At 36.4% G+C, this 144179-nt stretch overlaps 1 protein-coding gene across 1 annotated transcript; it reads right to left on the bottom strand.

The window, feature by feature from the left end:
- Window positions 1–42614: 42614 nt before the first annotated feature.
- Window positions 42615–131482, bottom strand: VEGFC (vascular endothelial growth factor C). The gene is made up of 9 exons (XM_035557918.2): window positions 130867–131482; window positions 76960–77173; window positions 75456–75646; window positions 61753–61904; window positions 57848–57957; window positions 57087–57417; window positions 51658–52863; window positions 48787–48859; window positions 42615–44582 (listed from the first exon to the last, which is right to left on the bottom strand). The coding sequence occupies exons 1-7, from the start codon at window positions 131008–131010 to the stop codon at window positions 52749–52751; spliced, it is 1257 nt and encodes a 418-aa protein (XP_035413811.1). The 5' UTR covers window positions 131011–131482; the 3' UTR covers window positions 42615–44582; window positions 48787–48859; window positions 51658–52748.
- Between the last annotated feature and the right edge of the window lie 12697 nt (window positions 131483–144179).

Below are 144179 nucleotides of genomic sequence, written 5' to 3'. Positions count from 1 at the left end.
ATGAAAACAACAGGCTTTCCAATCGATGAAAGCCATAAGGGGGTTATTTCTCAGTCATCTATTATTTCTAACAGCTAGAAAGTCAGGCACATCAAAATGTACATACTGCTGTGGTCACTGTACTTTACATACTGGGTAGAGCACGTGAATCAACTTAATATGATCTCTTGACCTCCATTAGAAAATTGTTCCCTAGAGATATTAAAATCTCTTCTGAAAAACAACTGCACAACACATTCATGTTCTATACAGGTTCTTTAGGTGGTGTCTATTTTTCAGAGCTATTGGAAGGAAACATCTATGTGATTTATTTTTGTGGGTTTTATCTGTTTGTTTGTTTTATACAAGAAGGGGTACATGGCATTTTTAGCCTGTTTGTGCCATTAGTTAGGGGGTTAGAATTCACATTTCCTTTAATGGGGATTACATCAGAGCACCAAGATTGACCTTTTGAATCTGGGGTTTTTGGTTTGGTCATTCTGGAGTTGTTCCTGTGCATGGAGAAAAGAATTGACATAAAGGCATGAGAAAGTAAAGAAAGAACTAAAGATGGCAGTATTGGTGGGCTGAAGGGAGATTAGTTAAAATAAATAAATAAAAATAAATAAATGGTACCTATCAAGATACCATGCAGTTCCTAGTATTGGTGTCTAACTATTTCTGATAGCTAAGCAAGCTCATTGAAAGATAACCAGCTTCTTTACTTTATGCTGAAAAGTGCTGTAGTTCATATATTTAGGGCAATTACCTCAACACATAGTTGAATTCTTTTAACTAAATGAAATAGAGCAGGGCAATGTTATGCAATGACCGAACAAAACAAAAGACAAAACAAACAAAAAAAACACCCTTCAAATGAAAAATTGAATGCAAACCCACTGTCAAAGCTGGTTATTAGCTAAATGGCTAATATGTCATGCTGGTATCCAAGCATGTTCCAAAAACTTTTGGGGTTTCACGTTGTTCGGTGTTTGCTAATGAGATTACTAATTCTGTTAATTCTGTGAGGCTCTTCCACTCTGAACTGTGTGTTTCTTCTGCACGTATATTTCATACACTTAAGAATGCCAACCTCAAAGTGTTAGCTTTGTTTCTATACTTCCAGTCATGGGGCTTATAGGTGAAAATCCTTCAAGCTTTTCTAGACTCCTGTAAAGTAGCTGTTATAGAAATCCCATCTTGCTCTTGAAATTCTGTCCAAGGAGGAAGCTTTGTACTCCAAGCTAGCCCATGTCTCTGGAAAAAACCTAATGTACCTAAAAGCAGGGACCGGAAATCAGGTGAGCATCTGAAAGTTACCATGTCAGATGAGTAAGATAGTTGAGAATATGCCTGGCAATGTTTGCTGAGGAGGGGAAGGAAGAGGGAAGTATAGAAGACTTTGTTCTCTTGTCCTTGTCCATGAAGATGCTCCAAGTGTGCCTTCAGTTTTGCTTCCTGTAACAGGATGTTGAAGCACCTATCATGATTGTCTCATTATGGCACTAAATGCTTGAACTTTCAGCTGTGTGTTGTTTTGAGAATGGAAAGCCTTTCTGAAATACTTGTTTTGGTACGCTGCGACTTTTTTCATCTTTTTTTTTTTTTCTTTGTTAAGAATAAAGGTACTAGGTTTTGTCAGACGTAGTATTTTATAAGCTTTGTTTTCTTTTTTTAGTTTTTACAAGCAAAATTATCAGCATCTGGCTAATAATATAACCTAATTTCAAACAAGTTAATTAAGAAAAGTAGAAAATGCAAGTGCCAACCACATTGCAGAGGCATTGTTTAATTAAAAATACTGTAGTCTGTGTTGCTACTTAAATAGTGCTGGATCAGAAACAGATTTGGTTTCTCCTGGAAAAAAATGAGCTCAACATATATTCCAGTGTGTACAAGATACAAAACCAAAACTTCCTTAAAATGTAAAGAAGGAAAATTATGCTTCTATGCAGGACCTTTATTATACGGAAAACAGTAATTATGATATGAAGCCACTTCAAGTGGGTTTTCAGAAATCAGTGTACCTGTGTGATATTCATTCATAAGTAAATAAATAAAATGTTTTCAATCAAATCTGAGAGATTTTGCATTGGGCTTATAGCTAGGGTTTATCAAACAGTGAAGAGATGATGTTAAACAGACAAAAAAAAAAAAAAAAAGACTGCGTGACATTTTCTTTTTTGGTATTTGGTGTCTTGATGGTACCAATATGACCAAAAGTGGCTGCTTCCTGGCATGGCTGTTCTCCAGGGCTTGATTTTTCCTTAATGGTACTCCAGAAGTCAAAGCTGATACTTGAAAGTGGTGTCAGGGATGGAGAAGCTTTGGACGTATTGGCTTATCTCCAAATCAAATAGAAGTGTTGTGGTTTTGGCTGGGATAGAGTTAATTTTCTTCATAGATGCTTTTGTGGAGTTGTGTTTTAGAATTTTGATGAAAATTGTCGTGATAACACACGGATGTTTTAGTTGTTGCAGAGCAGTGCTCACACACAAGAACTCTCCAGCTCCTCACACTGCCCTGCCAGCGAGGGGGCTGAGGGTGCCCCAGGAGCTGGAGGGGACCCAGCCAGGACAGCTGGCCCAGGCTGCCCAGAGGGATGTCCCACACTGCCTGGTGTCAAGCTCAGCAATAACAGCTGGGGCAAAGAAGGAGTAGAGGGGTGATGTTTGGAGTGATTGTGGTGGGGTTTCTTCTTCCCAAGAAAGCATTACACATGACGGGTCCTGCTGTCCTGCAGTGGCTGGCACCTGCCTGCAGGTCGGAAGCAGCAAGTGGATCCTGGTTTGGCTTTGCTTGTGTGTAGCTTTTGCTTTCCCTTGTGCATACCCCAGCCCATGAGTTCTTGCACTTTTACCTTCCCACTTCTCTCCCCATCCCACCTGGGGAGAGTGAGCAAGTGGCTGGGTGGTGCTGAGCTACCTGCAGGGTTAAACTACAACAAAGACAGATGTGATCCTTTGTTTTCTCTGCTGGGCCATCAGACGAGTGGTTTTTGCATATTTTAGTAGTGCATTGTATGTTTATGCATTCATTGCCTTTCAGTCCCTCAGTGGCCAAAATAGACAGCATAAACAATTTCCAAATTAAAGCTGAAAAGGGAATTTGTCACAGGAATATAAAGAGAGTTGGCTTTAAAATAGTAAAATAGAAATTGTTGCTTCCCTCTGAAGCATGCTAGTAAAGTATTGGTATATTGTTTTAAAAAAGGATATGATTGAAAATTGCACATTTTTATAGACGTGTGAGTTACAGCAGCTTGGAGAAGCTGCTGCTTTTGAGAAACATTGATTAAAAATTACGATTGTTTTTCTCCCAGCTCTTCAGCACAAAGCCTTTATTAATAATCCAAGACAAATTCACACATTTCAGTTTAAGAGCAGGTTGGGAACAATTGCATTGAGGTAAGTTATTGTAGTCAGCCAGAAAAGTATTTTTAATGCAGACTGTGGTATGGGCTTCAGTCTGGAATTTCTAAATGTAATGTAAATTATTAAAAAAAGAGGTTCACTTTTCTAGGTGAACTTTTAGGACTATTTACAATTTTATAAATTTATTTGTGAATCCATATAAAGTACTTTTGAATTATGGTATATTTTAGTTTTCATAGTCAGAAAGCTGTGTTAAAAGACAGTATACTGCTAAAGCAGATCTTTTAACTCAATGCTGCAGTTAACGTTCAGCATTAATCTGCCTCTTGTAATTGAACTGTACACAAAAATGAAGCACTTTAAAAAATTTAAGAAAGGAACTTACTTGAAATACTTGATGGATGTGAATGTGGTCCATTTGGCAACTATAACTAAATAAAGAAACAGTCTTGTAACTGTGTTCCCCCCTCATCTCCACTAAATGTGACTAAGAGGGAATGTTTTCTTCTTCACAATAAGAGGAAATTTCATTTGTTACGTGGCAACTTTTAATGTTATCTCTGTAAGCACTGTTTAAGCACAAATTACAATACCAAACACAGTTTTAATGGGAAAAACATGTATTGAACATGGGAAAAATGTATAGTTTGGTCCTATGAAAATTACTGAGATTTTTAGGTAACCTGTTCTATACTTCAAAAAAAAAAAAAGGGAGTGGGGGTGGGGGGGCTGGGAAGAGAAACTGTTTTCTTTCAAGTCCCAATGTTGGTTCTAACAGATGTTCCATGTTTCATCTTGTAAGTGATACTTTAAAGCCATCTGTGGTGGTGTTAGTGCTGAAGATAGTGACAGAAAATTAAAGCCTTCATTTTAAAATTTGGAAGAGGTTCTTGGAACTAGTCCTGCTATCTATGTTGGTGATCCAAGAACTGTTTGCTACTATGTTTAACAAGCCCTGAATGAAACCTTGAGTCTCTAGTGAGTGCATCCAAAGCCACGTTTAGTTAACTATGGTAGTTTAAAAGAAATTAAAAGATTCAATGCTTCTTGAACTCCATAGTTAAGAAATGATGAACATGATATATCAAATATGATATTGCGTGATATGGCAAATATGAGTCAACACAGAAGCCTGCTCTTGTAGATGATATGTAATGGTGTTTTTTTCTAAATTTCTGATCTTGTATAAACCTGCTGAAATAATTGGATAGTATTCTGTACTTTATTTTCTTTTTGGTTAGATAAATTTTTAATGGCTTATGGATAAAAAAAAAGTTTAATCGATATACTTCTTATAAAAGAAAGAGGATAGTCATTATCAAAATTGATGGGTTTATGTAAATTGTACAAGAAAATTAGATATACGCAACTCCATTCCTAGTTCAGTTTTGATTTTTTAAAAATCTGTGTTCTGCCACATGCAAGTCATTTAGCTTCTGTATAGCATTTGTTCTTATTCTATAATACAAAGTAACTCTTTCAATAGCACATCTTTTTGTAAACATTACTATTAGCACTACTATTGAGTATAGTTTTGTATGCAATTCAAATTCTGTTTTCAGTTGCTTTTTGACCTTGTTCACGTGAAAGATTCTAATTGTCCGTACATTCAACAGAATATATTATAAACTGATACAACAAAATGAAACAAAAAGAAGAAAATATCTATGCATAGTTAGGGCTGACATAGAAACTGAACTAAATGAACACTGTAGCATAAGTGCAGTACACAACAGCTGTATGATGGTGATCCAGAAGCTATTTTAGTTCCTGCTGTGTATTTCTTTCCTTTATGTATTTAGATTTCTTTTCAGTGTAAATTTCACTTTGAATTTTCTTCATTTGTAATATTGGATTTTTGACATAATTTCACATCCATATAATGTTTTTTTCTCTTACTACTGTTGATGCATGCTGTTAAATTTAACATAATTCTTAGGGAAAATCCACATAAAAATATTGAAATAATAATGTTTTTAGTTGTTGTAATGCTTTTAATAATGTTTAAATTTGCAGTCAGAAATTAATAGAAGAAAACAGAAGATTTGGATTGAATTATGCAATTTTGGTCATTGCAAATTGGTTTGATGGGAATCATCATTGATTGTCCCCTTGTACCTTGCTCTGGTGAGGCCACACCTTGAGTACTGTGTTCAGTTTTGGGCCCCTTGGTACAAGAAGGACATTGAGGCCCTGGAACATGTCTGGAGAAGGGGTACAAAGCTGGTGAAGGGCCTGGAACACAAGTCCTATGAGGAGTGGCTGAGGGAACTGGGGTTGTTTAGTCTGGGGAAGAGGAGGCTCAGGGATATTGTTCTCTACAACTGAAAGGAAGTTTTGGGGAGCTGGGGGTCAGCCTCTTCTCGCAGATAACTAGCGATAGGACTAGAGGAAATGGTCTCAAGTTGCACCAGGGGAGGTTTAGGTTAGAAATTAGGAGACATTTATTCTCAGAAAGAGCAGTCAGGCATTGGAAGGGGTTGCCCAGGGAGGTGGTGGAGTCACTGGTCTCTGGGGATATTTAAGGAGAGGTTGGACATGGTTTAGTGGGTGACATTGGTGGTAGGGGGCTCATTGGACCAGATGGTCTTGAAGGTCTTTTTCCAACCTTAATGATTCTGTGTTTCTATGATTCTGTGGAAGTAAGTGAATGTAGGTATGTTTAGAATAAGCAAAAAGTCTCAAATTTTCAATGACTACCATCAGGAGGGGAGATCATTTATAAGCAGCAGGAGCTTATATAGAGAGTAGATTTAAAAAAATATATATATATTATTATGTACAGATTAAAAAAAAAAAAAAAAAGGTATCTCTTACCACTGCCAGTAATTTAGAGCTTTTCTCAGGAAATTGGTTTGCTCTTTGGAGTTTCTGTATTAGAAATGGTGCAAATAGGCACATGATACATAAAACTAGAAAAAGAATTTGGGAATCTGGGAAATAGACATTCAGGAGTGAAGCCAAGTAACCTTTACAGAGGTGAAGTTGATTTATTGGTTTGGTGACTGGTTCATCTTATGTCTCTCTGCTTCTTGCAACTCAGAAGCACTTTTTTTTTTTTTTTTACTTTTTTTTTTTAAGGAATTTATTCTGTAACAGAAATCATATAAAGTCATAGAAAATAGGTCTTCAAAGCATGTCAACAAGTTTTCTAGATTATTCTCTTACCCCAAAGAAGTATCTTTTGTATATGTGTGTCTTTCCAATGAATATTTAAGATCCAACTGGGCATAGACCTCCAGTATGTCTAGACGATTCCTGCAATGTTATGCTGTTCTTGTCACTAGAAATTTCAGTTGTTTTATCGGCAAAGTTTTAGAAAACTATGGCACTCAAATACTTGTTTTCATGGATTGTTCCACATATAATACAAGTGTTATAGTAGTCTTCAGCACCTTGGCCTTAAAACATTTGCTTGATTACATCTCCAAGGTTATATCTAAATTAAATGTTTCAGTTGTTTTGAAAGGGCTTTTTTTTAGAATGATAATTGGCTGACTGTTATAGTCCAGTAAAATTCAATTGTTCTGAAACTAGTTTTTTTTATTTCTAAAATCATTCTGAGATAAAGTCCTCCTCTCATTATTATTATTAGTTTTTTAAATATATATAGAATGTCTAATGTGTGCTAAATTACAGGTTTACAGAAATTAATTTCAACAGGAATTATATTTCCACTAGTGAATGAATGATTAGGAAACAAGTTCACAGGGGAAGAAAAGACTTTGTGTAGATTTATGAAAAGCAAAAATTATGGCCTAGATTTAATGAGTGAGAATGATGGCATATTTTGTTCAGTAATTGCAACCTGTTTTATCAAATCACATGGTACGCAAATGAACATCTTTTGTTGAAAGCTATGCCAAAACAAACTTAAGTTAAAGCGGATGTCTATTCCCCTTCAGATTTATTTCATCTGAAACTGAGATAATAAATTATTGAAGTGAGGCCAGAAAGACAATCAAGATAATCACTTCACCAGACCTTAAACAACTGCATTCATTTATTGGAAATAAGTTTTAATTTCACTGTGAATTTATTTTAATCTATTTTAATTCACACTGTGACTTTGATTAGGCTGTACTGATGGTATTAAATGCTTTGGCAGAGTTCTAATTAAATGACAACTTGGATACCAATAAAGATCAAAACACAGGAACAGCTAACTTGTATTTCTACTTGAGCAACGTACAGTAGTTGTTTCCTTAAATGTTCAGTCCAGTAATTAGTTTTGGTGTGTGTACAAGATGATCATAATCAGCAGTCTTTTCAGATTATGAAGTACTAGCCATGTTTTGATGTTCATCTAGTTTTCTCTCTCAGATAGCAAACCAAAAACTTATTAGTTTAATAGTCAAGAATATTTTCTGCTGTAATGGTCTTCATTTATTTCACAACAGTAGATATCAATGTTATAAATGATGTATGGACAATGTAGGAAAATTAATTCTTACATCATACCTGGAAAATCACTGCTGTCCTGTTCTGAAAAACAATAAAAGCAACAGTTTTTTGAGACACAGGAAGATTAATCATCTCTCACTTTTTTACCGGTGAAGTTGCATGGATTTCAAGGAAAAATTGTGTTTGCAAATGAGAAAAAGGTCTGGAATGTTCAAAAACCAGTTTCCATTAGGTGATAAATATAAGGTTTTAATTTGAAAATTTAACTGCAGAATCTGAATCTAATATTTAGAAACCTCTCAACATCAACTTAAACTGTCTCCAAGTATAGAAATGAAGGTAGTATGATGCTGTATAAAAAGTGTTTCAGTTCACAGAAGCTTTCTCTATTCCTGAAAAAGTAACCTGTAGGCTAGCTAGACTTTCTTACTGGCATTCAAGAATAATGTAACGTGAAATCATTACAGAAGTTAAAACTGGATGTTTTTTGACAGCCTGAAAATGAACTGGAGCTTATAAAGATAGAAAGCTTTATCTGTTTTATCTAAGAACTATGGTCATTTCCATTTGAAATGTTTGTTAAAATATGCTGTTGTTCATGATAGTAGTCTGAAGACTAAGAAGTGCTGGGTGAAAGACAATCAAGTTTATTGTATGTCCAAACAGTATTTGAGGAACCATGATATTGTGAAGTCTAAATCTGATGGTGGAGAGAGTTGAACTTGATAAATCTTCATTACCCCCTGACAGCCTGTGTAACAAATCATCAAAATAATAGTGAAGAGAACATTAAAATCTCTAGCCAGGATTAGATTGGTTCAATTCTTTTATTTGTTTCTGACCTTTTCAAATGACTAATTCCTATAATGGGCACAAATCTGTTATAAAAATTATAATTTTGTGAGGCTTCTAAGGAATTTCTTTATCTGCCGTACAGGAATAGCTGATATCTTATTCACACAGGGGAGCAACTACCATACCACTATTATACAATACAGTGACCTCCAATGTACCGTTATCAATAAGGTGTGTGATATTTCACTGGATATCTGTCTCAGGTTCATGTTGGCAATAATTACCAGGGAAAATATTTTGAGAATATTTTGAAGTATAATATTGTGTTGCAGTGAAGCTGAATCTTCAGCCTTCTTCTTAAGATTCTGGCTTTTGAAGCAATCATTGAATTAATGAAGCCAGAAACACAATAAGTATAATAAAATGAAACTTCTTTATCAGCACACATCTCCAAGATTTCATCTGAAAGTCATTGTTTTGTTTCTCTGCATGGACTCTTCACTGCATAGTCACTGCAGGAATCTCTGATCTTAAGTCAGACCAATTAGTAAATTTAGGCTGACATAAGCATGTTAAGTATTACCAAATTCACATTGATTAAAATACAATTATTCAATTTAAGAACTGCCTTTTTTTATTAAAAACAAAACCAAAAACAACTCCTTGTCTCTTTCTCACACACACCCATACACATATTTTTAATAATATTTATTGGATAAGATGTCACTTGTGAATGAACTGCAGTACAATTTAAATAAAGCATTAGTTCATACCCTTAAAACACTATTTAAATATCCAACAATACTCTAACTACTTTAACATTTTAAATCTTTGTTACATTTCCCTAATGTCAAAGTTTACTTTACAAGGAGTTGTTTCACTTATAATTTCAAAGAAAGCAAACCAAAAATGAACATTTTAAAATGCTTTAAAACACTTATTTGATTTTGAAAGGAAACATGAAAAGAAGACTAATTAACATTAAGGAGTGTAAATCATACAGCACTTTATTTATTTAGGTAGGCAGGCAGAGTTACGTGATAGGGTGGAGGCAGGATATCCTAGTCATCATAAATTTTTCCCATATAATTATGAACCCTAATGAGCATTTTGTGCGTATTTTCTTTTCCCTTATGCAAACACCCAACAAAGTTGACAGTACTCTTTCTGAAGTCTAAAATCCTGTAGTGCTTCGAGCTAACTCTGTGACCTTTATATTTGTTGCAGAAGCCTAGCTAGCTTAAAGTGGATCTAATGCTTGCAACTGGAGAGACCAGCCTAAATTGTGGGTAGACCAGAGCAGAGTTGAGAATTGCTCACATGCAAAGATGGGGGTGAGCTGGATGCAGAAGCCCCATATAAATTTTGGAAGGGGCAGGAGAAACAGTTTCAAAACTTCTGTCCACTGGCATGGAAGGAGTTGTGGGAAAAAAAAATGTTTTTGGTAATGGCAGAAAGGGTAATAATATAATTTGCCTACTTGGTCTGGTGGTTTTTCAAAGCAAGAAGGAAAAATAGCTGAGTTAATTAGCCAAATTAGCTTAGCTAAAGTAAGGGAAGTCTAAATAGTCTTGAAAAGATGTATGGAGATACTTGGTCATTACTCTGCATTCTTGAATGGAAAAAGGTTTCTCTTCAAAAGTAATGAAGTAAAAAAATTAAATTGTCAGATGTACCTTCTAAGGCAAAATTGTAAAGATACTCTAAATCTGGTTGCAAGTTCAGCATATGTACCTGACAAATACTTGTTATCTGTAAAAACAATCAAACTGTTCTTATTTGACACCTTAGCTATCTAGATATTTAGCTTTTACTTTATCCAGCCTCCATGCTGAGATCCTTACCAGTGTTTAAGAAAAATATTATGAAATTGATGGGACAATACATAACTAAATTTGTCAAAGGACCTTGCCTGAGAGTCATTTTCTGGAAATGTTTTGTATTGATGCATTGATGATTACCTTTTTTCCTCACTTTTTTTTTGTCCTCTTTTTCTTTTCTTCCTTGATTTGGTTACATTTGTTTTCCATGTTGCTTCTTTCTGCTCATCTCTTGCATTGTTGCTGAAGTTATGTGTGAAGTAGAAATTCCTGAGGTATTACTTTGTAAATGTGCAGTGAATTTTAGTAACTCTCATGCCATTGGCAGCAAAATAGTACTTAGTACAACTGGAAGGGAGAAGAGGAGTCTCAGAAAGGTTACAGCAACATATTGAGTAATTTTGTGGCTTCTCTCTTTAAAATACAAACCTTTATACTACCTAATACATATACTACCTAATATATATATATATATATATATATATATACCTAATCATTATATATATATATATAATGATTATATATATATATACTTATTATATATATAATATTATATATATATATACTATATATATATAGGTATATATATACATATATATACCTAATCATTAAAATACAAACCTTTAAAATACAAACCACATACCAATCTGAGAAGAGTCTCTGTACTTCTTCTGAGCCTGTTACTGTCAGTTGGGCTTGTAGATTTATATAGGATAGATACTTTATTGTTTCTTCAATCAAGAAGCAGCAAAAATACAGGGTTGGCTCATCACTGGAAGCATAAAATAATTTTGAATGTCAGATGTATCCTTGGGTGTGCTTTCTTATATTAAGACACAAAACATTTCTAACTTTGATTTATTTATTTATTTTTCCACTTGAGATTACTTTTATGGAACACTGGATATTTTTTTCAGAGAAGAAAGGAGATACATAACTATATCTGTATATTATATATTTAATTGGCTGGAAAAAAATATATATGAGAGAAATACCAGTATGGAACTTAGTCTTCATTTCTGTTAAGCAAATAAATGAGTTCAGATCTTATTTAAAGTCTGTGGTCCATGTTTCTAAATGAGACAGTCCCAAAGAATACTACTTTGGTTAACTGAATTTACTAAACATAATTATTAGGAAAACTAAGTTTTATCAACTAAATTGGCTGAGATCTGATTTCATTTCCTCTGTATTCAGGTAGACCTTTACCCTCAGGAACTGAGCTGTGGGTTTTTACTTCGGAGAGCAGAAGGAAACAGGATATTGTATTCTCTTGTCCTCAGTACTTGAAGGGAGTTCATCTGTAAATTATTCGGTCTAAAATGCTAAGTCCTGTTGCAAGACATTTGAAGATGGGAAAAATGTTGTATAGTGCTTGTCTTCCTTCCATTGCTTCCTGAGTGCCTTCATTAGCAACACTGTAAAATCCTGTGTTTTATCGGATTTCATTTATCAGCATTAAGGATGACCCCATCGTGTTTGCCCATTGTCCACTTGCTCATACATTAACTCACAGCTGTCAAACAAGTAATAGGTGGAGGTCCAGTGGGCTGGTACTTCCTGCTCACTTCCAGATGTACTGATAAGAGTCTTTGCTAGGATGTCCCTCAGGGTTTGAGGAGCTGTCAAACTAAGGTTGAAGGGTTGGTTTTTCTCCCTTAAGCACACTTACAAACATATCTCAATATTGAGAATGTAATAAACAAAGCTCCCAAATCTAGAAATACAAACTTGTATTGATATGCATTTTCATTCAGTTTCTTGTCCTTTCTTTAGTCCTAATAAAAAACTTCTAGTATTTTATTTTATTATTTAAGAAATATCTAATCAGATGCAATACAAGCAAATGAGAGACAAAAGCAAGAAAAGCTACAGTTCTAAAATATCTTATTTAAAACTTTATGCTTGCTCTTCTTATGCATACCCTTATGCATGAGTGAGTAAGAAAAGCAAGTTGAACACTATCTATTTTATTCTACTAGTTTTGTTTCCTTAATAATCATAAAGAGCTGAAATTTGGTGCAGTACTTCAGAAAATTATGGCAACACATAAACCATGATGATTGATTAAGATTCAGGAGTGATTTGATAGACAAAAACTGCCATTAGTTACCAAGGCAAGTGAATGATAAGGGGGACAATAGGGGAAAAATATTTGTGTATACATTGACTTGATTCAAGTCCTCAATTTAAAAGCTTCAGTTTCATAAAATGCTGTATTGGTTTTGACATTGAAATTGGATCTAGTTAGTACATCTCTCAAACTAGCTTGCACCATAGTAGAAAATCATCTTAAAATAATCTTGGCTCTGGAGTGTCGTACAGAAACTTGGCAGCTCTCTCTGGCTATTGTAATGCTTGAATTGAGCAGCTCAATCCCCACTAGGGTGTTAACTAACTTCATCCATAAATAAATCGAGAAATTATAGGTAATTATAAATGCACACAGTTGGCTCTATATATCTGTAAAATTTGTACTGCAGTGTTTGAAAGTCTATTGTCAAATTCTTATTCTGGGAATTAGAGGGTGGAGTGTTTAGTGTTTCAAAAATAAATAAATAAGAAAGGGAAAGGGTGTGTATTGTTCTTGATCAATCACAAGGCTGAGTTTGTAAGTTGAGAGTCTTATGCACTTATTGGTGTGGACTTCTGTAATGGATTGACTGCACGGGTATAGTATGAAGAAATGCTAAATACTTAATGCTTGACTGGTAATTTTCTTCAGAGATATTGATCTTCCAAGATGCAATGTGCCTTCTGCTTAAATGGATGTATGTCAGTGCTAATAACCACCAGCAGATTTGGGAGAGTCCCCAATAAATTCTGCATGCAGGAGTAGAAGAAAGAGGTCAACTTCAGTTAAATTTTTCATCCACGACCAGATATTTGGAAAAGTACACAAATCACAAAACTAAAGGGTTATTTGGCGTAACGTGATGCTTTCTATTCTTTATGTTTATTGGAACAGTGATGACATTCTACTCAAGTCTGTCCTGGAATGCCATTGTCGTTGGTATCTGCACGTGAAATGGACAGACATTGGCTTGCTGGTGAGTCTGTCACTGAAAGTCGTCTAATGAGGAGAGAAAACAAATGATAACCCTGGAGGTGGAGGAAAAAAAAAAAAAAAGCAGGCAGGGAGAAGCTGGATATTTAGGCACAGATGAGAAAATTTCTCAGTCTAATGTGAGAAAAATTGTCACAGAAACCAGTAGCAGAAGAAACAGGAAGGTGATGAAATGGATTAGAAAGAAAAATAAGTTGATGTTTTGTGGAAGAAATTAGAATTGGCATGGTATGCTAGTAGGAACAGAGACTGGTAATTGATAAGAGTTGGTTATGCAAAAGGTTGTGGCATGAGATGGGGGATAAGGCTGTACAGGGAAGCTTAGTTCTAGATCCTCATGATTGCTGAGTGCCAACAGTAAATATAATCAAGTTATCTCTGAGTATAATTATCATTCTCTGTCTTTTGAACCTCTCAGTTCAGAGTAATATTGGTAGCTTTAAATTAAAAAGACTGTATGTTTAGGGGGTAGTCTCAATGCATGATAGTACACTGCTACAACTTGTACCTCCTGACTGCAATGCAGTCAGAGTAGACATTGCTGAAAAACAAATATCTCACTTTCCAAATAAGGCTTTTATACTTTAATTATGAACTAAACTAAAAAAAAAAAGTCAGTGGTTTAAATTGAAATCACAGTAGGTGGTTTAGTTAGAATCTTATTTACAGACATTTCCTACAAGGAAAATATTTTCCACATAACTCTCCCTTTTGACATCATTGCCAGGATGCTTAAGGTTTGCTTTGTTCTAATATCCTCAAGGAAGCTGAAATGATCTTTTATTTTTAATGTGAAATAATGTGGATTTGGTGACTTTTTTTTTTTTTTTTTTTGCTTACATATAAATTGTAAAATATTTTAAACGTTGAATTTCTTACTTGGTCAATTTTTTTTTTTAACTTCGATAAGTAATATTTTAGCACAGCAAGGTTATGTTTTAGTCTATGGTTCAAAATAGATGTTAAAGAGATCTGGTAATGGGATTTTTTGAAATTATCTTTCTGGTGGTCAGTGCTAGGGTGAATATTTTTGCATGTGTTTGTTCTATGAAGACAAAAACCTATTTAAAGACAAAGGTTTTTTTGAGCGTGTTACTTCCTACTTTGTCTCAGAAAGTATTTAAAAAACATGTATCAATTTATGCAAATGTCTGAGATTAACAGCTTACTCTGCTGTTCTCAATTTTTTTCATTGTAGTTGAAATGTCAGAGATACACATGATTGCAAGTCTGAGCTTGCAGAATACTAGTATTCAGTATGAAATTGAAGCTTGTGGATAACATTTGGCTCATTGATTTTGTGGGATTTGAAGTAATGAAGTGATCTACAAGACTTTCAGAAGCATTTTCCCTACCTTTTGAGCAAAGACCTTTAAAAAAAAAAAAAAAAAACAACTACATTGTGTCTCAGTCTACTTGTCAGATAAGTATGTGAGTATCCTCTGAAAAGAAGCCTATGGTAGTTTATCAAGGTAGAAGGAAACAGCTAAAAACTTCCTTGATTGTTGAATGTTTGAGATTCTCTTTGTAAAAATGGATGTACCAATTATTAATCAGTTCCATCCCCTTTGTGTCTGATGACAAATGATGAAAAATAGCTATACCTACTCTAGACTTACTTTTCATCATGTTTATATATGGTTTATTGAAGGAAAAAATGAAAAGAAAACCTCCTTAAATTAATCGTTACTGATAACTATCAGATTAACTAGATGTTAACTAGATCTTAACTAGAATTTATGAGAAAAATAATAATAAAAAAAAAACAAGATATATTTTCAGAACAGATTTGCATGAATTAAAATATGCAGTAGGTTTTTATTTTCAGTGGTCAGCCTCATATATGCTTATGTATTGGACAGAGAAGTGGTGTTTTTTTCTAGAGTCTTTTCTTGATTCTTTTTTTTCCTTTTCTTTTTCTTCTTTTTTTTTTTTTAATAATATGTGACACTATCTAAAGAGAATTGCTCTTTAACATTTTGTAGAGATACAAACAAAATTTGGTTACTATTTTAAAGATGGGAGAAAAATAAAACATGCAAGCAATTTATTCTTGGGATAAAACAATAGGGATTTTTCTTCACTTTGAAATGACTATTTCAACTTTAGAAGTCAACCTAAGTCAAAAATTAAAGGAGAAAAAGGGGGAAAAATAAATTAATCAAAATAAAAATGAAATGTTACCTCTTGGATTAAGATAAATATTTCAGGTAAACTAATATACACTCCTCCCTGCCCCATTTACACATACCATTTTGAGAGCTGAAAGATATAATTCATTGCATTTCAACCTTACCAGGCAGGACCTGCTGTTGCTGTGATTTTGAGTTTTGGCATAGAAGGAAAGATTATAATGGAGTTCCATTGACTCTTCTTTGAGACATCACAGAAGATGTTTCATAGGCAGTTACTTTTCTACCAAAAGTCACAGCCTCAGAAATGTTCTGAACAACAGACATGAAATATTTTTATCTTTTCAATTACTACAGGAGACCTATGGGAGGATATGGGTTACCATTACATGGATTGTCATTAGTATTTCTAAGGTTTGTTTTGTCTTGTTTCCTTTTCAGCTAGAGCTGTTGCCTTCCTTTACGTTTGGCTGATTACAAACCCTGGACTAAGGCCATCTGGCTCAGCTGCAATCTAGATAAGGTTGGCAAGGAAGAATCTTCTGAACAAATGTCAAAATCTGTAGCTGCTCCCTCAGTAGACAGTGCCTGTCTGCAAGCTGTCACACCGGTTTACAGCAGTTTAAACCTCTGCAGTATCATTTTTTTCCTTATTTGAGTTTTTTTTTTTTTTTTTTTTAAATATTATAGTGATTTGTAACTCCTCATTAATAAGGGACAGAAAGAGATTTAAACTTTAAGTCAGTTCTCTGATATCTCTTTGTGGGTGATAAATCTCTAAAAATGTAGTTGGAGCTGAGCAGCAGGTCTCTTATTTATCAGCATAAAAATGATGACAGACTTTGTGCTTGTTTATGAAGGTATTTTTGGCACAGAAGAATTGTAGATGAAGGCTTTAGGACATAAGATACAAGTTCAGAATAGGGCAAAAGAATAGAATAGAGATTTTCTATGAAGACAGCCAAATTAAATGTGTGAAATAACAACTGAAGTTTTCAGTTAGTGTTACCTGTGAATGTCTCCTTCTTGCGAATAGAGAGCTATAACTGTCCTGGACTTTGACATTCAGTATTACTCAGCAGTTACTTAAAGGGTAAAATAGAAGCTTTTAGTTTCTGTCTATGTACGTGACACCAGGCTCTGCTTACCTAAAATGGTGTATTTGAATTGTAGGTTTCCTGAAAGGGCTTCTATGCACGTGCCTGCATAGAAGAGTGGGAAGTGGTGGATCAGCTAGGTTTGGTTGTAACACTCTAACTTAATCTTGACTCCAAAATGTTAAAAAATAAGATAAAAGCTGTGTTCTCATATTCACTCGCATGGGAAAGTTCGGGGTGTTCTATATGAGCTGTGTCAAGGCGGTGGATGACTTGGATGTGGATGGTAAGGAGTAGATGACTCCTTACTGACTGTCCCCGTGCTGACTTCCGTTGCTATGCTAATCTGTTGTTAATCCCTAGCCTAATATTTAGCAATGATAGCTGACTCTAAACTGACTTCACAAACACACACCTGAAAAATTCTCAGGCTACATTGTTTGACTAAAAAAATAAAAATATGGGAAAGCTATCCTTGTTTGGTTGGTAAAAAGGCAAAATCCAGCAAAAATTTAATCTGTTCTCTGCATTGCATAACCTCTCTTTGAGATCCTAAAGATGTATTTGACTAATAATTTTCCATTCTCTTCTTGCATTTATAAAAAATAAACCTTTATCTACATGAAAATGAGGGGATATTTCTGTATGTAAGACATGAATAGAACAGAATAGTTCAGCTGAACGGGATTTGCAAAGGTCATCTAGTCCAACTGCCTGACTAGTTCAGAGCTAACCAAAAGTTAAAGCATGTTATTTAGGGCATTGTCCAAATGTCTGTTGAATACTGACAGAAATAAGGTATCAATCACCTCTACAGGAAGCCAGTTCCAGTGTTTGACTACCCTCCCAGTAAAGAAATTTTTTGAAATGTCCAGTCTGAACCTCCCCTGGTGCTGCTTTTACATGCTTTTACAACCTGAGAAGATATTAAGTGACTTCACCAGAAGCTTAATGGACCATGAAAGAGAACTCAGGATTGTAAAACATTGCTTTTCAAAGTATGATATCCAGGTTAAATAAGAAATAAGACATTCAGTCAATAGCATTCTTGTGGGAATTAACTCAAGGGATGGGAAGAATGCTCTGCTCCTTATATTCTTATATTCTTATATTCTTATATTCTTATATTCTTATATTCTTATATTCTTATATTCTTATATTCTTATATTCTTATATTCTTATATTCTTATATTCTTATATTATATATTCTTATATCCTGAGGTTTGCATTTCTTAAGAATCAGATCAGTTTTGATTCTTGTTTGTATTAGTATTTTTTCATTGATGGAGGTAATTCTTTATTTTTGATTGATTTGGGCTTTAGTAGGCTTGATTTATATACTACTTGATTGCAATACTACTTCTTACCTTTTATTTGATTTTTTTATTGTTATTTTCTTGGTTTCTGTGAAACTCTCATAAACCCTAGTAAAACGTTTTACAACAAATTTTGCATGCCCAGAAGTTTAAATACACATCCCAATGATATATGTTCAGGCATTATTTCCAAATTAATACTTAGCTTTCTTTACGCAATAATGATAATGATGTACATGTAAAAACATGTTTAAGCAGGTATTTGGATGATCCATCTTTTAGCAATGCAGCCAAGAAAAAAAGGCTTCAGGGAAAAAATAGGTTATATCGTAAGGGCAGAGAAACAATAATATCTTTGGTTGCCAGCATATGTTTATACTGGGTGGGCTTTTGGCACAAGTAATCCTGAACTCTTTTATTAAGTGCATTTTTCCTGTAAATTCCCTGTAGCATGTTATATTTTAGTTGATGGTGTATCTAACTTGTTTCTAAGGCAACTAGGCTCACTTTTCAACTTCTGAGAGAGAAAATCATGACATAGATATGGATATGCTAGAACAAGAGATGTCAGTAAGGAATTTAAATACTATCCACAGGCTTTTCATTCCTATCTTCCTGTCTGATTCTTCTTGCTTGTACATAGGGTCCATTCTTGTAGATCTGGCTCAGATGAATATACTAGTCATATGAGTTTTCACAAGTTTTCAAAAGAAGGCATCTGCAAGACCCTAGTGATTAAAAGGAAGAGGCTTAGTTTGAACAAGTTGTGTATTGTCATTTTATGGTCTTTTAGAAGAATAGTCAGTTCATTGTTATGACCAAATATGTGATATTTAGAATTTTACTTTTGTTTTTTACTCGTAGTTTTACTTTGTTGACCTTGCTTTATCTCACACATGAAGAGAAAATAAGACCTAGGTAAACTTAGTACATGAAGCAACTTCTCCAGCGTTTTCACTTATGAGAGAAAATTAGGGGGAAAGACTTTGCTTATTTACCTATGATTGCATTCAGAGGTTTTTATTTTATTCATGTCATGTTCAAAAAGTTTTACTAACTTCTTGGTTGATGGTGTATTGAGGGATGGTAAATTTATAGACTTAGGTGAGACTGTCTTGATGGAACTTTCCAGTAGAAAGTTGCACTACTAGGGAAATATGTTATTACATTTCACTATTGAATGTCCCTGTGCGGTTCATATACTGAACTTCCTATTGGAACTGAGAAAATCATGTTAAGAATTATAAGCGATAAATAGAAAAATAATGCTGAATAATGACTGGACAAATGAAGCAGTTTTTGCATGAAAGCTTCTGCAACGTGGTAATTGCATTTCAGTGCAATGCAATCTATCCTTTTTCCATTTCAGAAGCTTACCCTCCCTCACTGTCAAATCTGTGAGGCACCAAATAATATTTCAAGCAAAAAAAGTTCATTTTTATTTAAGTATTTTTAATAATTTACAAGAAAAGAGATTCTCTTTAGAATTTATTTGTTCTTGGAAGGTTAGGTTGAAATTCGGTGACTAGATATCTTCTGATGGAGGAAGGCTCACCAACTCATAGTTAATTTATCTTTACTGAGTACAAATAAAGAAAAAATGAGGCTTTAGCTGTTCTTAAAATATGCCAATGTAATGCACTACCATTGAATATTGCCAAGTTTCTGAGCTGCAAAGTGATCTTTGTATTCATGGCTCCACAGAAAAAAATTGATTTCATGCCATATGATGACATATAAATAGGAAGGCCTGTTTCCTTGGAGGATATAATTTTGTTTTATCTTGAGAGAATATTTTATCATCACAATATCACAGATAGCTCTAAATGTTATCTTGCATTTCATGTCTGTTTCTTTGTTTTTGTCTTCTGTCTTTTTTTGATGAATGCGTTCTCTAGGGGTTATCGTGTGTGTATACATCTCATTTATGTATGATAAAAAACGTTGCTAGATTTAATTCTGGTTGTAAAGCTCTTTTCAATCCTTGCTTGAGTTTACTTTGTTTCATTGCTTTTCTTTGTTTGGTGCCTTGCCATAAGCCAGATATTTCTGTAACCAGTATTAAAAAGGTGTTAGTGTATGATTTGGATAAGGTCTTGTTCCACTCTTTTTATACCAGCACAGAGTCTACAGACATGCTAATTTAGATAAAGTTTTCCAGGTCAGTATAACTTTTTTTCTTGTCAGGTTCACTCTCCCTAACCCTGAACTCCTGCTCACGTATCTAAGGAAAGATGTTGTCTGGTGATTTCTAAGTTATTGGCCATCAACTTCTGAGTATCTGGCCTTCTTAACCTTCTTAGTACTCACTAAGACTTTTTTTTTTTCTAAACCTTTAATTTAATTAGAATTTGGATAGAAATGTAGATGAAAGAAAAGTTATGTTTTTAAATATTTAGTACAATTCATGTCCCTGGAGGTATTTTTCCTCCCATATTTGAAACAACATTGCTGTTATGAACCTCTGTATTTGGTATTTGTTAGCTTAAGAAATTAAGGATGAATTTCACTCCCCTCTCTATTTATTTATTTATTAAATCTTTGGAGGTATTTTCCCTCATCTTTGAACATATTAGTTTAAAAAGTTTTTGGAGACTCAAAAATTCAATACTGGTGACTTTTCGTCAACTGATCTCTTAAATATACATGTACATTTTTTTAAACTAAACTAGGCAGCTTAATTAGTTTTTACCCAGAACCTGCTATTACTGTTTGTTTCATCCTGTGATCATTTAATGTTTATGACGAAGTAGCACATCAGTAATATTGTCAGTGAAATGATATAGAGTTCCCAAAGATTCATAGCAAAAAATAATTGATAGAAATAATGCTTTTATTGATAACAGCCACTCATTCAAAATGATATTTCTAAGTAACTCTAACAATGTGTCAAGTAAAAGTCAAGAAATAAAGGCTTAAAATAGTTTGTTACCAAGTCAGATAGATTAAGTCAAGCATGTTTTCATAAGAAAAAACAAATAAACAAAAGAGGCTAACCTACATGTAAGAATGATGAGAAAGAAAGACAGTTGGTTTGGGACTTATCTGATGTAATATTGACATCCGTAACACAGATACCTTTATCAGAATTAGTCATCTGGGTTCATTTACAGACAGAAGAGAGAAACAGGCATTTCGATAGCATGACTAATCTATTCTAATATTGGTAAGAAAAAAAGCACCCTTTAAGTGACTTCCATTGACTGTAAAGGGACACAGAGGTAACTAGCTCAGGTATAGCCAACCTGTTGTGTTACTCTGTACAGAGATATCACCATTCAGCTATCCATATATAAGGCATGTAATTGAAACCAGATGTGAGTATACATTACTCTTCATAAATAATACAGGCTTGTATTTTGCTGCTAAGAGTAAAATTTAATTAGATTTTGTTTTTATATTTTATTACACTTTCTCAAATTTGTAGACTTCTAGTTCAATAAATTAAAAAAGAAGAGCAACTCTGCATGAACTTCTTAAAATCTGAATTAAAACAATGATTACTATAGTTACTCTGTATTCCTGTAGTTATGAAGTTCCAGTTTGTTTTAGCTTGCTAATATAAAGTTTGCAAATGTATTAAAAAATATTAAAGCATCTAATAGGCTGGTGCAATAGTGTTGCTCAATGACTGCAAAAAATGAATCATGAAGGATGTTCATGAAAAAGGAGTAAGTAAAGGAGCTAAAAGTGATAGTAAAGTAAAGCCAATTGTGATGAATGCAATTACGGTCAGGTTTGCAATTTCACCTTTACATATTTGGGCTTTGTGTTTTACTTATTTAAGATTTAGTAAATGATGTGTTTATTTGTGAGAAAGTGGAAGAACTTCAGCTTTTTAGCTTTGTGATGAATTAAATTCCATTAGATAGAGGAGACTGAATCTCTGATTCCTTCATAAGCAATTCATCGAGAACTTTGCTTTGAGGCATTGAAAATAAGTGAATGAATGATGCAGTGAACTGAAACAAGACCTCATAGCTTCCCATGGGAAATGTCTTCCTTGTTAGACTACACAATCAGATTGTCTCGTGTACGTTAAATATTTGAATCCTTTTAGCACAGAGACCCATTTACCACTGAGGGGAAGGAGACTTGTCCCATTACAGCCTGCTCATAGCTTATCAGTTAGGAGGGCTTGTTATTTCCTGGAAAGGTTGACTGTGCAAAGATTGTACAAAGATAGGTAGTTGCTACCATTTGCAACTGGTTTTGGCTCTCTCCAGAGCTGAAACCCTAACTGACAAACCTGACTACCTTTAGCATTCGGTTTGAACAATGTACAGGAAAGAGCAAAATTCTACATAAAGACTCTAAGAAGAAATAATAATTTCTGAGCAGTGTTTATGTTCAGCAATAAGTTCACTGTATAAGACAGGAGTGCAATTAAAAGAAAGTAGTATGCATACTCCCTTTGTGCAAAGGCATGGATTAGCCTGGACAACTTGAAATTAGCATTTACATGCTAGATTTCAATGGTTCTTGTCAAGTTGTAAATTCTTAGATATATTTAAATAGTACGTATACAGATACATTGTGGAATGCTTGATAAGGTTGCAGTTTTCCAGTCCTTCTGATCATTCTTATTGAAATTAAACAAACAAAAACAATAATACATCCATTTCAAGTTTGAATGTAGTAGGGTGGTACAACTGAAATGGAACTTTACAAGTATGTGAAAATTCAGAGGCTTGCTTAATCGCTGTGTTTCTTCTTCCTTTTTAATTCTAGCACTGTTTTTCCTTCTTGATAAGTAAGTAAATATATAACCTACCTTCCCTATTCACATCTACAACTGTCCTCCCTGGAATAACCGTTGCAATTGGAGAAAGATATGAAAGGCAACATATAATTATCAAGTATCATTATCAAATTGTGCTCAGGGTAATCTAGGATTATCCTGTTCTGGAAGGGCGGGAGGGGGGACAAAAACAAAACAAAACAAAATAAAAATAAATAAATAAATAAATAAACACACACACAATACCAACCTACTTGCTCGATATTGAGTTTGTTCCATAGTTTTTCAGCATGCTTAAGACAAATAGAAAGAAGAAGGCTTCTGGTAACTTCAAAAATCTGGGAATCTGGAGAGCCACATTTAGGGGCTTACAAGGGTAGCCAGTCCTACCACTGGGCTACTTTTGTTCCTGCAGACAGGGTCCTTCTTCCAAGCCTGAAGAAAATTATATTCATTGCCTTAAAGAGTGGGACAAAGGAAAGGAGGTCCTGCCTTGGCAGCTGTGGGCTTTAGTGTAATATGTAACACTTCCTCTGGTGACATTCCTATGGAGTCAACATCCATGAATTTAATGAAACTCAGACCACAGTCATATAATACAGATTAAAAGAATTACTAACAAAAAGAAACCCAGAAAAACTGGATTTCAATTACAAACAAAAAACATAAGTGAAAAATAGAAAGCTTCTGTTAGGAGCAGTACCAGAACACACTAGGTGGTGCTGTAATCCTAATAGAAATTGCTCAGTATGCATCTGTTGTGCTTTCCTACTGTCCAGATAGAACTTGTTGCAGTTAGCTTTTTATAGATTTCCCAATACTTCTGAAATTTTACATATTGTCTGTGTAGTGTTAGATGCTGTTATTGATCTTTTATTTGGTGGGAACATCATAGCATACTTTTATTTCTCATGTTTTAATTTTGGTCTAGTGTAATCAAGACCAATACATTTTGATTCTCATTGTAATTCAGATCCAGCTTTTGGACATAAGCTTACCTTCTATTTTGTGATATGATGTTTATTGTTATGTATGTATTTTAATAATAGGTACTAATATCACAACATTTTTCTATGTAAAGTGGACTATCTTTCACCATGGAATAAGATGTAGAATAAAACAGTAAGGGCAGAGGATGGCAGTGGAAGCCTTAAAAAATTGTACTAGAGGCCCCAGTGCTATAAAGTGCACCACTGGTCACCACAGAAATGCAGCCCTGGCAAAATTAGTGATAGGGACTACAAAGAAAAGTATCTGATATATTGAAACATGTTATATACAGCAGATTTGTTGTGATGTGGAATTGTAAACCAGTGATAAGATCAATATGTAGAACATGTTAGAAAGTACATCAAAATGGTACATAGATGTTAGAGAGGAGAAAGAAAACTTTTTATTTGATCTCTCTCTCCCCCCTCAGATCTGGTCTTGATTTGTCATGATTTCAGATTGAAAAAAAGCAAGTTGTAATTGTTATTCGGTAAGATGTGTTTTTTTATCCCATGTTATCTGCACTAGTTATAGTGCAGCAAACTGCTTAACAACAGAGGCTGTAATCTGGATGCAACATCTCCAGCACTTTAATAGCACTGTGTTTTACTTCCCTGTCTTGGGGGTCATTGCACAAGGAGGGGAAAAAAGATAAAATATTAGGTAGGATGAGAGGAAGAGGAACATACCTTATAATGTAATGTTTAACAACTCTTCCATAGCGCTTTCTTGCTCTTCTGTAGTCGAGGTGTGTCTATTTAAGACAATGTTAGTATGTGCCATTGTCATGCATAATGTGACAACTTCTGTATTCATTGTTAGCAAGGAGAATAAAAAAAGAGTACAGCTTTCAAAGAAAAAAGTCATCACAGGGCTGAATTATATTGGAAATATTACTAGTACTCATTTTTATACATATGGATTAAACAATAGTATGTGTTCACAGTGGTCCTACTAACAAGTCAGTAACAGCTGGAAATACTCTGTAGTCATGATGTGAATTGGGAATGGCGTGAGGAGATGAGAGCTCTCCAGTTCAACATTTAGATTAACATTTTTAGACAGTTTGAACCCATACCCTAGAAGAAAATCAAAAGAACTACGTTTTTATTAGTTCTGCATAAGTCCTCTATTATTTTACTGTATGATATTTTTTTTAGGTTATTTAAATACAGTTCTTTTGTCCACTGTCCTGTATTAATATACAGTTACATGCTGACATCCATTGACAACGAAGGGTTTCATTGGATGTTTGCTATCATGTTAGAAAGACTTCTTTTTGCTTTGGGTAGCCAAATATTGCAGAAATTAAATTAAGTCTAACAATATAGAAGTAGTAGCATACTGTCAGCACTGTTTGCATTTGATTTCTCCAAGTTAATTTTAATACAGGAAGTACCAACATCCATATCAGGAAATCTTTGCTCTGACTTTAATTCTTTTTGTCCATTCTTCAGTAAACAAGCAAACAAAACAAATAGTTTTCTCTCTATAAAAAAAAAAAAATCAATAGAAAGCAAACATTTCTTCTGGAGTGCTCTTTCTTACCTGTAGAGCTGCTTCTGCTTAAAACTTTAGGATTTTTACATCAGCATCCCTGAAACAAAATAGCTGCTTTCAGTGCATTACAAAAACCTAATGTCTTCCTTTAGAATCAGTCTGAAATCTTATTTCTTAAGCTATTGTGATGCTTCATGAGAGTTAAGTTCACATATCTCGTGCTTTCATTATATCTGTTTGCCACATTTCCCCTCTAGGTTATATGGTTCACCAAGGTCATGATAAATATGCTTTGCTATAGTCACTCAGGTAAATGGGCAAGTGTAGTGACACCAAGAGCTGTAATCTGTTAGGTGAACCTCCTGAGCAGTAAATTTTAGTTATGAGATTGTATAAAATCCTTGTGATTTCTTTCTTTCCCTCTTTTTGTAAAATGGAATTTATATAAGATTCCATAATTTAAAAAATAAAAAAAAAAAGCCCCAAAATTCAAATTTCCTCACAAAAAATAGCAGGAATTGAGATAACTTGTATTCTCAGTCTTTGGCTTCTAAATGAAATCCTTTATGGTTCTCAATTGTATTTGGTAACTATGATTTTTTATTTTCTTTATTTTTAATCACATCTTCAGGCTAATTTCAGTAGATCAGGAGAATTAGGTAACTTGTAGTAATTTGAATGAGCTGGATTGTTACATCATGTAACACAGCAGGCCAGGGTAAAGCAATGCCATTTCCCCATAGGAAATTAAAACAATGTACACCTAGATTGAGATGAGAAAGATACAATCAGTTTTAGACAAAAGATCTTCATATCTTATAATTTTATGATTACACAATAAGTATAATTAAAGCTGGAAAAGGATATTGTAGAAAGTACTTTTTATTAGTACACTGCTAGCAGCTTAATAAAGCAATGTTCTAAAAAATCTCTGTAAGCAATTTTGAAAAGTTCATACCGTGTCCTTCCTTGTTCTATAACTGTTCTCTGCAAAAAGTGATTTTTGCTGGTAACGTTTTAGCTTTAGTTTGACGTCCTCTGTGTATTATGCCTTCAGCTGACACAAAATGCAAGTTCTTTCTGTTTACTTAAGAAATAAAACACGTCCATACTTATGTTGCTGATGGCATTGATATATAAAGACAGGGCAAAACTTAGGCTACTAGAGTTTTCTCTACTCTTTCGTAATTTCTCTAATTTCATAATTTCTATAGGTAGAGTTCTCTACCTTTTTTTTTTTTTTTTTACTTCAAAACAAAGAAATCAGAAAATCGTGATAATTAGATATCACTTCAGTTCAGAGGTTAAATCTGTAGGGTCTCTCAGACTTCATCCCTTCCAGTGCATCTCTCTTTGATATCTCTCATGATAGCAACATTCTACTGGAACCATTTAGCTGTTAATACAGGTGAGGTTCAGGAATACCTATGTTTTACAGGAATTTGACCAAAATTACAGAACTCTTCCTGCCAAAGATGATGATGTTCAGCAATTGCATCCTTCAGCAAAAACTGCCAAATATGCTTCTTGATTAGTTTGTTGGCATACATGCAGGAAAAACCTGCTAAGGATTCAAGGATAGAAAACCAGCGAAACTAGTTGTAGCCCCTTCTCCACCTCTCCTGTTGGCTAACCAGCACGCCCTGTACTTCAAACTAGTAGTAATGAGATAAGAACAAAGATGACATTTTCATACTTTCTTCTAATGTTGGTTTTCATAGCGAGCATAAACCTCAGAACCTTAATATTCATTATTCATAACTTAACAAATCAGTCCTTGACCGGTCCAATGCAAATATCCAAACAATATTCTTCCTGTCTGAGAATATTCACTAATGACCTAATCTGTGGTGGTTTTGTTTGCTTGTTTGTTTTGGCAAAGTACTTAGTGACATCACATCTTTTCAATTTACAATTAATGTAAGATAATGGTAAGATAACAATGAATTAAAGGTTGAACTCTCAGAATAAATCTGCAGTTCTATAGAAATCTCTTGAATTTAGTTTGTGAAACTGTTTTCAGAATCCACGCCATAACAAAATTCCTAACATTTTTTCATGTTAATCACAGATATCAAGGTGCCTTAAATACACTAACCAGTCTTATCCTCTAGCTTGCAGGTATTTGAAAGTTTTAGTTTCTTCCTTTTAGGTTCATACTTTACTGAAGTTACTGAGAGATTTGCATTAGAAATAGGATCGTGTTAAGTTTTAGCTTTTCTATTTAGACCTCTTCAATTTTCTGCAGCAGTTTACAATTTTGGAGAAAAAAAATAATCTTGCATTCTTTTAGAAAGAGGAGAACTGGGGGGACTATTTAAAATTGGTATTGGGATAGGTTATGTACGCTATCAATAATACTCATCATTACTACAAAGTAACAATGATTAGGCTGTGCAATACTTATCAATCCTACTTCTGTAAAAACTAAAAATGGACATATAAAAGCCCATAGTGTAGAAGTCTTACAGAAGTATCCCTTTTGGTTTACATCAGCAAAAATGAGAGAAGGCAGTAAGTAATTTCTTCAGAAAATGAACAAATGTATTCATTCTGTCAACAATTTTCATTTTTACATTGCCTTTCAACCTAGAAGATCTCAGGAGTTTTAAAAGCTTCACCAAGCAATTTGTAAGAGCAGCCTAAGCCTGAACTGTGGCCAGTGTGCTAAATCTTTCATTTTTGTGGCACTGAGTACTTTATAGTAATATAGTTTATTTTTTAAGGTACAATCAGAGAGACGGGATTAAAAGTCTAAGTTGGTTAAACGAATTCCTGTGGGAGTGATAGTGATACATTCACTTTGTAAGAAAAATAAGAAGCCACATCAAAGCAAAGAGAATTCCTTTGGATAAAACATGTAATATTGCTCTGAGTAAATACAAGTCTTAAATCTTTCAAGCTCTGGAGGTCAGGAAAGTTATTCACATGATCAGTTTAATTCCTTCTCAAAGTATGCTAATGGGGGCTAAGTGTAAAGTAGAAAAAAGCAAACAAGCGAGGCATAAATATTTGTACTTATGTCCGTTGCTCTGAGTAAAGTCGACGTGAATTAAAATTTTTCTCTGCTTATTTGTGAAGATTAAGAACAGACCTTGAATAAATTTGGCTGTCATGTTTTAGAAGGAGGTGGATTGAGTTTTCTTCTGATTTATTCTGTCCCATCAACCTCTTAGTGTCACCAAATCAGAAAAGGTTGTGTTTTTTTTTTTTTCTTCTTCTTCTGGTTTTCTAGTGTGTGCAATCAAACTGCAATGATAATAACTGTGACTATTTGCTAGTTTAAAATGTAACCCTGTTAAATATCAACCAAAGCCTCCCGCAGAAGGCTGCTGCCCTCAGCTTGTGCGTGACTTGGCTGTTTACGGAAAACTAACTGCATGTTTCTGGCTGTTTACAAAGTGGCTCCGAAGGTTTACTTAGCAGTGGTCTGCTTTCAACCAAGTTGTGCTCACTATTTCTGACTGATTTCTGTACTCCCATGAAAAAGGGGAATAGTTTGAGTTTACTTGTGCCTAAGCTTCACTTGTGAACTGATTTCAGAGTGTATTTTAGGAGAAAGTGTTGGCCCTTCAGTAAGAACTGTTTCTAGAGGAATTCTCTTCTGGGTGGATATAAAGGTTGTCATTTAGTTGGTACCTACCTTGGTTTGGGATCCCAAAGATGACTGGAATGGGGCACGTTAGATGTTGGTTTTATATGTGACTTCTTGCTTTCAGTGGGATGTGGTACTGTTAGAAGGTCCTCAGTGAATAGGAAGGTAAGAGAAGCACACTTTTCTTGAACGCTTTTATCCAGTCATCTACAAAAACACATCAGAGTAGTTTCTATCTTTATTTTAAATTGTTTAGATGTATAATCATACATATCTAATGATATATATTGTTTCTCAAAACCAGTTCTTTACTTGACTGTATTTTTTTTTCTCTTGAGTATATCAGTTTACAACTCTGTATCTTGACACTAAAGCTGATTTCTCCTGTTATATTGTCTTGTACATTTGTGCAGGGAAATTGGTCACCCTGAGTGATAAATTTATGATAGTACAGTCCTTAGTACTCACAGATTTGCATGATCATAAGCAAAAGGTCTCTGCCTTATCCTGCAGGATTGAATGAAGAAAAGCAGGATTGTGGGGGGAAAAAATCCTTTACTAAAACAAATATTTTGAGTGATTACAATTGTATTGTAGGAAATACATAACTCTTATGTAGTCAATGCTATAATTTTCACATCTTTTCACTTATCTGAAAGTTATTCTTCATATTGATAAAGGAAATAATAAAGTGAAAATCAAAGCACACTTGCATTACTTGTAAGCCATCCCATTTCTTATTTGATTTCCTGCCCAGGTAACTGGGCTCTGGGAGGTGGAGAAAATAGTCTGGAATTCATAAGAATTTTATTTAAACAAACAAGCAAACTAAAGCAGTGGTCACATTAGGTCAAAAATAAATGTATGCAACTTTTTTGTTGTTGTTTTGTTTTGAGTTTAATGTTAATAGGCTACGTTAAAATGATTCTGGCCTTCTAATGTTCTGGTTTAGAATTCTAAAGTTACATCTGTGGTTGAGAAGAGATTTTGGAGGATCTCTGTTCTTGGACATCTAATGTGAGATACCTTTTCCTGTGTGACAAATGCATGATATTTTTCAAAATTACATAATTGATTTAATTATGGAATAAAAAGAATATATAAAACATTTGCAGATAATGCTGTCCTACAAAGAAGCCATGAAGCATACAGAATGAGAGATTAGAATGGTTTAAAAAAAACTGAAGAAAATAGTTGAGAAATATTTGATAACAGGAGAAGTTGTACACCTAAATGAGAAAAATTATGAAGGTGGTGTAATAAAGTGGGCAGGATGCAAAAACTCTTGTTGCCACTCTTGGATTTATGAAGAGAAGGATTACATATAAAATGTGTCAGGTAGTCCTTTTGCTTTAAACTAAGCTAGAAAGATGTAAATAAGCTTTTAGAAGGCATGATCCCATGAAGAAAAATGGAATGTCTTGAGATTGTTTAGGGAAAAAAAGAAACAAAAAACAATGATGACTGGGTTGAATGGTGTTCAAATTAATGTGGGGAAAAACTGCTTGAAAATACTTTTTTTTTTCTTGTTTTTAGGTAACACAGAATTCAGTTGGGTTCAAATTGCAATGAGGACAGACAATTAGGGCAAGACAGAAACTTATCAATGGTAAGGACAGATGGACAGAATGCCTAGAGGGTTGTGAAATCTCTATAATTGCTTATTTTAATATTTCTTTGTATTTCTGAACTTTTCTGTTAAGGAATTATGTGAGTATGGGTGATTCACACCTTAACATATGGAAATGTATTAGAGACCATCCTGAGGATACTTAGAGGATCTTTCTACAACTGTTTCTTCTTTTTCCTTTTTTCCTGCTTGTGTTTTCACTCTACACAATATATAGTCTGTCATCTTACATATGTTTTATAAGTGCTCATGGCCAGTTTAAATAGACTGGGACAGAACTGGAGATATTTTCTTCCTTATATATAATAAAAAATTAAGATATAAAAAAAGGAACAAGATAATTTACCACATAGAAATAATGAAGAATATTGTTAGATATCCTTGGGTGCTTTGAATATTATAATGTCAACAGTTCACGGAATCTTTTAAGAAAGATTGTAAAAATAAAATATGACAAAATACATACTCTGCTTTAAAAAAAAAAAAGGCAGATTATAACAAAGAAAAAGAGGTATTCTTATGTTGTGGATAACCCTCCACATCTGGAATATGATGGTATACATCACTTCAAGTGTACAACTATTTCCATGCAGAATAGCATTGTGGCTGATGTATAGAGAATAATTCTTTAACTGGATATTAAGCTAGTGTTTTCTAGGACTAAACAATAGAAAAACTGGGTATTAAAAGAAGTGACACATATCTACTCTTAGGCTTTCAACTGAAAACAGATTCAAATTCAAACTCATTTCCAGGGATGTAAGACAGTTATCATAAACTAACCGGTTATGTGTTCCTTTGAGCTGAAAGAGAAGAGGAGAGGCAAAGAGGAGAAAACCTCTCTAAGACCTTAAAAATGAAATAATATAGAAGCAGCGGTCAACCTTGCAAATTGATCTGACTGGTGGGCATTGTGTGCAATTTGTGCAATTGTTTGGCTCCTAGTAATTAAGAAAATAGTTTCAGTCCAACTCATAGAAAAAATATTTCACTTGTGTATGTATTGCTTGAGAGATTTTGATTATATTAACAAGTAGTGGTGTACTTAACTCCTTGTTTAAACTAACTTGGTGATTAAAGAGAAAGCATTCATGAATTATTAAAACCAAGCTTGCAATCACCAAGAGCCCAAAGAGCCTACTGAGTGATTTGTGACTCTTCCATTTTTTTGAATAACTTGATGTATTTTATAAAATTTTTAATACAAACATGATTCTGATAGATGCATTGGAGCTGAAATATAGTTTCTTAATTAGAAAGTATGGGGAAATAATCCAAATTTGTAATGATGCTAGTCTAGCTCAATAGATGTTGAAGGAGGTATTCGTTGTAAAAAGTACACGTGCATGGAGCTGTACTTATGGAGCTGGGAGAAATGAGGTGAATCTACTAAAATGCTGCACTAGGTTGCTGACCCTTGGAGACAAGTCATTTGTTCAAGACTGGCTTATGATTTGTTCCCTTGTAGTGCTCCATAAAAACAGTTTCCATGTGATTTAAAAGCTAAAGTCCCAGTTTTGAGAATTATACATTTGGACATTTGGGGACCTATATGTCATTGAAAATGGAAGACAACAGTCAAAACTTGGTCAGACTGAAAAATTATGTTGTCAGCCTAGACTCTGAAGAACAATGAGCAGTCAACATAGCTTTCCAAAGACAATAGCAGGAAATGCCTTTAAGTGAGCCGTTAAAGAAAAGCCTTTTTAAACTGCCACTAAGTCATTTTTGACTCTGTCTTCAGTTCTGCCACAAGATGACAGTATCTCAGGATGTGACTGTTAGGGTGATTTTGAGGGTGTTTATATGTAATGTTCAGTAATGCTATGGCGTAACCTTAGATAAAAGGCGTGAACTAAGAATAACAGTATTTTGCAGGGGAGCATGCAGAATTACTTCTTCATGAAATCATAGAGGTGAAGAGGGCAGTTCCAGTCCATTCTCCTATGAGTCATGTTAAGAGGGAAATGAAATTAAATATCTGCCTTGAGGCCTCATTTTGATAGAAGTCAGCTGTGGGTTGAGAAATATGTGTGGACAGAGCAAGAGGTGTAGTGGGTATCTGCTCTTGCTAACCCCATTATGCTTTATCTAGCAAACAGGTCTGATCGAGGTCTCACTGATTTTACTCAATAGAGTATACGCAAATTATATATATATATACATATATATTTTTTTCCTGTTTAACTTCTCCCCTCTGAGTAGCCTTTTTAGGTTAATTCTTTGTTTCTCAAAGACCAGGCTGCTACAAGTCATGGGAGGGAACATAAAGTATTTGTTACAGTTTAGGAAGCATAAAAGTTTCACTTACTGCAAATAAATATGGTACTTGGAGTTGTGTCCTCTTTGGCCAATCCACTGATGGTCACGAGGAGACATAATTCCTGTATATTAAGAGGCTGAAAGAAGGAGACTCAGTTGTGGAAACTTTTTTCAGGATATCTTTAACCTTCCAGGTGCATTTCATGTAAAGTTTGGTCATAAGTAAAGTAGTAATTTCTACGAAACCATCCTGTTGGAGGAGGTAAAATGAATATTAGTATTTTGAATAGCTTCATGGTGTGGAAGTGGGAGGGGAAGTAAAATCTCTGATGGCATGTGCAACACCTTCAGATTCTGGCCTGTGAAATTTGCTTCCAGACTTGTTTCTAGATATTCGTTCAAAAGAATCATTTACATGAAAGAAATTAATCTCATATATTTGATAGCTTTGATTATGATAGTAGTTTGGATATTTAACTTCATTAAACACATTTTAGACCATATTCTCTACCTGTTGCTTTATCTGAAAGGATGGTAGTTCCTCCAGAAGGATGAATGTCTTCCCAGTTCCTCCTTTGAAATGCATATTACCAGTCTTTTTGATGAAATGTAGTGCTCCTTTTCTCACAATGACATCATCCTTTGAGGAAATTCTTCCTCCTTGCAGTTCTCATGCTATTCACTTTCAAAAATTTCTGCTGGGATTTTTATGTTCTTTTTGGAGCTTTTCCAACATCTGTGGTTAGTCATTGGAACATGTTGCCCAGGGAGGTGGTAGAGTCACCATCCTTTAGGGACACGGTTTAGTGGATAATATTGGTGGTATTACCACATATATTATATTATATTATATTATATTATATTATTGGTGGTATTACCAAAAAACAGGTGTAATAGGGGGACAGTTGGACTAGATGATCTAGGAGGTCTTTTCCAACCCCAATGATTCTATGAATTTACGGTCTATGACATAACATGTATGAGGTGTATGGAAAAGCCAAAAAGTACACATTGTAGAGAAACAGCAGAAACAGCATAAAGCAGAGCTCCTATTTCCCTTTTGAAATAAATTTTACTTTAAACATAAATTTTAATTTCTGATTTCATCAGAAGATATTTGTTTAAAAAGTTACATTAGTGATTTGATGCCACAATTGTCTTCAGAAACCTTTTAATGAAACAAGTGCTTATTATCTTATCATTGTAGTTTAGCAGCAGACAGAATACAGAATTTTAAAGGTCAGTGCTTAGGTAGCTATCTTCTAAATACTGAGGGACTGGAGTAATGGAAGAGGGACAAAGATCACTGCTTTGGGAAGTTTGCTTTGCCCTGAATGGAAATAAAAACCCAGACAAACCATGAAGTCTTAACAATCACTTTGCTTTCATCATGATTTAAAGAGCTTGTGCAAAACCTCTCTCCATTATGAAGCCAAGCAGGATTTGTCCCTTTATGATTGTCTCAGAGCAGTTAAAATGCAGGAAAATGAGTTTAGCAGCTGTCAAAATTAGCACAACTCCAGGGACTAATAAAGAGAAAAACTGTAATGTTAACACATCAAATAACATCCTTGGGATGTGGGACAACACCTAATGTGCGTTTTGTCTGACCTACTATATACGTGTGTGGCAGCCCTTGAGTATAATAATTAACTTGGAGAGGGACATTCTGCTTAGGCTTCAAATTGTGTATACTACTTAAAAGAGAATAAACATTTGACCAAGCCCAGGGGATCAAAACATCATCTGAATTTGTGGAGAACTGCATTTCAATATTAATACATGATTAAAATGTCCCTTAAAAAATGTACGTGCATTTGTTATTTCTTCAGTGTATGAATCTGTTAATATATAACAATACTAATATTTCTAAAAAATTTACCAGGTTATGATTGACAGAAACCAATAAATATTTATGTTCAATGCATAGCAACAAATTATAAGAATTACTAAGCATGTGTTCTTCAAATATATTTCCAGATGCTAAAACAAACAAAAATATACATAGAAACTATAAGTATGAATTTTTTTCCAAAGTAAAATCTAGTACCTCTTGAAGTCAACATCCAAAATTAATTAACTAATTAAATCCCCAAATACCTTCTTAGGGAAGATCTCTAGGCTTACTGGGGTGAGTAGTGACTTAAGAAATAATTTCTTGCCTTTGCCACCTCCTCTCTGCCCAAACCTCCATCCTGCAAGAAAGCATGAAAGAAAGCCATTTCTTATAGGTCAGATGAAGTACTAAGGGGTTAAAATTGCCAGAATTCAGGCTGAAACAGACTTCACAAGGAAATTAAAATAAACAGATTCTTCAGATATACCTGTATTGGTCCCAAGACAAGAGCAGTGTTTAGATTCAGTTTTAAATAGCGGTGTAAAGAAATCTGCAAAAGCCAGATGGCTAGTCATTACAAATGTGTGGCAATGGAAATCACCTCCTTAATGATCAAAACAAAGCTCAGGATGTAATATGCTACAAATGGATTATCGGTGGGAACTGGATAAGTTCTTTCAAGATTTTTGACATTTCAGGTCTAGTAGCAAGTATTAAGAAAATAAATAATATTTATTTGAAAATAAAAGGAAGGAAAAGTAGAAAAACAGAGTAAGGGACAATTTAAGTTTATCAATAATATATCTAAGCTAACAGTCTATGATAACCTTTAATTCTGGTAATGTGTGTAGGTATTTTCTAATCCCCCTGAATGCTGTTCAAGCATATGGCACATGCCTTCTGTGCATACTGTGGTCATTGTAGTTTGTGTTTTGTATTAAATGCTCTTCACTTGCTGTGGAGTAGTGGGGTGTTTTATGCCTTCTTTTGTGCTGGGGGACAAGAACTGTTGTTCTGTGGACTCCCAAATTTCTCTTTGCTTGGTTGCTTGGATTTTGGGAATGATACCGTATGCCTGGAGGGAATTCTCCTCTAAGAAACTTCCTTTCACTTTTGAAGGATGCTACATAAACTCCTCACTATGTGAAGAATTCTTTACATTGAACTCATCAAAAGATGTTTTCTATGTAAAGACGTATAACACAAATGGCATTGCCATTTACAACCATAACCCAATGCTTCCTGAATTTTTTTTTTGGACTACTAATAGGGGACAAAATAATAGCAAATGGCTGCCTGCTTGCATACGGAACCAACCTGCCTTTGCAGGTTCTTATCATTTGCAAGGTTGAAAACAGACCATCACTTCTTGAAATGTAGGATTTGCAACTCTACTGTTTTTAAAGAAAGAACTAATTATAAGGCCTGGAGGGGGATTAAAGGCTATGTTACGAATGCATTATAATACTAGTTGGTAATGGAAGTCACCGCCCTGACTACAATGAAAAACTCTTGCTCTCAGGGAGCTTGGAGAAAGTCTGCTTTCCAAAGGCACAATTCACTTATTTCAAGTGGCATTGTGGAAAAAAGCCAACAGCTCTGAATCACTATTTCTTTTTCACAAGCAACTGAAGAAAAATTTTATTGGATTTTTTTTTTCCCCTAACAGACAGTAGCTACTATTGGCTGACTGTATTCAGAGAAAAAAGAGTGTAGAGGACTGACTAACAAAATATTTTCTGATTCTTAACTAGAGGCTGAGATGCCTACCATTTTTACTTATTTATTATCTTCTCTTCATCTTGCTTGGGTCAACTGATGTTGAATACTGCCTTCTCTGAATGTACCTCTGCTATTCTTAGGTAGACAGAAACCGGATGATTAGTAGAAAATAACGGCATGGTTGGTCTGTTTGCATCAGTACATTTACTAGAAAATCTGTTGGCTATGCTATGAAGTAGTTATAAAATTACTTGAAGTATTACATAGAAAATAGATGGAATTTAACATGACTAGAGCACATGACTGTATTCTTAGGTGTTTTCTTTGCTCATATATCTTTAATCTGAATTTAGTATTGATGAACAGCTTGAAAGCCTTATAGATATAACGCTGTTACCACAGATGTTTTGTGTCATCTTTGTAAGTAAAAAAAATCTTTGTGTCATCTTTATAAGTAAAAGCAACCTCTGGGTGATAATTTAGTCTATTATTTAGACTAATAATAGATAAATTAAATAGATAATTTAGATAATTAGATAATAGATAAATAGATAATTTTAAACTAAATAGATAATTTAGTCTATTTTAAAAGAGATCTCTATTGACATTGTATTCATGCTAAATGTGTTGATAGACCTGATCAGATTCTTTGCAGGTGTTGTCTGAAGCAATGTTTCCAATGTCACACAGACTATGCCATAATCTTCCCTCTGAAATTTGTTTTAAAGCCAGTTGTAAGTCTAATTGATCTTTTTAATTCAGACCTCCATAATGTGTATTTTCAAATGAATTATTTAAAGAACAAATCAAATATAAAGTCAGTGTCAGTGGGATGTGGTAAAATTTTCCCCTCTTAACATGTGGTGGCAGAGCATGAAATCAGGAAGAGACCAAAGAAAATAGGAAATGAGTACCAACAATGAGACCCAACAATTAGGTGTTTGGAGAGAACTCACAACTATACTAGTGCTGTACTCAGGTAGAAAGTGCTTTCTGTGCAATGCAAAATTACCATCAAGTTTTCAGTAGATGAGGTTGGCTGGGTTTCTATTCAAAAGAAAATTTGCACTGACTCCAGTAATTTCATGCAGGGAAAGCCCTGGGGCTGCAGGAGTTAGACTGTTCAGTCTGTCCCAGAGTTGCGACCCTCCTGAGGCAGTTACCTGCCTGCCAATATGGAAGCACTGAACAGGGGAGAGAAGTGGAGGTCACCCCCCGCATGTGATTAGCAGTTAGCTTCTTCCCTAACATCAAGTTGTACCTGTTGCCATGGTAGAGGAATGTATTTTATTCCCCCCATATAACATGTATAATAAATGTGTTTTTTGATGAACTAGCCCTCCCCATTGATGATACGCCCTACTTGTAAGAAATCCTGTGTTTTCTACTGCACTTTCTGCCATAAAATTTCAGTAACAGAATGAGATCTTGACCTCCTCTAAACCTCTCTGCTCTGCTGCTTATTTCAACCTTTTCCAAATTCTGCATGAGCCACCTAAGGAGGCTGCTCTGTGGATGGCAGTGGACGCAGAAGGAGTATGCCTGGTATGCCGTGAGTACCTCCAAAGTTGGAGAGCTTTGTAGGCACCTACACAGAGAAAAACTGACTCTCATTACATTAGTAGTTGCTTGTGGCATGCCCTTCCTAGACCATTTTATAGAGGAAACTGAGTTTAGATTAGTAGTAATTCAGCACAGCTCTGGCTAGACAAATAGCAATAACGCTGATAAGTGGAGCTGGTGAAGCAGGGAAAGAGCTGGTGGGACCCTTCAAAGAGGGTCTGCAAGGATTTGAAAATCTGTCCTGAATTACAATGTCTTGAATTCTAGTTTGTGTGCTTATACATGTATGGTAATTGCATCTTAGGTGTCAAGAGTTTTATCTTTTCTCTCTTTAAGTGGCACTCTCTAAAATTACCGCTGATTTTATTAAACATGGCTGCAACACAGGCTACAGAACCTGAAGTTTGACATGCTCAGAAGTCAGTGCTAGTGCAGAACACTGTGGTTTCCCTATTCACAGATGCGTGCTGTATGCATGATTAATCTTTGCCTTAAAGAATACATTGCTATATTCTTTCTTTGTCACATTTAACGTTTTATCTGGAGAACACAATTTGCAAGTTTTTAACAGTGGTGTTTAGTTTCTATAACATCTCTATCCAGGTATTTTTCAACATCTGAGGACTTGCATTCAATATTGTCATTTGTTTAGGAGGATTTATAGTTTAAATGGCTATTTTAACGTTGAGGCATAGCCTGTTGGGTGGTTTTAGTCTCTATTGTGTTCGCACTTGCACATTAAATTATTTTAGTACTCTTCTTGAGCATAAATATGAAATAGCTTTTTTTTTTGGTGTGAATACCTGTTTGCAATTGACGATTTCTTAAAAGGTGGTTATAGGTTAATTTGCTTTACGAGATTTTTAGTTTGGGTGATATCTTAAAACAAAAATGAACAAATTAGATGGTATTTGGTATTTTCATTCCACATATAATTTAATTTCAGAAAATAAAATTGTCTGAAATGTTTGCAAAATAAAATGATTACTGATATATGGAACATTTTCTGTAATCATACACTCCTTACAGGTTTAAGGAAATGAAATTTCATTCATGTTTGGCATATCATGTGCATAACCCCATAGAGTTCAAAGGTTTTTTTTTACACTTCAGCACTGGGAATCGGGATTTCCCAACACAATGCGGTCACGAAAAATGAATTAGCACTGACGCAGAGCTCATGACCTCCTTGGCGCCAAGGGGCTACATTTAGCCAATTTCCTGCAAGGATATAGTTCAAGGAAGGTTTCTCACTGATGCCTAATGTAATTTATATGATCACATATTCTTTTTCTTTTAACTTCTATAGGAGTGACTTTAAAAAAAAAATCCATTTTAATACTTACATGAATACCATTCCCTGGCTGAAAATAAGATTTAATTCCACCGCCTTTGTATATGCCCTGTTTTGTTATTTCAGCAGACTTCAAACGTGTAATAAATAAATTTCCACTGGGTTGGCACTTCCTTTTTGCTTCCTGATGTAGGGATTGATTGTTCTTTGGAAGTCTCTAGGGATTTTATGAGCTTTCTCAGAACGACTGACTTGACCACAAATTCAACCATCATAATTTTCAGAAACCGTTCACACAGAAAATCCAATACAGGCCATTTTTAGAACAATAGCAACTGCTGCATATTGTATGAGATCAAATGCCTTCTCAGGTGTAATAGGAGATACAAACAATGATGGAATTGACTCAAAATATTGTTAGTTCATGGGATTAGAGAGAGTTGTGGGAGAGGTTGTTATGAAAATTTATATAGAAGTGGTGTTATTGAAATAAGGACTTCTCACAGGTGGTGTCCTTATATATACGCATGAAAATACTAATGTAGTCACTTAAACTACAATTTGGAAGCTTAGCAACTATTATGGAGAAAAAATAAATAGGTATTAAAGCTACTTATCAAACCCATCTTAGGATAAGAACATAGTAAAATTTTGGTCATAAATCTAAACTAGAATCACAGAATCATAGGGGTTGAAAGGGACCTCTGGAGATCATCGATTTCAACCCCCCTGCTAAAAGCAGGTTCCCTTAAAGTAATCAGGTTGTGCAGGAGAGCTTCCAGGCGGATCTTGAATATCTCCAGAGAAGGAGACTCCACAGCTTTTCTGGGCAGCCTGTTCCAGTGTTCTGTCACCCTTGCTGTAAAGAAGTTCTTAGACGTGTTTGTGTGGAACTTCCTATGTTCCAGTTTTTGGCCATTGCCCCTTGTCCTATAACTACACACTGCTGAAAAGAGCCTGGACAGAATCAAGTGTATACATATATATGTGGTCAGAAATGAAATATCGATTCTTATTAAATAAAGCAGGATGAATAAAAATGGTTCTTCTGGATAGCTCAAAAGACTTACTGAACACCTGAGATTTCATATATCCTTCCTTCTTAAGTACTTTTGGCTACAGCTCGGTATAATTTCTCTTCCGTGCCAAACTGTGCAAAATATCTAGGAAGGTGTTTGTGTCCAATGAAGGAAAGAAAAAGGGAAAAATTGTCAAAGTGGTGACCACTTAATCACAGAATCAAGAATCATCTAGGTTGGAAAAGACCTTCAAGATCACCAAGTCCAGCCATCAACCTGAACTACTGAATCCCATCACTAAACCTTGTCTCTTAGTGCCATGTCCATGCATCTTATAAATACCTCCAAGGGATGATAGATTTTCTAAACTCAAAAAATGCTTAAAGAAGTTCATATTTCAAACTCTGTTAAGTTATTGCTCATCATCTGTCTTTGTTGGTAAGAGAGTTTCTTCAAAAAATACTTTAAAGAAAATTTTATTCTAAATATAGAGTAAAACTATTTAAATATTATACAGTATTTGTTAGCAGATATGTTTTGTTATGGTGAATGTTGCACAGTTAGCATTCCTAGATTCACTATTAAAAAACATTACTAGACATCATTTTAAGTGACCCAGAAATAAGCATGAAATGTGCATTTAATTTATAATTTTTTATTTTTTTTTATTTATTCTTAACATCTTACCATTGTTACATAGTATATCCTGTATGGGTTAGAAGCCAAGTGGTCATTCTACCTGTGTAGAATGGGTGTACTTCTTTCCTTACCAGGCACCATGACTCCTGTTAAAAGGAGTAACAAAATAAATCTGCAATCTCTACTTGTTAATTCTTAATTTATATTTGAATTAGTTAGTGTTGGAATGGTCCGTATGTGACTCTTGGAAGCCTTGGGTTTTAGAGGAAACTCTCCCAAACACAAAACAACGCATCTGACACTAGCAGAAGGTGGTGGCAGGGGATGTTTGAGGCAGAGGCTGACCTCGGGCCTTGATGTAGGTCCGGACCTGTTGCCCTGGGGCACCTGAGGAGAAGTTATCCCCTCCAGCTTTTGCACCACTTCCAGGGCTCTGCCTTCTCTCAGCTCTCTGGGGAACATGGTAACCTGTGACTCTTAGCAATGTGAAGATTTGGGCATGTGACTCATGGATTAGTGCAGTCATTCACTTGGGAATAGGTGGGTAATGGACTACTGTGCAGATGTTACACTAATGAACCTGAGTACAACGTAATGTAATTTTCCTGTGTTCTGACCACAGGAAAAAAAAAAGGCAAGGGCTTTGATCAAAAGCAATCATGTTTCTCATTTCATCCACCGGTTTTACCATGCTGTGTGGAAAGACATGGCTGGAATTATACATAAGTAATTACAATAGAAGTTTATACGTGGGAAGTAAACAAGCTCAGAAATATTTTTACAGACTGCCATTTACTGAAAAGAACTGAAACAAATTAATTTGTTAATGCATCTGTTCCCTTTATAATCAAGATAACTCAATCATTTTAATAACTTTATGCCCAATAGCATAACTTTTAGCCTTCAGATGTGACTAACATGTAACTAGTATTATGGACTTAACATGAAATTAGAAAGGGAAAGCTACATTCAGCAGAGCAGTTTTTTTTTTTCCCACCCATCTGCATGATTTTAGATCTCTATAAAGAGAACAGAACTTAGTTTGATCTGTGTTGCTCGATAACCAAAGTGGAAGAAGCTGTGTATACAGTTGTATGAAGATTAATATTTTCATTATCACAGCTTTTCAAAGAGAAGGTGAGTTTAATTAACGGAGAACATAGGAATCAGTCTACTCTTTATGGACTACTTAGAAACAGATCATCATCTCTGCAACGTAAATATCTGAAATTCTGAATCAGTGAGCTAAATTTTGAGACTTTGTGGCTCTATTAGGAGAGAAATTATGCAAAGTTACATTCAGACCTTCTTCCAGTGACAGCTTACTACTATGGAAGGAGGAGAGGCAAACAAGGTTGTGTGACATGGCACTGGCTCTGGCATGAACAAGGGGCAAATAGCAATCAGTCTCAGTTTTGGAATTGGGCGGATTACCCCAAGCAGCAATACAGTCAATGATTAAAGAACCAATGGTGGGACTTGAATTGCTATACAAGGATTGTGTATGAAATTAAGTGCAGAAGGAAAAAGGTAAGAGAAACTCAGAGACTTGACCTAGCAGTTAACATAAAATTAAATTCCAGTAGTACTACATAAAATATATTTAGAAAAACTATACATATATAGATCTCTTACAGGTTATACAATAGCAGGTAAATAAACATTTCTCTAAATTCATTCATAGTATGTACTGGGAGGAGAAAATTATGAGAAAATGGGACACATACAAAAAGGTTTGAGAATTGCTGCAGTTTCAGACAGGTAATCTCATCAAAGACCTAGTACAGGGTTCATTTCTTTGCTCAGGGTAATATCTTGTCTTTTTTTTTTTTTTCTTTCCTATCCATAGTCATATATTGCCTAATACAATAAGAAGCAGCTCAAAACAATAGTTTTTCCCCAGTTTTCCCTTAATTTCAAAACTTAGATCTCATATTTTTTGACCCTGTTTATCTGTATATGCTTACATATACAAATAGATGTATATACACTTTGTTTATATGTATACATTTATAAATATGTCAATTTTGTATGTCTATATTTATAAACATGTATTATATCATCCTTGGCTATCTAAGTGTATATCTGTAGGAGTTGATCAGGTATTAGCCAAGACAGTAGAAAACCAGTTTTACTGTACACTTAAAAAGGAATATTCATGTTCGTTTTATTATGTTTACAGAGTAAGTAAGGACATGAAATATAGGAATTACATCTTGAAGAGCTCTCAGAATGATGCCATTTTTAAGTCACTGATCAAGAGAGACTTAAGTATCTGTTTGTTTGACTTGGATGTTGGTTCCTTCTGCCTATGAAGCATTTCCCATTCATAGCATGTCAGAATCTGAGATCTACTTCTGTGTGTAGAGTCACTGAATTCAGTGATTTCAACAGAAAGCAGAAGGAAGGTTAAAAAAAAAAAAAGGCCTTCTTGTGGGAAGAGAAAGATGATTTTATTACTATTCTGGTATCATTATGCATTATTTTTCTCACTGTCTTTTCTGCTGTCTTTCAAAGACAACTGTTCCCCATTCCTCAAGAATTGGACCAATTAAGAAACGGGACCAATTAAGAACTGAGCATTTTGGATGTGGGTAGCTTCCTGCAGCCATCTGAGATTGTGTAGTAAACTAGCCAGCAGTTCAGGTTAAATAGACATTGAAGGTAAACTTCTTCTGCAAGATTTTGTAACAAATGATGAACTTTACAACTTAGTAAGGTGTGTATAGACGTGGCTTTTTGAAATTCCATTTGGAAGGATGCAAAACCCTAATTAATACAGAAAGTAGTTGAGGAAAAAGAATCAAAATGGATCAAAAAAGTTGGCCAGAGGCTGAATTGCTAATGAAGGGGAATCAGGCTATATATGTGCTTTATATAATATATGAAGAATATATGACACATAGTGAGACCTGGTTGTACAACACTTCAAGCATTTCTCATTCCCATCAAAGTCTGGAGTGAAATAAGAAGATAGGTCTTCAGAAATGTGTCTTGTCATAGGAATCAGTCTACTGTTTATGGACTAATTAGAAAACAGATCAGCCTAATGCCAGTCTGAAAAAGCTAGTTCGAGCGAAAAGCCACTTCTCTTTTGTTTTCAATGTATATGTCATTTTTTAAAATTTATTTTTATTTGCTGACAATTTATGAGATACATGAATAGCACTGGAACCATGATTTTACTGAGTAATAAGAAAATCTTGCAGTGTTCTCTGTCTTATTTGCAATTAAGCATCTCTAGAGAATATGTTTAACATTGTTTTTTTCTGTTTTATTTTGACATGAGAGGGAGATTAGATCTCTATTAAAAATACATAATATCTGTCAGATTAAAAAGCAAACCCAGAGTAATCAGAAATCTAACTAAAGAAAAAATATTTATATGCAGTATGAATTTTTAAAGTACATTAAGGTCATATTTGATGTTCCTCTCATACTTGGTGTGTCTCAATAGATGGAAGGATCCAGATGAATAATTTCATTTGCTTATGAAAATGTTTTCTGCTCAGTGATGTACAGTGACAGGACAAGAGGCAATAGGCAGAAATGGAAACAGAAGGTTCTGTCTGAATTCCAGGAAGCACTCCTTTACGTTGTGGGTGACAGAGCACTGGCACAGGCTGCCTAGAGATGCTGTGGAGTCTCCTCCTTGGAGATCTTCGAAAGTTGCCAGGACACGGTCCTGGGCACCCTGCTGTGGGTGGCCCTGCCTCGGCAGGAGGGTTGGACCAGATGTCCTCCAGAAGTCCCTTCCAACCTCAACCATGTCTTGGTTCTGTGAATCTAGTGCATACCAGGCAAAGCTGAAAAAGACAAATGAAAATTACTAAAGCCACAGCAAAAATACATTTTTGTTGTTGTTGTTGTTCATTGTAGAACAACTGCAACTCATGACAGCAAGACCTTTAATCAAAGAAACAGAAACTTGTCATATCCTAGATAAAAGAAGCATGACAGAAGTGAGAAACGGAAATTATTTGTATGGAATAGGTGAAGAAGGTTTATTCCCATACTTGTCAAAGCTCCAGAACTATGAGGTAATAGCGAGTGATAACATCCAGGACAGTTTAGTCCTTTCTCAAACATCGGCTGGCATGTTACAAGAACATGACAGTCAAAGATGTATGTACTGGAATCCAGGTCTTTCTGGTTTGTGCATAAAGACTTGAGTACTTTCTGAAGGTCTTCCAGCTTTTACTTTACAGGGTAAATAGAGAAGTCAATAGTTTATGTATTTTGATGGAGTTTAGGCATACCATTATGTTTCACTAACAGCACAGACAGCTACAGGTGTTTGCAGAAGTGCATCACTGAGGTAGGGAAACTTGCTTTGAAAACTTGCCTCCTGTGACTTAGTGTCGAATGAGGATTTTTAGAGTCAAGTTTGGGGTTCAAGTACTTCTCATAGTGATTATAAAGTCAATTGTGGATCTAATCCTTTATATATTTTTCCTTTGTGCATCCTTTGTGTTTTTTTTTCTCATTCTTCAGTGATAAATAATGAAATTTTAAATGCTCACTCATGAGTACTCATTAGACTTAACTAGTTGTTTGTACAGCATGTTGCAAACACTCACTGAAGGAAGAATATAGTTAATAGACCGCAATGCGGTCTAAACTATCTGTTTTAAAACTTCTTGAACACAGTTTTGCTGTCAGTGTGTGTTGTTTCAAATGCACTTAATCTAATTAACACTTCATTAATGGTGAGATGTTTAATTTTCTCTTACTTTTTTCAGTCCTTCTCCATAAAGCATGCTTTGAGCTTAGCAGTGTTGTTCATTCCCCCTGAAAAGTTAACAAGAATTCTAGAAGGTATCTGTGTGCTTCACTTTGTGTAAAGCAATAGCAAAAGTTGTGGATGATGTTTTCTCAAGCTGCACTGTTCTGACAGCTATAGTTAACTCTCTGGTAACTGTTAAGAGATTTCAGGTAGAATGATGCTATATTTGTGATTATACGTAGTTCTTTCTTCCTTGAGCAAATAATGCTGTTGGAACAACCTGTAAAAAACAGGAGTGCTTGATGACATTTACCAGGCCTTACTACTGCGAAGACTGATCACAGTCTTAGAGTCATGCCATCAACATGAGTAATACCATGTAAATCAGAGGAAAGAATCAGTGATGTCAGCAACAAGCTGTCTCCTGTAGATGTAATAGTTTTGACTTGCCTTTAGCTAAACTCTTCTTATTGTTCTTCTCAGAGGTCAATATATATATATATATTTTAATTATTACTATTTTATTTATTTATTTTTTCTTTGCTGGGTATTGATTCCTCTCCTCGTAGTCTGAGAATCCCCTTGTCTAATACAGATATTCTTCGTGATAAGCTAAAACTAGGTCAAAAGAGCTGCCCTATGGGTATGCCTCAATTGATGCCAGCACCTTAGAAGCACTGGTGGCTGTAGCCTCACCCCCAGCTTTAAATCATTCAGAGGGAGGATGTTGGTTTAGGAACCCACATGCAGTGTAGTGCAGGATCCCAGCTGGTGATAGAGGCAATAATGGAAATGTGGGTTGAGAAAGGTAAAGTTTTATTAATCTGCTGGTTTGGGCTTTTTGTCATATCACAGTTAGAGTTACTAAAATAAAAGTAGTTATGTTGGAAGTATTTTTCAAAATAAACTACAGTTAAAGAATATAAGACATACTTCCTGTATGTTTTAAAGAACAATGACCAGTAAATAATAAAGGAAAGGGAAATGATAACTGGTAGATTTTCAATAGCCAAAGACTTGTGATTGTAATGATTTGTGAAACCTGAATGTTTGTAAACTTAACAAAAATGCAGTAATGTACTGAAAGACTAGATGAACTTTTAGTGCTTTGATTCACTAAAGCATAACCAATTATTGATTATTAATCATACAAAAGAACAAAATACTAATTTATATAAATATACATGCAGCAACATTGAAATTCTTTTTATTACTCACTGTCTGTTCTTGCACATAAATGTGAAAATCTGTCAGTCTTATGATTCCTATAGAGATGACAAATATGTACCTAATATGTATTTAAAAACTCATTCTCTTATTTTTGGAAATTATCTTTGATAAACACTTAATCTCTACATAAAGCATATATATATTTCATAGGTTGGAAACGAAAGTAAACATTAGTACTACATCTTCCTCTAATAGGTGTAACTGACTTGATTTTGTTTCAGAAAAAAATATTTCAGCATTTGCTTCTCTGAACTTATCTTAATTTTAGTTGAGTTTAATTCCAGATAGGCTTTCAGGCAGCATACCTATGCATATATTTAGATTTTTATTTATTTATTATTTGAAAGCAATACAAATCCAACGTGTCTTCGGTAACAGGTTATATGCTATATTGTAAAATAAGTATCTCTTACATGGTTTATTAAAAACTGATTGGAGCAACTGAAACCAATATAGCTGTATCTACCTTGATGCTAACCCATGGACTAAGTTGAACCTAAAGTGTTCTGTGACTTGGCAGCTTTCTGCATCCAAACTACTAGTTGTGGACAGGGCATAGGCTGGTGAAAAACACATTCTCCTTATGAAGGCAGCTTACCAGTACTAGCACAAGCTTACCAGTACTACCTATCCCTAAAAATAACATTACCCTTCTGGGAAGGAATCTGTGACCACATTTCATCTCCCTTCACAGTGATTTTAAACACAGAGGTGGGTAATTCTGTGATAAGGAAGAGCAAAGAGCTACAGGTTTTTGTGGTATGTTCCAAAAGTCACCTTACCTGCCCATAAGCCCTGGGTTTTTTCCAAGCAAGTGTGAATGAGAGGTGAACATAAACTCAGTTTTACAAGGCCAAACTGCCGTTTTGGATGTGGCTGAGGACTGTATGAGTGCGATGTTAGACTGGAGAGAGTGTCCAGCAGTGTTCTGCACAGCAGAATTAAAGGTGGTATTTTGTACAGCAAGGATGATATAAATTGCCTTTTATGTTTCAACTGTAATTTGTTAGAGTGGTTTCTGTAGGTGTTATTTTTATTTGCAAGTTTGCTTTGGGAGGCTCTCAATTGCATAATCATTTTTATTATTATTTATCTTGGGCAGATGGGATTTGTAGTCTTAGAATGCGAAGTTTCAGGTCATTCACTTTCAGACTTCTTTTTGAAACTTGTTCTTTCATGTATGTATAGTTAAAAGTATCACTAGGCATTTAAAATGGATTAATCCTCTTGTTTGGATGATTATCTAAAATATATAGTAGAAAGAGTTTTTAATGGTACTACAGAGGAAAACAATTACATTTTTAGTGAGAGATAAGACATAAAAGGCAAATTGAAGGGTTGGAGTTAACAATGATACGTGAGAAAGGCTGAAAGGGAAGTTCAGATATTCTTACGGGGAGACCGAGATACGGTCCAGAAATCTAAGAGAAGTAATTTAAGTTGAAAAAGGGGGCAGAGGGGAAGAGTTCAAGGACCACGTTTAGCTGATACAAATGTAGAGAATGGATACAGAGTTTGCTGAAACTCAGATGAAAGGTCAGTGTCTGTCATGAACAGATTCAGACCCCTTACCCAGGAAAAATAGCTGAAGCTACAAAGTGTGATTTTCATTACAGTGTTTTGCTGAGTAGAAAATGGAATAAACGGTAATACACAATTTTCAGAGATTTCCACACTGGTTTGCCACCAAATGGCAATACTCATATAAAAGAGCAAAGTATTGTGATTAATTTTGTTCTGGAATGTGCTGTTTTTTGTGACCCAATCTGTTCCTAAGAATGGTTTCCTGATTCCTAGCTGCAGAATACAGATAAAATGTACATTTTTATAATGTTAAGTTACTGAAATGTTAGAAACTATGCTATTGTAACGTTGGTGCTTGTTACTGTTCAGATGGTTCCTGATATATTATGATTATAAAAATGTATTGATCTATCTAGAGCCTTTAAAGTGTAAGCCTCTAGTGTAGTCTGGACTCTTTAGCCTGTATTAAATTGGCCTAATTTACTTAGTTCTTTGTTCATATTTATTACATAAAATAAATAAATAAATACCTGGTTTATTTGATTTTGGCATTTTGTCACTCAGTCAGAAGGTTGTCCTGCATTCTTTTACAGAAGTTTTTATCTGAAACGGGAAAGGAAAAGAGAAAGAGAACAAAAGTATTCTATGAAGTACATCATCAAATATAATTTTCACTTTTTGCAATAAAGTAAAATTGATATTATAAATTATGACTATATTATAATGACTAAATTACAAAAGTTGAAAATTCTGAGTTCATCACGTTGAAACTTTTCTACTCGAGTGCAACCTTTTTGTACCCTCAAATAATGCAGTATATTTTTCAAAGAATATGTTCTATTACTCAGGCTAATCTGTTGATGTGCTTACTGGCTGCATAAATTAGTCCATTCCTAGCTTTTGGCATAGATGTGATAGCTTATTATCACTGCAGAAAATCAGAGAGAATGATGTTAAAATTCAAGGGCATCCATACTTATCATTGAGATCTGAGGATAGTAAATAAGAATATCGAAAGTAATCCTAATGCTAAGCCTTTCAAAATGAAACAGTACATAGTCAAGATTTTGTGCTGGTCTTTCAAATTGATTTAAGAGAATTGGTTTACTTGTTCAATACGAATTAAACATGTCAGCAGACTAACACTCATACTGTAAATTTTATCTCTTTTTGTTAATAAAGGTAGAGAGGGACTGCTTTGCATAATTTATGGTCTCTCTAAAGTATCATAATTGAGAGAATGCAGGAACGGCTGTAAATTCCCGATCAAATGCAAGCATAAATCTGTTTACTATTAAACATGATTTACTGCTATTTCTCTTTTTTTCTTCTCCCTGTATTTTTTTTCTAGAAGGTGCACAGTTTTTACAAAAATGGCAATATAAACTTTTTATTCCAGAGTTGGCATAGAATAGTATATAGGACTATCACCTGTATGTTTAGATCTTCTTTTAGGCTGTATCTTCTAATTTTTTTTAATATATTTAATGAGTTAGAAATTAAGATGAAAATTGCAAGGGAATTATAATGAAATAACACCTCAAACTGAAAATGGTGTAAATCTATTGGCTACTCTGTATGCTTGATGCACAGAAGACCACCTGTTATGCCTCCACTAAATTATTTTTTTCTACAGTTAAACACTTGCTTAAATATAGATGACTGATTTTGTGACTATACTGAGATAAACAATCACATTTTATCACCTAGGGTAGGAAATCTGTAGCCTAATACTAATAATAGTTGTAATATATTTTCTTCTTATGCATAATGTATTTTTTTAAAAAAGGAAGCTATTTTGGTGTAAAGCAGAACTGGAAAGCATGATTACCAGAAAATGCAATCAACTACTTGCATATATTATCTACTTAACTGTGAATGCCTGGCCAGTCTCTTGCACAGGCATAAGCCTCATTTGTAGTAACTTTTAGAATTCAGGTCTTTAGTTTCTGTATAACTTAGTTTTACTTAGTGATTTACATTTTTTTTTTTAATTTTTTATGTCTAAAAGTCTCTATATCTGGAAAGTTAAGAGATTGAAGAAGGTACATTCAAAAAAGTCATTTCTATCAATTGCTGCTGGTTGTAATACAGTTAACCTGCCTGTTCAGTGCTGTCATTTCTAAACTGCCTGACTTCTCTTCCCCACATTGCTGGGTTTTATGATTTTGGAGTGTAGTTTTTGAGTGTAGATTTTGGTAGAAATCCAAATAGCTGCTTAAGCAGAATGACTTTATTAGCTCTGTTATTTTAATGAATGCATTTCAAATTGTTTAGACAATGTGAGCGTTGCTCTATTTAGTAGTTTTATTTATACAGTACTATAACATTCACTTTTTATAATCTATGTACTTTCTGGAATGCAGTTTTGCTCTGTCCCCGCTTGTGCCCTCTTCCTTTTTAACCACAGCTACATATTATTTTATACTGACTTGCTTGGCTTCTAGTACTGGTTTCAGATTTGGTTTGTCTGTCCACCACTGCCTCTCTCCTGTATTGGACACAGGTAGATACAAGGAAACCTATTTTAGAAGCTTCATCTACAGTTTGTTTTCTCAAGACTCCATTAAAGTTTGCTCCTTAATTGATTTCTTAAAATATTTTATGCTTCTTTCAAGCAGCTGGCACATATAAAAGTAGATGTCTGGATCTTTAGTAATACTGGATGAAGTTTTGGCTATTAACCTCTTGATATTAGATTTTCATAGCCAACAATTTAGACACCGATGAGTTGCATGGCTAATAAACTAACCAATGGGAAGTTGTGCATGGTTGTATTAGTGTAAAGCTGTATTTAGATGCTAAATTGTCAGCCAGAGTTCTACCTGCATTTAGTTGCTGATGCAATATACTAATAAAGACATTTCTCAGTACTTGTATGACTAAACTTCATCCTATTTAGCTATTAAATAGTTGGCCTTATAGAAAGAACTGTGAAGACAGCAGATGTACAATGAAATTTGTGACCTCTCAAACTACTTTGCATCCTGCCCACTTATTAGACCTATCTCAACTCACAATGGAAATAGTAATTAAAAATAGCCTTCACTCATTTTAAGGAGCTCTGATAGCTAAATGTGCAAAAACCTAGAAAAGCAAGCCCCACTTCCAGGAAACTTTCTAGGGAAAATTAGAAATAATAGTTTTACTCTAGTCTAAGAATTGCTACTCAGCACTTGGTTGAGAAGTAATAATGACAACTAAAACTATTTTTGTAGATCTACCCATTATAAAAGTCTTGCTTTTAAGATTTGATTGTTCTATTTATGCAAACCTTATTGGGTGCAGAATTTAACAACTTCCTTGGAAATTCTGAAATATTTCAATTTTGAATAGATTGTCTATGCACATTGCTCTTCCCATGCAAATTAAAAAAATCTTACCTTTATTTATTTATTTACCTTTAGAGTTGAAGATGTTTGATTTTGCATTCTCTTTAACTCAGAGTAGTTCTGACTATTTTTTTTATGTAGAGTAGATGTCAATTCATACTGGACTCATGGAAGTCCTCTCATGTTCCCAGTGGCATGTAAAATGTACTATTTCCCTTCAAAGTATTTTTGCACACGCAGATTTTTGACCAAGATAACTGACTATATGAAAGGCTTAAAGTGCATCAAAGCATTCTGAATTATTTAGTAGTATACAGCCTGTAACGTTATATAAAAAGCATAGTTGGTGTTTCTACTTTCATACTAATAACCTTTAACAGATCATTGTTTTATATTATTCTTTAGGAATGCTAACAAGAAATGAAATAAAGGGTGTACATAGTGGAATGTGAACAGTCGCTGCTGTCCTTATCCTTGCGCAAGGTACAGGATCTCCAGTGTTTTCACTAGTTATTAACTATATTTGCTTTGCTAGTTTCCTTCTGAGGACAAGTATATCACTGGATTATGAAACACTAAGTATAACTCCTTATATTTCAAATGACATATACAACAGATTCAAGAAAATGCCTGTAGTCATCTTCTCTTAAAAGTACTTTCTCTTAACATATTTCTCCTCATTTTTAGGACTTCAGTAACATAGCTGAATTGTAGTTCCTTTCTATAGGTAGATGATCAAACGTTCTCAGCATTATATAATACAATTTCCATTTTATTTTAAACATACTTTGCATGATATAAAAATATTGATCACAGTGAGCTTTAACAATTGTTACTGCTATAAACAGAAATGCTGCACAATGGTTTTAGTGGAAATAAATTATATAGTCATTATCTCTTTAAAAAAATCACAAGAAGGAGAACCTAGGCTGTTTGGTCATTGGCAGAAAATAAGTCCTTATTGAGTTCTTTACAAAACTTGAACCCCAGTTATTTTCTACATTTGCTTTCCACATCTTCAGAAAAGCACAATGTATCTGTCTCTGAAAGCCCCACAGGGTCTCTGGTGAACATTTAATTCCAAATATTTGCAAAGTTTCTGTCGTTCTTTTGTTCTAGTGGAAAAACGTACACCAAAATAGCAAGTAGTGCTCTCTTCACTAATTCATAAGTGGTCTTTTCCAATATGTGGGTACACAGCGGCATACTTCTTCACTAAAATAAAATCCAGCATCACAGCGTTTCGTTCGAACTGTACATGGCGGTCTGTAACAACTAAAGAAATGAAAAAAGTGGGCATTAATAAAACATGATCATTTATATTAACCTGGAGTATAAATCTGTGTGCATTTACATCGCCATTGCTCAATGGGAAGTTTTATTCCCATGAATACATATCCTTTGACTTCTGTTTGTGTTCTGGGGACCACTTTTAATTGGCCTATTCTTCCAAGACAATTCCAAAAGACAGTGGCAAGAATCATTAATGTTATTGAAGAGAAATAGTTTCACTGCAAGAAATAACCAAGAATATTTTTAAAGTATTGCCTGGTTGTAACTGCATTCTAACCTTGAGTATCACATCTTTTTTTTCCCTTTCAATTTTGAAAATACAGGAATATTTTCTGCATTTAAATTGGCTTGTGATGAGCTTGCATACTGTATCCTGCCAGTTTGAGGTGGCAACCTAGAGTCCTTTGATAGTCAAATGTACCATTTTCCTACGCAGGACTGTTTCTTACCTTAATGCAGTGGGCCTAAGAGATTTGTATATGTTAGTTACTCTGTGACTCTGATCTTCAAAAAGAGAACATACTTTCTTCAGGCTGCAAACTCCTGAAACTGAAACTGAGTTCAGTAGTGTTGTATCTATCTATACCTCATATTGCATCTATGTGCATTCTAAAGTAAGGTCAGAGCCTGCATGCTTATGATAAATCTGACAGGAAAAAGAGCAGAAATAGCCTCTTTTAGTTTAAAATAAGTTCAACAAAAATAATGCACAAGTATCTAAAAAGCAGGAAAATTTTTCCTTGACTGAAAAATAGAAGTTATACAAAGATAGTATCTGTGGTTGTCCCTGAACTCCTCTTCCTTTTCCTTTTTTATTTTTTTATTATTTTAAAACAAGAACTTGACCTAAAATAACCTTGCAATAACAATGCTAAATACTTTCTGCTGTATAATGAAGACAAAGTACAAGTCTGTTTTTTTATTTTGTTTTGTTTTCAGACACTGGCAATGAGTCAAAAGACAAAAGTATATGTTGCAAATTTCAACAGAGTTATACTTAAAACTTATATTTAAATAATGTGTGCCTGTTTGTGAAATAGTGATATTGCTAACTTCAGTTTAAAGACATTACAGTACACTATACTAAGGCAATTTCAGTATCCTTTTCCCTAGGCAATTTTTGCTTCAGGCTTGAGGGTACTCTTATTATTGTCGCAGATAAGTTAGTATGTTGCATGCTTGTTTTGGATACCAAATTACCACTTTGCAATAATTTGTTTATGATATGACGTCTGGATTACAGTTACATTAATTCAAGCTGGTTAGTTCAAACAATGAACTTGGCTACGAAGAAAGCAATAAGGAACGAGGAAGGCTGCAAACATGGCATTTATTAACTAGTCACGTCTTGTTCAGTGTTTTCAGTGTCATTAATCATAGATTATTTCACCAGTGTGGTCTCTGTAATTAAGAGAGTAACTTTACTTTGTGCTAATCTAAGTCTTTACATAGATACTTGAGATCAGCCTAACAGCTCACAGGAACCTGTCAGAGCCCTACTGACCTTTTGCCCAATCAAGTTTGGAAACAGTGGTAAAAGGCACGAAAATCTTATTGTCACTTGAGAGAAAGAGAAAGCAAGGGAGCAAGTAAACTTTACTGTTATGTTTGCCAAAGGATCTAGTACTCTCTGCAAATCAGCCAGAGGCTTATACTGGGAAAAAGATATTCCTTAGTGATGCAATGGATGAAACACTGAACGCGTTTGTCTTTTTAACTTTCATGGCAGAGACAGGCAGACTATTTAATGTACTGAGTGATAGTACAATGAAATAAGAAAAAAGAAAAGATGATAGACAAAGTCAAACTCCCCCATGACACACTGTATAAAATAAAAAGCAGTCATGTCATCATTAAATATGTGGAGTCTGCTTTGTTTAGGCATCATGCCTGCTAGTGAACTGTCAACTTCAACTCAACTTGCAGTTGAGAGATGCTATAAAGCATCTCTCCCAAGTGAGTGTTTCAGTTCTGGCAGCAGTCACACACCAGTTACTTGCAGTCTTATCCTTGTTTGGGACACTTCAACAGAGCAAAAAATTCCCTCTCCTCTCCTCCCTCTAAAATCCTTTGCAGATAAGGTACCTAGTCATCTGGCCACACCATAACTGGCCAAAATCAATTTTTAATGTGATGGTACAGGGTGAGTAGTAGCACAATCATTGTAACTATATAAACGTGACTTTCTTAGGAAACTGCTGAACAACAGACCGGGTATTTCAAAGATTTAGGCTGAATATTGTTTATTCAGTTATTATATGGGCGCTCTTATGTGGCTGATGTCTGTTTTGATGAGAACAATCTGAGCATGCTGGAGCGTGCCACCAGTATGTATAGTGTTGGGGTGAGTCAGTGGCAACTTTTTATTTGTGGTCAGTAATTGTGATTTTTTTGCTACCAAAAGAAAAATAGAAAAAAGCCAATCCAGGTTTGAGATTTTGGAGAGTCTAACATCTCCACAAATGCAACTGAAGTAAAAATGCTACTTTTAATGACGGTAACGAGCACCTTGACAGTCAGTAAGTTTGTGTTATTTTATTTTTCCCTCCTATCCTGTGCTTTGTAAATGGGTTTTTATCCCTGTCCCTGGAGCATACTCTAACATCATGTATTGTACCTAAAACACCTCTGCCTCTAAATATTTAGGTGCTTCCAAACCAGAATCTGTAACACCCCTCTCTCTCTGCACAGGGAGCTGTCTAGGACAGCTGTCTAGGTCTTCTAGGTCTTAGAAATCTTATTATTAGAAATCTTATTTTATATATATATGTATAGAAGAAGAAGAAGAAATTATTATTAATCACAAAGTTATAGAGCAGCACCTCCATTTACTTGGTCTCATAATAGGAAGGGATCTTTCTTGCAAAAGACAAATAATGTAGGTATTTTCCTTTTTTACAGAAGGTTTTGGATTGTGGACAGAGCTAAAATGTGAATAATCTATACTAAGTTCTTTATTAGGAAGGAGGAGAGATCAAATCTTCTATTTCCCTTGACAGTGCTACTGTTTACAGAGCTATTGATTGTAGACCTATAGAGTTACACTTTAAGCAAATCTTTCTCCACACAAAAAAGTAAAAGTTATAAATAGGATACTTATAGCTGTTTCTTATATCATATTGTATTTGAAAGTAAGAAAGAGAATCAAACTCTATTATATCAACCACAAGAGAGAAAAACAAATAATGCTGGTTGTTAACAATCTTTTTTTTCCCCCCTTTCTTCAGCACAGCTCTCATTCCTGATATTAGACATGTTGTCTTAATTCACGATAAACTAACGTGGACATAACTGTCACATGTTTTATGAAAACAATGCAAATGGCTTACTTTTGATAAGCTACAAATAACCAGAGAAATTTAAATCTCTCTATTTTCCATTTCCAATGAATAAACATTTCTGGAAATGTTAAGTGTAATCAATACAATACAAATAATTATGATATATTAATAAATATAAGTGATCCTTCTCCTCCAAATAGCTTAGTCTATGTTTTAACAAATTAACTTTACAGAAAAACTTACCTCAAGAAAATTATATAAGTCAAAAATAATATTGTTTGTTTCGTAGAACCTAAAGTCATTCAAATATTTATGTATATAGACTGCTACCTCTATTGATGTAGCAGTCATGGAAGGAAAAGCTCCTGTGATATATAAATAAATTTCAGAGTTTCTTGCCTGGCCAAATCCCATTTTAAAGGATGAATGTGTATATATAACTGTAAAGTTATATATATCTGCCTTTTCACAGAAATCACCCAGAGCTAAGAGACTTTTTATGGACTCATAAATCTTTAGCATCAATTGAGTGAAATGAAGGATATGCAGAATTGTAGAAAATAAAACAAATGATTATATCTCCAGAACTCACTTCTGAAATCTAATTAAGAATAATTTTGTTCCTGGAAATAAAATAAGTGGGACTTTAATCTTTTTTTTTTTTTAATGTTACTTAATTTTCATCAAAAGAAAACAGATTAACATGAAGTACTAGTAAGAGAGGGTATAAGAAACTAAGCGTGCTGTAAAATAGTTATTCTGCCTAGTAGTTTCCTCTGAGATATAAAAGTTATAGAAGATAAAACTGAACTGAAGAGAGGCTTACAATTTATGGCTACAAAATGACTCAGCAAAACAGCTAATAACACAACCCCAAATTTTATACCTTAGGCACAGCGAAAGAGATGAAGACTGATGTTTTACCTGCATGTCTGATGATGGAATCTTTTTCCTTTTAAGAAGCATTTATTGGGAGATTCTATACATTCACAGATGCATTTTGCAGGATTTAGTGGCTGATGTTTGGGACAGGTCTTTTTACATACACACTGGCACTTATCTTCATCAAATTCTTTGTTGGGTCCACAGGAAGCAGGGAGAAGTTTGTTTTTGCACATGCACTGACACGATGCTCTGTCTAATTCTTTGTGAGGTCCACAGCTTGAGGGCCGCATGCCTCCTTTGCAGACACATTGACAGGTTTCTTCATCCAGCTCTTTGTTTGGTCCACAAATATGGAATCCATCAGATGTGTCTGGAAATACAACAGAGAAGTTACACAAGTATCAGAATTTTGTTTCGTCCTATTCCCATATTTTTAAGTGGAGAAATGATAGTAAATTCTTACCTTTCAAGGTGTCTGGAGAACAAACATAAATCAAAAGACAGGCAACATTATGTAACAGTATCAATAAAGAAAAATATTAATCTATTAGGTTGCCAGAGAAGTTGTGGATGCCCCATCCCTGGAGGTGTTCAAGGCCAGGCTGGATGGGGCCCTAGGCAACCTGATCTAGTGCGTGGCATCCCTGCTTATGGCAGGGGGGTTGGAACTAGATGGTCTTTAAGGTCCCTTTCCAACCCAAGCCATTCTCTGATTTAATTCTCAACTCTTAATTTCTTTACCTTCTTTAGGTAAATCAAACAATGGAACTACATTTAATCTGCTAAGCAAAACTACCTACCAGAATCGCCAAGGTGAGAAGAGAAACCAAAATCATGCTGTGCCAAACATCTGCAAATTTGATTATTCCAGATATGATTTTTTGGACAGGTCTTGTTTGCCACATGACACCTATGGAATGAAATATACAGTTGGTTTATTACCATAAGAAATCAAGAAGAAATTGATTTTAGGTGCTGATTGCATTCGTTTCCCTCCATTACAAAATGCCTTTCAAAGGTTCATTCATAATCTTATTTTTAACTCCTATCAAGTCTGCTACTAGTTAAGGTTCCCCCCAGTAGGGGAATCTTCAACCATTTGCTGAAGATACCTTCTCACATTTCAATTTTTAGCTTTAACTTCTAGGAACTGATACTTGTACTTTCTAACCCTTGAATGTAAGCCTTATATATAAAATAGAGCAGTATAAAAAGTATTTGCATGTCAAATACCACATAGGTGGGAACTGGAATAATTTTCTACATTGCTTTTTAGCAGGACATGGCAGTTGATAATAGTTTCTGAATCAATGGTGTAGACGAAACTCAGTTTTCTAAAATGTAACCAGATTCTCAGATTCTCTTCCCCTTTACACGATAGTTGTGTGTCATTAACTGATTATTTCTCATCAGCCTCTCAAATCTTGGCCAGCTTTCTTGACTCTAAAGAGTTGGACCTCATCAGTGATGAAGTCACTTTAGAAATGAAATAAAATACACAATTTAACAGTTTAGTGCTCTGTACCTGCTAGAGTTTTGTAGCCAACATAGTGGTGCCAAAGAAAGCGAAAAAATCCTAACAGTAGCTAATCTCTTTAAGGGATGTGAAACAGCTAGTAGGTCCACCACATAAGAATATTTATATGTATTATCTGATCTTCCTTGTTTGCAATTTCTTTATCACCACAGCTGCCCATTACAACTTTTAACGAGTCATGCCTAACTTCACCCATCCAGGCTGTGTTGTTAATTCATTGTTTCTAGAGTATTTCTAAAATTCTCATCTGTTAAGACAGCACATACATTACCCATTTTAAGCACTTTCTCATTTCCCTGAGAGCAGCAGCATTACTCACACATTCAAAAATGCAGGTGCTAGGACATTCTTCCTTGATTATCATTCAACCACATTAAACAACTCTTTGCCTGTAGTTTAACATCACCCTGTAACACCTCCTGTTTTATCAAGCTGGTGTTTTCTGATTTCATTCCGCTAATGATCTCATTCTTGCTCCCTCACTTGGCATACATGCCTTTTTGCCTGTCTCCTGTTGCAGCTTGAGAATTTACAGGCATGTAATTGTATTCTGTTAAGCACCCACCCCCCAAATTGCACCTGGAGCAGCCTGGCCATAGCCAGGCATGTTTAAAACTTTCAATGGAAGGCAATTGTCAGAAGGGTAACACTGTGAGAAAACACCAAGAACTCATGAACCATAATAAGATGATGCTGATACGAAAACTAAGAACTTGAAGAGAACCATATGTATTTCAACATCAAGATTGGAAACAACTAGCAAAAGAACCTGCAACTACTTTCCTTAGAAATTCTTTAGCTGCTAGGACAGAAAATTACTGGGGGACATAGCTGAAATTTTAAAATCTTATTGTAACTTTTGAGGAAAGTTAAGAGGGCTTAAAAATCAGAGGAAAAACACTTTGGGAAAAAAAAATCACTACCTTCTTTCCTAACCATTATCAACTCAAAATAAAATAAAATAAAATAATAAAATAAAAAAGCATGCTAAGTCATTACCTGTCATTGTCAAGACAGATGATGCACAGGAGGGAGAAACATTTAACGTGTACAACATACACACAAACCACATCTAAAATACGCCTGTCAGCTCTGTAAGTACCTATTTACACTACCATGGAAAAAAATGGTCATCATAGAGACTTGGATCTGAATGATATATATTGAAGACCATGCCCTCCTCTCCTGCTCCACTTCCTGCCCTGCCAAAATCAACCAAGGTCCTAAAATAAAGTGACAATTTTCTAACTGAGTTGCACATTTTGATGAAATTCTGTACAGAGAAGGGTACAGATTAAGATGCCATTAATCCAGACGGTATTCAGAAACATTGGTTAGCATGAACTGACATGCCTCAGCCCCACAGGTATGTAGTGGTAGCTACTACTTATTAAGAGGAAATAAACAGAACAAAGTGGGAGAACAGGCAAAGACCTGGACCTTAATTCGCATGACGAAGTTGTGCAGAAAACATATTTCATACAAAAAAGAGCAACTATTTATAATCTGTTTTACAAGTCATTTTTCTCTTTCTAACATGTGCATCATGGCACAGTCCAGCCTTCAATTCCTACTAGATGCCAAATTTACTACCCTAAAAGCAGAATTTACACTCCTAGGCTTTTCTTTCCAATAATACATATGCATGTTATTATTATACTTCTGTTAAAATGAGAGGTACAGAAATACATGCACACTTGCACATCTGCCACTGTGACAAGAATGTAAATTAAAAATAACAACAACAACACACAGAAAACAGTGGGATTCTGAAAAGAATCCCGGCACTCATCAGCAACATGTAAATGGCTTTAAGTTTAAAAACAATGATTTCTAAAATGAAAATAGGAAAAAAAAAATAACCACAAAAACCAAGGAGCCTGAGTGCTTCAAGATTCTGGAAATGAAAGTAGAGACAATATTTAACAGTAGACAAGGCCTGTGTGTGTTCTCATCTACAGGATGGTCAGCTGGCCGAAGTCTGGTACGTCTATGCTTACTTCCCTTTAACTATAGGTAGCTCTTTCATGCATAGAATAAACTCCTGTAATAGTAATTATAATCGTTCTTACTCTGGAAGCACTGAGAAGCTGCCAACAGTCAGCATAATTTTACTTCATTATTGACTCACAGATTTTGACTTTTTATAATCTGTTAATTATGCAATCAAACTATAAATAGATTTATTCCCTAGTATTTTCCTAATCCACAGTTTATGATCCACATTTTGATAAACAAATTTAACATCCAGATTTTAACTGATTGAACAAATGCAAAGAGGAAGACCTAGCTTGCTTCTATGGGTGTTTTAAACTATTCACTCATCTTATTAAAAATATATGTAATTAATTCCAGTTCAGCTTTTAGTCATTGGTCTTCTATAAAGCAACTGGTAGCCTCTTAGGTATGTTTGTTCTACTAAGTATGTATCCACCATGAAATCACCACTCAGTCCTGTGAAATAACGGGAGTGAGTCCTTCAAATGTTTTAATGACAATTACTTCAGTGCTAGAATACTTTTGTGAGTTTTTCCTTTCAAAATCACCAAGACTATGAACTACTCAAACAAATTCATATGTCTATTCTGTGGACTGCCCGTTAACAGTGTGCTTCCCCTTCCCACTTTATTTTGTTTTCATTTCTGGCATGTGAAAACATCCAAAAAGATTTTTTGTCAAATACTCCCTAAGAACAGGATTTTTCTTTTAACAGCTTTTTAAAAAATATTATTATTATTTTAACAGGAAAATACAGTTTTTAGGGGGGCATATTATCTACTCCTTATTTGTAAAGTCACTATTTTTGATAGCTTTTATTTATTTTTAAGAAGTTGATTTTTTGGGGGCCTCAATTGCATTTTTGCTGTTTCCATGGAGGGAAAACAAACAAACCAACGCATTAGTATTCTTTTTTTCTTTTCTTTTCTTTCTTTATTTTTTATAGCGACCTATCCGCAGTTTACCCACTGGGTAAAAAGGTACTGTGTTAATTACTTTACTAACATTCTTTCCATGTAAACCACCATTAGCTCCTTTGCAAAATGCATTCTGCTACTACTAATGTATACAAGTTCACCTATGTTAACTGTGGAAGCTTCCATCAATATTTTAAATTTAATTACATATGCTTGCTTGTAAGGTGAAAGGAAAGACAAGTCTCATACTTACTGGGTTTGTGTTGCTGGCAAGGAACGTCTTATGATAGAATGAACTTGTCTGTAAACATCCAACTTAGACATGCATCGGCAGGACGTGTGATTGGCAAAACTGACGGTTACAGGTTTGGGGCCATGAGAAAGAGGCACTGTAATTTCAAACAACTACAGAAGGGAAAGCAAAGAAAAGAAAAGAACTTTTTTATAGACCAGTAACAGTACAACTAAAGATAATATAATGACATAGACAAACACCCATAGGGAAGTTAAGCTTGGGTTTTTGTTCTCTACTATCATTCAGTTCAATATTCAATAATACTGCTAAATAATTACTAAGTAAAAAAAAAATAATACAATATCTATGTTATAACAATTAATATTTATAGTGTTAAATCCTGTTATATGCCAGTTTGCTTACTATGACATTCGAATCAAAGATGTTAAAAGATGAAAATTTATGAAGAACTCATTCTTCTAGAGGAAATTACTTCAAATTGGCAGTCTTTTTAATATCCAAAACATAGTATTTGAAAGACTCTTCAAAAATTTGGAAAACAAGAATAATTTAAAAAGGGGATCAGCTACAACATAATACATCAGTTGCAAAATTACAGAGCTTGTATAAAACAGCAACATATCGGATTTAGATTAAAACATTTTCATATAAATGAGTTTTGAGACACACATACCATATTTTTGACTCTCTAGTATTTATATCAGTGAAAATTATATGGTCACCCTAATAGAATGCATCTTGAACTATGAATATATTTCCAGAATATTAAGAAATAATATATTTTAATGAAATATTAATGTATGCAAAATAACAAAAGCCTAATTTTAGTGGGAAATGTAATTCAATGAGTCAAAGAAGATAATTTCAGCGATGCCTTGTGGAAAAACTCAACGTGGGATAACAGAAAACCACCAAGACACATTTCACTATTTAATTCGGGTCATCTAATTTTAAGAAATTAAGAAAATGTCATTACAAAACTAAAATCTCAATAGTCTACCAACAAGTTAGGACAAATACTTTAGGTCAAAGTCTTAAAAACTATTTTTGGTGGTATTTTTAATACAATAGTACACTGTTGCCTTTTAGGTGTGCAGTCACATTTCCAAATACATTTAAGAATATTTCTGAATAGTCTGGGGCCTTCAAAAATATGGTCATTAGTTATTTTTCCAGTTTTAGTTGATAAGATTGTATAGCAACACATTAATTTTTAGCTGGAATCTGCAATGCTTTTTTATAATACATTTTATGCTTTTTTTTTACTGTCAGTAACTTTATAGTATGGCATATAAGCAGCTTGCAAATGTAATGAAAACATTGATCATTTTAAATTACTCAAAATGCAAAGTACATCTTCAGGATGTCTTGAACACAAAATCTTACATAGGAGTACGCAAGTGAGCCTGGGTGCTAATAAGCATGCAGGTACAGCTGTATGGGGTGTATTCACCAAGGACCCACAAGGTAAAGGGATGCTTGTACAGCCCACGATAAAGTTCATATCATTACCATACCTAAATTAGGCAATTTAAAGCTAAACTTTGTAAACGGCTTTCAACTCTGACAAATATCTATTTTACAAAATGAATTTTGGAAGTATTGAGTGACTGTATCTTTAAAAAAGGTTAATGTTGTGTCATCATAAAAGAACTGAGTTGGCAGAAGTACTATATTTGCATTTTATTCTGTTACAGAGGATTATAATGCTATTAGCTTTCCTGCAAGAAGTACTACATCCCTTATATTATTTTTTTTCCAATAGAATTTAAAAATGCAAAATTATATATCTTTGCTTCTTTAGAAGGAAAAACCAAACAGAATATAGTTTCCTGCATCTTCCATGTACTGATGGAAAAAAGCTATCCATCTACGGAGCTACCATGAAAAGAGTTTATCTTGACAGAGAGCCTTCTCAACAAAGAATATTAACATTTGGATTCCTGTTCCCGTTGCAAAATAAATAACCCTTATTAAATTTTGGGGTCATTATAAAGGCACAAGTCTACTCCTAGTTTAAAGTTTGGAACTAATAAAATGAATGCAAAATCAGTGCCTGCCTCTCTTAAACATAACTATCACCAAGCAAACTTCCAGGCTTTTCACTAAATTCAATATAGACTTCTGGAAAGAGAAATTCTATCAACTTTTTATTATTCTTATAATCCTTCTTGGCTTACCAATCAATATTGGCTCCTTTAGCCTCATCTGTTATAAAAGTTTTTAAATTAATCACAAAAGGCATTCTCACCAACGTCTCATCCAAAGACAGCAATAATCAGAGCTATCCTTTTCATAATAATATTTTTTATATGAAAATAAATTTATGTACCTATTCATTTTTCTTAAAAATATCCACCTATTTGAAGACCATCATAGGTTTGGTATAACACACAAACAAGAAATCGGAGAGGAGGGTGTAAAGAGACAGAAAGGACTACATTTATGAAAAATAGCTTTCACTTCTACATACAGTACACATTTGAGAAAATACATGCTGAGGTTTTTGGCTGTTCTTTAAATCCTGATCTCTAAAGAGATGGCAAAAGTCAGTCACCTGTGTATGCAAGAATTCCATTTTATTTTATTTTTTTAAACAAGTTGTGCTTTTGGAAGGACAGTACAGCCATTAAGACTTCTTTAAAAAATTGGCCATCTATGAATTTATAGAAGCAAAAGACTTTATAATGCATTAAATATCTTGTAAAAAAAGATTCTTAATACACATATATGAACCGAAGGGCAGATCAAACACTAAGGCTGGACAAAAAATATGCACATTATCACAATATTACACATATAAAGAGAATCTTCTCCTTTCCCTGCTCTCCTATGACAACATGAATTTGCTTTTTCAAAGCTGAAGTAAAAATCCACTAAAACCCACTAGTTCTAGGGAGAACTAATAAAATTTAGTAGCTGAAGATAAGCACGATTCTTTGCATGGACCAAACTGCAGCTTCTTGAAAAAAGAGCATGGTCTATTCTTCCTTTGCTCTAGGAATACATAAGTCTGCCATGCTGCAAAGTGTAACAGACTCCAGACCACTGGAGATGGCAGTGTAGGACCGCTGCTACAATTCCCAAGCATCTGTTGGGCTTCTGGAGTACACTAAGAGAAATTTCATTTAAAATCCTAAGACTTCCCAACTGTGAGCTGAAAAGAGGGTGGACATGAATTTTCTTCATCTACATTTATCCTTCCATTTAAACTGTGAAAGGTATCAGTTTAGATGTGAATATTGCTAACAACTATTACCATTCAGTGGTACAATACAAAAGACCCTACTTAAGCAATGGAAAGTAAACTAGCTTCCTTATTCTCATAGAATAACCTTCAATTTGTTCAATAAAATTCTGTTAACAGCATATTTTACATCACCTGCTTGCAGCTACTGCTTACAAATAAAGCCAATAACCCAAACCCACCTATTTATGTTAGAGATTATAACATATTATATTTATTATTACATTTATGGGCCTCACTTTCAGAAAGTGCTGAGGATGATACATGGACTAGCATTTTGAAAACAAAAAAATCCTTAATGGAAATGATAAAGCACTGGGATTGGAATTATTGATTTGTTCTTCCTTCATATTTTAGCATGTCTGCACATGCTATTAGGATACTATATTCTGACGCATTCTAGAAAAGGAGATATTTATTCTTCTCTTCTGATAATGAAAAATATATCGAGACGGGATTTCACAAGAAATACATTCTTGAAAAGTAATCTGCTACAGAAAATATGTAACTCCGAATAATTCTGCTTAAATAATCTCTGGCATTTTGAAATAGGATCCATTCTGAAAAAAAAGGCATTGCTCTCAACTGATAGCAGCATCTCTAAATCCAATTAAGTTATTTAAGTGAAAGTGAATATACACAAACTGAGTTTGAATTATTATCTCAATAAATCACTTCAAGTTAGGTAAGATCTGACGTTCTGTAATGCTTTCTGGTTTTGTTAGTATCTCTAATTTATTTCTTGCTAATCTTCTTCATCCAATAGAGCAATACGTTTAACATCTGTTGTCACTACAGGGCGTATATAACAATACCTAACAGCCAAATGTCAATATCCAGAAAGGACTGTTGTATAAGAAATGCACCACAGCATCTGAGCAGGACGCTGGTTCTTGACTGCCTTCTTTTCTGGCACCATTGCTGGGTGGCTACTGTTCCTGTGGGTACCTCCTCTCAAGAGAGCAGATGGTTAATATTTCTGTCTGATTCTCCCATTCAGTAAAGGATTGGTTTCACTGTATTCTTAAATGCCCAAAAATCTGCCCTTCCTTCTCAGCTTCAAATGATAGTAAAAATTAGGCTAATTCATGCTACAGACAATAAGGGGAAAGACATTTCCATCAGGTCAGTTCTTCAGGGGCTATTGCATAAAGACAGATGCTCAGGATGAAAGGCTGCAAAGAATGAGCTTCAATCTCCTGAAGAACACGAAACCTGACAGTAGGAGGTATTAGGGTAGGTTTTGTTTTTTTTTCAAGGTGGAGAGTTTTTACGGCTCAAAGTTTTGAGAAAAATGTGAATAATTATAGTACATTAAACAGCAAATTAAAGTACATGCAATGAGTATTAGTAGAGTTAGAGGCAAATACTCAAAATTTAAAAGAAAAAATTAGGCTCAACTTGCCCATGCTGTTCTGTATTTACATGCTACCAACACTACATTAAGGTCAGGAAACCGATGGAAAACAACCACCACAGCAATACGTGATAACTAAAGAGTATTTTATATATATATATAACATGAAAAAAATATAATTACAGTTAAAGCTCTGTTCCAGCCTCTTCCACATAAGCTAATACTGTCAACATATATCAATAACATACTGTATATATCAGTATATCACAAATACTAATGGAATCTCTACACAACTAAGAACAGCTATAAAACATACGGAGTTAATGCATTTCACAGGAACTGAACACATTCCATTCAGCCAGTCTAAGGCTGTTTTGTAACAGACAACTAGCCTGCAGGTCTTCCAGTCTTTCTCACCCCTCCCAGTATTCCTCTACAAAGCACTATGTTCAGCCCTTGTTTCCTTAGGTCTAAACCCAGTATGATTCTCCATGCCAGTCTCCCCTCACTTCAGCCCAAACATAGCTTTTCTTTCAGCCAGCCAGCCTGCAAAGCTCAATTCCCTTCCCTGTTTTTGGGCTCCTTCACATAATTCTTAGCACACGCAAATCTTGTCCCAGCTCCTTCTGAATCAGCCAGGTTCCTTCCCTCCCACCATGATAAAGGTAGATGTATTAATGACAGGTTCTCCCTAAAAAAAATATGATTTAGGTGTCTATATCTGAAACTGCATAGTTGTTCAACTCTAAGTTATAAAGTGCTCTAGTCACAAATAATTCCAACTCTCCAGTTTCATGCATCTCCTAGGTCTTAAAAAAAGTATTTTTTCAGGCCTAAGAGCATGCAGATTGTCCTGAAGATAACAAAACACATATTCCTAATACAAATGAACAAGTGTCATATACTTTGCCTAAAACCAGGAAACATTACAACTTTTTCAGAGGAAAAAAAAAATCTAATTTTGTTTTGTTGGCCCCTTTAATTTTCTTTAAGTATCATTTTATGCTGACCACTCACTACAAGAAGGACATCGAGGTGCTGGAGTGTGTCCAAAGAAGGGCAATGAAGCTGGTGAAGGTGAAGGATCTAGAAAACAGGTCCTATGAGTACTTTACAACTACCTTAAAGGAGGTTGTAGCGAGGTGGGGGATCAGGCTCTTCTTCCAAGCACCAAGTGATAAGATGAGGGAAAATGGCCTCAAGTTGCATCGGGGAGGTTTGGGTCGGATATTAGGGAAATTTCTTTACTGAAAGAGTTGTGCGGCATTGGAATAGGCTGCCCAGGGAAGCAGTTCAGTTACCGTACCTCGAGGTCTTCAAGAAATGTGTAGATGTACAACATAGTAGCATGGTTTAGCGGTGGACTTTAGCACTAGGTTAAAGGTTGGACTAGATGATCTTTGAGGTCTTTTCCAACCTGAATGATTCTATGATTCTCTCTCATTCTGGTCTAAGCAGCAGCAGAACCACCACTTTTGCTGAAGTTTTAAAGCAAAAAAGCAAGAAAGTAAAAACAACACATCAAGCTGAGTCAGGTGTCTGGCACAGACATCACCTATTATTAAAGAATAGCAAAGTTAGGCTGAGAATGACAATAATTGCCCAATGGGGTAAATTACCCAATGGAGTAAACTGGGTACTCCTAATACTAGGCTGCTTAAACTATAATTGTTTACCATTGAACATGATAGTGTGTGACTATAAATGATGTTGTTTTCCTTTTTCTTTTTTTTGTGTCACAAAAAGATTGAAGAGCCTTGTACAGTAAATTGGAACAAAATCATCCACTTCTGAGTAAAAACTATAGTGATATTAAAGCAAGAATTTTGTGCCAAAATCATCGCAGTAATTGATACTATGTGGATTTTCAAAAAGCTTTGGTTGCAGGACTTCTTTTAAAGAATATGTATTTTCTGTAGTTTCGACTGACCATTATCAAGATGACTTGATATCCTTTCTTCTTGTACAGAACATACATACAGAACAGAAAAGATATATCCTATATATAGAATGAGAGATTTATATTTCCTTTCCATCACAACTTTTTCCATGTCTACAGTATAAGAAAAATGTGATTTAATTATTGATCAACATCATATGTTAAGTTATCATCAAATCTTATGTATCTGCTAAATATACTCTAGATCTTAAAGCTGATTCTTCTTCAGGTACCATCTTTTTATCAAAGTCTCTTCAGATACTAATGGTTATTTTTACATTTACTTTTCAAAGCATTAGGACTATGTTTAATAAAATAATAGAAGTGTTAATTATCAGATAGGCTACTGTGAAAGTCAGCTACGAGACTGTCATTTTATATTGAAAAAAAATGCTTTGCTTTCTACAGAATGACAGAATGGCCAAGGTTGGAAGGGACCTCTGAAGGTCATCTAGGCCAACCCCCTGCCGAGCAGGATCACCTAGAGCACATTGAACAGCATGGCATCCAGGTGGGTTTTGAATATCTCCAAAGAAGGAGACTCCACAACCTTTCCAGGCAACCTGTCCCAGTGCTCTATCAGCCTCACAGTAAAGAAGTGCCCTCTCATATTCAGCCAGAACTTCCTGTGCTTCAGTTTGTGCCCATTGCCTCTTGTCCTCTCACTGGGCAGAACTCAAGAGAGACCAGCTCCATCCTTTGACAGGATCCTCCCCTCAGATATTTATACACATTGATGGGGTCTCCCCTTGGTCTTCTCTTTTCCAAGCTAAACAGGTCCACATCTCTCACCCTGACAGACGATAATGCACACTTTACAGAACTTGATTCTATAAATATTTCTAGGCAAATTTCTGTACAATAGTTTCCCTCATTAACCATATGCACCTGTTTTTTGCAATTTAGATTATTTTTTTCTGTGTAGGAACAAATAAACAGGTTCTATATTTTTATTAATGCTGGCTTTCTCATGTTAATTAAAACAAACAAACAAAAAAACACAAACAAACAAGGAATAGTCTTTACATTTAGACCAAAACCTGGTACATCTTCTATGAGGTCAGCTAAATTCACCAGTTGTGACTGATTTTGTTATCCCTGCAAGACATTTACTGGATATTTATCACTGGATATTTATATTTATAGAAAATATTTTTATGTACTATATTTTTACAGACTTCTACAGCTATCATTTTGCATTAATAAAAACAGAATCTAAAGATCATCTTACAAGACTGATTTTTTGACTAAATTCATCTGAGCACAACACTAAACGAAAAACAGGAACAGAAAGAGAAAATGATAACCTTTCTCATAAATGAGTATACACAAATCTATCTACAGATAATACTTTGAATATACTATCTTCCCCATCATAAATCTTTCAACCTAGCCAAACGTGAAATACTCATCTTCAAAAACAAGGAAAGGTAATTTTTCTTTGTACATTTGGACTACAGACTCAGAGTCTATAGCTATAGTCCATAAATGTTTTTACAAATCTCTGGGCATTTAATTAATTTTTATTCTCCATAGGACTGATTTGAAGCAAAAAAGTCAAGTAGTTAGTTCACTATCTACTATATTTCTTAATATATTTCTTATAGAATATATTTCTTGTAACTTTTCAATGTCAACAAGAGATATCTGGTCATCTTGAATACATAATGTCTTAATTACAGAATATGTGTAATATTAAACTGCATTTTATTCACAAAGCACAACGCTAAAATACATGCACTACATATACTTTAAAAGGTTTGAAAAGGCTGTTTTGATTTTTTCTCCTCCCACAGGAGAAGACCTGTAATTTCAATGGCAAATTTCTCTACCTCAGACACAACCTGTAATAACGTGTATTTTAGGTTAAATAGTTATCCTTCATTCCACTGCACCAGCCAAAACTAAAAGACTTGTCCTATAGACCTGAATGTCAGCTGCTTATGCTTGTATTTTCTGCCTCCTGGTACAGACAGGTATGTAATTAAAGAACTTTTCAGACTAATACAAAGGTAAGAGGATAATTAGATCCCTTCTAGAATCACACATGCAATTATTAAACCATTTTTTCCTGAATTTTCATTTTTTTTACTTGTAGTTTTTTAAAATCTTTGAAGTTCAGCGCATATGCTCTGTGCTGTACTTCTCCGGTGAGAAGCAAAGGTGGCCCTGACTTGTTCCATCCAACCCAAATGGCCTTTGGCACTCTGCAATTACTGTGATGCCAAGTGCATCAGTCTCCTTTTCTTTTCAACCTCATTATTTCTTTACTCCTCTTGCAACAGCTTCCAGGCCAGAACTGTGTGGTACTGCAGACCACCACGTAGAAGACTCTTTCCAGCTTCCACACTGTCACAGTTCTTCCTGTAGCCATTTACAGAGCTGGAGTGGAGAACAGAAACAAGGGTGGGGCAACTTGGAGCTCAGAACGATTTTAACATTAAAAAATAAAATAATAATAATAATTAAAAAAAATCCAACAGCAGACATGAATCTCCCAATGCTTGATCAAAAAAGCCGTCAGCTTTCCAGTCAAACAAATATTTCCATATATTCATCCTCACTAATCATTAGGAAAGCAGGTAGTTTTTATTCACTGCATTGATACTTCCTTTCTTCAGATTAGCAGGAGTTCATGCCATACTTTCCAGAAAAAAAAAACTGTTGATTTCTGTACAAAGTATTTCTTTGCTTTCGTGGCTAAATTAATTTATTCAGCAGTATCATAATATGTGTCATTGTATCTGCACACATGAAATTATCACCAGTGACTTCTGAAATATAAAATAATCAAAATTTTTTTTCATATCAAGGAGGGAAGCTTACTTATCATTCTAGATATTTTTACAATATAGGATTTATGTATGATTTTTTCCCAGATTTACTTTAACCACATTATGTTTTCCTGATGGACTGTGGTTTATTTTGGCAAGTTTCCCTTTGATTGATTGACTTTCGGTTTCTATCAATTGTGATCTTTGTACTTCCTAAACTGTTAGTAAGGCTAGCCAAATATAACTGACATAACATAGCACAATGTGTCAAGAGAGATTTTCAAGCTAAGGATAAAAGGCTGTTTGATGTCAAAACTCTAAACATCTCTGTGCTGGAAAGAATGAAAATAGGTTATGTGAGAAATCATATAATATCATTATTTATTTTACTATCTTTTTTGAAAAAAACACCACCAACAAACACACAGTATTTCAAGGCTTATGTCAGATAAAATAACAGGTAACTTATTTAAAACAATACATTTCATAAATGTTTAGTAGCTAGGGTTCCTTATTCTATCTTCTTATATTTGAATCAATTTTCTTCCAATAAATTTTAACAAAAAACATTTGGAATTTATATTGATTTATCTCCCACTATTAATAGTAGATACTCTATCATTACAATCACCAGTCTAATATAGAAAAATGCATGGGAAAAGACATAAATGGTAAAGTTCAAAATGACTGAAAATTCTTGTGACACATGCATCTCCAAATTGTATAAAGGAACGTCATGTACATCTCAAATATGGCAAACAATGTCAAGCTGCTAGCTTGTTTCCTGTGAGAAAAGCTCCTCTAAATCTCATCTCAAACTGTTTGGAAAGATGTTTTCCCTTGAGGGATTATTACTCTAACCATGAAAAAAGATTTAGGATCTTTACATCAAATAATGTGAAAGAAACCAAAAAACTGTCCACCCTGCCAGCCAAGAGGAAGAATGGAATGAGATGGCTCATTTTTGACATCTCCTCACTGCTTCCCTTCACCCTATAAACAAGTACTTCTAGGTGGGGCATACAAAAAATACAGCTCAGGGACAGGCTATTGTTGCACCAGGTAGTTCCAATCTTTGTAACTGCTGTTGAATTACTGGTTGCATAGAAACAGAGAATGGATATACGATCAGTAACAATTTAGGAAAAAAAAAAAAAAACCACCACCCAAACTGACCAAACAAAAAAACACCATCTAAAAAAAAAAACAAACAAAATACAATCAAAACCCATCCAACCACCTTCCTCACAGACCTTTACTAGATAAGCCACCACTTACAAACCTGGACTATTGCAGTGTCATGGATAAAGGAGAAGAAAATGACCTACTGCGTATTATGAATTACCCTAAGGGGATCTTCAAATGTTTTCGTAGACCTTGTACCTGTTGTGGTTTAGCCCGGCTGGCAGCTAAACACCACACAGCCGTTCGCTCACCCTCCCCCCTCCCTCTCTGGGATGGGGGAGAGAAACGGGAAAGTGAGGCCTGTGAGTTGAGATAAAGACAGTTTATTAAGACAGGAAAATAATAACAATAATAATAATAATAATAATAGTATTAATAATAATAATGTGTACGAAATAAGTGATGCACAATACAATTGCTCACCACCCGTTGACCGATGCCCAGCCTATCCCCGAGCAGCTGGCCCCCCCCACCCCGGCTAGCCACCCCTATATATATTGTTCAGCATGACGTCAGATGGTATGGAATACCCCTTTGGCCAGTTTGGGTCAGCTGTCCTGGGTCTGTCCCCTCCCAGCTCCTGCTGCACCCCCAGCCTGCTCGCTAGCAGGACAGAGCGAGAAGCTGAAAAGTCCTTGGCTTGGTGTAAGCACTGCTCTACAACAATTAAAACATCAGCATGTTATCAGCGCTCTTCTCATCCTAATCCAAAACAGCACCCTACCAGCTACTAGGAGGAAAATTAACTCTGTCCTAACTGAAACCAGGACAGTACCACATCTTAAGAAACTGTCTCATATCCCAATCGTGATTGTATAAACACCCCTTAGCAATTACAAAAACAGTTTTTGTTGAAACAATTGGTATTAAAAGCAAAGCTGAATATTTTTCTATTTTTCTCTTAAGTAAGTTAAGTAGCTAGAAAGGAGAAGCACAGCCAGCACTGGAGAACTGTTGAACTCTCTCTGGACCTCCACAGTGTTCCACAAGCCAATCTGGGAATATCTGACCTAGTCTATTCTCCTGCCAATCAATGATTTGCTCCCCATAAAAGTAATTTCTATGCTTAGCTCTCTTTTTTTTAATTAATTACAATTAAAGCCGATATCCATTTTCTTTAGATTTTAATGTCTGAAACCAATGCTACGGTTTGCCCTCACAGTAAGATCTCCAGCTGAAAAGTTCATTTCCCATTAAACACTTTTTCTGCAAGGTGAACAGTGTAAGGCTTGTCTTATGGAGTTTATACATCAAAAAATAAGGCTACAAAAAATGGTGACTTATGAAAAGAAACAGAAGAGGCCTGCTTACTAACCATTTGTTTTCATTTCATTCAGGAAAGAAAAGGAAAACAGTAGTGAAGATAGGTGTGCAGGGTACCTGAATTCCACAGAATGGTCTTGAATCCAATACTTTTTTCTTCCTAATGCTCATCTGATATAGGGTAAGCTGTGGTCACATAACTTTAAAAAGATTTAAGATGATGACAGATGAAGAGATACAGCTATAGCTCTCTTCCTTTTATAAGTTTTTTTTTTTTTTTTAAACTGCATTCTGTCAAGGACCAGATAAAACTGGAAAGCAGAAGCAAGACAGAAAACTCTGAGATTATATTGCTTGCTTTTACAGAATAGGTAAGAAAACAAAACAATGCTGTTGTCTCTTCTTTCTGACAAGCCTTGTAACATTTTTCTTTTCAGAGTCTCTCAAATCTTTAACTACGCCTGTATCATATCATCACCAATGACATCATGAACTTAGAAAGAAACTCAGTACTAGTCTAAACATTTTATGCTAGGCAAAAAATGACTAAGGACTTCACTCAATAGGTATGAAAAGAAAGATGAATCGAAGGGGATTATTTACCCAAAGCTTACAATGTATTCCAAGACCAGGAAGTCTGTGCAAAATGCAACAACTGTCTCCAACTAGATCATCCTTTCTTCAGGTAAGCTAAACTTCATATATACCAGATAATAATAATAATCTGGCCATATTTCTTGGTTTGTAACATGAAAAATGGATTTGCATCCTTCAAGCTACTGGAATTAGGACAGTTGTTAGGGGAATATCTATGGACCTGAATGGTATCAGTGTTGTAGTTTCCCTTGTTTAAGCTATTTGAGTTGCATTATCCCTGTGCTGTGTGACTGTCTAGCACTAGCTCATACTTAGGATTAAAAATTTTTGGTAGAATACACCATTTCACATAGACAGGTTTGGTGAGAAATGAAGACAGAAGATGTATTTAAAAAAAAAAAAAGTTTGTTTTTGTTTTCTGCACTTTTCCTAATCTTCTCTCAAGAAGGCTCAGAGCAATAAGAATTATCATGACAGGGGAATGATATTTCCATGAGTTATCATTTAATCATTGTCTACGCAGTTACATATCATTCTTATATATACATACAGATGTCTTCAGCTAGAAGAATCTAGTTGAAAAAAGAAGCTAGATTTACTCTAAAATTAGTTTTCTTCAAAGCATTAGAAAGAAGAGTTAAAAAAAGCCCACAACCAACAAAAAACACCAAATATTGTAACAAGAGCAAAATACCCTAGCAAACATTTTGAAGCGTGACCATTTTTACACAAATTTTGTAGAAAACACTGTTTTAAGAAGATGTAATAATTGTTATAGTTACCTAAAATAGAATAATGCATGTATATTTTTCCTTTAACGGAAGCTCACAGGCTCAACGCACAATCCCTGCACACTCTTACCTGTTCACTAGCCTTGACCTAGTCCTGAAGAATAAAAACTGGACATATACCTGAGGAAGTTGCATGAAAACACAACAAAAAGCTACTTTACACTAGTATCTCTTAATATGCCAAGGTTCAGCTCCTAAAAGGCTCTCTTTGCAATGTGAATCCTGTCTGCACATGTCCTAATACAGTCTTCGCTAACAAAATTACAAGCTAAATACAGCACGCAAACAGAATAAAATTAAGTTTAATGGAAAATATCATAACAAAACTGGACATCATAATCTTTTTTTTTTTTTTTTTTTAAACCAAATATATTTGGGGAAAGAGAGTGTTAAGTATTTTCTCCATGGCAGTAGTATCTTCAGCTGTTTTTCCTATGTATTCTAAAATTTATTTTTTTTCTTTCCTCATAGTGGCAATAAATTGATTTTAAGTATGCATGACCAATTTGCAAGGAGCACTTGGATTGTAATAAGAGTGAGAACTTACTGTCTTGCTGATGTAATTTGTGCTGATATTCATGCACTGGAGTCCTTCACTATTGCAGCAACCTCCACATCTGTAGATGGATACACATGGGGGCTTAAAGAAGGTGTTTGTAGTTGCTCCAAACTCTTTTCCCACATCTACGCACACTTCACGTGGCATGCACTGAGTTTTTCTCCATTCAGTATCGATACCTGCCAAAATATAGGGAATTTCATATGTTGTAAAGCAGCTGCTTAAAAACAGTACTCTTCTGCAGTAAATAAGTAGCATTTTTTTTTTTTATGGTTAGAAACAGAATATGCATTGCAAGAGTCCCACCCTTTATTCAATGAAATACACATTGTTCAGTGTTAACTTCTAGCTGATTTTCTCTTCAAAGGCATGTGCCATGGAGCAGAGGCATATTTACAATTGAGCTGTGGATGCTGAAGCTGCATGGGTTCCTTCTTTGTTTGGGTTAAGTCCCACCTTAAGCGATGTCTAGAGAAGTACTGCACATTTCTGAAAATTAACTTTCAATGGTCCCAACACTGTACTTCATTTGGATCATACTATACATTAAAAACAATAAATTTGCTGTCTCCACATTTAACATGAAATTAATTTGAATACATTCACTTTGTTAACTACAAGAGTGTAATTTAAAGCAAAAGGCTATTATTTAGCTATCATGCACACCATGTGATTTAACCTGAATGGTGGTATATACATTTAGATCATCCACACAAATTTCAGCCAATATTTCACATAGTGTTATACAGCCTTTGCCAAATGCTGAGTTACACTAAACAGCCAAGAGACTTGCAGTTGTACAGGCCCTTTCTCTGATGGAGCCAGTTTTTGGTAGGCAACTCAGAGAAAATGGGCTCTATTAAGGTACGTGGTTTCCAATATCATGTCAAAAAATACTGCTATAAATCCTGTGTTCCTCTGCCTGCAAGCACTTGATAAATTGTAAGCTTCAGGTCACGTAAAATATTAAGGGGGTACTGACATATTTGTTTGAAAACTGTTTTTTTCTTGTTTGAATATAAGTCAACTGCCCTCTTGTAAAAGGAAAAAGTTACAAGTGGATAGTTTGGCCTTCTACAGCAATAACACATAAGAAAAGAAAACATTATCAGCCATGACTTAATTGTAGAAAATGAGCAGAATCAGTTACTGAATTGAAATATTAGTGCCTTCTTTGCTTTTTACAAATTTTTAATAGCCTCTACAAATCAGGATTCCTTATACCTTAAGAGAAACAATTTCCTACATTTACTGAGCTGAGAAAGCAATCTATAGCTTTCTGAGAATGGATATACATACCAAAAGTACTTCTGTGGAGCAATTCATTTCACTACGGAAAGTTGACAATGAAGGATTTTTTTATAACCATTACATCAAACCAAACTGCTGAGAGTGGTTTACTAATGATGCTGAGCTTTTAACATATTTTTCACGTAACTGACAAGTCTTCAGATTTTATCATGTTATAACCTATTTTATAACTTGTACTTACTTTTCAGGATCTCTGCGTTATAGTGTGCTGCAGCAAATTTCAGTGAATCATCTGATCTTGTGTCAAAGCTAGAGTGTTCCCTGTTGTGTTGCCAGCCTCCTTTCCTCAACTGACATTTGAACATTTTCCAGTATTCGGGGTAAAGTACTGTCATGAGTTCATCCACACTGGACACAGATCGCAACTGTTCTTCCAGGTCTTTGGTTGCATGAGCCTGTCAAAGTAACACGTGAGATTAATTACTTTCTCTGTTACACAAGGTTTGCTGGAAACTAGCCTGAAAAACAACTCGTATTGTAAAGTTTTGCTCAAAGGGGTCCTCATTACAAAAACTACTTTTGTCAATCAATGTCGACATAACACTATATTGACATATACTGAAATGTTTTGCTTGTGACAGTAATTCTTTATCATACATGTAGTTCAAAACACCTGTGTGAGAAAGAAGCTGTAGAATTATGCCTATCCAAGTACAATTTGCAGATTAAAACAAAACAAAGCATTTTTTTCCTGGAAACAAAAGTTTTCATGATACAATTTGGAATGCGTAAGTCCAAAAATATTGATATGATGCTCACATTATTTAATATATAACATTATTTTTTCATTTTCCAAAAGTCCAGGAAAATTAAAACACCCAGAAATACAAAAAGGGTGAAAGTAAAATTAGAAAAAGAAGAAAATAATGTGATTTTGTATCCTTTTATGGAAAACCATAGTGAGCAAATTCTCATTATAAAGGATTAATCCTTAAATTTGTATGAGTCAAGGATTTTGATACCTTTAAGAATCTGAACTGCATACTCCCTTGCTAATAAGACTTTCAACTGAAACTCTTCAGGACTAAGGACAAGGCATAACACCTTTAAACTAAAAAAATGGTAGAATTAGATTAGATATTAGAAATAATTTCTTTACTATGGGGGGCACTCTTTACTATGTGAGGCACTGGAACAGGTTGCCGAGAGAAGCCTCATTCCTGGAGGTGTTCAAGGCCAGGTTGGATGGGGCTTTGGGCAACCTGATCTAGTGGGAGGTGTCCTTGTCCATGGCAGGGGTGTTAGAGGTAGGTGATACTTAAGGTCCTTTCCAACCCAAACCCTTCTATGATTCTATGAGTACTATGCTTGATAACATATTATTTCCAGAGAAGCCTCAAATCTGGTCATCTCAGTTTCTTATTTGCTGGCTTTTACACAAACTCATTGCAATGGCATTTTCTTAAAAGACTGTGACTAGGATTTACATTTTAATTTCTCATTTACTCAAGATTCCTAGAAAATTCCTCTATCCCCTTAGCTGAAACAATATCAAGGGACAGCTGTGATTCCTTGCCCACCCTCTCACCCACAGATTGCTGAATTCCTAAAGGGAAGAGAAGCAGAAAATATTAAAGAACCTTTAGTCACCTTCTCAGCTTACATTGCCCTTAGATGGCAGTATGAGACATGAAATATAGAGGTATGCTTAGTAAAGCGTTTAGCTGTAGATTTTGTGTATACTACTACAAAACTTGTTTTGTTGGTCCAAGAAACACAATGTAAATAAAACGTACGTCTAAAACCAGAAACATAAAACTATAGAAATTGAAATTCAAGATTCCTTATCAAACTCCACTATTAAGAAAAGAAATTTTCTCAATTCAGTGATTCAGTTCTTCAGTGATGAATTGCCCAATTAGCTTTTGTTAGCTAACAAGTAATGCTCCCAAGTAAAGCAACCAGTTCTGAACTAGCTCACCCAAACCAAAACTACCAAACTACTGCTCACAAACAACTAGAAAAGTACAAAACGGCACACAGTGTAGCATCTACTTTCTTACCAGGTACCAAATCCGGGAGAAATGCCTCAGTAAGACAGGCTCACAGAACTCACTTCCATAACTACAGAAGCCAGAACTAATGCAGACTTCAAAATCATTTCATATGTCAAAGTATTGCAGGTTAAATAAAATAAAAAAATAAATTAATAAATCACTAAAGCCCTGCTAACCTCAATGCCATGACAGACTACTTTGTCCTTGGAGATTTTCACAATCAAGCTATCAGTCTCAGAAACACACATTCAGGACTTCATCTCCTTCCTTGCCTCCCTAGGAAGGGCCTTCTTCGGCCCGAGCCATGCAGCAAGCAGTATCTTGGGCATTGTCTTCAACGTAGTTGGCAACACAGAGCATCTTGTGCTCCCATCACTCCTGCTCTCCTTGCAGGACACCACACAGGTTCTCAATCCATGGGCCACAGGCAAAAATCCAATCTTAACAAACAACTACTTCAGCCACTGTCTGCTTGCTTTCATCTCTCTAAAGACATGAGTCTGGAGCACCTCTCCTATACAGAAAGGCTGAGAGAGCTGGGGATGTTCAGCCTGAATAAGAGAAGGCTCCAGAAAGACCTCATTGCAGCCTTTCAATACTTAACATGGGCTTGTAAAAAAGATGGAGAGCAACTTTTTGCTTGGGCAGACAATGACAGGACAAGGGTGTCCTGTCACTCTGAGGGTGGTGAGGTACTGGCACAGGTTGCCCAGAGAAGATATGGATGCCCTGTCCCTGGAGGTATTCAAGGCCCGGTTGGATGGGGCCCTTAGCAACCAGATCTAATGGGAGGTGTGCCTTCCCGTAGCAGGGGCATTGGAACTGGATGATCTCTAAGGGCCCTTCCAACCCAAGCCATTCCATGATTCCATGAAAAGAGAATGGTTTTTGAGTAGCCTCATTCCCGTCAGGCAGTTTCCCACGCATTCTGCAGCACATGCCCCTTGAGTAACCAGAAACAAGTTGTTGAAACACTGTACTGTAGTAAGTGACATGTGATGGTAATATATGTGTCATGGGAGGTCACAGCACGGAGGCTCCTTATATATCCTGTCACAAGGCTGAATGCCAGTTCATTACATAGAAGGCATACAGATGGAAACTTGTTAGTCATATAGTAGATGCATCCTAGCTGAAAACGGAGGTGACGTGGAAGTAGAAAGGGAATTGACACCTTCCACACTTTGATGACTTTCTAAAAACAATATGGACCACTGTAGACAAAATGCTAACTAGTGCTGTTTCAGTTATTCAAGGTACAGGCCTAAATCATCAGAAAAGTAAGTACTGAAACTCAAAATGACTTAGTTGAAAAGATAACATGGTATGGAGCAGAAAAGAGGTATTTACTACAAATAATTTGTGCTGATGAAATTCTTTTTGGTGAGGAAATCAAGTCATATCTTTCCAGCTGGACAGCAAATTCAGTATACATGGGTTAAACACGTGTGAATAAAAGAAAGCATGAAGAAATAAGTGGCTTTAATAAAGTACTGAATGTAATTTAATGAAGTATTGTCTCCAAATGCATTTCTTCCTAAACGTTCCATGGGCCTCAGAGCTATGTGAAAGATAGAGAATAACAATCTGCCTACAAGATAACCTACAATCTCGTGTGAATATATGGGTACGCATTTTTTTTTTTTCACGTGAATCATAATTATTGCATTGGAATTATTTTCTGCTGAGTTTTATAAAACCATTTGCTTGTAAAGATAACTTCAATTCAAACTTATGAATATTCTATAGAAAACCAGCTCATTGACTAGAGGGCTTTTGTTCTCTCTACTCTTCAGATTTAGCAAGAAAAGGAGAAGAAAAACCATGCATGTATACTAATTGCGGTATATACAGTGTTCTGGATTGTACATATACATGAATGTCATTTTTGAATATGTTTCCAATATTACCTTGACACACAGCTCAATGATTTCTGTTTGGTGTATTCACTACAAGTCTATGAAAGGCATGTATTTTTGAACTGTGTCAAATTACTCTCAGCTGTGTCAAACTGCTCAGAGGAACATAAGCGTAAGGAGCTTTTAGAGTGATTTATTTTTTGCATGACAGTCAAAATTTATTGTTGACATGAACATCAAGCTAAATGTTAAATTTTGGTTGATTAGAAGAGTGTGTGCTACATATAGTAAAAACACCAGATCATTAAGAACTGTTAAAAAGAGATTCTAATTTTTTAAGAATTGAATGCAACTGCTTTTCTGAATGTAAGATTTGCCCGGCAACATTTCCTATTTTGTCCAAATTTTGGTTAATGTCACAAAACGTGCTGACTCTATATACCTGTCTTTCATTCCAAATGATTTCCTCTTTCTTAAGTTGTGAGTAGGCTTTTAGCATAGGACACACTCAAAAAATTATTTTAAACCTCAAAATGCAATGGTAATCCAGACTTCGATACTTATTTAGAATTTATGACAAGACACAAAGAAAGTAACGATACTAAAAGTGTTCTCCATAGGAGCTCTTATTTTTCATGTGAGATCATATTGGTGAATTTTAGAAATAAATATTATTTTTATATGCAGTTACCATCAACAAGCTTGTTATTCCCCAATGTAATCTTAAATAAATAAATAAATAAATAGAATACTAAAGAATAAAGAATACTAAACAATTACTCTATTGTCTAAAAGTAACACGTCCTTAACAGGTGTTTTGGTAAGAGCAGTTCTAAAACTTTTAGTACCAAAGCATGCTTTCTTCTGAATGTCCACAGTCCACTGATTTTCATATGAAGCAGTTGCAGTGCACTCCACATGAAATCCTGGACCAACTGCTAAAAGTTTTACTAGAAAGACATTCTGGGCTGTATGTCCTACACTGAGAAGGAAACTGGAAATCAGTGGCTGCAGAGGAAACGAGTTCTCTCTGTCTCATGTTTTCTATTTCTTTGCTCTTTTTCAAGCCAGTTGAGGGGTTTTCATTTTTTTTCCCCTCTTTTGTTTTTAAGCAGAATCACTGACTTTATAAGTCTTTATCTCCGCCATTTCGTTGGTCTTCCTACTGTTTTTGTTTTGTCTTTTTTTTTTTTTAACATATTATCAATTTTGTCCTGCATGATCACCTAAAAATACCAGAAGTTATATTCTAGCAAAAGGCTTTGTTGAAACCTTTTACTCTACAAGGTGACAGACAATATTGAGAAAAATAACAATAATAAATAAATAAAGAATACAAGAACACAGTAAAAACAAGCTTGCTTCATTCCACTTCTTCCACATTATTTACTAAGGAACAGGGGAACATGAGAAATACATGTATTTCAAATAAAGTAATAAAGCTTCCTGACAAGATCTCTTTCATTAAAAGATATTTAACTTAGGAACGCTTTATTCTGTCAAAGTATGTTTTTCACAATGTGGGTTTCCACTACATGGAATGTCCAGTTTTTCATAAAATTATAGCTAACAAAAGGAGAGGCAGGACACAAAGTAGACTCCACAACCATTAACAAAATCAGGTCTATAATAGATTTTCCACGCATTACATTGTCTTTCACGTCCTCAGTGTCTGCCTCTATTATTAATAACAAAGGTCAGAACTCTTAATATTTGGCAGAAGGCATGACACATAATTGATGGTGCAATGTGCTATAATGGTACTTTATGCATCTGTTCCAATAATAGTTGTTAGCTCACTACATTTTCAAGGATTTTGTTGACAAATCTTAATAAGAAAATTCTGCCTATAAACCCCTCCATTTTAATATGCTTATATACTGTATTTACTGACTGACTGAAATGCGGTAAAAATCAATTAGTTAAATTACAATGTTGAAACAGTTTGCAAGCAAATGGAAATATTGCAAAAGTGTGTATAAACATTTCACTTGCATAATATTTTATTGCAGTCTTCATGTATTTCAGCACTATTTTTTGGAAGTCTATATAAGTTAAAAAAAAAAAAGAAAATACGCTAATTAGAGAAAATGTCTTAACCATACTTAAGAATTAAAATAAACTTTTTTTTGTTTGCCCTCTACAGTAGTGCCAGAATAGCCCTGATTTTGATCTCCTATGCACTGATTTGGTACTAGCAAAATTGAATGACTGTCCAGAATTGCAAACTTCAAAGTTCCTGTTGGATACAGTTACAAAACAGTGCTTTACTGAAATTAAATGTTAACACTGAGCACTTTTTTTTTTGTTATTTCAGATTAAAGAAGTAGTAACACCAGTGCAGCTAATTTGAACTAAATCAGAACATCATAATAACAGCAAAGAGATCTCTCTGATCAAAAAGATCAGTCTCTGCTCCAAAAGAGCTTACAAAATGCATTGGACAAACATAGCAAATAAGAATGGAAGTATAAAATAAATAGAAAGTAGAAAATGAATAAAATGGTATGAACTACCTTACACTTTAAATTACTTTTATTCATTCTGGCATTTTAAATTCCAAGTATAACACCAGGCAAAACAAACAAAAGTAAAATATGTAAAATGGATGGAGAAGGAAAAATAAATGAGTTTGAGGAGATATGTGGAAGACGGAATTTGTTAAAAATAAACTAAAAATTACATTGGCTATGAGGACAACCTTAAAACTACATAAGTTTCACTCCTGTACTATAAATCACATATCTTATTTTGTTCAGAGCATTTTTGGTGAGGATAAACTACTAGAAAATCATCCCAGGATTCTATTAGTATTCTTCTGTTTATGAGTACAAGCATTTAAGTGTTTAGCGTACAATTTCCACATTGTGAGAAACCCCATTTTTATATGCATCAACATTTTTCAGTAAATATTTTATCTTAATATTCTTAGAAAATGTTGAAAAATATTCTAAGATTGTATATTTGCACATAGGCATTTATGCTTCGTCCTTCGGTCAACACTTCAGTGCTCCTGTGGTTCTGAAACACACTTCTTGGCTTGTACTCATTCCTCAAGTACATGCATTCCTGAACGCTTCTCAACATTCCCTAATAAAACGGCAGTACTTTCATCCAATCAATGGCAATTACTTATGAAAATACCACTTTTTAATCTAAGTCTGATTTCCCCGGGAAGCAGAGAGAGAGAAAGATCATTCCCCTCTTTCTAGAGCAACTCCCCGCTCTGCTCAGTGGTTTCTTTAGAAGCTCGTCTTAGGTGGCCAATTCTCCCAGATTTCCATGAGCCTAGGCAATTAAGACACTGTTGTAGGTGACATGGTATCTGATACAAGTAGAGATCATAATGCCACAGCGCTGTGAAAGAAATCTGTAAGATATAGACCTTTGTTTTTGAATATACGTGATTGTGTGAGTAGACATGAGAAAAGGTATTAAACACCATTCCTGAAGGAATGGAAAGTAATTTTGAGAAAGAGGGTGGTAGCACCATAGACAGACGCTGAATATTTATGACCTTTTCTGAAGCAATTTCACAACTAGATTATAACAACAGAAAAGGTTTTGTTCCCATGCACTTCAGCCTGGTCTTTGAAAATTTGCCTTGTTCCACAGCAATAGCCTTCGACTTGTGGTTAGCAAAACCCTACTGGCTATTTCTAAGGATACACCAAGTAGTAATTACAAAATAAATTATGAAAATCATGCCTGTTTTCAATAGGCTCGATTCACTATTCAGGAGCTTGCACTAGATGAGCATACAAATTAAAGGTCAAAGGCTGTACTGCAGTCATGGAAATTTGTGGGATAACCATTTGTTGTGTAAGTGCAGCTGCATCTAGATTCTTTAACTGATTGAAAGATTCATACCAGGGCTTCCACTAGCATTACAAATAGATTGGGAATCAATAAGGATTTGGATTATTGCTGCTGAAAAGTTTACACCTGATTAAATCTTGGAGGCATCAGGCAGCACATTCTGTAGCAGAAGAGATACACGCATTTTCTTGGTCATCTTCACGTACAGTGATCAGTGGTGATAAATGGCAACGATCACTGGGACTAGGTGCATGATCAGAAGAAAGGGGAACACATTTGAAAACTAAAAATAAAGGAAAACATTGTGATGACTGCTGCGTTATTATGGTGGCTAACACAAAATGCCATCTACCAGAAAGGAGACGGCTAGCAAAACAAGAAGGTTTGTGTCCCCTGCAATGTAATCACTGCACGCTGTCAGTTTAAGTCATATATATGACTTCTATAACATATATATGACTTATATGAGGGAATATAATGTTCATTTTGAAGAATCAAGTCCAAATAAGCAACTTTCAATTAACATTAAGGGGGAAAGTGAAACATTCAATTCTGAAGAATAAAGTACTTGGAAACTGAATAGAAACTGAACTTTGACTAAAAACTCTGGTTATAAGACCTTATTATCTTGGAAAATGGTAAAATGCCTGTTACAAGTATGCTTGTTGGGTGTTGTTTTTTTTTTTTATGTTTTTATTTTTTGAATATGGCTGTTTTAAATGCCCTGCAACCTTTTGTTTTCCTTCCAACAGTCAGACATATCTCATTAAAATCAGTACACAAGAATAAACTACCATGACTTTATAACAAGATTGTTTATTTTCAGTCTTTAGTGAGCTTTCATTGGTATTATCATGACTTTTATTAGCAACTGCCATTAGCTTTGTCAGTAAAAGCAAATAAATATAGAGATGGTTTTTGAAGAAAACTATTAACATTGTAACAACTGCAGTTATCTGTCATCACTTCGGCAGATGTAATACTGGCAGTGATATTTCAAGGCTTTTTAATTATCAAGCAGAGATTTACTAGATTGAAAGGTAAGGCACAACCCCTTTATTTTAATCTAAATGCCAGCCCACTCTGTGACAGTACTTGAGTACGGGTCACACACAGTGTGAAAACATCCTAGACCCTAGAAAGAGGTGAGAATTCTGGCCATGTATCAAGCATTGGACTTTGAAAAGGCAGTTGGTATAGATTTTCATGTAATATTTTCCATTCTACAGATCAATAGTGCATACGAGAAGGTTTGCTAACAGCTGGAATAAGAAACTGCACATTCCTATGAACATTTCTGAATTATGTTGAACGCATATAGCTACATCATCTGTGACTTTCTCACCATGATGACAGTATTTAGTTTTAAATTCAACTCTCTTGTTTATTCTTGAATTTTTAACAATGTGGCCGTTTATAGGACAGAAGGATTACATGAACACGTCACCTCTTATCATCACTGTATAATTTCTTTCACTGCTAAGTAACTATCCTTTTCACCAAGTTTTTAAATCACTATTTAAAGCTCTGAGCAAACATAATTAATCCACGGTCTAAATATTTAGCAACAGATCACAGAAATTTCTTGAATTAATTATACTTTTAAAGCAGTTCTTAAAATAAATAATTTCACAGGCCATGAAACAAGATCAATTGAATTTCAAAGAAAAAGCTGAACTTTATTCCTAAACAAATGTCTTAATCTAACAGGACATGATTTCTGTATTGTTAAACAAGCCTTACACAGTTTACAGATCTGTACAGAAATATTAATTAGAAGACCACCTACCTTGTTACATTGCCTATTTTAACAAATATGCCCATTATAAACATAATACAAACCTCAAAGCTCAACAAAAAAAGTTAAAAGAATAATAAGCAATTTACAACATAGTAATTCCAGTTGCAAAATTTTTTTTTTAAATTATTCTGGGCAAATTTTGCATAAATGAAAAAAGAAACAAAGGTTCTTGGAAACTCTCAAATTTAGTAAAATGCTCAGGTTTCTAAGTGTATTCCATTAAGATTATGTTAACATCTGATTCTTTTATTTAGTGTCATGTTTCTTCAGTTCATTTTACAAAAATCATAAAAAAGGATATTTAGTAACTCAAAGTAACACGCCAGACTAACAAACCACACAGCTCTTTGTTAACTAAGCTATTACATTCTGAGATTTCATTAATACACAAAATTCTGTAAGCTGCTTTTATTTTTGTTGTCAAACCCTTACTCAAATATTTTATATAAATGTTCTTTGCTAATGTATGCAAAATAAAGAGATCATCTGAATTTCATTAGCCTGAGGTAGGTAGGCACAGAATACAAAGGACTTGCTATCCATTGCCTACTTGTGCCCATTCTGGTAATCTGGTTTGAAATTTGTTCCATCCTAAATTCTGCGTGGAACATTTTTTGGATCACCATTTGACATCTGTTACAGAGAAATTATACAGAAACAAAAGCACTTGTTTAGACACTGAGCCCTGTAATTTTTTTGTGCTCATGCTTTGATGGTGCATAAAAAAAATAGCCAGACAACAGAGGAAAGCACTATCCAATCTTAATCCCAAAATTCCAAATGGATTAGAACAGTACAAAGAGAAGAAGATTTATTCTCAAGCATTTAAGTACAACATTACATTGAAAGCAGTTTAAAAACAAAAGACAACAACAAAAGCCTTCACCCACACACAAAGCCATATTGTTCCATTAAGAGCAAATTATTTAAACACAAGTAAATACAGCACTTCAACACTTTAATATTTAAGAACTACAGTAGTCTGGCATGGGAGGACACCATTGTGTTCCGCCTATGTTTAAATAGCCTGTACCAGATTTACACTTCCAGAGATGGCAATCAGCTCATGTATTCCTCTCTACAGAAGGGTTAAGAAAGGCGCCAGGCACACCCACTTATGCTTTCTCTGGTGGGATAACTATTGCAACTACAGTGTAAAAGACCAGTAGTTCTGTGAAGCTGTCACATCCCTTCTGTACTAGGGGGAGGAAAAATAAAAAACAACATTTTTTTTTAAACAGAAAAAGAGAACACTTGTGTATCATTGAAAGACAAAGCTTACTGTACCGTGTAAAACCGGACAGGTAGTAAGGGGTTTGTCAGCAAGGCATGAGAGATGGGGAAAGGTAAAAGAATCCTCAAGACCAGCAGATCCAAGAACCAGACTGAGACTTGCTCACAATTCACTTTCAGGCAACCAAATCAGGACAAATATACGTTGCCCATTATTTTTGGCTTAAATTATTCTGAATAGTGTATTGTACTGTAATGTCACTTAAGAAAGGTCAGGGAACATCAGCACTATTCAACAAGACCCTAATTTATACTGACAGGACACAGAGTAATCCAATGCTGAACATGGAAGACTTTTCGAAGAGGTCTTGACTACAGAACGAAGTTTTTACGTTTACAAAGTATGCCCTGAACAATCCACTGGATTGCAAGAATATATATAATCTCTAATAAAAGTTATAATACAGCGCCTTAAAATCCACAATAGTGGCATTAGTTGAAACTTTCCCTATAATACCTTGCTGAGTTGCCAGAATTCTTACCCAGGCCTAGAAACTAATGAAGAAGAAAATGGATTTATAGGGATTATATATATTAAAAGGAGGCATACAGAGAGCAGAAGAAAGGGGAGCAGAGGTTCTAGTTTTTCAAAGTCTGTGGAAAGATATAAGGAAGATGTTTAAAATTAAGCTAAGCACATGCCAGATCTTCCTGTTAAATTATTTTCTCATGTTAAGCTTTTTACCTGTTTTAAGAAATAAAATATTATTTTGTGAAATAAACCTGTTTTGGATCACTGCATTTTGTATTCACCTGGTCACACTGTCTTGGACAGAAGAACTTTAAATGCACAAATCCGGGTAGCAAGGAAAATGGGGGTAAGGATGGAAAAGAGATGAAAGAGTAAACATTGGTTAGTACCAGGACAGTGCACCCCAAGACCCAATCTCAGGCTCTGAGCACCCTGAGATTTTATTCAGAAGTAAAGGTACGCATCTTGATGGGACAGATGGACTTGAAAGTGCAGATGGCCTCTAATCACAGTTTTATATTCTAATACAAGAGGAAGAAATTAAATCAAAGTAAACAGGTCTGGACTTTCTGAATAAAATAGATCCTAACGCACTTCTCAGCTTTCTCAAAATAAAAATATCCTTTTTTATTTTTAAGATTTTAGCAGGAAGAAGCGTCAAAGCAGTAGAATTTATACAGAAGAGATATTTGAAATTTTCTAGCACAACCAGCAACCCTTAAGGAAGGGCTTTTTTAAGCATATGAAACCATCTCCTGAAGTCAATTTGCAGAGATTATTTATAATCATTTGCATATAAAACCGTAATAGAGATATGTGCGTACGAAGTTAATGTAGTAGAAGGATTCCTTTGACTTTTTCCCTAGCAGCTTATTGTATGTACCATGAGGCACAAACAAGCTTTTACAGGACCACAGTCCTGGAAACTGGAATTTGCAGCATATATTTGTTAATATCAAGAGCCCATTGTAGTCACTGAGGTTACCCTTTACAGGAACAGACCGTGAAACAATTTCTGTCTGTTCCTGTGCACGTTTCTAGGATTTCTTTTACCCAGAACTGCAATTTCCTCAATGCTTTGAGACAGCAGCTCTTTTCAAACAAAGCAGATTCAGACCCATGGAAAACACGTCCCACTACAGTAACCGGCAGTGAGAATGACACTTCTAGTATAATGAATTAAATTTTGCTTCAAAAGAAAGTGTTTTGTTTATTTACAATTTTATTTTAACTTAGATGGCAAGAGAGGGAAAAAAAAAGTAAATGAATGAACCTCAGGAATGTTTTGTTTCATTCTGAAATAGTTTTAGAACAATAACAAGAGCAATTATTAATACAGCTTTAAAAGCATGTAGGGCAGATGTTGCTGTACGCTTTTATTAATTTACCCAGATATTATTTCTGACGTCCTACACAACAATCTGTCTTCCATTTCTGAAAAGTCACTTAACTGTCTCCCTATATTATTAGGGACAAAACTAGAACACTATAAAATTCCTGCTTTGCCTGAGCAGGAAATGAACAAAGAATGAAGAATTCTGCCATTCCATAAGACTCAGATTTGACAAGTGTGGCCTTTATTCATGTCTATGTGATTATTCGCATTTGTCATTTAGATCAACCAGAAATTTCACTATGGCATAATTGTATTTTTTGGAGATTTCTTTAAAATTGTCTGTGCCTTTAAACAAATGTGCCCAGATGCTGTGGATACAGCTAATCACAGGCACAAAGACCCAGTCAAGGTCAGGCTGCAAGTTTGTCTCTAATTGCCCAGTTATACATTCCTTCTTCACCCAAATCTTCTTCTGACTTCAATGGGATTTTTGTTTAGTGAGGATTACAGGATTTGGCCTCCTAGCTTATTTAAGTATTGCATCTATACACATAGTGATGTAGCATGTTTCAGTCCCTATGGTCACAATAGCTGTAACTTTACTAACCCTAAGTATCGCATTGAGGTTTTAGAAGTCTTTGCCCCTTCAAAAGCCTTAAAACAGATTATTTTTGTTATACTTAACTTTCATTTCCTATTTCAACATTATTGGACTCTTTTAACCAGTTACCTGGCAGCCAATGTTTGTCTCACTGCTGCTATATTTTTCATTTCAAACATGCTAATTGCTTTGAAAACCTATTTACCTAACTACTGTAAGTTTTAACGACTATAAGTTTTATTTACCTAACTACTGTAAGTCATTCTGATAAAACACAAAGACAGTATTTTTCCTACCCCAGTCTTTTTCTTAAATTCTCGGTTACACTTCAGCTCCTGATTAAAGCAGTCTGCTGAATTTTAGATGATCTGACCAATGCCCATAATAGCTTTTGTTGACTTCTCTAAACATTTTCGCCTGTCACAGCATGTTTGTGTGATTAATTCCCAATTCCATTTTTTTTTTTTTTTGAGATGTTTACATCAGGTCGCCTACAGTTCTTCCTTAGTTTACCCCACAACATATGTCCATAAAGCATTTTTTCATCATTATGCAAACACTACAATCTAGACAAAGTGCATGCTATCATTTTTTATCAGACCAGCTGTACTTCTCAAAGGCAAGGGTGTTTCTGTGTTGTCAGCTCAGGCCCGTTGGTCTCTTCCTCATCCAAACCAAACGCATGAGGAAACCCAGACACAGCTGACAAGACAGTTCACTCAAGGACCTGCTTCAAACAGCACAAACACAAAATGCCATGAGTCAGGCTCCACTGTATCCCAGCTGGTCTGGTACCCTCAAAACCCTCCTGCCACTTCCCAGAGCACGCAACAGGCACTCGCAGCATTTCACAATACAAACGCCTTTCCAGCTGGCTGGCACCACCCCGCCCCCCCCCTCCCCCCCCCCCCCCCAAAAAAAAAAAAGGCAATCAAAAAAATCCCTCTGAACAGAACAACCCTGTAAAGAAACAACAAAATTAATTATGCTTCAGAGATGTTACATAGGGCCCAAGAGACCCATATAAACTGCTAGGCCAAGTGCATGTGGGCAGCCTGCTCCATGATGCAATATTAAGCTCCAGCAGCAGTGACAACAGTTGACCCAAGAGATCTGGGGGCCACTGTTTGCTCTCTGCTACAGTCCACGAGGACAGCCTAGACAGTCTCCTCTTTAAGAAATACCATACATGAGCGATACACATGGTGTGACCTTTTGCAAAATCTTGGTTAACCCCTCATGCCTCACAAAGTAAGGCCTGGCACAAGGCCTTCCTGAAAAGTGGGAACAGATCAAGGAAGTTAGGAAATGATGCATATGATTTACAACGCAGTAACTCCCCACGCAGATTGAAGCCAAGCAGCAGCTTAGTCTAATAACTGTATTGATCCATATTAATTTTCTATTGTGTTTTTCAAGGTACTTCCCAGATAAATTTATAGGAAATGGTAGGCTTTTACACAGTATTCCCCATGGAGGCAGAGCCTTAGTGAAAACGTAGCTACCTCAAACTCCCTAACCACCTACATTCAAAACTTTCTGCTGGATTAAACTGGGAAGTGTTAACGGTGAAAGACTTTACACATCACAGACTGCGCTACTGCAAGAATTTCAAGCAAAACACCAAGAATAACCCAGACGGGGTTGTCCAGGTAGAAGGCCAAGTACTTACTGGTCTTACTGCAGGGAAATGTTACTTGCCTGTCTCACGTCCTGTGAACTCCCTTCATGCTGCTCATTCTATCTCAGGTCCCTACTGTCTATACTAAAATAATGTTCTCAGTTCTCTGTTGTTGTAGCAGTACACTTTGACATAAATATAGAAAATCAAAATCTGTGTTAGGGGACTACATGGACCCCAAAATGGATTTTCAAGAAGAAATGTAACTATTAAATCAATTAGAAAGATGCACTGGAGAACACTGAACAATTTGATTACTATATTAAGCATCTAGATTTTAAAACTTTTTTCCCCCCCACTATTCTTAAATGTTTTTAAATATCGTGTCTGACGATCTCTCCTAGATACTTTATTTCTATGTAGGCCTGGGGTCTTCAGCTTATGCTGGTCCTTGGACAGCATCACGTTTTTGTTGGCCTCAGTTTTAACTATACATTTCTGATTTGTGAGCAACACATTAACTGTGCACCACAGACTGAAGCTGGGTGTTAACAGACTGATTTTTGTCTTGTGAGAGGCCAATACTCTAATATGTTTTTATTAGTACAGCCTCTCTTCTGTACAACTGAATTACAGAATTTTCAAAGAGGAGAAAAATCACATTCTCTTATCTATATTGTTACAGTTAAGCACATAACTATAGTTATTTTCCTTCATCTGGTGTACATGCATTGCAGTAGAATTTTATTTGAACAAGATTTTTTGAGCAGTAGATGAAAGATGAAGAATGAGCAGCATTAACTACAATGACACACTGGATAAAGCATATCTATTTAGTTAGAAAGCCACCAAGCAACAGAATATCTATAATCACTGCACAAGATTTCCTAGTTTCTCTGATATCTCTTTGTGAGTAATCTGAATACAATTTAATCTGGTTGACTTTCAAGGTTACATTATGTTCCAATATGGTGTGAAACAGTTGATGTATGCACCTGTATTTTTCATGCTTGAAAAGCACATGCTAGTCAAGAGATTTTATCAGCTATTTACTTTAAACACACAAAAAAAGCACTTAACTTCTAACAAAAAATATAGGGGACAAACTCAGTGCCAAGTTTGAGACACTGCCACATGTCTACAGTCAACAGGCACAGCCAGGTCTTGCCCACATGCAGGAACAGCAGTTGTGATTGCCGGGCTTCAAGGACCAGCCTGACTGCTGTACTAGTCCCCCTCAGCATATGCAGTAGCAGCAGAGTATACAGCTAGTTGTCAGATGATACCCTGCTCACCAGATGCTTTCTGGCTCTGCATGAGAACTTATAGCTCTCCTTCAATCTTCAATATCATGGTATTTGGTCACATCCAACAAGGGACATCAGACAACAAGAACTGGCAGTTTGATTCAGTTCAAAGGCTAGGTTACTGTAATTGCCATTCTGTCTGTAAGCCACTTAAAGCACAAACATGCTGGATGTGAAGCAAAAATACACAATCCAATTTATGGAAAGTAACTAGCCCTGCCAAATAAGTGCACATTTTTAAACTGAACTCAAATCTGCATCTTTTCCATGAATCCAAATTTTTGTTTGGCTTATTTTTTGACCTGTTAGTAAAGCTTCCACTAAGCCATGGTAGTTTGTAGCCTGTGTATAGAACAGAAAATACATCCTCTCTGAAATACCTGGATACATCTTTTCCATTCTCAGTTTTTTTCAAATATTTAACAAGTACTTGTCATTTATGGACTCCTGTCCCCTAAATGATTAGCTCCTTGAGCTTAATTCCAACATTCCCTCAGGTCATTACTTACATAAGATGCATACAACCCTTCTGAACAGACTTTAAGACAAAATAACATGTGCATTAAAGTGTCTCAGCATGGACTGCCTGTACATCAGTGCTAATTGAGCCTACCAATTCTTGAAGGTAGTGTTGGAGACCACATAGACATTTCTCACACAAACAGTAATATTTCATGACACTATCTATATACAAATTTAGTATTCAAATAGTAACTGCAGGGTATATGTGCAAAAGGAGAAATACCCATGCCTTCAGTTCCTACAGCTTTGCCCGGAGGCAATACAAAATACTACATCCAATAAAACTCTTTCATAATGCTTTGAGATAGCCATGACAGACAAACATCACTGGCATGCAGAATTATAGCTATTTGTTAATACAACCCAAACTTGTAGCAACAGGATTTCTATGAAAATCAAATAAACACCGTGTAACTGACTAAATTTATATTTCCGATGGAAGGTTTTACATCTGTTAATAAAAGTTATGTAGAAGTTACCCTTGTTATCAAATCCTGGATCAGGAGATATAGCATATTACATAGACGTTGATGTGTCATTATATTTAAAATTACTTAGGATTTATACTTAATCTGCTTTTCAGAAAGCATGAGCTACCCTAGATAAAAGTAGGTAATGTCAAAAAGTGTACACTCAGACATAATGGCACAAGATTCTAAATAAGTAGTTTGCTTACAATTTTTTACAAAGGAATATTAAATAATGCAATATTGTCAAATCCGGCAATAGCATAAATAGCATGAACAAATATACAGTTATGTATGTGCTGTTTCATAATTGGAGATTTATGAAGATTTATATCAGTGAATCACAACCTAGGAAACATTTTTGACTCATAAACACAGACAACGTAAGGGAAAAGTTAAAGAACTGGGAAATATAATTTTAATTTAAAATATCTCCCAAATGTAATTAAATAGGTAAATATAGCCTAACACCTGAAATTTGCATGGCTATTGCTCATTTTTATTAATGTATCAGACTGCCTTACAAAAGGATAATTTGCAAATATAAAAAAGTTTAGCTCCTCTGAAAAATATTTAGTGTGGCACAAAGATACAGATTTAGAAGCCAAACATACGACTTAGCCAATATTTGTAGCTTTTATTAGAAGTCAGATTCTGGACACATGCAGTTACAAAAACAAAAACAAACAAAACAAACAAACTATGGCTTTGAAATATACTATGTTTCTGATAGTGGGCAAAAATTTTACAAACCAAACCTTAAAGGAACAGAACCACACATCGAAATAGAAAATAAATCAAATGTTGGTATTTTATACCTGACTCCTGATTTCTAGTTATGTAATACTACAGTAATGCAGTAAGCATCCAGAATCCAATATCCCAGAAGAAAGCCCAAGGAACAGAACATGTTTAACACCTTAATAGTTGAATTGAATATCAAAAATTGCTGCATCTAAAAGGAGATTTCTGTTGTCATTTGTTCTTTTAAAGAACAAAATTTGTTAAAGTTTGTGACAGGAATATGTTCTTTCTCTTGATCTGCATTTGTGTGTAAAATACCAACATACAGAATATAATGCAAATTATTAATTATATTGAACAAGTCATCTGTATTTGAAGAAGAGATGTTAAGATTAGACCGAGAAAGCTAATATCTAGAAAATTTCACCCCAGGAAAGACTTACTTTATCTTGAAAGACAGATGAACTCTACCACAGCCATTCAACAAATGGAAAAAAAAAAAAAACAGAAACAAAAAAAACCACTGAATTGCATTTCATTTCTAAAGAAATGACACAACCCAGACAACTCTCCCATTCTGTCTCTTGCATTGTCTTAGAGTTTGTGTCAGGGAACTCCTTTCAAAAAATCTTCCTTTCTACCCCTCCCTATTCTTCTCCTGGATCTGCAATTTTAAATTCAATTTCTCTGGTATTTCATCTTCTTTCTTTTAGTATTGACTCAAGCGCAGTGTTTCACCCCTCTTGGATATCATCAAGGAAGCTGGAACTCCTATGTCCATACTGAAAGGATTAAAGGATTAATGTCAGTAGAAAATATATCCTTATCAAGCCCAAATATAAAAACTAGAGCCTGTAGAACAATAACTCAGTTTTAAAGCAACTTTCAAGGTATTGACTTTTTTTTTTTTTTTTTTTGACATTTTTGACATCTGTGTGTTCCCCACTGGAATATGAGAGTGAATTCCATGGTTTCTGAAAATAGGAATACATGTGTTTCTCTTTGTGTGTCATACGCCACCCCCTATTACCAAATAATAGTTTGCATAAACCAATGCTGTTAGCAATTGTTATTTGGGTTTGGCAAAAACGTCTGAACAGAAGAAGGTTTAAGGGTTGTTTTGTTTGTTTGTTTAATGTTGGTGGTTACTCTCTATTCCTTTTATAATCATAGAATCATTTAGGCTAGAAAGGTCCTCCAAAAGACATCTAGTCCAAACTGCTCATCAAACCTCCAAGGATGGCAATCCACAACCTCTCTCAGCAATTTGTTCCAATGCTTAATTATACTTCTAGGAAAACAAACAAACAAACCCAACACTAACTCATTTTCCTGATTTACTCTTGGAGCTTTTCCTCTTTCAGTTTATGACCATTGTCTCTTGTGCATCTCATAATCATGTGTATTTCAGTGAAGAGCCTCTCTCTATTTGCTCAGTATCCCCTCAAGTGTTGGAAGACTGCTATTAGTTCCCGCATTCCGATTCTTCTTATAGGGCATCTGCTCCAGCCCATTTTGGTGTCCTGCTACTAGAATCACTCAAGTTTATCAATGCCTTGTACTCTTTTTTGTACTTGTTCTTTTCTTTTCCCCCTATCTGCCTCCTCAAACCCCAAAACTGGATACAGTACTCCACACTTGGCAGTTTTAAGTCAAATAGAGGGGGATAATTGCTTTGCTCAATCTGCTGGCTGTACACTCCTCTAAATAAAGCCAAAGATGCCGTAAGCCTGCATTGCTAGTAGGGCACACTGCTGGCTCATATTCAACTTGTCATCTACCAGACCCCCCAAGTCCTCTTCTGCAGAGCTGCTCCCCAGCCAGCCAGCCCCATCCTCCACAAGGAGCTCTTCCTTCCCAGGTTAAAGATGTCACATTTGTCTTTACTGAATTTAATCAGATTCCTGTCAGGCCATTTCTCCAGCCTGCCTAAGCCCCTCTGAATGACAACCCCGTACTAAAATCTGTCAGCTATGCCAGCTTCACAGCTCCAGGTTGGTGTCATTCACAAAATTTATACAGGTGCACCCTGTCTCCTCCAGAATGTACCCTCTTCTGTTATTGATAAAGATATAAAACAGGATAGGTCTCAGGAGAGGCCCCTGAGAAAAGATACTTGTAACTAGGCTCCAAACAGAGTATGAAACTTCAACTACCTCGTGGAACAGAATCTTCCAACCAACTCTCTCATCTGTTTTTCCACCCACCTAGACCAAACATCCTAACTCGAATACAATACTGTGAAAGACACCATCAAAAGACTTGCTAAAGTCAAGCTAGATGATATCCACTGCCCTCTTCCACAGATTGATTAATTTAATTATAGACGGTGATGAAATTAGTCAAGCATGATTTACCCTTATAACCACGCTGCCTCCAGAAGAATCCCATCTACCAGTTCCGTAAATAAACCAAAGTTTACTCTCTCAGTTTAAAATGCAGCCTCTGCTACTTGCCTCCTTCATGATGTTAAGCTCCATTAATCTGAGGTTGCTAAAAGCCAAGGATGCTATTGATTATTACCTCCTTGATCAGTTCTTCTTTATTTGTGAAGGACCCAGGTTGACTGCATACTGCATGTACATTACAGTCCCTTAGCAGTCTCCAGAAATCTCTTGGGTTGCTTATAAGCCACTGACTTGTCATTTCAGCAGGCATCAGGGAGGCTAGAGTCTCCCCTATGAACAAGGGTCTCTGAGTTGCTTAAGTATAACTGCCTTCTTCCTCATACTGACTTAATGATCTGTGACATACGCTCACTGTAATGTCACCCACACCAGCCCCTCCTCTAATCCACAAACATTCAACCAACCCTGTCATCAGCCCATCCACTTGAACTGCTTCACCCTGTAAAGGGAAGCCCTTATCTCTTTGTTCCCTCCATGTCTTCCTACATCCATCCATCACAGTTGTACCAACAATGCCTTAGTGATGCATCTGCATGCATCCTCCTATTTGATTCTTGGGTTGTGTGCATCTCTATGCAGGCAATTATTCCCTGACATGCTATAAACCAGTAAGATTTATGTGAGCTTCTTCCTCAGATTTGACCATCTGCTGATAATACTTTTCTGTCTGTCATCCAAATTCTGGATTCTTTTCTCCCAACATTTTTTTCCTTCTCTCTGTTTCTATTGCTCTCCATTCCGATATGAAAACATTAATTAAAAAGTGTGTATAGACAAACTGACACAGTAGCAGTTTGCCTGGCAGCTATCACATTTTCAAATTAGCATTACTACTTTTGGGAGAGCTGTACTGTAGTAAATCAAAATGATGAAAAAGCTGTAGAAGTCTACGTATTACAGCTTTCAGTACTATATATGCAGACAGTGGAAAGAAAGTCTACCAGATAAAACCCCAAGCATGGCTTAAGTCTGTTCTAACATGGTGATTTTAAAGACTGTCACAGCAAACTGAAAATAATATATTAGATTGACTGAAGAGACACATAAATACAGCTATCCTGCACCGGTACTCCAGCTACTGACCTTAACAGTTACCCTACATGTTTTTACGCATTGCAGTGCTGAGATTGCTCAACTTCATTGTTTTGTGGGGGATACTCTCTGGACCAGGACACAGACTAGCATTTCAAAGTAACTGGAGCTATTCCTTTGAAGCTGAACTGCTTGTGAAAAGCCAGTCTAAAACCATTCTACAAGCAGGACATTCTTGGGGAAGGTGACTTTGTGTTGCTCTTCCACAAAAATGCAGAAAGAGTGGCTGCTTTAACTTTTTTGAGAGGCATGCAGCAAATGGCTTGCAGCACTTATGCTACCACGCTTCAGAGCACAAAGCAACAGAGCTCAAAACATGTCTTATGCCAGAATATCAGCAGGGTCTCACTTCTGCAGAGGCTATTGCCCAGCTAGACATGGAAACAATGAGCAACAGTCAAGAACACCAGCCCTACATCTTGAACTACGTTTCCACTTCCTTGGCCAAGCTGGCAAGACAGGTTCAGAGAATGATGGGGAAGAAGATTCATTTATTAGAAATGTATGCTGTTTCTCTTCCATCAAAATCAACTGACTGATAGTCACTTCGTATTTGTGCAGTGAATGGAGATGTTATTAACCCTTTTAGTTACAGCTCAGGGAATCTCTGAGGGGAGGGCCAGACACACAACTCATCATGCTGAAAAATCAGTATTAATGTTGATACTGAATGGAAAAACATTTATTGGATAACTCCCATTGGTGGGCTATTGCTACAGTATTGGAAAAATTGCAGATCATTTATGGCTCCTCATAAACCAAATACTCTCAATCCACATTTCCAGTGGTGAAACCAACTGCATCCAGACTTAACACTGAGACCATTTTGACCATTTTTTTCCAATTAAGGAAGGAGATAATCACCAAGGTTAAAGTAAAGCACTACATGTTTGTAGGACTAGAGTACAGACTACCTATTTTTAAAATTTATTTTTGAAACAAAGCTGTTAAGGAAGCACACATGAACATCATCTGGTGACTGTCCCTATATGTACAGACTCTTAAGCAAGACTGTATAAGCACTGAGTGTAATTTTCTTTGTATTGATTGGTTAGAGAAAGTATCTTAGAAACTAGATCATAGCATGGAATAGAAAAAAACAAACATGCAAGATCGAAAGATAGTAAATTCCTCATCACTCCATTGAAGCCCCTTTTCAAAATGCACACAAAAGCAGGTTGCATAACATAACAACTCTAGCCTAACACCAGAATTGTTTCTAAATGTTCTGCTCAGTTTTAACCTGTGGGGGAAAAAAAAAAAAAGGCAACCCCTTTGCTAGAAGTGCCTGCAGATCAAGAAACCCAATCAAAATATACCTGAAGGCACAATTCTGTCTTTACAGCAGTTGTGAACATAACTGCATTGATTTTAGTTGAGTTTCACTATTTTCAGCTGCTGAAGATCTGGTCTTCCAATTTAAATTCTGTCTTGACTTTGAGTAATTCTGTTGAGGTCACTAGAACAGGGTTACTCAGGACATAAATTTGCCCCAAGGGCTTTTGTTGCCTAAGCTATATTTATATTACATTAATGTATAAACAGAAAATGCCTAACAAGTTCCAGTAAAGCAATTCATGTAATTAGTTTGTAACTTGTGCTTATGTCTCTCAAGGGTTACTGAGGGTCAAATTAGAGAAACATATTTCTGAAAAGCACAACTCCCGAAATAATAAAGCTTCAGTTTACACTTTTAAGCAGTAGCACCTCTGTCTTATTTCTTCTAATTATCTTTTAAAAGAGTATATGGATTGAAATGACAAAACAAAATACAGAAGAAATGACAGAACTTCACATTTAAAGTCAACTTGTAGTTTTGCGAGTTTTCATAAATCAAAAAATGCTTTAATTAATTTTCATTTAAATGCAGAACATGAGAAAGCCACACAACACAAAAGTCAGACTTTTAAAATAAATTTTAAAATAAATAGTAAAAAAAAAAAAAATCAAAGTATTTTGTGTTATCTGTAACCTATTTCAGTCTGGAGTTGGGAATTCAGTAAAACTTGCATTATATACTGCACTATATAATTTAGCAGGACTGGGGCCTAGAAATTAAATGTCATTGGAACCGAACAAGACTTTTAAGTGAACAGGTGCCATTTGTCATATACATGAACAGAGCAGTCCTGTCTTCTTTTAAAAGCAGCAGTGCATTTTCATTTTAAAAAGACATAAGTCCATATAACTTGAAGGTCAAGAAACAGTGCAAGACATGCAACATCTATGAGAAAGACAGGTTTAGTTAATAAAAATTCTGCATGCTGGCAGAGAACTCTAAATAGCCACTAAAATAAAATTAAAATAAATTATCAAAGGTCACCATGCACCAGTTGTTCGTTTGGATAACTATAAAAGCAGATACCAGCTGTTGATAACTCTCATTTATTGAATTTACTAACGAGCTGCAGTAACGTGCTTGTTGCGTTACATGACTATGCATATTCAACAAGTGTTTTAATTCAACTTCACTTTATTCCATTTTGCATACTCCACAGCCATTCACATGACGCAAATACGTAACAATTTTTTTAGACCCTATTACATAACACATGATATTTACCAACACACCTATTGGTTACAGAAAATTGAAAAGAAATAGTAAGGAAATGCAACCTCCTTAAGCCTAAAGAGGACAGATCAATCATGATTTTCATACAGCTACTTGCAGTATGTAGATCACTGGATTTATATGTTTACTTCGTCAAACATCTGGATTTTTTCATGCTAAGTATACAATTCCCTTATTTAACAGTTGCTGACAAAGCATGTACTTTGAAAGTGGAGATCAAAAGGAATAAGACAATCAAATCTGTTTCAATCCGGTTAACAATACAAAACATGATGCTTCCAAATATAGCTAGAACACTGAGTGATGTGGGCAGCCCCAAGCAAATCAACTTTAATGGAGAAAGACAGAATTACATATTTGTAAACTGTGAAAAAAAATGGAAAAATGTTTTTTGCATACCTCATGAAGCATAGCAATTCCTAGTAATATGAAAGTATTTGTGATGCTCCCTTCAGGTTTCATTATAATGTTATATTATAATGTTCCTAACTTGTTAGTGTAGATAAATTGCTATTTTGTAACTGTAAATAAAAAGTCCTTTGAATTCAAAAAAGGAATTCAACCAAGTCACACAGTTCAAACCAAAATAAAAAGAAATATTATTGTTTCTGATTTATGGGGGAGGAACAGCTGGCATTTATTATGTCTATGTACTACATCAATCACCAACAACACAAACTCTGATAAATCTACCTTATGTCCCTACAAATACAAAGCTGTTTTTCCTAGAACAGATTGTTAGCTTATGTAAAAGGGTAAAGCTCAAAATCCAGCCCTCTCTTCTAATCAGTTCAAATGATTTACAAGGCACAAATTTATCTAGTTTAACTTTTACATCCCCCCCCAACAATTGAGTTCTGAACAGAACATACTTGCAGGATAAACAGGACTGGTATGAAAGACCATAAGTAAGTATGACTGACTTTGGTCAAAGTTGCAATTACAACAGATGCCATTTGCACATATCTACTGCAGCACGTGCTGTTTATAAACAGACATCTATTGCAGCTGGATAACAACAAGAATGGAAAGAATAAAGGCGGTAGTAAGGATGTTAGCCACAGGAAGGTGAGTAGGATGCAGCTTCTCGTGATCTGACCAACCAATATGCAGGACATACTAGTACAGGGAACTGTGCTTTAACTTGCCCATCTGCAGAGAAAAAAAATGAAGCAGAACAGATTGTCCAGCAAGTTTCTGTTACATGCTTACAACATTTTTTTTTTGACAGAGAAGATAGAGAAAACAAGCAGAGAGCAAATGTTTTGAAATTTGAGTCAAACTTTAAGGCAGAACTTAGTCCAGAATGTGAAGAAGGAAATAGAGTTTTTGACTGAAGTGTCCATTAAACTTCAAAAAAAAGCAGATGATCTACCTAATGGACAGAAGTTTATTGACAGATTAATCTGAGAAGACAGACTTTTCAGTCTCTTTTCACACTTTTATTTTTTTTAAAAAAGCTCATTTGTAATTAGACAGCTGACATAATTAACACAGTGACAAAGAACTTCAACTAAAACTGGGAAAGCACTGTGTGTTCTCCAACATGTTAATCTGGATGCTTCAAAACCAAATTCCTTTGTCTAGTTAGCCCTAAGATACTTTCGGATTTGACAGAAGCAACTGCAGAGCTATTAGTTGCTGTCTTGGAGACCTTCTGGAGGATTGGTGGTTTCAGGAGACTGGAAAAAGAAAGCAGAATTCCAAAGCTCAACTCCAATTGCACAAACACAGGAACAAACGATAAACAAACAAGCTATTTGCAAGTTCTTGGGGAGTGGGAAAAGAATCCTTGCCCCCTGCCCCCTCAAGAGATTGTAAACATCTGGCATGGCTGTGTATAACACACAAATTATGTCAATTGAGTATCATTATCTTTTCCTTTCATGACAGGGAAGTGGGTCATGCTGATAAGGAAGAAGCAATATGCAGACTCTAGTCAGATCCAGACACCTTGTGCTTCTAGATTTACCATAGATGTTTTTTAAACCCTCAGCATAATTAAAGCTTTCAGCCCCAAACTGCAATAGCTGCACATCAAGCACTTGTATAACAGAGACTTTTTTTTCCCTTCACAGTCCTACCCTGTGCATGATTTTGTGAGGTCCCATGGGTCAAAGGGACCCACTAAAAGATACTGATAAGCAAACATAGCACTTTCTCCAATGTGTTGCACTGGCTAGGGACTAAAAGAAACAGAAACAGTTGCCATGGAGCTGCACTTCCTCTTAACAATTATTCTTGAGAAAAATCAGTATAATTTTTTTCTGCTAGCTCAGATGCCTGACCCTACTTTTCTTGGAAAGCTTGTGATCTCAGTGTGAATTAGAAGCCTCATTTTGTCCACTCTCTAATTTCTTTTGACTTGAGTAAGACTTTTCCCTTGATATTCTAAGGTGCAGGAAATTTGGTATAGAGGAAATTACTACAAAGACAGAAGCAAATCTTTTGGAAAACTGTATCCTACACTGTTTATCAGTGGTTAACTGTCAAAGTGAACACAGCTGTACTCATGGTGCTGTGCTACTGAACATATTCTTTATAGATTTGGGTGGTGGAAGAGGGAGATGCTTACAAAATACGCAGCCAACTCCTTTGTGATAGGCTGTAAAAACAGGAGGACAGGATCGGAACTCAAAAGGAACTTGGCAGACAAGAGAAATACTCAGAGAAAAATAAAGATGGTAAGTTCATTAGGACATATCCAGTCTTCAGGATCTTTTAAGTTCTGTCCTTCCAGAAGGAATACTCAATTGGACAAATACTAGTTGAAGAAATTCCAGCTTTGTACTCTGCTCTCCAAAACAGTGATCTATGAGTCACAAGCTGAGCACTAGTTAACATCCACAAGCAACAAACTGAAGCAACCAGCATTGTTTAGTCTACAGAAGAGAAGTCTGAGGGAAATAAAGGCTAAGAACTAAGGAGAAGGAAATAAGCCATTCTGCTTGTCCATATTAGCCAGGACAAATAGTAATTGACCTAATTTTACAGCAAAGAACATTCGCATTGGATGTTAGGTAAAAGAGTACTGTTGAATAATCCCCTTTTCTAGAGATCTGTACAGGAAAGTACATAAAGTTTACTATTTCTCTCATACCGGTCTTCCCTTTACTCTCCCATATGAAGAGGCCATCACATCTTCACAGCTTTTTTTTTGTTTGCTTTTAATCAAGCCAGTATCTTGCTTTTCTGTCAGTCTTATGGTAAAACTGTACCACCACAGATGAAATTGGAGTAAGCAATCAAGACAAATTTCTTTAATGAAAATAGACCAGCATATCCTATTAAAAATTATTACAAACTAATATTCCAGTATATATAACAAAATAAGGACATGTTAATTCATAATTTCATTTGTTCTGGCTTCAAATAGACCAAATATTTCTTCAAAATTAGTATAGACAGCTCTATATGGGAAGCTACAGGATACCTGATCCTAACAAGTGGAGTTTAATTCCATAAAAAAAAGTGGTCTTAAGTGTGTGTGTTAAGTGTATGTATATGTGTGTACATATATATATATTTGAAGGAAAGTAAAACTGCTTTAAAAATTCAGACAAAATAATTCAGTATATTGGCTTTCAATAAATCTGTTTTACATAATCAGCTGACAAAATCTCTTTCTGAAAATATATGAAGTCCTTCTACACTATTATTTTGTGCTGCAGTTAAAAAAAATGGCCTAATAAATGTTGTTTGGACATCTGTTCCAAAATCAAGACTCTGTCTAACATATTGCCAGCTGGTACTTTAAGAGGGTGAGGGTAAGGAGAGAGAATGAAAGGTAAACAGATCTTCTTATGACTAATGAAACAATTCCAAATGCTTGTTTTAGAAGCAGTATCACTCTCACAAGGAATATAAATACAATTTAAAATGTAGTTCTGTTTTTTTGATGTCTGCAGAATTTATGACAACTCTCAGACTACAAAGTCCTTTCCAACCACGTAATACAACATATATAGGCATATATAAAAGTGAATATGAGAACGGGTAGAAATGTACTTAGACTTTAAGTAAATAAAATACAAGAGCACCACAGCAGTGAAATGTAACCTTTCAGTCAGCAATACACACTTACATTGCTGTCTGGCTACTTTTTCCATTCATGGATTCAAACATAAGCCACCCATCCCTGTGCTGGGTCTACATAAAAATCTGATCTCTGGCTTAGCCACAAGATGACCCTCCATTCTAAATTGCATCATGCAGACATTCAGCAGAAGCCAGCTCTTTGTGTAACAAACACTCACAGTTGCTTGATTTATTGACCCACAACAATCTTAAGTTCTTTAAAAGAAGGAAACGTAGTCTTAAAATGATCTGTTCATAATACATGCACCTCCTCACCAACACTTGTGTCTAAGGCTTGTACACATAACATTAGGGATCTTTCTGAATTAAAAGCTTTGCATTTAGACTGATGATACATTACTAAATAGTTTTTTACTATAATTAAAAGAAATTATGGCATAATTTTCTAACATTATTTTGCCCTTTTGTTTAAATAAAATGTTTTGTGATAATAATGTACCTCAAGTAATGAAAAATCTTGAATTTCATTAGCTTGATGAAATACAAAGTAAATTGTAATATTAAGTAATATAATATAAAGCGGTATCTTACTTTCAAATAATGTAAGGTAGTAGAAGGAACAGCAAAACAGAAATCATACTTCCCTCTCTTAAAAAGAAAACAAAAAATTTGTATGTGACATATAACAATGCTGAAGTCTGCAAATCACACTTGGACAAGTAAAGCTTCTAATTCAGATACCGGCTTTCAATGAAAGAGACATTTGATACGCAAATACACACACTTGGTCCAACCCCCACTGATATCAGTAGTGGAACATCCACCGGTTTTGATAGAAGATGAACCAAACACATGGGGTGCTTGAATCTATAGAACAAGATTTGAGACTCTGTAAGAATGAGTACTGCCTTCGTAACCCCCAAAATCTTCAGCCTGTGGATTACACAGAAAGTGATCTGAAGTGGAAGATGTAAGAAGAGGAAATAACATGAGGGGCATTAACCAAACTCATTCAGCTTCACTGCCGTTTGCAATAATTCATACAGGCTAGTCCACAGTTAGTCATCTCCTCAAGGGAGTTTACAGGAGCACTTAAAGGAGCCTTTGCCATAGACCCTCTGTTTAAATAAGCCCATAATGTAGTGATAATTGGTATTTACACTTAGTTTACATGCGTGGCTACAATTTATCTTTCTTACATATCATCACAGTAAGAAAAAAAAATTAAGCAAAAGCAAATTAACTATGACTAACACAAGACAGATAAGAATTCTTAAAAATGAACAATTAGAACGTAACAGCTTTCTTTCACTTTCCAAATGATGCTTTAAAGCACTTCAGTATTTAACTACAGTAGGAGCTTAAATCATAATACCAGAAGCACCTCAACTGTATTTCAAGAGTTGGAAAGTGAATCAGACAGGAAACTAAATGTTGCATTTAAATAAGGTGCCTTTTTAAAACTATGATTTTCTAATCAGCAGAAGTGTTCTTAAGTTCTAAAATTGATATAGGTATGAATTAATCACATCAAAATACATTCAGTGTCACATTGCGGCTTTAATCTAGGCAACTGTGAAAATCAAATCGTCAGTCTATTTGAGTTGCATGACAATTTAAACTTACAGCAAGCATCTTTCATACTAATTATGTAATACAGAGCTGCAATATCTGCTTTTGAAAAAGAATTCATCCCTATAATAAAGATGCTATCACTGAAGTCCTGACTAAGGTAACTGAACTCACATGTTTTGCTATTTTATACCACCTCACTCTAGTTTTTAGAGAAAATAAAATAATTTAAAAAAATACTGGCCCTGCTTTTAATATAATTCAATTTTAATTTAAAGCACTTGCAAAAAAATGAAAAAATGCAAAATCAAACTCTTAACTACATACTTCAAAATGCTCTCTGAAATAGTTCCATATTGAATCCTAACACTAGCTGATTTTTAAATACATGAGAAGTTGAAGATCTAAAGACTGACCTAATTTTCTGCATTTGAGAAACTCCATCGTAAAAAATACCTGACTTATGGTCAAAAAAAATTGGTCAACGCCAAAAAATAAGTAAAATAATTTTACAGCTACATATCAATGGCCATATTTTATTCTTGATGATAGACCACAAATTGTTCCAGTTGTGAAGTAGGTAAGGATCCACACAGAACTACTAAATGAACCTAAGAGCAGTGTAGCTTTTTCTGTGTTTTCTGTTTCTTTTTTTTTTTTTAAAGCCTTTTGAGGCAGGGTTCTTCCCCTGCTACTGCAAGATGCAGAGCAACAAGATCAATCACACTGAAAGACCTAAGTAACACAGAACAATGTTAACACAATTGCAATATCCCTGCAATAATATTGCTACGTGAGCACTAATGCATACAACAAAAATGCATTTTTTTTTTTTAAAGTAAGGATTCACTAACTTGGATAGTTTTTCAACCATGCCAGATGTGATGTGCTAAGAAGCAAAATACACAAGTAGAAACCTTTAACAGTGTAAAACTCCAGGATTTCCCAGAACACAGTGCTTACACATTCAAACTATTCTCCTTTCAAGATGCATACTACAATAGCTAAGCAACAGGTATTTTCCTTTCTATTTGCTGCACTCATAAAAACATAACTCAGAAGTTATGACTAAGCAGAAAGGAAAGCTTTGATAGTAAGAAAACAAATTTATGTCAACTAAAATGCGTGATCCATATCTCCTGTTTGGGGACATTTGCTTGGCATACACACTCCTTTCTAAACTCTTCTCTGATAACATTGTTTTGATTTTCATAGAACAGCTTGGGTTAGAAGGGACCTTAAAGATCTTCTACTTCCAATCCCCTGCCATGGGCAGGGACACCTCCCACCAGACCAGGTTGCCCAAAGCCCCATCCAGCCTGGCCTTGAACACCTCCGGGGATGGGGCATCCACAGCTTCTCTGGGCAACTTGTGCCAGTGCCTCACCACCCTTGGAGTGAAGAATTTCCTCCTAACATCTAATCTAAATATGTCTTCCTTTGGTTTAAAACCATTCTCCCTTGTCCTAATGTTAACTGCCGGAATAAAAAGTCACTCACCATATTTTGAAATGACAGGTTAGAGATGGAAAACAGCTTGACTGTCTGCATTCATAAAGCAGTAAGGAAAATTAAGGAAATTAAGCATCATCCTGTACTCATTTACACTTTCTTTGTGCTTCTCAGAAGACAAGAAAAAAATACATTCTAATAGTTTACCTAAGAAATGTGAATCCAGTATTTCAGGACTGTTTCTATCAGAAATTCAAAACCACCAAGGGATTTTTACCAAGTCCCTAATTCAGCATGTTGTCTTGCTCCACAACAGGCTGTTGCTCAGGGTTTCTCCCCTCCCCCCTATCTGTTCAGTGCCTAGAGGTCAGCTATGATATCCTGAGTGCAGGGCTACACAGTCTGGCCCTTAGCAGGTTTTCCTCTTTTTCCCCCTTCTTACTAATGATCAGATCCTTCATCTTTTACCCAAAAGTATAACCAAAAATAAAGGCATGGGATTTGTACTAGGGACACTGGCTACATATTTTGTTTCTTTCTACACATGAATCTGCACGTAGGTCTGCATTTTATGACAACAATATGGGTCAAGTTCTGTTTACATGTTAGTGCAAACCCATAGTAACAACTGGCTTAATAGATTTGAGATATACAACTGAGTAAATAAGAGAATATAAGCCAAAAAACTCTTAGTTTATGGCTTTTAAACTCCTTAACAAATTAGAACCATAGTCAAATCAGAACAATTTACATCTTTTAATATATAAATTGTATTCTCAGTTGCTTGGCATGCTTAGTTTCAGAAAAGTGGTGTGTTCACATTTAATTATAAAACAAATTATCTAAAGCAAAACAGTGCATGAAAGATTTCTTTTTTCTTTTAGCAATATTGCCAAATCTTATTTTCATCTTCTAACATTGCCTTTACTGTTTTACTTAAAACTTCTGGAGGCAATCACAGTTCAAACTTTCACATATGCTATTAAAAAACAAAATTAAAAAATGGAACAACAACAACAAAAAAAGCAGCCCACAACATTTTTGTTCTTGCTGAACAAAAAACTCTAAAAAATGTGATACTTCTTCCAAAGCCAGTAAGGTCATTTGGACTGAAGTGCCCAGATTACTGACTAGATTTAGCTCACTAGAATAATTCCTTCTGCACATAGCTACAGCTTACTCCCTCCTGTCCTCTTTTTCAGATACTGCTATATATGAATATGGGCAAGCTGGGGCTGCCTGAATCGTTCTTACAGCTTGCTCCCGACCACATCGTTTACGGGAAGATCACAGCTTCTCTCTTTACTTAACTACAAACAGGCACATCATGATGATAACTGCTCTAGCTTACTGATATGTAAGGAAACATTTGTCCATCATATAAAAGAAGAATGTGTGCTTGTGAGAGGATATGTAAGGACAGGTAAGAGGCAGCATACAATCTCCAATCACGTGATGAAATATACATTCATTACAATGGAGATGGGCACCTCTATGTTATTTGTTAATGAGCATCTTGGGATGAAGACACTTGAATAAAACAGGCTTCTATTAGCTGTTGATTTGACAGGACATAATTGCATTTTGGTCATGTATGATTATATTTCAAATATTTTCCATGTACTCTCACATCATTTCATAACCAGATCACCCCATCTCAAAATGCAAAGGCACAAACACAAGAACGGCAACCCACAAAGTCAAGCTCTTTCTGGATGAGAATTATAAAATCACAAGTGATAAAAATAATTATACACTAATTCCCACAGAACAAAATCTGATAGAAATCTAAAGAAACAGCCAAACAACAGGTTGAAAACAAAGAAAAATGAGTTAGAGTTCCACCTCCCCACCAAGACTCAAGCTGGTTGTGCAACACAAGTTTCTTGCCATGTAATGCTGTGGAGGCCAGGGCTATAAAACAGCTCTAACACAGGAATTAAGCAAACCTGTGGGAATGAGTGGATAATAAACGTGATAGACTGGAGTCACTGCAAAGATAAAGCCAAAGGATAAAGCTGGGGTGAGAGGCAGCGGGAAGCATCTCTCCAAACACGGTCCTTCAAGATCTCAGTATTCACAATGCAGTCTGATGAAATACCAACCCTGACTGATGTCTTAAGCTTTTTTGTACTTGTAGTCAGACTGAAGAGGATTTGGCATGCCATGCTACATGTGCCTGCACAAGGATGGTATGGTGCTTGAAGAGTCAGGTACCACAGAAATAGACCACCTACTTCAAATTCCTGTGCAATGGCCATTTCCATATCTCAGCACTGAATCTAACATCTTGTAAACTTTAAACCTCTTAACCTGAGAGGCATCTAGACTTGACAATCAGAAGAGATTGTCAAGAAGTCACCATTTTCCTTGTCAGTTTATTCCAAAGTTTAGTCACTCTCATGGCTCAGAAAAAAAAGTACCAATGTTTCTGACTTCAGCTTTTAATTTTGTTATGCACTTTGCCACTTTAAATTTTCTCTTTACCAAAGATATCTGCATGCTTTTCCCAGTCACCTTTTGATCTGCATTTATTTAAGATTCTCCCTAGAAGCTATTTTCCTCTCTCTCTCTCTCCTTTTATAGTTATATTTCTCTTTCCCCCATCCCTCTTCTCCAGGGCAGGCTGATCCACAGCCATCAAGATGAGGGGAGGAGGGTACTTCCCTGGTGCAGATCACTTCTTCCCCTTCTACATGCATTAGGTTCTTATGACACTTTTCCAGTGACAACACTCTAATGAAGGATCAAATAGAAATAATATTTCCTGTGGCCTTAAGTCTTTCTTCTAGTACTACTTGCCATAATAGAGTCTACCTATCTACCAAGTATACTCAACTTTAAACACTTGAAGGAAAACCCACGCAACCTAAATCACAGTTTTGTTTTAGGTCTCATCAGTTTAAAGTCTCTTTATTTTGTTTTGCCTGTTTTTTTCCACATGTAGGACTCCATTCTAATGCATTTTAAAAGAGCAGGGTGAAAACAAAACAGAATCTTTAGAGATCCTCTTAACTAATACTCTGTTCACCTTGGGCTTACACTAAAAATGGAATGGGAACTGTTTGTATGGGATGTAGCAGATAACATAGGAAATACTTTTGCAACAGTAACGTATGTTTGTTTTTTACTCTGCCTATCTTTATAGGTTGTCATTTTATAGGCCATATAAAACACAATTGCAATTTATTACTAAGGCCATTCAAGCTGGCACAGCAAATCAGTTGAACTATTTTTTAAGATAAAGTTTCCAGGCTTTCAAGAAGACATTTTATCATCTAATACTTTGCTTCTGCCAATGCTCATTGCCAGTCATAACAACGAGGCCTGACAGGGTCAGCATTATCATGCTGAAAAATTAGGGCACTCCACTGGATTAAAGTAAGGGTTTTAATTGATTCATTTCCAATTTCCTCTCTAACGAAGTTGAACAGCCTTTTCCCATTTAAAAACAAAAACAAAACCACACCATGAGTGGGAAATACAGGGAGTTGCATTCAGTGTTCCTCATTTGTCATATTTTCTATGAAATTACCATTTGGAGTGCTAGTGTAGAGAACTACACTTCAAGTACAAAGTACAAATTGACTATTTTTTTTAATCATGGCCTACTTAAAGCATCTTTCTTTCTATTTAAAGCAGGGAGATGCATTCTGTTGCACTTCACAGTTTGGGGGCAAATATGGGAAACAAATAAGGTCACTGTGAATCACTTCTGACTTAAATGAATAACTGTGAGAGAGTGACACAAGTCTCATTTTTCCACTCAAAAAAAAAAATAAAATATTAAAGGAGGATGAAAATGAGGGCAAGTGGGTTAGGAGCAGGAGTGAAAGAGAAAACATGTTTGGCATCTAAGTTAGCAGAGTGTAGGCAATCAGTTCATTGGCACTGCTACAAAGATCTCTGACTGTATTTAAAGGTACACGTGTGAACAGTCACATTTATCATGGAAGGAACTATGGAACAAGCTATAATCGTTCATGAACTGCTGTCTGTGCAGATCAGGACATAAAGACCTGCAAAACTGTTTGAAGGCATCAGATTAATAAAAACAAGGTTATTAAGTTCATCACTTCTGTCTCATGCATATCTTTATCAACTTTTACAACTATGGAACGACATAAGACAACATTTAAGTGAGAGGATCCAAAATTAGCTCAACACAGCCTACTAGTCATTCACATCAGATAGAGCTGACACTGATTTGAGTGAGAGTCAGTCTTCTAATAGACAGAAAAGCTTCTCTGCATGAAGACACAGTTTTGGCTTGAAGATGTCTGCTGTAAATAAAAACAATTCTCCTCCTGATAATGAACACTTGCTGCACCGCATTATACTAGATTTCAATAGTATATTAACATAAGAGTATATAGACCTAAAAACTTGATATTTATAAAATATTAATAAAAAAGAAGTAAATATCCCATACTCTTAACAAATGTCAGTATAACATCTTATCAACACTGTAACAAACATAATAACCAGCTCCTGAACAACTTGTCTGTCTGCAATCAGTCTCTCTGTCCGCATTTACCAAAGTCGACAAGAAAGCTTCAGGCAGTATATAAAATAGACAATTATTTTTTTTCCAATATATACCTTTCTAAAGACTATTTCCATTTTTAAATGATTTTCCCTATGATGCTGAATTTTGCAAATTGTGGCTGACCTACTGGAAACAAACCCATAAAATTACAAGATGTTATTTTATGGAAAAAAAATGAGTAATTTTACTTCAACTAAGCAGAATTGTTATCTGACAGTTTTAAGTAAGCATCAAATATAATGAAAATAATATTTAAAAGAATCTATATGTATAGATATGTCTACACATACCTATGTGTATATATGGATATATATACATTTTGTGTGTGTGTGCATGTGTGCCTATACATATAAGGGTGGGAACAGCATCATTTTATTCTACAGTTAGAGCTAAATTAAGCAACAGCATCCGGATACAGAACAATACTTTAAAATAAAAGTATATGACCTCAGGAAATACCATACTAAAATTATCTCGCCTTAATACCACTGTATTAGCATTGAACAAGAATAAAGACAACAGTTGGTGTTAGGTTATCAGATGTATTGATCTAAGTCACAGTTTGTTTATTGATTTTAAATATACTTTTAGACTCTCTCAGCATAGAATATCTTGTATAGTGTTCCTATTAGCTTCAGTTTCTAGCTACATATTGCTGAAGCTCAGGGAATAATTGCACGGCTGTTTCCCATCTCTTTCCCCCTCTCTCCTCTGCTGCTGCTTTTCTTTATCCCTGTCACCCTCTCCTTCAGCCACTTGCTATTTATAACTCAGCACCAACCGACAGGATTTAAACTGCAAGCAAAACTTCAGCACTGCATCTAACTTCACCAACGTCAGCAAAGAGGACACGGACAATAGGGGATGGAGCAGAAAATACCTGCTTTGGTTACGTGAGAAACAGGTGCATGTGTGCACGTAATTATTTAATTTAATGCCCCCCAATCAGTATGCCCACTTCAAAGTGATAACTTCTGAAACTTGAAAATTAGAAAACAACTTGAAACAGTGGCTGATGAGATAGTGTCCTGCATTCCTCACAGGTGCCTTTCTCTGTCTTCTAGTTATACAGGAGTCCAGACAGCATGAATCAGTTCCTTAACCGCTAGGCAGATAAAGTGAGATAAATCCAGCCAATAACCACATGTGTTTTTCAAAGGATTACTGCCTCCTTCAAGATATTTTCTGCTCTAAGGCTATTTTTTCATAGTGCATTGCAAAATAAAAAGAAAATAGGCCCTCGTGACAGAGTTAGTTGTACCGCTATGATCTGAAGTTATTGCTCAACAAACACCCTGGGCTAACGCCACAAGCAATGCTCTGCTCCATCTGCTCCCAGCCACTTATTCCTGCACCCCCTCCATGTCCTTGTGCACACCTGAAGTCAAGAGGTAAAACAGACTGAAAATGTGGCCCAACAGGCTTACATTAGCTCTCCAGCAGGGACAAATAAGCAGGTGGGCAACAGGAATGCTGTTTTGGCTAGCAGTACCAAACATCACTGGGTTAAGCTGTTAATTTCAGCTGGACCTGGTCCTATTTTTCCACTTACAAAACCTTGTTTCTAGTTGTTTATTCAAAGATTTTGACAGACTTTAACCTGAACCTCAATTTTTTCCAGTGTGGATCTGTCCTAAAGCCTGCTTTTTGTCCGCATTAAAACTGTGCAGCCTCCTCTCTGGAGATTTGTAGCATCTTAAACTGACAGAGGAGTGATAGAGAAGAGAAAGAAACACAGAGGGTGCCTTACAGGCATGCTTTATTATCTTTAGCAAAACATGCACAACAAATAAGTTTTCTAACCATTGCAGCTCACAAATGTCCAACAGAGCCTTTGGCAGATTGCTCTGCTAAAACAAGAAAGCTTGAACCAAGGATCAGTAGGCTCTCCCTGAAGCTGCTGAAGAAGTCTTCCTGTATGTGTAGAGCTCTGGCCTGCAGCTGGTTATAAGATGACAGAAGTGAGATTTTTCTCTCTTGGGCAATTCCAGAGCAGACAGATAAATGGGGGAAACCTGAGTGTAAGGGAATAGAAAGCAGAAAAAGGCTCAGTCTGCCCTGAGAGGAAGATGGTAAAAAAGGAAGGACACCGGGAGAGGGAAGGGAACTAGAGTTTGCAACTGGATGTCAGAGGAAAGAGCCAGGGAAGTAGGAAAAAAGTGCTGTGATTTGAAGCTAGTGAGGGAGATACGGGCACTGAGCAGCGACCTGAGTTGGGAATGAATTTGCTACATGCAGATACAGAGCCGAAGGGATCAGAGAAGAGCTGCGTCAGCCTGGTGCAGCTTAGTTGGCATCTATCTGCATGAAAAAAAGGTAATTAAAGGTTAGAGGGTAGGTACAGGCAGGGAGGGAAAGAGAGAGATCAGCTTAAACCACGGTTTGAAGAAGGGAAACAAGTAGTCAAGGCAGCAGCATGGAATTGGCACAAGATTTAAAACACAGGAGCTGCTCAATGGCAGAGGTGAAAGACAGAAGCCTAAAGCTACAGCTTGTTGCCCCCCTCAGCTGCTTTAGGATTTACACAGTGCTGCCTTGGAGAGCATATGTTGTGGGGGAAAGGGGTCCAGACACAAAGGTTCTTAAGACATGGGCTTCCATCTCTTCAGATGGATCAGTTTCCTTACAAATTCACAGCTCCCAGATTACATTCAGCACAGCTAACATGTTGTGGTGAAGGAGGTGGAAGCAGCTAGGCTGGTGTGGTTTAACACCTCCTAACCCCAAGCCCCATTGTGCCAGACAGAGGAACAGGCTGAATATGGTGGGTGAAACCAAACGGGAAGTGGGATGGCAGCAGGGAAAGGAGGACAGAGCTCCCAGCACTCCTGGAAGCTGGTCACACAGGCCCATGCCCAATGAAAACACGGTATCACGTACAGATGATACAACTGGGAGCATTTTTGGTAGTCTTTTCAAAGTCCCTGGAAATTACTCAACTCCAAAGTGTTAACATAACATTGAAAAAAAAAATAAAAACTTTAATTTTAAAGTTTTAATTCTAGCATCAGTTTTAATTCTGGCATTTTGTAACTTCTGAATGCTCAATTTTTATTGGAATAGCAAACTAGTATATATTTTCATATACTACATATATTTACAGTTGCAGTGTCCATCAGTACTATTATATAGGTAGATTTATCTTGGCTTTAGGGTGGCACATTACCCATGTGGAATGACAGCAAAATAGCAGCCCTAAATCTTCAGCATAGCAAGAGAAAGGTTTCCAGATGCTGAACTCATGTCACTGACAGCCTGGGTACAAAGTAGAAGGGAAGCAAGTACTTGCTTACATGTTCTTCCTTAGTTTAATATAGATCACATGTTATTTAGAGTACTTCTATAGAAAGCATTTTGGACAACTGCCTCCGTTCGACATGAACACATAATAACCAACCAAGGGATGGGATGGCTGTGCAATCAGGATAATTTTAGCTGCTCAGAAGCAGAATTAATGTTATTGCAGTAATTAACCTGGTTACAAACTTCATTAACAATACCTCCCTGGTTCTCCCTGATCCTGGGCCACCTCCTGCAGGAAGCATGGATGACTAGCTAAATCTAGTTAAATTAGCAATGTGGTCCAGTATTACCAGCCCTTCACTGCAATATCACTAAACTTTATACATATATAAGAAAAAAGTGGTAAATATAAAGTGAAGATCAGATCATGTTATACTAACAAAAGAACTACTTCTATGTAAAGTTCTGCCTTCATCTTTTACTTCATATATTGTAACCTCTTACACATAAAAAATATAAAAAGTTCAACAGGTAATTTTGCTGCCAAATAAAAACCTATTTTACTCAAAAAAGCAAAATTTCAGTAACAACAACAAATAAATAAGATTATATATATATATTCTAGAATTCTAGAGTTGTCTTTCCCAGGTACAGCTCTGCCAGAGTTTGGAATAAAATAGAGAAATTGCCCCCAAAATGAGTGGTAGAAATTTCTTTGTTATGATCATCATTGAGTAGAGCCAGACAGGTTGTAGAATTTGTTTGTTTTTCTTTCAATCTTCCAGAAGACTTTGAAGCCAATATTTTGATCCAGCTAAAGTATCTCCATTTCTGAGTATCAGGACACTGGTTGCAAAACAATTCTAATTTTATAGAAGGACATTGAATTTCATACAAAAACTATTCTTATCCACTGCTTACCAGTTATTTGTCAGTCACTTTAATGATTACCAAAAGCAATGTTTACTAATTCCATTTCTATTTTAAGATTACTACTCAGATATCAGTGCAAGTTTTATGATAAGATAAGCAATTCCATATCTTAGCAAGACTTTGCCTTGACTTTAAATCTCTCAACACTGCACTGTAACCCATAAAATAGAAAGGAAATTCCCATTCTAATGGAACCAGTTAGCTAATGAACACACCCCGCTCTGGCTCAGAATAAACTTTCAATTTTATAGCTTCCTCATCAGGCAGTTGAAAAGTTAAATATACAGTGATTATAAAAATGTAAGTCTTTACAAGTGTATTTGTTAAATAGATAATCTGTAAATTGGGGACTATATGATAAAGACTGTAACAGGGATTTTGAGGAATTTATTGTACATGTTATTTATGGAGGAAAAAAGAATAAAATCGAAGTTATTCCAAATACAGTTTTCAGAGTTCTAAAAAAGAATATGTAGAACAATACCAAAATGCAATAGGTTAGCACAAACATGGAACAGAGACTTAGAATAAGAAGCTGAGGATTATTCAGAAAAGACTAACTTCCATTTTATTCACTGTATCACTTGCCAGACAACATCTCAAAGATGATCATATGGATTTAAACATATATGCCTTGGGGATCCTTAACAAAATGCACAATTTCCTCAGAGGACCAAATTTTACTTCTCTACTGAGGGAAAAGAAAGATATCCACCATTAAGAAAAAGCCTAGATGAACTAAGAATCTTCTTTGGGATAATACAGACATTTCTAAAGGGGTAATGCTGCATACCCTCTGAAGTTCATATTATATAACCCTCACCTGAAAGGTTTCCCTTAATTCCCTTACCTTTTCCTTCCTCCTGGAAAAGGAGATAGGGGGAATGAACAGAAATTTGGGACTCAAGTGTGGACGATCCAACTCCTTCACTTTCCTTCTCTAAATATCCCTGCAACTCTTCCTATATTTTTAAATGGAGTAGGGCATCAAGACCAAGACAGGATCTTCTGCTTTATCCCTATACTCAGTGTACTGCAGTTGTGCTCACCAAGTGACATTTGGAACGTGGAAGTTCCTACAAACAAATCCCATAATAAAAGTTCCCATCAACAAAGCATTTCTAAAGAGGCCCAGATTTTGATTCTGACCTGTAGTACTCTGGGAAAGTACTGTAGTCCTTTGGAAAAGTTCTGTACAAAGTTGTCAAAACCCCAAGCAGAAAGGAACTGAAAAGACATTGTGCATGTAATAAACATCTAAAGCTTAAAGTAAAAGTGGCTTCTCAATGAAAGCGGTTGTGAGGGGTGGGAGGTAGCAATTTGACATTGGCCCTAATCCCTGTGACTGGCCAAAATACATTTGTATTTGATTGAAGTATTTTTTGAAAGAATCAAATAACACTTATGTTTCTTCTTTAGACTTTGAAAATCTCAATATACATACCCCAGATCCCCAAACAAGCATTAATTTTATTCTCTCACTACTGAAAATTACTTTTGTGTTTGATTCTTGTGATACACAAGATTTAAAGGAATAATAATAATGAATAAATAAAACAACAGAGAATATAAACTTCAGAAAACAAACAAACTGAAAAACCCCAACACTTTACAAATATTGCCAGTCATCAAAATCAGAGACACTCCTGTCACAGTCGTGGCATGAAGTAGCTCTAAATCTGCTAACCATTTGTGTTGTCTTCAGTATGAACCTAGACAAATCCATGGACAAGATATCCATAAACAGATACTAAAAGCGAAGGGGCAGGGATGTATCCTCTAATATCCTTAGTCCAACAACTATGAATGTTAGCAGGGTATGAGTGAGTGACTTGCAGAAAGAGACTAAGCCCAAGTGTTCTCCCTAAACAGCATGCTCTGCTGAGACTGTTAGAGGCAAAACACTTGTCTAGGCAAACCATTAGTCTGCCTCAGAAGGGCATTTCGTACATTTGATGCTTTAGGCCAGGCTTGGCACAAATCTAAAAATTTGCAAGCATGGAGGGGTATGTTCAAGATAAATTTGCTTAGTCAAACGCACCTAGTTAGTGCATATAACCAAGCTCTCATAAATCTTGCCTGAGAGTCACATTTTATTGTTAACTGGTATAGACAACCTTTACAAGGTTGCTGGTATATTTCACAGATTATTTTGAGAACACACCTCATTTCTTAAAAAAAAAAAAAAAAAAAAGTCATTAGGAACATTAAATATACAACTCATGGTTTATAACTCAGAAGATAGCTAGTCCTGCTAAACCTCTCTCGTGCGCATGTGGCAGGCAGAAAAACTCAAAGCACTATGAACACATAGGTTAAATAACCGTACATTGTCTTAACACAGGCCTCTAAGAACAGCTTTTATGAGAATTTTGAGGAAGTAAATAACTACAAAATGTCTTCCCCCATCCAATTCTTCAATATAAATACTTTTAAAACTTCTTTAGAAGAGGCACTTTAATCATACTTCCGTTGGACATGTTACGAAATACTCTCCAATCAAGAGACTTAAAATAAGTGGAATTATCAGGGAAAAGAACAAAACATCATTGTGTTCCTACACACATCCGTGGTGTCCCATATCCGGAATACCGCAGGCACTCCTGGCTTTCCCCTCTCCTTGTTCTGCCACCTTACAGAGAATTAGGAAAGGTATGAAGTCAGATGATCAAAGGTAAGGAACAGCTTCATTACCAAAACCAGGTTATATAAATGAAAGACTGTTAGCCAGGAAAAGAACTACTAAGGAGAGAACTCAGTAAAATCACAAGTGGCATGGACAGAATTGCTCCCTGCTCTGTCTAGGATAAGGACTAGGGAAGATTCGTACATAACTCACAAGTGTCAGACTCAAGACAAACTTCTTTCAGTTTCATTGTTGTTTTATACATATATATATATCATTTATATGTACATATAAACAAGCAGAACAGCCACTCAAAACTAAACTTCTTAATACAAAAAGGTGTTGATGTCAAAAGCCTCTGTGTGGGATAACACACAGGAGAAAAGTCAAGTGAAACATTAGAAAAATACCTCTCCCCATCATTTAAGGGGAAGAAGCCCACAGGCTGCCCTGCTGCCAGCAGTCTGTAAGCATGTAGTGACACTTTCCGTTTCTTGTGCTCAGAAGGAGGTTGTCAAGTAGGTCCTGTAATTTGGCAAGGCCTTGGGTGGTAAGGGCATAAATAAAAAAGGAAAGAAAAAGCCCAGCCAAAAAAACAACCTAAGAGGTACTGGAAGGGCCAGCAGAGTGGCTGCAGCCAGGTGCATGTTGCCATGGTTGCCCTCTCACTCCAAAAAACATCATGAGCACAGGACTCTGCGAACATCTCTCTCCACTGCCCCTGCCAATGCCTGCTGTCAAAATTTTCCAGCTTAAGTCCCCAGTTGGCCATGGAACCAGCAGCAAGTACATGCTCATGCACCAGGGCCGCAGACATTCCCCTGAGCTTGCTCTGCGGGACACAAAGGAGAAGAAACAAAGCAAACAGCTCATGAACCTGCTGAGCTGTTTCTAGGGAATGACTTGGGGACAAACCAGCTGGATGCTATGCGCAGGGGGGCATCAGGGCAGCTCACCAGAGGTTAGAAAAAGAAATGGTTCTAACCAGAGGTTAGAAAAGAAATTTTTGGGGATCAGGACTCAGTGGGAAATGTCTTCCTGCAAGGAGAGATGTGCCCATGGCTACAGGTGGAACAAACTGGGGGAGAAGAGGGGAGCATGACAGACTGCTCCTCGTCATGTCCCATGCACGAGGTCTCTGACAAGAATGTCATCGCTCTCCAAGTCATCCCGTGTCACTTCAGCAGGGCTTAGCGGGTGTGCAGCAGGGGCTGTGCAATGAAGTCACCCACGTTGGATACTACTGAAAAGCATAAAGGGCTAACCAGGCATTTTGTCTGACCAGGTACAGCCACCGTTCTTCTACTCTTATGTCACTTCAATACTCAAAATACGTACCACAAGCCAACTAATCATGGAGTAAAGCAGCTACTTAAAGGCTCAAGAGAAAAACACAGATCATCCATCTGTCATAAGAGATGAGGATTTGAAAGTTTCATTAATTTTCTGAAACTGTTAGCTATGCTAAGATATTCAAAGAGTTTCATTACTACAAAGACATTTTTAATGCTATTAATCCAGATTAATAATAACTGTTCAGAGTTTGCTTAACTCTTTGGTTCTACCTCATGCAATAAAGCAGCCTAATTCTCCCTTCCTTTGAAGAATGTGGTCCTGGCTTCTGAAAATCCTTCCCTGCTACTTCCCCCACCTACTTCCTGCTGCAAGATCGCAGTTCAATATGCTTTTACTGCCTTATCAGTCCTTCCATTGCTATTTGGAAAAAGAAAGTACTCAGAACTCCTCTCCAGGGCTTTACTCCTTTCATTTGTTTCTAGCGATTTGATCACTCACTGACCCAGCCACACAGAGAAGAAAAGAAGCAGGGTCCTCATTAATCTTAAGGATCCTGATCATTCTTCACAGTTGATGATCAGGGCTAAATAGGTAGGTTCTTACTGGGTAAGGAGAAAAAACAACAGAAAAAGCAAGCATTTTTTCCACCCATCACTTTCCACCCCTTTCAGTTGCACAGGCTGCATTTAGTCTTTTTGAGTGCCATGGTCCTGGGAAGGAACTGTACCTGCAAAGACACCACTATATAACCCTATCTGCTATTCGGAGACAGCCTGATCTTCACCTAAGCCCAGACTGTTATCAAACCCACCTTCCCCAGCACAGACACAGCAAATTCCTCCTAAGCAGGGTCCAGACCATTTCACATGCCCAGCGCTACAGTGTCACTGGCTGAGCAGCAACTGAGCAGACCTTTCTGAATTGTACGTTAATAAAGTATGTTCTCATGCCATAGGTACACCTGGGAACACAAGGCAGAAGCCCCAGATTCAGCACCACTAATGGTCCAGCAAGGAGATCCCGTGGGAATTTCATTTTGAGCCTAACTTCTTGGCTTCTGCTGCCTGACAGTTTAGATGAAACCTCTGTGAAAGGATATGAAACTTTAGAAAGGTCACAGGCCAACAGTCATGATACGCAGTCATGTCACTGTTAATGTTCTCCTAAAAGGTGTGCCCAGCAGCCCGTACATCATGATTCCTGGTATTTTAAAATGAAACTGACATTTTGTTCCTCTCTAGCCAGCCAGAAACACACCCAAGTGGAAGGACAAAATAATTACCCATTGCTATCTTTCTTCCTGGAAAAAACACTCCTCCATCTTTACTGAACCTAGTGATTCAACAATAACAGCCTGCTGATTATTAGCAAGGTTATCTGACATCTTCCAAATAACAGAATATTCAATACTGAAGATACAAAGGAAATTAAAAAAAAATCCTTACCAAAAAGAAATATTGAAATCTTAACAAGAGTGCCTTGACATCCATGAATAAAAAATAAAATAAAAAAAAAAACATGAAGTAAATGGTCATGTTTGTACCACAGCAGCATTCTGCCTGTTATGCAAGATTTGTTGGGGAGTGGACGGGGAGAAGAGGAAGTCATAGGCTCTGCTTTTATTTGGAAACATCTGTCCCTAGGCAAGAAACAAATGTCAGTAAGCCGCTACCTCACAAGTACATCTCTTAGTTTCCTTAGTTAATTACTCTCAATCTAACCGTAAGTAGGAATTCTACAAAAGGGATACACACTGTCTCTATCTAGAGTCTTGGCACTATTACATTCACAGGCAATGTTTTTTTCTATCAAGTTTATCTGCTGCCAGATACAAACATCCATAACCAGAACAACTGATGTTACATAATTTGCTTTTTCTGCATTAGAAATAAAGAGAAATAGTAGGAGTGGTGTTCTCCAAGTAACAGAGAGACTGGAAGCAAGCAGAGATTTTTGTCATCAGTATTACATCAAATAAACTACCATTTTAGGGATAAGAAAGGCAAATGCCTTTTTTTTTTTTTTTTTGACTTCCAGTGTCATGGTGTCATCTTAGTCTCCAGATTACAGAAAATACAACGCTACCGCAGTTTGCAAAACTTAGCAGATGTTGGTCAAGAAGAGTGACAGATCAAGTCTGTGGTGAGTTCTCAGAGCTCTAAAGGCAAGATTTCCAGAGAAATTCTGGTTTTTATTTTTAAAACATACCAAAATAATGTCCAAGAATTGTGGAAATACTTCTCCCATCCCACCCCCAAATGAATAAATGAAAGCAAAGCCGTTCAAGCACATTTCCCCTTAAAGTTTTCTTTGGTTTAGGCTCTCCTTATGTTTTAAGCTATTCAGAATTTTTTCTTTCTCCATGTTAAGTTTCTATAATACGTATACAGCTCAAAGTGAGAACGCCTGGACAAGGCAGTTCCTGGAGTTCAATTTTTAGAGCACTTTTAAGTGCAAGTAAGTGTGAAACCAAGCTTGATGAACTCGATCTCCTTCTATGACAAAGTGACATGCTTAGTGGATGAGGGAAAGGCTGTGGATGTGGTCTACCTTGACTTCAGTAAGGCTTTTGACAAGGTTTCCCACAACATTCTCCTCAAGAAACTGGCTGCTCGGGGCTTGGACTGGCGTACACTTCGTTGGGTTAAAAACTGGCTGGATGGCTGGGCCCAAAGAGTTGTGGTGAATGGAGTCAAATCCAGTTGGAGGCCGGTCACTAGTGGAGTCCCCCAGGGCTCAGTACTGGGGCCAGTCCTCTTTAATATCCTTATCGATGATCTGGATGAGGGGATCAAGTGCACCCTCAGTAAGTTTGCAGACGACACCAAGTTAGGTGTGTGTGTCGATCTGCTTGAGGGTAGGAAGGCTCTGCAGGAGGATCTGGATAGGCTGGAGCGATGGGCTGAGGTCAACTGTATGAAGTTCAACAAGGCCAAGTGCCGGGTCCTGCACCTGGGGCGCAACAACCCCAAGCAGAGCTACAGGCTGGGAGATGAGTGGTTGGAAAGCTGCCTGGCAGAGAAGGACCTGGGAGTATTGGTTGATAGTCAGCTGAATATGAGCCAGCAGTGTGCTCAGGTGGCCAAGAAGGCCAACAGCATCCTGGCTTGTATAAGAAACAGTGTGGCCAGCAGGTCTAGGGAAGTGACTGTCCCCCTGTACTCAGCCCTGGTGAGGCCGCACCTCGAGTACTGTGTTCAGTTTTGGGCCCCTCACTACAAGAAGGACATGGAGGTACTTGAGCAAGTCCAGAGAAGGGCAACGAAGCTGGTGAGGGGTCTGGAGAACAAGTCTTACGAGGAGCGGCTGAGGGAGCTGGGCTTGTTCAGTCTGGAGAAGAGGAGGCTCAGGGGCGACCTCATCGCTCTCTATAGGCACCTTAAAGGAGGCTGTAGCGAGGTAGCGGTTGGTCTATTCTCCCATGTGCCTGGTGACAGGACGAGGGGGAATGGGCTAAAGTTGCGCCAGGGGAGGTTTAGGTTGGATATTAGGAAAAACTTCTTTACCGAAAGGGTTGTTAGGCATTGGAATGGGCTGCCCAGGGAAGTGGTTGAGTCGCCATCCCTGGAGGTCTTTAAAAGACGTTTAGATGTAGTCCTTAGTGATATGGTTTAGTGGAGGTCTTGTTAGTGTTAGGACAGAGGTTGGACTAGATGATCTTGGAGGTCTCTTCCAACCTAGACGATTCTGTGATTCTCTGAAAAAAGTCCACAGCTCCCAGTCTTGGTGCTTATGAGCACCTATAGCATGAAAACAGGTTCACAGCATTATCAGCTTGGGCTGGCTTTGGGTCCCAGGGGGCTCATAAAAGGGAATCCCTGCAAGCTGCCCTCAACCACTTCACCAGCGAGAATCCCACAAAATTGGGATTAGAGTCAGTGGAGCAGGAACTTGGATCTCAACATCTGTTGGCAGCACATCTCACACAACAACCATCAACTTTCCTCACATGGCTGTGTATACGGATACTTGGAGGTAACAAACATTAAGCCACCTATTTGGAAAAGGAGGGAATGGCTCTTGTATCAGAATTACAAAAGCTCTGCCAAAACTAATGTTTGACCTGGAAGTAATACCTCAACCTCTACAATTGCTTTTCCTTGTTTATCTGATGAGAATGTTTTTTTTTTTTTCCAGCAGACTGCAGAAGTTACTACTAGCTGCATCTCTCTTGGCCAATTTGGAAAACCAAAAACCACACCCATAAAACCCCCAAATCACAAACATGAGTAAGTAGATAGCAGCTAACGTGTGAAGTTTCACTTGGCCAGTTTTTCTCTTGGCTCTAAGTACTGCAATTTGGCTCTAAATAGTGTGATGCGGCAAGTACACTCTAGACAGCTGGAGCAGTCCACCACAAATACATTCAGGTCTGACAAATTCTGCAGTCAAAGAAAGTTGAAGGGCAGCTAGGGACTACTTTTGCTTCTTCTGAATAACCTCTAGTAGGAAATCTACAGTTTTACATCTTTACGAAGTCCTGGAAATTTTCACACGTGGGGGGTGCTAGGGATCTCCTTTGGAAAAAGACTGGAAATTATCAAGCACTACTACTGTGCAAAGAAGTAATCCCCTCTGCTGAATTGATCTCTCTTCTCTGGCAGCTGAGCACAGCTCTTGGATAAGTCAAAGAACGAAAACATTTTATGGTGTAAAGGACTTCGCTCTGGATGACACAGGCAGATGACATCTCATTGTTGAAATTACTTATGTCACAACACAGCCACAAGCATGCAAGGGTAACGTACGGGAAGCAACATCTATGACACCAGACACAAACACCACTGCCCCCTGCAGCCATCTGGTGTCTTCCAAGAGTTCTCCAAACTCTTTGCCAATATTTTTTTCTCCCTTACCCAGAACAAAAAGCCTTGCTCTCTTTTATGAGGAACAGGATTTGAAACACTTTCAACAGGGTTCAGGGTGACGGCGATATCAGATAACTTGTGTCATTAACTTCCACAGTCAATTTTTATTGAAGTTAACCCCAATCAAGGAACCAAGAATTCCATACAAAAGATAAACTACTACTTCTATAATACTCAGTAACCACTCCTAGGAGGACAACCCATCCTGTAAGATGACAAAAACAGAAGTCAACCATACCTGGGGAGAACTCAGTCTAGCCAAAATCTACTAACTACTACTATTAGATTTTTTTTCTCCAGTTGTCAGGTGTTTTTTCTTGTGCTTTTTATTTTCCTTCTGAATGAACTGCATTCCTCTTGGTTACTTTGCTAACTGGAGCACCTTACCAAAATACTCATTCACTCCACCAGCAAATAAAGTCTCTAAATATCTGCAAGGAGTTTTAGCCATCTTAGAAAGATGGCTAAAGAAAATCAAGAAAATTAAAAAAAAATTACGAAAGAGATAGAGAGATTGATTTACAATGATGACAACATAAGAACAAAGAGTAAATGACTTATGATTTAGTTACTTCATAACTAAATTCTGAAATGCAACAAAGGAGAGAAAATAGAGCAATGCATTATTATTGAGTCATCAGAAAAACTTCTGGTGACATAAACAGAAAACAATTTTTTAATACTATGAAAAAAAGCTGACAAATTCATACAAAATAAGAATTCAGACAGCCCCTTCGTGATTCCTCTAAGCTATCAATGTTTTAAATTAAAACTCTGTTGCAATTTATGCAGCCATTACTGTCTTCGATGCAGATCCTTATATATGCATGGTACTTACACATCACTCAGGTTAAAAATCAGGATGGAAATCCCCTCCTCCCAAAGTACAGCTATTGAATATTTATAATAGTTAATGAAACAATTATACTTATCCCAGTTACTACACTAAATTCAAGACTTTATAAGATATTTAACTCTTATGCAACTTTGAAGGAGCTTACATCTTTCAAATAACAACCTTACTTGGAATTTCTTATAATTCGTTCTACAAACAGCTGTAGCACATTTTTTACATTAAACAAGGATATTAAACTTGATAGGATACCAGTCTGACTTCATATGGATTTCCTTTGTTCCAAGCATTTTGTTTTAATGAATCGCTGACCACATTCAGAAAAGCAGCAGCTGAACATGAGGTTCTAGGCAGACTTCCTATTCTGGATGCAGAGTATCAATGGGAGATGATTATTACCACCACTCTAGCTACAACAGCAAGAACGGCAAGTCTTGGTTTATTTTTTTGTAAATTAAGTGAACACACACCCTTGGAGAACATGCAGAAGCTCAAAAGACATTGAACCTAAATGAGCTTAAAAATAATATTTTTGAAGGGATGTTTCTGTAAGCCTTCAAATACTGCAGTTAGTTAAAATAATACTCAGGCTTTTTTTTTTTTAGAGCCTTCAGAAATGCAGTTATTTGTCAGCAGCAATCCTATGAAATCCCTCACAGACACATAAGTGTGCTTACACAAGATACCCAGGAATGCACATACTTACACCAAGAACTAGGAAGTGCCACGAGCTCTTGGAGCTTAGTATTGTACTCTCCTCACAGAAAAAGCTAGGCAAAGGTTTAACAATTTCACTTGCAGAAGCTGTACTTAGTCTTCACAATAGGTCCTATTACATTCCTCAGGTTCATCTAGTTGCATTTGATACAAGTCATGCCTCCCAAAAAGACAGCATCTTTGCATGTTCATCTGAAAAGAGAGTGGCCACGTTTATAAAAAGGAAAGTTGCTGGAGACAAAATAGTAACAGCATTAAAAAATAACCTTCTCTCTGCCTAGTCATTTTAGCACTGCTTGACTACTGGGCATGAGGTTTATGAAAAGTAGCAGTGCTCCAGCAGCATGGAAAATCCAGCCTCACCTCTTACCAATGTGCGTAGCAAGCATCAAGGCACAGAGTAAGGCACACTTCATAAACTTAGAGCTGGCTATGACACGGTAGATTTGAGATTACACCATCAGGATGTAGGGAAAGGAAGAAATCTCAGAAACTGACAGACTGCTTTCCTCCCACTCCCACATGAATGGTATTTAAACACCATTAGCCATCAACTAGCAGCATGTTATGATTAGGTCAGATTTAAAATATAATTAAGATGATAAAGGTATGTCTCAGCTGAGATAACATCCAAGATAAAGGGAGCTCATGTAAGGGCACCTATTTTGACGAGGGTGGGAAAAAGAAAAAAAAAATCCACAAAATCAAAGCACAAAGACTGTTCTGTATGGCTGTCTGCACAGAGAGGCCCCATTGCCACTTTCAGGGACACACCTAAAAACAGTCAAATAAATTCAAATTTTCAGTTGTTATTCATATTTTAATGCAAAACTAAGAATTCTTGGGTATTTATAGTTTCAAACCTCCTAAACCAATGTGGAACGATCAATCAATACTACTTTTGCATTGCCACATAATCCCAAAAGTTTGACTACGTAGCAAGACGAAGGTGCGATTTCAGCAAGCCTTCCTAGCTGTGTCACTAGCTTTTTTCCCGCTATTGTTACCGTGCTACTGTTACCATTATTGTTACCATAATAACCTATTCCTGCTATTGTTACCACACTCCCATTAATTCAGTCTAGGTACATGCCACTGTCACGCCTTCATTTCAGTAACTTCAGAATTTTAGTTCATACCCAAAATGCCCACATTGCCCCTCCAGGTCATTTTTAAGCTTTCGGCAAACAATAAGGTATTATTATTAAGTACACTTTGACCTCCTGGGTAGACAGCACATATTTGCTGCACATTGCTGACTCAAAGACGTTCCAAAGGCACAAAGCGCTGGGGACACGGCTGCGTGCCAGGGGGCGAGGTGGCAGAGCCAGCTGCATGAGGTTCTGCACGCTGGGGGAACTCCCTGGCCATGCAGGAAATCCAAAGGAGATGATTTACGGGCAGGGGTCGCTCCCCATCCACTGATCAGACAGTTCATCTGAGAAGTCTTAATCTGGGCCCTGTAATCTTGTCAAATAATGAACACTACCCTATGGCTGAAGGAAAAAAAAAAAGGGGGGGGGGGAGAGGAGGCAGTGTTGCACAAGCTTATCAGTGCCCAGCTGCAGCAGAGCATGCCCTTTTAAGAGCTATACATGAAGAAGCGCTACTATTTTTATCTGTAATGCTTCCAAGTTGCTGCACATCTCCAGGACAAAACTAATATAACTAATATATAACACTCACCTGCATAAAAACACAACGCTATTTTCTGCCTCCTGTGTTGGAGGACCGTCAACTTCACCCACACTCTAAAAAAACGTTTCTAAAGCTGACCTTCTTAAAATAGGAAGCAAAGAGGAATAAAAAAAGTCATAAAAGAGTCAACCCAAAAGGCTGTATGACCTGCACTTAGGCATCAGTATAAAATGCAGCAGTATAGGGTGGAAAGTTAAACCAGAGGAAGCGTAGTGTCTACAAACAGAAGTGATCATGCATTTTCCATTCATGTTCAGAAAGTTCAAGCAAATGTCTTTCTACTGACAATATAATCGTATTTTCCTTGAAACAATTACGTACAGTTTACTTATTTAATACTTTCTAATTACTTGAGACAGTCATCCCACATTCTCTCGTCACAGCAACAACTATGCACAATACTCACTCACTCCAACAGTTCCATCAAAAGCAACAAACTCCCAGCTAAAGCCTCCCAACGTGACTAAGCCTGCTGTGATGCACAATCTCTCTCTCTCTGCTACTCACCAGTAGCCAGGCACAAAAACACTTTTCTGTTAATTTAATTGCTTAACACATGCTATCCCACTCACTTCCCCGTCTCTTGACCTTTCTTCCTTTGGTTTGCTCACGGTTCCCTTCTTTCCAGGGAACGCTTGCACTTCTGCACGGTGCTCTACAGAGGCAGCTCCGAAAGACTTTGAAGTTTCTTTAAGAAACACAGTGACTGCCTACAACACGTGCGTGAGAACACACGGCATCACTCAGGGGCATTTCTTCACAATCAGCTGTTCGATCTCAGCCACTTCAGTGTGCAAAGGATGTGCCATGCTCCAGTTTTGATTTTTTCTTTCCAGCACAAGATAGTCTGAGGGTTTACACCTCAAGCATCAGTTTCACTCAGTTCACTGGCTTACAGTCAGTTACAGGCTGGAGAGAGTCGAGGTATTTTTACTCTTTTTTAAGTTTCACATTTTTTTAAATAAATAGCCTAAGTGATAAGTGACCAGCTGGGTTTATTTTGTGTTCCTATTTTTTAATACTTAGATTTGAAGAGTACCTAATAAACATTTAAGTAATATGAAAGCTGGCAGCATACTAGCATTTAGAACATTAAAATTGATAACATCCATCTGTAATTGAAATATTTGGAGGGAGACTACAGCATACTCAGCAACCTTCTCCATATAGAATATTACTTGAAATGCACGAAGCCTGTTAACAACATATGGTCTGCAACAGTTTGGATATCCAAAATAAGCGTACAGCTAACATGTACACCGTCAAAACTTGACTTCCCATGTAGCTACTGTAAAAACTCCCGCTCAGTAAAACAAACAGCACTGTTACATTACATTTATTTCTTCAACCAGATCAAAACTATTGCTGCAAACCTAGAAAAAAAGTCAGAATACCAGCTCAGCTTGTAATCCACACACTCCCCCCGCCAAGTGAATAACGAATGAACTGGGTCCTGATTGCTTTCCAAAAGCATGACACAAGTCTTCAAAAACAATGCGATGAGGGGAAGAGCTGTTATAAAGCTCAGACTTCAGAGGTCTATCTAATAATGTCACATGCTTATACAATCACATTCTATGCATCATTTTTATGCATCAGCATACCAAGAACTGCAAAACCACAATGACTGCTGAGAGGTACTCAAACACTAAGTTACAAATTTTCCTATGCAAATAGAAGTTAAGGCAGCCCTGCAAGTATCTGTGATTGAAACTGGAGGATTTAAGCAAGTCCCAATCCGCACGCCTGGGCAAGGTTCAGATTGGTGTGTCACGTCACACCTTCTGTACACGCTGTCACGCAGCACTAAGTCATCCAAAGTGTCAATAACTCCGAGAGAGACTTTTCGACAAGTGGAAGGTCTCTGTTTCTGCTGTCACCGTCCCCCACGTTTCCCTTGCTGCTCCATCCCTGTGCCCAGCTGCTTCTTGCAGCCCTTCCTCCAGCAGCACTGGGCTCCTCGCACCTCAGCCCACCCCAGGGAGCTGCCGGCGCTGCCGGGACCCCCCAGCTTCGCCCTCAGCGGAGAAGCCCCGAGCTTTGCCGGCCCAGGGAAAGCTGCGGCTGCCGGGCACGGCCTCATCCCCATGCCCGGGACGCGCGGCCTCTGGGCTGCCCATCAGGCGCTTCGCGTTTCTTTGGGAACGGGGCTGTTCGCTGTGCAGCCTTCTTTTTTTCTTTTCCCTCCCTCCTAAAACACTCCTTCCTTTCCTCCCCTTCTCCCAGATCTCTTTTCCTCGCCGGTAGGACTTGCGAGCGGCGCACCCGAAGGGGCTCGGAGCCCGGCGGCCCGACGGGCGAGCTTGGCATCCTCCGCGGGGCACGGCCTTACCTTCGGCTCCCCGGCGTCGGGCTCCTCCTCGTAGTAGCCCTGGCCGGACTCGTAGGCGGCGGCGGCGGCCGGCTGCCGGGGTCCCAGGAGCAGGGCGCCGGCAGCGAGGCAGCAGCCGAGGGAGAGCACCTCCAGCAAGTGCATTGTGATAAGATGGCACGGCGGGGGGCCGCGGGGCGAGCGGAGGAATGCGGGCAGAGCTGCGGGGCTCCTTCTCGTCCTCTCTCTCCCCACCCTGGCTTTCGCTGTCCTGTCCCCCTCCCTCCCTCCCCTCGCAATATCCAAGGCAGTAAAATCCGCGGGATGGAGAAGATGCGGTAGCAGCAGCAGCAGCTCCTAGGCGCCTGCAGGGGAGTTCCCAACTTTCCCGGCCGCTTTGCGAATTCTCACCGAAGTTATCCGGAGTTTGCCAGGTGAAAAACCCACCAGGAAACCGGACATCCGAGGCCGCGCTCACTCAGGAGCAGGGGAGGTAGAAAGCGCAGAGAGGAGGAGGAGGAGGAAAGGAAGGAGGGAGGGAAGGAGGGAGGGAAAGCGGCACGGAGCAGCCGCCCGCAGCCGGCAGCTCCCCCTTGGCGGCGCGGCCCCTGCGCGCCCTCCCGCGGGGCCCGGCCCCGCCCGCAGGGCTCCGCGCGGCTCCGCGCAGCGCTCGCCCGACGCCTGTCAGCGGCGGCGCGGCCGGGGGGTGCGCAGCGCCTGGAGTCGCGCATGGCGAAAGCGCCCTCTGCCTGCACCTCCGGGCGGAGAGAGGGGGCCGGCCTTCCTCCTCCTCCTCCTCCTCTTGCCGCTGCTGCTGGTGCGCCGCCTGCCGCCGGCGGCCCCGGAGCGGAGCGCAGCGCGGGAGAGGCGGCCCCGCTCCGCCGGAGAGCGGAGGGGAGGAGGGGGAGCCCCAGAAGATGCGGGTGGCCGAGCCCGGCTTGTCTAGCCCCAAGCCTTGAGCCTCCGCCAAAAAGAAAAAAAGAAAAAAAACGCCCGCTCTAGGTCCCAGCCCCGAGGGGGAATCAAAGTTCCCCACTGGCTGCGTTCAGCTCCGAAACCGCTGGATGAAGTTGGTTACAATGCACTCTGAGCCCGTGTGAAGTTTTGCAAGATTTGCCTTTAATCCTAACCAGCTACTTGTTGAGCGGCGTTGGCAGCTCCCTTTGGGAGAGCGTAGCAGGCATGCAGCGTTTTTGGCTGGAGAGAAAACATTCGTCAAGTGAAAAACCGAATACCCCACAGAGTATTTCTTACTTATTTGTAGCCTCCCTATCAATGACAGCTCAGAGCCACCTCAGAACAGAAGTGCCACCCCGTTCAGAGCCCTAAGTAAAACAACACGGATGCTGTGCTACAGTGACACTGATCAAAGCTTACAAGAAAATAAAAAGTCAAACGTTAAACCAAAGCAAATTGCACAGTGCTAATGAAATAATAGAGAACAGCCTGCCCAAACCTCTGCTATGCAAACGGAAGAAGTTATATTCCCTGTTCTACCATTGCTTGATGTAAGAGCGTTATTGAAACACATACACGTTTAAAAAGCTTTTCAAACGGTTCCGCATCCCTCGTAAACATCTTCTGGATACAAGACTATATGGGAACACGCTGTGTGGGCAGATCCCGGCCTGCCTTGGCTGGCTGCTGGCACCCTGCTCATGTTACACTGCTCCTCTCCTTGGGAACCCCAGTATGTGACTCTGCAGGTAGCGCCATCCTAGGGCTTACGCACAGGGGGCTCTAGCAGGCCTGTAGGCACCTTCTGGTCTTTCTGTGTCATTCCTTACCCTTCTCAAAATGGCATTTTGCAGCTTGCTGCTGCACAAAGGAATTGTTTTGATGCTAGGAAGCAATCACTTCACTTGCAGTCAGAATGAAATCTCGAGTTTGGATAGAGAGATGTTTTAAAACAGTTTTTCATAGTTACTACAAAGTTATTGAAGCACTAACAATTTAATATCTCCAGGACACAGTGAAGCAATGAATAGATGACAGTGGTAGAAGTTGAGTAAAACCCTATGAAGATACCAAATAGTATAAGTAATTTACAAAGCCTGTTGTTCTTCAATGGACCCTTACAGTGCTATGGATCAAAGCACAGGATTAAAGCCAGTAAGCATACTCCAGCATGCAAAACCCATCTAAACAGAAACACAGCATTACTTGCTTGAGTTTTAAACACTCCAAAGTCTCTCAGAAACATCATATTGCTGCAGAAAGTGACAAAATCATGCACAGATATTTCAATGGAGTGTCATGCAAGGAGCATCTCTTCATTGCTAAATCACAAAAAATGGAACATAATGCTCATGCTATGCTACCACTACATCAGCTGGCTTCCTCATCTATTTTCCCACTTCACCAGCACTCTTACTCTGTCCCCTTTTCCCTTGATTCACAGAACATCCTTCATGGCATGAAATACTTTTACACAAGAGAGCATTTCCACCAACTGCTCTGTGTAGCGAGTTTAAACAGTCATGATGGAAAGATCGTAATCACAGTCTCATAACACCTGAAGTCACGGTCTAAGCTTAAGGGTTCTAAAATAAATGTATTATAAATTTCAACCATCTTTGGTTTACAAGTAAATGCATACTACATCGGCTTGGAGTCATTTTACAGATTTCTGTCAATTCAGGCCGTATTTCTTTCAGCCCCCTAAAAGATGGGATAATTTAAAGGTTTGCTGATTTAAAATCTTTTCTCCTTTCCCCAATCAGCTAGCGATAGATATCCTTCCTTTTATTTTCAAATTACAATACAGAGTTTATTTAATAATTTTCAGTTATATGAAAATATCCTTGCAAGGCCTACAGGACAATGTAATTAATTTTAAGCAGCTCTTAATAGTCTTGGCAGTGAACTGACCTTATAAACACAAATGACTAAAGAGATATCTCCAGTAGTGTAGAAATATAGTTCTAGCTCTTGCCATGTTATGCTTTAACAGTGGTAATAGCTACTATTGGCAAAGAAAGGAAACTTTTTAATGTCAGGTATAAAATTCCTTCAAATGAATTCTCTTGGTCTTGTTTTAAAATTGCTTTAAAATATGTCCAGGCCTCATTCTGATGCTGAAGTTGGTGTAACATATATCTATGAAACACATTCTTCTACAGTATCTAGACGTATCTGTTAACACTCCTCTCCAATATATTTGGCAGATATATTTCAATACTGCTTTCATACTGCTAACAAATGGTGATAGCAAAGTCAGAGATGAACCACCGTAGGAAACGTGAGCCAAGAATGGGGAACAGAAAAGTGTCAATAGCAGCAACAAAAATCAGTAGCATGCTGTTGTAATTTGGTCTGTTTGCTTACTATAGAGTTTGCTTATTTTAGATCTTTCAGGACTGAAAAACAAGCTGTTGAATGTTTTCCTTTCACAGAACGTCATTTCTATTCTCCTTACACTTAAAGCCTTGCATTTGGTTTGAATCAATCTCTCTTGCGCTCTGTTCTTACATAGACAGACACATACCCAGGAGTTAAAACAGCAGGTTTGCTTTTTTTTCAACACACACATATTTACTGGTGAGTTTTGGTGGAATCTGTATTTAATGTAAATCTCAAAGATAGAGATATTTTTCCCAAGCTCAGCAACTTGAAGTGCTATTATGGAGTAATTCGAAAGAATGAAGGTGCAGTTGTAAACTTAGTCCTTAATTCCCCTACAGATATGACTCTCCCATTGTTCCTCCAGTGCTCAAAAGTACGGAAGAAAAAATTGGATGTTAATTAGTACCTTAACTAGCAAAGTCCTATGTAAAATACTGTAAATAAGCCTAATGTATGAGGGGGGAGCGAGGGGAGAAGGCACTTAGGGTTCAGCATCAAACTATCAGAACAGCTGATCAGTAATGAATTTTCTGACAATTGAATCTTTCAGTCCCAAGTCTTATTACACATTTCTTATCCTATTACTTATCTACTGTGTGTAACTAGTTCTGTGCAAGGGAACATTTAGCTACTGAAAAAGACGATGCAGTGAATTTCAGGCTGTAGTCCACTTCTCTGCCACAAATCCTCTTGTTTATATAAAACATATGATTTACTGAAAACATTTTGGAGTACTGAAATTTCATTGTTTGTGTGCATAATGGCCTTCCTCATTCCTCACAAGCAGATTTAAAGACATAATTTGTACAGGCCCTCAATTAGTATTTCCTTATACGATCCTAGAAAAGGATTTAAAGAGTGGGGGCTTAAAGATCACCAGAAGTAACCGAAATCTTTCCTTGACTTTAATCAGGCATCCTTACTGTACAACTTAACCCATGGGGTACTGTTCTACACAAAACCCCCAACTAGGGACTCTGAAATGTAACTTTAACCAGAAATATTGACAGGATGAATAGCTTTAATTTAATGAGAGATGGCACATCTGCAAAGTCATTTTCTGTGATGCTTTGCTTGGCCTAGTGCTTTTCATTTTCTGGATTTTATTTTATTATTTCTGGTATTTTTTATTTATTTAATCATCATCATCATCTGGAAACGTCTCTTTCTTTTGGTATAAGTGTTCAACCCTCTTGAAAATTAACTGACAAGACAGGAATCTTTTGTCTTCAGCCCTTTGACACTTGTTGATATTCATGGATTACAGGATTATTAGGATTTCTTTGTTCTCAGGGATCCTCCATCTAAACTCTTAAAATCAAGACTATTGGCATTTAACATTAGAATTTCTTTATGCTATTGACTGGCCATCTGCAATAGCATAAAACCCTATCAAACCTGGCCATATTAAGGGGATGTTATGATGCAAAAAGGTGCAGCACAAGGCAGCATCTCAAGGAAAGGAAAGTGTTTGAATTCCCCGGGCCAAGTTACATATCTTGGAAGTTGCTCTCAATTTAGAATGGAAAAAGCCCTCACATGCATTTTATTCAGCCATCTTACATTAGAATCTCTCTCTTTACCATAGCGTCTCTTTGCTCTTGTGTTTAAGGTCTTACACATAAGCAGGCATGCAGAGAACATCAACTTCCTGTAAACTAATCTCTCCATGTAGTGATGTTGTTTGTAGTTATAATCTCTGACTATAAACAATAAAATGACAGATTGTAAGCTTATGTTACCTCTTAGCTGAAAGCTGTGCATAAACTAAATTGTGTATAACTTAAGCCACATCACTATATAAATAGAATTAGATTCAACAAAACATAGTAGGACTCAACACCATATGACCACTACACACACACACTCTTGCAATGTTACAAACATTCCAGCAGTAGCCTTCCAACTGACAACCTAATAAGACAAAGAATGTATTCAGAATTCCCCCCCCTTTTCTATAGTTGTTAAAACAATGCCACAACTAATTATTTCTGTAAAGAGATGCAGTTTCCATTAACTGTTTCTCCACTAGCATATCTTTTGCTGCATTCTCCACTTTTTTATTCATCGCTTAAAGCCTTCTGTTCAATATTTTGGCAGTTCTGGGAGTTAAGAATATGCTGAACCCTTCAACTACAAATTGCTGAAGTATTAAGTCTTCCACCAAAAAAATTATCAAGCAGTATTGAGATGAATTCATTTCCAAGCCCAGAACAGTGCAATGTGTTATTACTTGTTATGATCTACATTTTTTCCTTATTATTTAATAGGTTCCTTACCAAAGTTAATTCTTCTCTTACCCTTTTTATAAAAGCCTTTTATGTATTTGAACATTTCCTCCCTCTCTACTAAGCCATCTTGTTTTAGGCAAAATAATATCAGTTTTTCCAAAATTTCTGCACAGATTTTCATTTTTTGAAGTTCTACTCATCCTTATAATTGTCCTTGGAATACTCTAATTGATCCAGACATCATTTGAAAGATGATGCCCAACACTGGAAAAGGGTACTTCAAAACTCTCCTGTACTGAGCAAACAAAGTGATGATAATAGTACAGTAATAAAACATTCTTCTGCCTATACATTCCTATACGGTACTTGCATATTTGGCAGATTCATATTCAGGTTGTGGTCAGATGGAGCTTCTGGATTTTTCTTTTTTTCCCTTTTTTTGAGGAATTTCTACCCAGCTAGATGTTCCCTTTCCTGCAGTTGTAGATCTGACTCTTCCAAAGCAAGTGGAGCATTCACATTTCCCAACAGAACGGTGTCCATTATCTCCCATTTCTTCCAGTCATTTCTTGACTTTATGAAAATTATTTCCAATTTTAAGACTACCTGTCTGTGCCGTTCCTGCTAGCTAGATCTTTTCTGTAAATATAACAAACTAATAGTATATTCCACCTATGTTGCCCTTCATTCCTTAGGGTCAGCAATAGCATTGTTAGCGATATATTGCAAGGTTTGGCTGAAGTTCTAAAATTTCCTTTTCCGGTGCTGGTTCAGACTTCGGATTTTACTTCAGCCCATCTTACTGATTCAGAAGTGTGAAACACAGATCAGGAGACATGCAGATCCAAGACTGTTGCTTTTTCATTTTTCACATGAGGAAATTAGTTGAAAGTAGTTAGAGATTAGTTTAAAAATGATGAAAGGGAGGTTTGTGGGGGTTCTGTTTTGGTTTGCTATGGTTTTTTTTTTCTTTACTTTTTTGGGGGGGGTGGAGGGGTGGCGGAAATGTGTGTTTTTTGTTTGAAACATCAGGTAGCAAACTTCTGAAATTTGATACTGTGAGAAGCTGTGTAGGCACACACAACGACACAGGTTAAAAAGATCAGAAAAAATAATGGAAATCAGGACAATAAATGGGTACTAAGAATAAGTAAATAAATAATGTAGGAGTGGAAGACTACCACCATTCATCCCTAATTCAGTGGATGAAGATGCTGGAAGAATATGAGGGAAGTGGACTGCAGAAAGCAGACAGCCTTGTGTACTCTCCCTAAATAACATTTCTAATTGCAACTGTTGGAGACAGAAACCTAGATAGACAGTCTAGACAGACAGTTTGTCTGAGCCAATAGGGCATTTCTTATATTTTGAGGGAAACTGAATCAATTCCTCATTGATTCAGGTCCAAACCACAAAGTAAATTTGTTCTTGTCTTTCAGTCTCATGTTCAGACCACGTACACTTAGTCATAACAAAAACACTTATTTTTACACATCAGTATTGCAGCAGAAGTCAGTCCAACAGATAGGGTTGGAAGCAAGTACACAGGAAATCCAATCTGTAAAATATTCTTTATAATCCAAAATGAAATTAATAACAAGTGCTATTGCCATCACAATGGAAAATAGATTTTATCATTCCATCTTAAATATATATATATACACACACACACACACATCATTTTTGATGAGGAAGTTACCATTACTAATAGTTTGAATTGGCACCATGCTTAACTTGGTCACTATGAAGGTTTTGTTCTCTGCTAAACAATTGCTTAATAAAAAACATAACATGTTTCTTTCAAAAAGCTGTGTTTTGTACTGAATCAAGAGTGTTATTGTTGCTATCAGACCTAAGGATATATTCTGGGCTCAAGACCAGAGGATGAGGATCCACCATGTGTGAGAACTCAAAATTAAATCCCCAACCTTTTAATTTTCCAAAATCTACTAAAAATAAAATAAAACAAACGTGATGACAAAGAATTAAAGAACAAAGGTGCATTGATATGCAGATTGCATCAGAGACCACAAACAATTCCCTCCTTCACCATCTAGCCAGGAAATTTTGTTTTCCTAATCACACAACATTAACACTGAGCGATACAGATCCTAATTCCCTGCAATATGGCAAAAGCTGTGCTAATTTCCCCCCTCATCATTAATTAACTTATTTAATGAGAGACATTGTTAGACCAGTTCTCAACTGTTTCTGCACAACCTGTTAATATCTTTGTGGTCCTTTCCAACCATAATGATTCTTTGATTCCTTTAGCCTTTTGTTGACTTTCAATACTTCAGGCTAGACGAAGCAGCTGATGCATATAACATGGAACCAGCTCACCACTGAGCAAAGCAGCCTTCAGTACAGGATATCCATCGTCCTTCTGCTTGCTTAGCTCTTTGTAACCTGAATTTAAGCAGCTACTACTGCTTGCTTAGCTCTTTGTAACCTGAATTTAAGCAGCTACTACTGATCTAAAAAGCGGGTAGCATGCTGGGCCTAATCTATTTTAAAAATTCCTATCCCATCACAAACCTACAGCTATACTCCACAGGGACACTGCAACTAATCTGTCCCAGCATAAAACTCTTGAGTGCAAAGGGTAGAGCAACAGACCATTTTCAGTAGCAGGTTCCAGCTGTGGAACTCAACCTAATCTTCTCTATTGATAATGAATATAAGCCTGAGTGTATTCAAAACTCAAAACAACTCCAGCCTCTTAGTAAGACTCCCTGCAGCGATGGCATCTTCCCAGGGCAACCAGGCGATGCGGAAGGAGGAGGTAAAAAGAACGGGTAGATATATGTATAAAAAAATAAATGTGCAGATATTCTATATAAGAGGATGGGTTCCAAAATATAAATTATATTAAAATAATTTTCAGAGATGTACAGAATTCACTTTAAAAAAATAAAACAAAACACTCTGAATGATCAAAAGAGCCTGCTTAGTCATCACTGGTTTTAGAGCCAGATTTTGTTTTTCCTCCCTAATAACACCAGAAGGTTAGTCATAATTGTATTCCTGTCCATTTGTATAACTTACAGGGCCACTCATAGCTACCTCACCTAAACAGGATAGAGAAAAGCCCTGCTCATACATCCATCTCATTTTTCTTCACCACTGAAGAACTATGTGGCAAGGGAATGTGGTCATGGCTTCTGAGCTGCCTCAGCTGCAGGGTTATGGAGAAGGTCAGACTGTCAGTGAGCCTGGTCCCTAACTACATGCTGCTGCTGTCAGCTACAAAAGCAGCTACTCAAGAGATGATATGAGCTACATCACAGTTTTAAAAATCTTTTTAGGCTAATGAGGGAGCGCACACAGAGGGCCATACCACACACTTTTTGCTCTCAGGTTACTCCTAGTAAATCACTCTGCTTTTATAAATAAAGTAGACGTTTTCTGGTGGATCTTTGGAGTCCTAATCTTCTAGTTGGCAGAGTTATACAGAAGTTAAAGTAGTCCAAAAGCACATTTGTTTCCACACAATTCTGAGATGAGTATTGTTCACCTGATAGCCTAACATCTATAGTCTACAGGTTTTGCACCAAAATGTTCAAAAGCAGTCAGTGGGGATTAGGAGCAGCTCTTAATTGTAATTATATCCTTTTAAATTGTAATAAGCTTCTTTCAAATCGGATCTAATTTTTAAAAGTGATTTTCCTTATCCAAGCATGTTGAGTATCTGAAAAGGATAAGATTCTTTCCCACTCAATTGGGAAAGAGATGTATTCATATACTGATATTAACAGCAAGTCTGTTCACGTACACAGGAGGTCTTGAAAATTTAAGTTTTAAAAATACAGAGGAAAAGCACGTTCTCTTCCCCTCCCCCCAATCAGAACTAGACATCACAGTATAGCAGCTGAGTTTTTTTTTTCCTCATATTTATTGTGTGACATGTTTAGTTTAACTGTAGCAGATGCCTCATTAAGTAATAATTCTCAGTGCCAGCAGGAATAAAACAACTTCTTGAATTCAATCTATTTGCAGTCAAGTTGAAAAAGAGATGGGACAAAACTCTGTGAGTTTTCAAAAGGTTACCCTAAATATACAATATCAAAGCTGATAATTAAAAAGGCTCATTTCAGTCAGCTTCATGTTTGCACAGCACTGGGAGTAATTATAACAGTACTCATTCTTTCAGGTTGGCTTGAACACTTGACCTTATAAGCAAACTCCTTTCTTCTACCCCCCCAACCCCAAGATGCAAAGCTAAACCATTTGATTTTAACAAAAAATACGTCAAACTGACATTTTGATGCAAATTTAACACTTTCTTTCACTAAAAAGATAAATTTTTTTAAAAAAAAAAGATATTTTCTAACATTTCTGCAAATATTTTAAAAAAAGTTTTTGTTTGCTTGAGCTTTTCTTCAGTTCATCAGTTGAACTGTACAATACACAGAGGTCCCCAAATTCATGCAAATGCCAGTATGTCTCCAGGGCACCATTGCCTTATTCCACATTCCTCTTACATCATGCCAGCATTCACTAACTCACACAGGGCCAAAGAATGTGAAATCCAAAAGGAGAATTACAATTGTTCTCAACAGTAGTCATGTGTGGGCACATTTTCAACAAAACTAACCACACCCAGGAAAAGTAAAACATGGGGAAGAGGATCCTACCTCTCTGCTGTCATCTCAGAGTTAAGGTTCTACCCTAAAGCCAAATGTCTGGTCAATGAAGAGCAATAGGCCCTTTCCAGAGGGGAACTCGTTATCCCTTTCTTTGGCATTTGTTTTAGGACATGTACTAACATTTATTCGTTCTCAGTTAATAGTAAGAGGGTGAGGGTTGGCATAACTTACACTACATACCTAACTTTGAGATACCTAAAGTTACAGAAGAGAAGTCTCACATGGAGAATCTGCATCCTGTCCTTGGGAAACCCCCACGTTATAAGGGGAAGTCAAAGAAATATATGGAGGAAAGGTGGGAAGGAATATAATTAGGGCACATAATTAAATCCATGGAATCAGTCTCTAAGTCGGTAATTTGATTTTCAAAATGGAGCAAAGGTAATAATGGCATATTTGATCAAATAGGAATGTTTCTCAACTGATTGACTCCAAGCCTTCATTTTAGAGTTATTTCTTGTTCATTCTTTTTTAGCTAAGAGTTTACTGAACAACATCAAAAAAAGAAAGGGATGACAGATCTCATGATTTTTGGACATGTCTGAAGAGAAGTTCTTATTGCAAACAGAACATGCCTACCTGTGGATGAAGAAATTCTACAATTATCCATGCTAAGTTTCTTGTGCAATAAATGCAAACTGCTCAACTGAATTAATAGCAGAGAAGAAAGAGAGAGCCAACTGAGATATAACTTCCATGTGAGAGATTTGTTCCTCCAAGGCATTGTACTTTTAATCTCCATTTAGGACGCTGAATTTCTGTTACAAAATTATGAACAGACAATAATTCTACTGAAGACATTCTGTTCTCCTGAATTTAGTTGGTCTGACACAAAATAAATTCCACAGTTGTGCTAATATTTCTTTTCATTCCCTTTTAAATTATACCATGTATATGGCCTTAATCGTTACACAATTAAGTAATGAGAAGCACATAGCTTGCTTTTTACATCCACTACAGAGGCTTATACTCGATTTTTATTAGAACAAGGAAGAAATTGTTATTTACCATTTTTTTTTTTTGCCACCTATATGAGGTAGTAATTCTAGAAGGTCACAGACTATAATTACATTGCGGCATTCATTATGTATTCTTACTTCAAAGAAGCAAAAAAGTTGCGTGAAGTAACATATACTATTAATCACAGAGATTTGAGTCCATCTAATCTTTCTCGAGAATTTTGGCTGGAAAGCTATTATAATGTCGGATACTGTTAGTGAAGCCTTAGCTACTCAATACATGCAGCAGAAGTTCTTGCATGAGAATTGACTCAACAGCGCTAGCAGACAATAAAAGGGCAGCAGGGCCTGTGGCCTCTGCTCTCCAATTCAGTAAAATGAAGAAAAAGTGAATTCACTAGGAGCTGTCAGCTCTGAAACATCTCAGTTCAACATGATTTCACCAAAGATCAAATGGAAAAGGCTAATCTTGTTTTCTAGACACTTAAATCCCTTTTTCCCAGGCAGATTTACCCCCTGGCTTGTCCAAAAAGTGTCTTAAACAGGATATCTTATTCCAAGTGTGTTTTTTTTTCTTTAATACAACAGGCACAATAGCACTGAATACATCAGCGTCACAGTTATGGTTTCCAAAGATTAGACAGAATGTCATAATGCATCTACAGGAAGTAGAAAACATGTCACTAATACATGTACAGTACATTTATACTTCATGAAATTATTTGCTTACACTTACATGTCAGAAATTTTCAACTTGCTATCCTCACAGACTTCTAATCATCCAGCAGAAGTAGAAAGCAACAAACCTTTATTAGATCTTCTAGGGTCTAAAAGTTTTTTGGCTTACGTTCAAGATTGACAGGAGTGCAGTTTTATTAATATTTGGAGTGTTTTGTACATGAAAGACATCCTGCTGCTCAGTCATACACACGCTACCAGAATACATAACATTGAATTAATGACACATGTAGCCATGTGTTTTGGTAACTGGCACTTACTAAAATGTTGCTTAACATTTTAAGCAACATTATCATTAAGGGGTGGGGAGGGAAAACAAACAAACAAAAAAAACACATCACCCTGCACACTATTTATAATCTGTGAATTTGATTCCGATCAGTGTTATGGTTTAGAATCCTGTTTTCATTATTGCTTAGGAAAAAAAAAGAAAAAAAAAAAGAAGAAAGGGTTTTCCAATACTATTGCTAGTAAAAGACAGTTTACCTAACAATAATATTAGCAGTTTTCTACTATCCTCACTGAGAAATTTAATTCCTAGTGTTTTGCTTTTTAGGCAGAACACTATATGAAGAAATCTACAGATTTCCAAATACCTTGGTCTTGGCAAGACAAAATTGACAGCATTTTGTGTTGCAAAAACAATCTCTGATTCTCCATCAAGTTCAGTCCTGTATTGGAAGCAAGGGAAGTGTTCCTCTTTTATCTTGGCATACTCAGCAACATAACTTTCTATTTCTTCATTCTATAGGAATGAAAATGTAATTTAAGGACAAGATGAGGCTTACAGTAAGCTGATTCTATCATGACAAAAGTGTTTTTTTCCCTATTTAAAAAATACTATTTATTTAGAATAGAAGAATGAAAGAGAAGATTCTAGGCATGTAATGCCATTCTAAGAAACAGCTCTCACAGAAATATTCATCTTAAACTATGGTAATTTACAGGTGCATGCGTTCAGGAAGCAAGGACAAGGCTAAAACGGTTCATTTCCCTCTGTTAAAGCAGGACTTTCCCCCACCCCAACACAATGGCTGATGGAGGAGGGAAACAACATGATACACGACTCTAAGCTTCTGGATATACTTATACTTGGTTACTGATATAAAGAAAATCAAAGGAACAGAATTCTTCCTCCGCCAAATAAAATAAGTAGCATGGTACTTTATCTTGCAACATTGAAGAAGAAGAACAGTAATAAGCAAACAGTTTATAATACAGGAAAGTGTCTCCAAAACTACAAGTTTTCTCTCCAGATACCCAACACTTCCTATACTACTACTTTTTTTTTTCCCCTTTTCAAAGAGGAATTAATAAATTTCTTTTAACTTATTATGCACTTGTTAAAATGCTAAGTAAGGGTAATATAGTAGTGTTTCCAAAGCCATAACTTCATCAGATGCAGTGAAACC

Source organism: Cygnus atratus, chromosome 4 (assembly GCF_013377495.2).
Source record: "Cygnus atratus isolate AKBS03 ecotype Queensland, Australia chromosome 4, CAtr_DNAZoo_HiC_assembly, whole genome shotgun sequence".
NCBI lineage: Eukaryota > Metazoa > Chordata > Aves > Anseriformes > Anatidae > Cygnus > Cygnus atratus.
This window is presented reverse-complemented; position numbering and strand designations above follow the sequence as displayed.

What these genes read in the sequence shown, in the direction of transcription:
- VEGFC (XM_035557918.2), bottom strand. Translation starts at nt 131,010, where the DNA reads ATGCACTTGCTGGAGGTGCTCTCCCTCGGCTGCTGCCTCGCTGCCGGC. An exon ending in TTGCCAGCAACACAAACCCA is followed by an intron (nt 57,958 to 61,752) that starts GTAAGTATGAGA and finishes TTCATTCCATAG; the next exon opens with GTGTCATGTGGCAAACAAGA. An exon ending in TTCCATCATCAGACATGCAG is followed by an intron (nt 52,864 to 57,086) that starts GTAAAACATCAG and finishes TCATTTCTTTAG; the next exon opens with TTGTTACAGACCGCCATGTA.